We start from the raw sequence: 121,896 nt of genomic DNA, 5'->3' as shown, positions 1-121,896 counted from the left end.
CTACTTGAAGGTCACAAAGATTTATCTCTTATACTTTATTAATAGAGTTTTCTAATAGGTCTTGAAGTCAGGTAGTATAAGTCTTCTAACTTTTTTTCCCCAAAATTATTTTAGGTATTCTAGATCCTCTGCTTTCCCGCATACATTGTAGAATCACCTCTTCAATTTCTACAAGAAAGTCTGCTGCGCTTATGACTAGAATTGCATTGAATCTGAGATAACTGACATCTTAACAATACTGTATTTTATAACCCATGAATATGAAATACTTGTATATTTAGATCTACTTTAATATCTCTCAGAAACATTTTGTATTTTTGTACATTTTAAGGGTTGAGGTATTAAAATCTTTTTCTAAATTTATTACTGAATATTTTATTCTTGATGCTATTATAAATGGTATTTATTTCATTTTCAATTGTTTATTGCTAGTATATAAAAATCCAATTTATTTTTTTTACTGACTTTGTATTATGTGACCTTGTTAAATTCTTTCACTATTTACTTTTTTAAAACTGTCCTTGGAATTTTCTATGTAGACAATCAAAATGTTTGTATAATGTTTACTTTCTTTCTCCTCAATATCCATGCATTTTTTCTTGTCTTACTGCACGGGCAAGGACTTCCAGTTCATTACTGAATGGAGGTAGGAAGAGCAGGTATCCTTGCCTTGTTCCCAATCTTAAGTGGAAAGCAGTCAGTATTTCTCCATTACGTATGCTGTTACCTGTAGGTTTTTCCTAGCTGTCTTTAATGAAATTGAGGAGGTTCCCCTCTATTCCTCAGTTGATAAGAGTTCTTATCATGAATGGGGGTTGGATTTTGTCAAATACTTTTTCTTCCATTATCAAGATAATCATGTGATTCTTCTCCTTTATTCTGTTAATGTGGTGAATTACATAAGCAAATTTTCAAGTGTTAAACCAATCTTGCATTTCTGAGATAAATTCTACTCGGTCATGATATATTTTCCATATTATATATTTTCTGGATTTGTTTTGCTAATATTTTGTTGAGGAAGTTTTCTCTATGTTCATGAAGAACATTGGTCTGTTAGGATTTTGGTTTCTGGTTTATGCTACTCTCATAAAATGAATTGAGAAGAATTTTCTCCTCTATTTTCTGAAAGAGATTGTGTAAGTGTGGTATTACTTCTTTCTTAAATATTTGGTATCTGTTTGGTAGAGTTCACCAGTGAACCCATGTGGGCCTATACTTTTCTTTGTGGAAAGGAATTTAAAATTACAAAATAGATTTTTAAAAAATGTATAGGGCCATTTAAACTATTTTTCTTGGGTCAATTTTGGTAAGAAGTGTTTTTCAAGAATTTTTCTAGTTTATCTCAGTTATTGAATTTATAAACATAAATTTGTTCAGAATATTTACTTACCCTGTTGATAGCTGTAGGATATGAAATGACATGCCCTCTTTCATTTCTTATATTGGTAATTAGGATTTCTCTCTCTCTCTTTTTAGTTAGTCTTACTAGAACTTCATCAATTTCATTAATCTTTCCAAAGTATCTTCTTTTGGCTTTTTAAACTTTCTGTAAAGTTTATCTTGCAATTTCATTGATTTCTGTTCTTTATTATTTCTGTCTTCTTACATTGCTGTGATTTTTCTAGCTTCTTAACATTTAAACCTTTCTATTTTTCTAATATAGTTATATATTTTCCTCTAATAACTGCTTTGGCTGCATTCCACAAATTTTGATCTGTTGTTTTCATTACGATTCACTTGGAAATATGCTCTAATTTCCTTTATGGTTTCTTCTTTGACTCATGGATTATTTAGTGTGCCTTATTTAATTTCCATATATTTGGGGATTTTCTAGATATCTCATCGCTATTGACTTGTATTTTTCTTTCATTGTAATCAGATAACATAGTCTATAAAGCTTTAACCTTTTTAAATATAATGAAACCAGGATAGACTAGGATATGATCTATCTTGGTGAAAATTTCATGTAAACTTGAAAAGAACATTTATTCTGCAATCGCTGGGAAAATATAACTTTAGTCATGTTGGTTGATAGTGTTGTTCAGATAATCTATATGCCAACTGCTTTGTCTATTTCTTCTATCAATTAATAAGAGAGTATGTTAAAAAATGTCCAACTATGATTATGTACTTATTTATTTTTCTCTTTAGTCAAGTTTTTGTTAATGTATTTTAATGCCTTGTTATTGGGCATATAAACATTTAGCATTATTGTCTTCCTAATAAATGTGCCTTTTATCATCATGAAATGTCCAGTTGCTGAGATTATCTACAGCAATCATCTTTGTCTTGCCATCTACTTTGTCTGATATTAATATAATCATGCTCGTCTTATGCTTACTGTTTGCATGGTAAATCTTTTTTCATCCTTTTACTGCCAATTTATCTGTATCTTTATATTTGATGTATATCTCTTACAGGCAGTAAATAACACTATTGAGCCATCATTTAAAAAACAAGAAATATCACATAGAAATGTGAATCTCTGGCCTCTCTTGAGATCTGGCAATAATAGGTAGCATTCCCATAGGCAACGTCTGGTTGGGCAGCTGCTGCCCCCTATAAATTCAGAATGTTCTCTCCAGTCCCCACCCTTCTCCAGTGTTTCCCAGACACTGGGGCTGAGTTGCCATGTTTTAATGGGCTGCTGCTGTCTTTCTCATAGAAAAGAAATATTTTTTCAGGCAAATATCTCCACTAGAATATGAAGACAAAATGTAGATAGGAAGGTTGTATGTTTAAAGACAAAAAGGAGATAACACGTACCTGGCCCACTTTATTCATGATGCGGCCTGTCTGGCTCCCGTAGGTGCCTGAGTTTTCAATTCCTGTTGTAGTAAATACTCAAGTTCTGTTTGAGATGATATAACTTTGAGCGTTAGAAATTCAAAAAAGAGAGGATGGTTTCAGCCTAGACATAGGCATTTTCTTTTACAAATGGCTATTTTCTCCTAGTAATGCATTTTAAAAACAATGTCAAGTCTATACTAGTATGTATATAATAAATATATGCTCACAAATAAGCAGATAACTTTATTCTGATCAATAATACCCAACCAGAACAATGCTCTGATTATTAAAACACATCTCCATAAGTAAAATAAAGTAGTTGAGCCAATAGTTAGATCCCAGCTCTTCTGCCTTGGCCTTGAGGGAAATTGGCCAACGAGAGATAAACTTCTGCTTCTGATGCAAAAGTTTTGTGGAGAAAGACCAGTGTGAAAAGCTTCTGATGCTAAGATGGGCAAAAGCTGGAGACACATTCAAACAGTTCCATGCTTTGGTCCCCAGCTGGGGCTGCCAACAGCTCCTATTATATCCCCACTATAAGGAGGATGTCTTAAGACCCAACCCTACTCCTTCTGTTTTCTCCAAGAAGGGCAAGATGGATCCTGCACAGCTGGGCCTGGGCCCAGAAGAACAGTCAGGAGGTTGACTGCTTTATAAGATTGCTCCAAAATCCCGTGAAATGCAAGTCAAGGTATACTATTAGGGCCCTAACGCAGGACCATCTAATCTTCCAGGTGCTGCTGCCCCTCTGGATTTATCTCTGGGTGGCCTTGGTGGGTGATGGTGGTTTGGAGGCTGTGATGGGAGTTGCTACCCACTCCATCTGAGACCGTCACTTAAGAAGGGCCAGAACCCTACTGGATTCATTTCCTAAGTGAGACACATGGCTGCTTCTCTATTTTCCTCCCTGGGCTTCAAATCTGAGGCTTTTTGAATTCTGTCAGCATTTAGACTTCCTAATTCCTTTTCTAAAGTAGAGGCTGAGACAGAGGACCTCTTCTGTACAGTTTCTTCCAGCATCAATTATCTTTAATCCTAGGAGTAAAGAACGTTATATCACTTCTGGCCCCTAGATTCTATTCTCTACATGTTGCAGGTTTGTGCATTTTGTAGAAGCTCCCTGGGGGTTTTCTGTCCATCTTCTTTTGTTAGTTTGGTTGTTCTGAAGGTGTGGAGAAAAGGAACAGCGCCAGGCTGGCCATCTGAGTGCGGAGAGTTTTTCTTCCTCCCGGTGAGGTTTCAGGGTGTGTGTCTGAAGAGGCCAGCAGGGCAAAGGTGAAGAGATGGTCTGTGAAGCCTCAGAACTGGTGAGGTGGAAGGTCCTCAATCTGAAGGCTCAGTGAACTGGGCTCAGGTTCTTCCTCTGCACCTAACAGGTGTGACACTGGACAAGTCAATTAAGCACCGTGGGTCTCAGTTTTATTATTTGTAAAATATGGGAGTGACATTGGGGAGGATCTATGGTCCTTCATATATAGGCCTCTTCAAATGGATTAGAAGCCACCTGAACTAAGGCTATGAGTTCTACATCTTCACAGTCATGATGCCCAGTGCAGAATCTGGCACATAATTGTATCAGTTAGGCATGAATTTGGCTGCTAGTAACGGAAACCCACTAATAGTGGAACACATTGAGGTTATATTCTCCTGTTACAAGAGAACTACAACTGTACTGGTGTTGGTTGAGGTGCTCAGTGAGACACTTTCTTTCCCTTTAGATTTAATTTTTTAATTTATTTTTTCAGTAGAGTTTTGGAGGACCAAGGTTCTTTCCTTCTTTTCCCCTTCATCCTGTGCATGTTGGCTTTTGTTCTCATTCTCACCGACTACAGTCCCAAGGGAGCTGCCACATTGCTAGGCATCAAAACCATGTTCAAGACAAGAGGAAGTGGAAACAACCTAAGTGTCCATCAACAGATGAATGGATAAAGAAGATGTGGCACATATATACGATGGAATATTACTCAGCCATAAAAAGGGACGAAATTGGGTCATTTGTAGAGATGTGGCTGAACCTAGAGTCTGTCATACAGAGTGAAGTAAGTCAGAAAGAGAAAAACAAATACCGTATGCTAACGCATATATATGGAATCTAAAAAAAAAAAAAAAAGGTCATGAAGAACCTAGGTGTAAGACGGGAATAAAGACACAGACCTACAAGAGAATGGACTTGAGGATATGGGGAGGGGGAAAGGTAAGCTGTGACAAAGTGAGAGAGTGGCATGGACATATATACACTACCAACTGTAAAACAGATAGCTAGTGGGAAGCAGCTGCATAGCACAGGGAGGTCAGCTCGGTGCTTTGTGACCACCTAGAGGGGTGGGATAGGGAGGGTGGGAGGGAGGGAGACACAAGAGGGAAGAGATATGGGAACATATGTATACGTATAACTGATTCACTTTGTTATAAAGCAGAAACTGACACACCATTGTAAAGCAATTATACTCCAATAAAGATGTTAAAAAAAAAAAAAAAAGACAAGAGGAAGGAGAAAGAGGCAGCACCAACCATTTCTGTCTCTTTTATAATGAAAGTAAGAGCCTCCCCCAGAGCCACATCAGGTTATGTCTCATTGGCTATAACTGGGTGACATGACCACCGCTAGCTGAAAGGGATGCTGGGAAAGCACGTGCCTGGCTGTCCAGCTTCTATAGTGGGAGGCAGCAAGAAGAGGGGTCAATAGGGCCATTGGGTCAACAAATATTTTAAGATAAATACGACTAGAAAGTAAGTTGAAAAATGCTTCTCTTTTCCCAAGTGGAATGTACCATGCAATTATTTTGAGGAAAGAAGCGCTTCATTGGATATGCTTTTAAATTATTCATACTGCTATTTTGTTTTTATGTGGCAAAACAGGAATGACCTACGTGCTCTCTCACAGGTATGGGCAGGAAGTGGAACTAGAGGCAGGGTCAGAGTTCGTGAAGAACTTAGCTTGGAGGGATTTCACTCTGATGTTTTCCTGAGAGAATACTTCGCACACACTCACCTTATGATCAGAAAGGCATTGCTTTCGTGTGCTACAATTGGTCTTCTCCTCACATGGCCAGCCAAGTGCAACTAGTTGAGAAGTTCCTGGTTCTGACTGGTTTCCATTACCTTGTGATTCACGCACATTTGAACAGAAGGGTGACACATTCACGGTGAAAAGGAAATTTCCCAGAATGTGGCATGGACACAGAATGCAGTCTCTCTTCTTCACTGAAGCGCAGTGCTATTAACACAACGAAAAGGTGCATGAAGATCACTTAACAAGTGCCCGGCATGCAAGAGGCACTGAATACATGTGAGATGGTATGATTTTATGACTGTTAATAAGAATGATGTTTCTTTTCTCCCTGCCCACCTTGCCAATAGCATCTCCTTTTTTCCATATTACCCTGACGTGTTTGGACAAAATGATAGGATCCAAGATTGAACTACACAGGTCCCTGGTCCCACTCCTATTCTCTGGGGGGCTTCTGAGAGAGCCTCAGGCAGGCAAGACACGCTTGAAGTTTTCTCAGGTATGTCTGAAGTACTCTGGCTGGATAAACTGTCATCACACAGAACCTGGCCTTCTAGGGATGCAATCTGCAACCCTAATTGTTGCTTTCAAAACTTTCTCCTCATGGTAACCGCTTTATTTCCTGGTAGAATTTAATCCTATCAGTTTTTTGAACACAATGAAAAGGAAGTTATTTACAATGGATATCCCTGCATAAAAGAACTACCAAGTTCTCTAGCAGAGATCTCTTCTATACAGATAGAAGTGCTTTTGAATGCATCTCCTAATAATGGCTGATTTACAATGTTTGCTTGATTTTCTGTTGTCTTATACATGAACACTGGGGAAAGAACAGAGGTCAGTGTAGGTGTCTTGTTTACAAGGCGGTCACTGATGTTACAGAGATAACTGTGAGGTGTAGACTCATTTGTTGTTTCTAACTTTTCTTTCATCTCCCCTTTAGACTGGAAGGTAATAAAGTGTAATGATTAAGGGGCCAGGATTAGGAATCAGAGAATCTTGAGTTTAAATTTTGACTTTGCCATTTTATAGCTCTGAAACTTTGGGCCTATTACTTCTTTTTTTTTTTTTTAATTGAAGTATAACTGACCTATTATTCAGAAAGAATAATTATTCTCTCTGAACCTCCTTTCCTTATCTACAAAGTGGGCAAATTAACACCCATCCCACAAAATTATTGCAAGCATTAAATAAAGTGTTCACTTCCAAGTGCAGAAAATGCAACCCAAACAACTTAAGCAAAAAGAGAATGTATTTGACTCACATAATGAAAAGAGTTTCAGGTACAGCTGGATCCAGGGGCTCAAACACTGCAATTAAGTCCAAATTTCACTCTACTTTTATTCCACTTCCCTCCATTGGCCCTATCCTCAGACAGATTCTCCCTTAGGGGATGAAATAACTCCACTCTTTCTCCTCCAGTTTCAAGTCCACTGGGAAAGAGAAGATACCTCTCTTACAACAGTCCCAGCAAAAATGTCATTGAATCTCACTGGCTCTGAATGGATTATCCCAGAACCAATGCAATGTTATGACTGGTCAGGAGCCCACCTCTGGAGCAAGGGGTTAATCAACACCACTTGCATGGACTGAAAATGCAGTGGTTTCGAAGCAGGAAATTGAGGTGCAGTTGCCAGAGGAAAGGGCCATGAATGTTGGTGGGGTCGGGTGGGAGAAAAAGCAAATTTCCCCTAGAATGTCATAAAAAGGAAAGTGAATATGGACTTTAATATCAATCCTAGAATACCATAATGGAGGAAATCTTTCTTGGCCCTTAAAAGAAATAAAATTAGGTTAAGTGAAGAAAGTGCCACTGGATACAGTAGTTACAAACAGATATAATTATTACTTCAAGAACTGAATGAAATACAGATTTTTTTTAGTTGGATGAAAGATTCACAAAGAGAAACCAGATGTTTCAGGGTGGGGCAGAGTGGCCGGCAGCATCTGGAACTCGGAAAAGTCATTAGTCAAAGGCACCTACGCCCATCAACAGAATGCAGAGAGGCATGGATTGAGCTGACGATGCCTGAGTTCCCAGTGAGCCAGAAGGCCTGATGTCGGAACACAGGGCTGGAGGCTCTGAGTTCTCAGAAGTCTCCACCTTATCTTGCGAAATGTCTGCCCCAGGACAAAGATCTTTAGTTTTTCTTCCTGCCAAGTAGAGGTTCCCAAACCTGGTTGTACCCCAGAATAATCAGCTTTCAAAAAGATGATTCCAGAAAGCCCTTGCTGGCAATGGATTCACTCAGCCTGCGATGGTGCCTGGAAGTCTAGATTTTGAACAAGCTGTCCTGCGGCCAGGACTAATGTTTGGGTCTTTAGGGACCCTGTCCATCTCTCCCCAGCTGCAGTCCCCACTCTGTACTGGATGGATCTGTTGACACCGCTGTTCCCCCCCCAGAGTATGAACCCCAAAGGGCAGGGACTCTCCCAGGTTTGGGTACCAGCACACAGTGGAGTGAGCACCCACTAAGCATTTATTGAAGGAAGGCTGGCAGGCAGACAAGCAGGCAGGCAAGCTGCCTTTTCCCATGTGGACTTTTCTGGGGAAAAAAGCTCCTTCTGGAAAGAGCTGCTGTGATTGAGAAAAGATCATGGCCGCAAAGGAAGAAAGGGCCTTGGGGGAGGGAAAGATTCATGGTTCTCTCAGACCACACTCTTTTAAAAAAGACTCTTCCATAACTTTAATAAGGAAGCGAGAACAGGATGCGCGTGATAACGTCTGGGGCATGGGGTTAGCCTCGCCTCCCCATTTTACAGATGATGAAACAGAGGCACAGGGAGTTGGTCCAGGAGCACATCCTTAGGAAGTGACACAGCTGGGACTCTGCAGCCTGAGTCCCCACCTGCGTCTCACCTCTCACAGGTGTGGCCTCACAGTTCTGGAGGAAACATCACGCATATTTGCGGGCGTCCATTTCCATCTTAGATGCATCCAGCAAAAATAAATCAATAGCTGAGGAAATCAGGGGAGAGCAAAGGGCCTCTCAAGAAAGAGACCATTGTACATGTCTCCAAACAGGCTATTTTCGGTCTACTTTTTATTCCCCTGCTACACCCTGAAGGTCACTTGCTACGTCTGCACAAACCAGTGAAGTCACGAAAAGGAATACTTGGCTAGGGAACGCGGGGCTGTGGGGGGAGGTGACAGAGCTGGAGGAGGTGAGGCAATTCCACAACAAGGACGGCCTGGCCGGCTTCCCTCCCTAAACCGGCCCAATGACCGTCTTTCCTCGCGCTGACCACTCCCCCGAGGCTGTCCTGCACGGCCACAAACAGCCCGGGAGCCGCTCCGTGTTCCTGCGACCGGCTGGCGGCTGGCGGGGTGCTGCTCCCCAGGTCCCAGGAGGGAAAGCTCTCTTGGAAGAGCTGGAAAGGTGAGTGCGAAGTCGAGGTTCATTTCGTTCTTCTCCGAGCGTGCTTATCGAGTTTGAAACTGGGGCGGGGCATCCTGTCTCTCCTAGGAGAAGGATATGATCATTTTCGTGGGAGAGAAACACGCTTCTTGACAGAGCCCAGCTGCTGTAAAGCAGGGGAGTGGGGAGGCGGGGAGAGGGGTGAGGAAGGCAACCGGGGAGGAGAAACTGACTGGTCTCGGATCTGCTGATGCCAGGCCAAGAGGCCCTCAGCGTCCTCCGGGTTAGAGAAAAAAAAAATCTGGAGTGAGGAAGGCGGATGTTTCTGGATGTTGCCTGGCATGGGTGGTGAGGAAATCCACCTGCTTAGGGGAGGCACAAAGGGAGGGCCTGGCTGGCTCAGGCGCACAGCCGGGACCCCTTCTCGGAGGGCACCCAGGCATCAGAACACACCGGAGCCTTCGTGGGGGCCTCAGCCTTCCCAGACCCGGACCCAGGAAGGAGGCACCGGCTCGGAGGCTTGCTTTGTCCCCTGTCTCTGATAACTATGTTCTCCCCTCTGGACCAAGCGGGCCCTCCAAACACCACTTGGTCATCCACAGCTCACACTGAGTGAGAGACTGAGCCAGAAGGGTGAGCCTTGTGCGGGCGGGCCTTGAGGGCTCGAGGTGAAAAGCTTAAGACCGAAGGAGTCAGGGTTTACCCGGGATTTAAGAAGAATTCTCTTTTTAAGAGAAAAACATCTCCTTCAAGTGTTCATTATGACCCAAGCATTCTTGGAAAAGAAAACTTTGTGGACACATCCAAAACAATCTGTCTTTGCTGTTTGTTTTTAAGGAAATAACTTCCAATTGGCAGAGCCCTCCTGAGGGCCAGGACCGGTTCAGAAGGAGAGGGGTGGTCGGTGATGATGGAGACCTTGAAGCCAAGGTCTGGCCTCAGGGATGCTCCTCCATTCCCACCCCCACTCCCTGGGGCTTCAGCGTAGTAACCAGGCCACATCAGAGGGGGTTCCCTTGATGTCACTTTCTGGACTTCTCCTCCTACCTGTCACTTCTTCTCGGAGCCTTTCCTGGCTACCTCCTCCTCCCACGGCTGCAATAGCATCTTTCAGCTGATGGTCCTGAAATCCCTATCAGCAGTTTCTCTCTGATAGCTAAGAGCTGCCATTTACTAGGAATTTTCTATGTAGCAGGCTCTGGGCTAAGTGCCTTGATGAGAGCTGTTCAGTGTGGTGCCTAAACCTTGGGCTTGGAGCAGACCACACCTTTTTCAAATCCTGCCTCAGCTATTATTGAATGTGTAACCACAGGCAAGACACTTGCCTTTCTGTGCCTCAGTTTCCTGCACCTTAGAATGGGCATAACAATGCACCCACCCCAGAGGGTTTTTGTGAGGCTTAAATGAATTAACACATGATTTTAACAGTGCCTTCACGTGTGTTCAGTAAATGCTGGCAATTCTAATTGTGTCTTTTAAGCTCACAGTAAGACTCCAAGGTAAGTATTATTATCTCTATCTGCGGATAAGAAAACTGAGGTTCAGAGAGGAGGGGGAGCCCAACTAGAGTTTGCAGTCCAGCATTTTCTCTGCTACTCTGCAACCAAAATAACAATTATGCTAACTCTTAAAGAGTAAGTAAAGTGGCAGAGTCAGGCTTCAGGTCCAGTGAGTTCCGGAATCCATTCTTTTAATCACCACACTAGACTGCCTTTCTGTAATGGTTATGGAAAGAATAAACACTCAACCCCAGGATTTAATTTTAAAATGGCACCTGCTTGGGGGTCAGAGAAGGCCTTTGAAAGTGCAGTTGACCCTCAAACCAGCTCTTTGGAGGTAGCATTGATCCCTGTGGGCAGACTGAAAAATGTGAAAATAGCCTGGCATCTCATATCTCGTTTACTCCTCCTGGTGGCCCTTGGTGGTCTTACCAGCCTTGTTTTACAGCTAAGAGAGAGTCAATAACTTCCCCCATGATATTGCGGTTATGCAATATGGTATATGTGTCTCACCATAAAATTCCTGGTTGGGTCCCAGAATCTTTGATGGAGCTTAATCAAAACAAAGCAACTCATGCCCACTGAATCAGAATCTCTTAGGGTGGTGCCTGGGCGTCTGAATTTTAAGAACCAGAATCTGATGTGCAGCCAACACTGAGAACCCCTCCCAGTTACACTGCCTCTTCCAAAGGCCAGAAGCCCCATTTACAACCATCTGCTGAACATCCCACCTGGGATCTCGCATCTCAGCAGGCTCGGGTTGAGCTTGCCCTCTCTCCCTTCTTCTCGGGGCCTGGTACCACCATCCATCACCCAGTCTCCCCTGCTGGGAACTCAGTCATCCTCAACTCCTCTTCCCCACTGCCAGTGGTACCCAAAATGTCTCCTGTATCCATGCTGCCTCCACCTTGGTAAAAGCCTTCACCATTTCTGGTCTGGATCGCTGCTACTGCCTCCTAACTCATCACCCTCTGACTACCTCTATTTCTCCGCTGTGTCTCCATTTCTTCTTGTCCTTCTCCCCTGTCCTCTCCATCCCCCAAATCCAGCCCACATCCTTTCTCCTGCCAGACTTAATGAACTAAAAACGATCTCAACACTCACTTTTCTGCTTAAAAACTTCCACCAGCACTAGTCTCCTGGCTAATAACCACACACCTTAGCACAGAAAAGCCAGCCCTTCCATCCCTGGCTCAGCGTTCTCTCTTCAGCCTTGACTCCTCTCTGGTGGCACAGGCCATGTTCCAGCCACACTGAATTACCCCATCCCCAAAATGAACTGTGTCCCTTCACAGCCTGTGAACACATCATGTTGTGCCTCCTGCCTGAAATGGACTTCTGACCTGGCTTGGCTGAAAAACTCCTACTTGTCTTGTGGGACCCTTAAAAGTCACCTCCTCTGGGAAGCCCTCCTGGAGTCTCCCAGGGAGATGGGCACTCCTTACTCTGTCCTTCCCCAGAACAAGGCTCCATCTTCAGTTACAGGATGACATTGGAATGATCTGATGACACATCTGTCTGTCAGTGAACTCCTCATTCAACATTCACATATTAAACATCTACTGCCAAGTGCAGGCCCAGATGCTGCAGATACTGATGAATAAGACTGAGTTTCTAGCTTTAGTCTACTGAGCATGGCAGAGAAGAGGGGATAGGGCACTTCAGAGAGAAGGCACAGCAAGTGCAAGAAGCGCGGCAGCAAGCCTTATGCTGCCTGTGTAAGAGAGGATGCAGAAAGAGAGCAGCAGGAGATGAGGGGCAGAGATGAGGAGAGGGAGGAGATCTGGAAGGGCCATGAGAGCCTCCCTCATGTATCCTGAGACAACCCCCCACCCCTGGGCCAATTGTCCTGGACTCCCCATGCTATGGAGATGGGACTTGGGAGGACCATCATCAGATTTGTGGCTCAGAAAGATCCTCCTGAGTTTCTTGAGATTATGTGCCATCCATCTTTACAACCACAGCACCTAACGCAGTTCCTGGAACGCAGCAGGCCCTGAAGAGACAGGGGCCGAAAGAACAAAAAGCACGCTAGGCAAGGAAGCCCCTTGGCGGGAAGGGTTTGGATTCAAGGGCACCGGGGTCCCTGGGATTCCACGTTTCCAGTGACTAAGTCTCGCTCTGCCCCCACCCCCTGGGGGTGCCCGCAGGTGCCCGACTCCGGCCATGCTGGCGCTGCTCTGTGCCTACCTGCTCCTGACGTCCGGCGCCTCGGACGTCTCCACCTACCCGGACCCGGAGCAGCCCGGCTCCCGCATGGGGGAGCAGATCCGTGACATACACGCCAAAGTGACGGAGATCTGGCAGGAGCTGATGCAGCGGTGGGCGGTGGGCGGCGGCCAGGACGCCGCGCTCTACGCCGTCTGCCCGGTGCTGCCGTCGGCCACGCTGGACGCGGCGCAGCCCCGGGTGAGCGGGGTCGTGCTCTTCCGGCAGCTCCGGCCCGGCGCCTTGCTCGAGGCCTTCTTCCATCTGGAGGGGTTCCCGGCCGAGCCCAACGGCACCAGCCGCGCCATCCACGTGCACCAGTTCGGGGACCTGAGCCAGGGCTGCGACTCCACCGGCGCGCACTACAACCCGCTGGCCGTGCCGCATCCGCAGCACCCGGGCGACTTCGGCAACTTCGTGGTGCGCGACGGCCAAGTCTGGAAGTACCGCTCCGGCCTGGCCGCCTCCCTCTCCGGCCCGCACTCGATCGCGGGCCGCGCCGTGGTGATCCACGAGGGCGAGGACGACCTGGGCCGCGGTGGCAACCAGGCCAGCCTGGAGAATGGCAACGCGGGCCGCCGGCTCGCCTGCTGCGTGGTGGGCCTGTGCGGGCCGGGGCCCTGGGCGCGCCAGGCGCAGGAGCACGCGGAGCGCAAGAAGCGGCGGCGAGAGAGCGAGTGCAAGGCCAGCTGAGCCCCCCACCCGGGCGGCCCGAGAGCTCCCTCCACGCCCCAGACCCATTCCATGTGCCCTGGGAGCCCCTCCACGCCCTGACACCCCTACAAGTGCCTGAGATCCCCTCCGAGTACCCCAAGACCCCTCTACGCCTGACACCTCTCCAAACTCCCGAGATTCCCTCCATGTGGCCCAGGCCCCCCTCTACGTGGATCTATCTGTGCTGTGACACCTCTTCCAAGCACCCTGAGACCCCTTCTACACCCCGACACCCCTCCAAGTGCCCCAGGATCCCCTCTACACCCTGACTCTCCTCCAAGCGCCCAAGATGCCCTCCATGTGACCCAGGACCTCTTCTACACATCCCAGGGTCCCTCCATGCCTTGACACCACTCCAAGAACCCTGGGACACCTCTACACCCTGACACCTCTCCAAGTGCCCAAGATCCGCTCCGTGTGACCCGCGTCCCCACCCTCTTATCTTGATTTTTCTCCTTCTGCTCCCAGAGACACTCCCTACTCCGAGGTACCACTTCTGCCATGGCCGGGATCTCGCCGAAAATCCCCTCCACCCTGAGGTCTCCAACCATGTATACTGAGACACCCCCTTTCATCCTGAGGGCACCCGGAGCTCTGAGGACCCCCAGAGATACTGAAATATCCCCATTTACCCTGAGGGTCTTCCAGACTCCCCCCTTTCCGCCCTGGCACCCTGTGAGCCCTGAGATCCCTCAATGCCCTAAGAACCTACCTACCCCCACCCCCTTTAGGTTCCTCCTAGGCACTCTGAGACCCCTCTTGAGGTTTCCTCTCCCCCTCCCCCTCCCCAGCATGTGCAGTGCAGCCTGCACTTAGGCGCCCCTGCCCCGTGTCTCCAGCTCTTCCCCCAACCCCACACACCCCAGAGAGCTGCTCCTCTGTGGGCTGTTTGGCAGTCTTCGTGTTGCACATTAAAAACTTAGCAATTCAGTACTGCATGGGGGCCTTGGTTACTTTTTTGGTTTATTTGAGGCTTCTCTCCCCACTCAGCTATTCTTTGGGGAATGGCAAAGATGCGTCCCAAACCTCTTAGGACTTCTCCTTCTCCCCTGCCCAGCTCTGCTGGCTGAAAGGCTCAGTCACTGATCATCATGCCTTTGGGGGTGTGGCTCGCAAGAGGGAGGAAACCAGGATCACTTAGGGAAATGGGGAAAAAAATACAGCTTCCTGGGCCACATGCCAGAGCTGTAGAATCCAAAGAGAGAGGAGAAAATCTATTTGCAACAAGCTTCCCGGTGATTCTGATGCTGGAGCCGCTGGCCTGGCATAGGCGGTACACCAACTCACTGGGCCCAGTGGCCTCTCACATCTGCCTCTGTGGGAAGCCTGAGGTCCATTTCCCACAGGGCGGAGACAGGGCCAGTGAGGCAGTGTGCCTGGGCAAGTTATAGGGAGGTTGGTGTTGGTATCTAAAGTTGTCAGCCTTCTCCACAAACAGGACAATGCTCTTCTTGACTTCTTGATACAAAAGCAGTTGGAAGCAGTGGGGTCCAAAGGCAGGTTGGTCTTGATTAAGGCTTGATGGAGGTTCTGCCTCTCTTTGTGAAAATTATAATCTATACACAGACTAGATCAATCTTGTGTATTCACTTTCATTTATTGAATAGAAGTATCCATCCTGGGGTAGACCCACTTCCTAGCTGTGGCTTTCCCACCCTGGTTCCTCAGAGGCAGCTTCTGTTTCTCCCAGACTCTTAAGGCAGTGAGTCAAACTGAACCTTAGCCAGAAAGCCATCCCCAGTGGTTATTTTTACCTCTTACTAGGACTACTTTGTTATTTAAAACCCTTTCCTTGAGCCCAAGCGACAAGTGGGAAGAAAGGCTATTGCCTGGTGAATTTGCTCCACCAACTGGTTCTCACTGGTTTTGAAACTGAGCAGGACTCTGCGAGGCCTTCCCAGGGACAGACCCCTTGTGTCCCCCCCCACCCCACCCCACCAGTTTGTATAAAAGCTCTAGCCTCCTACGCCTTCCCCAGGTTCCAGAGAGCAAATTTAATCACAGAAGTGAGAAAATGCAGAAACAAAGGAAAACAGTCAAGCAAGACAATAATAGTCTAGTTATGAAACAAAGTCAAGGACCTCTAGTTCCTCCTCAAGTGCTATAGAGAATATCCTGAGCCATATCCTTGAGCTGTTTTGCAGATACTAAAACCCTCACCAGGTAGAAGAGGTTAACAGCATGCTGACCACCAGCACGTAGACCCCAGACTGGTTGGAACCAGAAGGTTGATGACTGAGATTCCTGAAATATCACCCTGTCCTCATCACCAACCAACCAGAAGGATGTCCACGAGCTGATCGTGCACCCTGTGACCCTCTCCCTCACCTTGCCTTTAACCCTTCCCCGAAAGCTATCAGGGCCTTTGGGTCTTTTGAGCATGAGCTGCTCATTCTCCTTGCTTGGCCCCATGTTGGGTGCCTTGCAATAAACACTATACTTTCCTTCACCACGAGGCAGTGTCAGTAGATTGGCTTTACCGCATGTCAGGCGAGCGGTACCAACTTTGGTTCGGTGATGGTTTGAAATATTAGCTTGAAATGCACGGGTCAGCACTGAAAAGGGAATTAGCAAACTGAGTCTTTAAATATCCTGATTTCAAATAGAGGCATTTGCCTACCCCTGCAGTTAAAAGTTGTGAAAACAAGGCAGCAATTACGTAGGAACACACGATGGACAGGAATAAGAAGCCAACACCCCATCTTTGACTCTGCTGCCCAGATTATAGGTTAATTCAGGATCATCAAGGGAAGTTTGCACTTATTTTTCAGAAGGAGGCTGGTGCTTCTCATTGTCTTCTGTCTTGGTCTGTTCGGGCTGCTATCACAAAACACTGCAGACTGGGTAGCTTATAAACAATAGAAATTTATCTCACAGTTCTGGAGACTGGGAGTCCAAGATCAGGGCGCCAGCATCGTCAGTGAGAGCCCTCTTTGGGACTCATAGCCCATACCTTTTTGCAGTGTTCTCATGTGGTAGAAGGGGTGAGGGATCTCTTTCAAGCCTAATTTTTTAAGGCAGCAATCTCATCCATGAGGGCTCCCCCTTCATGACTTTGGGACCCCCTACCAAAGGTCTCACCTTCTAATACCATCATATTTGCGGGTTAGGATTTCAACATATGAATTTGGGGGGGAACACAAACATTCAGACCACAGCACCTTCTGTTTTTAGTTTCTCTCTTCACTACCCTTGACCCCCCCAGACTGAAGAAATACCCTCGCAGATCCGCTTCATTTCTGTCGTGTCCATTCACGGGAGTGGGATTGATAAACTATTCTATGGGGCTCCAGAGCCAAGAAACAAAGAGAGGAAATAATAGAGGGGCACATTACAGTTCACTATAAGGGCCAGGAATGTATATAGCACAGGGGCTGACAGTTCAGGCTGAGGTAGAAAGGCCTGTTTGGAACCTCAGCTCAGCCACACTTACAAGCTGTGTGACCTGAGCAAGTCACTTCACCTCTCTGGGCCTGAGCTCTCTCATCCGTAAAATAAGACTATCACATTGGACTGTTGTGAAGATTAAATCAAGAGTTACTCATGAGAGGTGTATAGCATAGTGTGAAGGCCTAAGGATCTAATGAATGTCTAACTAATAACAATGGCTAAGGTCAAAAATAGCTACCTAGTCATGGATTGGATGACCTTGAAAGGTAGTGAGTGTTGTGTCACTAGAAGGATTCAAGTAAAGGCAAGGTTGCTACCTCTTCGGTTTGGAAGAAGGATTTCCGCATCCATTAAGAGGCCAGCTGAGATGAATTCTGTGATCCCAACTCTTGGGGGGAGGGGCCAAGATGAAGGAAAGACTGGCGCCCATAAGGGCAGGCATCTGGCTCCTGCACAGAACCGGATGTGTGCCACCAGACCCGCCCACAGGACCCCATTTGGCCCCTGGAGGCTATTTTTACTCCTCTCCTCTTACAGATCTATTTTGTTAATCTTCTTATATTTGCTGTTTTGACTTCCCAGCCAGCTTGCTAATCAGTTTTCCTATTTGACTCACAGGGTTTGCGTTTGTCACTGAGACTTAAACACACACTTGTTTTGATTTCTTTTTGTAAAATTAGAAGCGTTTGATGTAATGACTCTACCTAGACGCAGCTGGTAAAGTGAGAATAATGCTCCAGTTTGCACAGTTTAAACACAATGTCGACAATAATTAGAAATGCTATCTTTAGATGTTTAGGATAAGCTTTTTCTCCGAATTGCAGTGAATTTTTCTTCCAAGTGGGGCTTTTCAGTGCATGTATATACAGAAATACTAAAAACGTAAGAAAATAGAGCAAATCAGTGAGTGCTTTGGTCAACTTGAAAGATGGCAGGAAATTAACTAACTGATTTTAGATCTGGCGTTTTTGACTGAATGCATAAAATCTTTACATTCTCCATATTTTTCACGACTAGCATATCATCTAATAATTTTAGGGACGGATTGCAAGTGATAAGTTGCTACAATATGCTAGAAGCTATGCTCAGCCTAGCCTTGGCCTTCGGCGAGGGTGGGAGAAGGATAATGTAAATAATACCGATGATTGACCACCTACATCAGGAAAATTACATTTTAATTTCAGGTAACAAAAAAGATATAGTTATGATACATGATGATCATAGACCCACTAAATCAAGGTCTACAACTGAATAGAAGTTACTTTGTTTAAATCAAATTACAAAACAGCAGCTGATCTGCTTTTTTTTTTTTAAGTCCGTTGTTTTAAATTTAATAGGCTATCACTGGCCTTCGCCGAGATCCCAAAATACATTCCTGGGCTCATATAGATTCCAGAAAATCATACTTGTCAGTATTATGCAAACTCTCCCTAAGAATCCGAAAAAAATCCTCATTTGGTAAAGAGGTGCTATGAAATGTAAGGCGGAACATCTATATCTAACATTTTAAATTACCTTCAGGCTGTATCAACTTGTTTTGTTTTGTTTTTGTGAACAACTGTAATATCGAGAGATGGGTCCTTCTTATTTTTCTGCTTATTTCTAATTAGATTCACTGCCTAGCTCGCTACTGCATCTCTCGAATGTTCAAATTTTTCTCTGTTCAGAAAGACATCTGGAAAACAAGGAATATATTAATGTAGTGAGTTGAGGGGAATCGTCTGGCTTTTTGACATCCTAACTGAGTCATATGAAGGTACCCTCAGTATTATTAAGGAGGAAGATTGTTCCAAAGGGAGGCTTCCAAAATGAAAGCAGAGGGCAGAGAGGGAAGGGACTCAAATAGAGAACTTCTTCAAAGAGAAATAAGGTATCAAGTCACAGGGCTACAGGAAACAATCCAGCCAGGAGAGAGCCACAGGTTTTAGAGGAAACCAAGAGCGGCAAAGGCATGCTGTGATTTGAAAGAGACAGAAAAGGTAACCCCAATGAGCAAGTAGCTGGTCTTCGAAATTCTTTAGAGAGAAGATTGGACGTCCATTTGGAACAATTCAGATGGTGAACTGGGGTGCAAATGCTCCCAGAAGGAATAATAACACATCCCCAAATTCACTCCAACACATGAATGACTGATACTAGAACTCTTTTTGTAGAGCTTCAAGTCATGACGGTGGTGTGTGTCTGGGAGTGAGGGCACAGAAAGAGGAAAAATGATGGGAAAATGAATTTCGCTTCCTTAAGACTGCCAACTAGGAGCAGGTTCCAGCAGGGATTGAGCTGAATACCATTGGGGGCCTCCTAACCACAGAGGCTGTTCCAGGAGAAGGAGAAAGGGGGAGGGGGAGAGGAAGGTGCAGAGGAGGCATGGAAAGAGGAGTTAGGGATGAGAAATGTCTGGTTTACAAAAACCAATCCATTTCCACAGGCCTTAATTAAAAGAATGACAAACACTCATATGTAAAAATCCACACCTAAAGGCTCTCAGGTACAGAGCAATCACAAGAAATGCAGAGTGTGCAAACAAGCTTTCATTAAGAGACCTGTCAGCTCGGTTTCATTTATCCAGACTGTTCAGCATTCTGCTGGCAACTGAGCTGGAAAAATAATGGAAGGACAGATACACTTGAAGAGGTAAACAAAGGTGGGAACGTTTCAGCTGCAAAATAGGACAGATAATAAAGAAGTCAGGGAATGGGAGAGATGAGATGGCGTTTTTCTTAACAAACAAACAAATAACAACCACCCCTCCCTCAACTCCACACTCATCAGTAATTTAATATTCTGGCTTTTAAAAGAAAAAATAAAACAAGAACAGACATGTGGGGTTCAGAGACAATGCTATTGGTGGCCTACTCAAATCTACTCAAATCTATTCCCCGCTCTGCTACACTTCCCAAGACCTGATTTTGTTTTAGTGTTCACCCTTTTAGAGTCTACATGTCCAGGGACAAGGCTCCTTCCCCAATTCAGAGGATGATCTTGATGAACCTAAGCCCATCAGAGTAACTTCATCTTCCTTGCTACGGACTGTTTTAGACATAGACATGTGACATGGTCACATAGGCATGTGACAATTCTGACCAATGAAATGTGACAAGAACTGGGTTACTTGCTCTTAAAACACACACACACACAGAGAAACTTCCTTCTGCCTTTGGACACAGATGTGAGAACAGGTGATGGCTGGAGCTGTTGCAGCCATCTTGTTAGCATGAAGGAGTAGATGACACCGAGGCAGGCAGAGCAGGAAGACAGAAACTCAGATCCTTGATAACTTTCTTGAATGAACTAGCCCTGCCTGGCATTCCCTACTTCTTAACTTCTTGTTATGCAATATAATTCATTTCCTTATTGTTTAAGTTTCTTAAAGTGTGAACTGTAGCTGAGAGTACCCCAACTGATGCAGGGTTATCTGGTGGAATAGGGGACAGAATGCAATACATTTTCACAATGACTCTTTAAAAAGACAAAAGACAACCATAAGTAATTGCTGAAACTCTTTTTAATGTCTGTGGAACAGAAGAACCATGTTGAGTTGGGATAGCAGAGGTGGGACAGTGTCACATGTATGTACAGGGCAATGTCAAGATTACAAATATGACAGGATCACCTCATTGGCTCCAATTCCATCTAACACAAGACCCCCCCAGGCTGATTGGATACACAGAGCTTAGGTTATCGCTCCCTATGACCCTCTGCCCTGAACCCCATACTCTGGAACTCATGGCAGTTTTCTTGCCCATGATGGAATGTGTAGGAGTTTATTATAAGCCCTGCTTTCCAGAAGGTGATGAATGGGCCCTAAAGACATGCGCCTGGCCAATTGTGTGTCAAAACCAAGGCTTCCGTGGGGAGAGATTTTTCTTTTTATTATCATTGTATTAAATCTGGCTGTGTTTTCCTTTGGTGGCTTTGGCGTCCCATGCAGTAGTGTTAAACATTTGCAGAGAGTTTAGGCCTGGTGCAGCAGGAAGATGATTTCTGTGGCTGCTGGCCTGGGCAAGCTTTGCAGCTGCAGAAGCGACCTCCCTGGAGGGGAAGGTGAGGGGATGAGTCTGGGAAGGGGGAGAGGCTGGAGCACAGAGGGCTGAATGGGGTATTGGGGCCTGGCGGGCAGGGGTAGATGTCGTGTCCTGCTCACCAGAAGCCACGGTGCTCTGACTCAGGCGCGCCTGCATCCCACTAGGTGATGAGGGTGAACTCAGGTGAGTGGGAAGGAAGCAGCTGGAGGTCCACCCAGGGTGCATTTGGCAGAGGATGGGACCCTCTGGTCTGCATCTTGCCCTCCTTCAGAGCAAGACAGTGCAAAGTCTGATGGATCCCACCCAGCTGGCAGAGTGATGTCAGGAGATAAATGTGGCAGGGAAGTTTTGGGGGCGGAGTGGGGGGGGAGGCGGCTGGCCACCCACGTGCCTGCAGGATTCACACCTGGGATCCCAAGCCTGGTTTAAACCTCTGATTTCTAGGATGAATTGATGAATTTTCTACCCCTCCCACCTTGGGAACTTCTCTTTTCCCTGCAGGAGAGTCTCTCAAAGGAGTCCTTCTGGTTCTCAGGGACGTTTTGAGCTTTGGGATCTAGTTTTAGGTCTTCCTGGAGAAATGAACTGCGTTCAGCACAAAGAAAGGTCTGTCATTTGATGAGGCTTCAACGTGCTGCAGCGCCAGATGCCGCCTAGAAAAGTTAATTTTATCCCTAAGGAAAGAAGCAGGTGGGGGTGACCACTCTCTGCTTTCCCACTCTTGGAGCTTGAACTTGGTTCCCTAGTCCCCTCCCCTCCCCATCATTACAAAGGCTGTAATGACGTTACTTTGTTTTTCCCTTTCTTTCCACTCTAGGGCCACGAGCTCTGTCTTTAAAACCCCAGTAGCCGGCAGCACAGGGGGAAGCAGCTGCAGCATTCTGTTGGAGGAGTGATACTACAGGTTTCAGGTGGTGGGGATTCTGCGTTGGCCCCTAAACAGCTATATCTTGCCCCAACCCTACAGGACCATAAAACCACAAAACCCTATATGTAGCCCGGGATGAAGGGAGAGAACCAGCATTCCCAGGTTCTGGCTCTCATCTCATCTCAGAAACAAAACACCAAAACACCACTGGAGTCCCCATCCTCCCTGCGTATCCACAGCCCCCCACCCCCACCCCACCAGTCACTCCAGGTCGATTAATCCTCTAGAATTACAGGCTGGAAAATTCAGCTCTAGTAGTCAGCAGACAGGTCTCAACAGGGGCTGTGGATTTCAGACCGGAAGCCTAACCTTCTGAGCCCACTGAAGCCCTTTTCCGCCTGCCAGTCAATGCCACTACAGACAGCGCTGCGGGCAGGGTGCCAAGAACACCCACGCTGGGAGGTCCTACCGGGCCCTGAAGTGATGGAGAGGAGCCGGGGGCGGGGGGGGGGGGGGGGGGGTTGCCCTCCGGACTCATTGTGCTTAATTACACCTTACTCTACAGCCTCCTAATCATTACAAAGACGGGGATCTGATTAAAAACCACATCCGTTTCAAGCCCTTCCCATAATTTTGATCAACAACTTTAAACGCTAATAGAAAAACATCTTATCTCTAATAAAACAAGTGCTGACAGAAAGATGGATGTCGAAAACCAGCCATATGGCCGACACGATTCCGTGCCTGGCCATGTGCACAGCGTGCAGCTCCCGCAGAAAGAGACGACACTGAGAAGCTTGAGGACGCGCATTTAATAAATCGAACTGTGCTGGCATCATCAGAATATTCACAGTTTGCAACAGGAGCTGTGTGTCCTTTTTCGCTTGCAGACTCGGAGGTGTTTTAGGAGAAAGTGACTTCGGTGAGCTGTCCTGATGCTTAATTCTTTACTATCCCGGGTGCCTTCAATGTGTCATCATGCCTGACCTCGTTCCCCTTCAAGTTTTCATGGTGTTCCTCCTACCTCCACTCTCTGGGGCCTCTCCTTGCCATCTTCCAGGGTGGGAGCTTCTGCTGCAGGCTGGCTGGACTCAGCAGAGTCCGGGCAAGGTTTGGGGCACGACCCACTGGCGGCCAGGCCCGGCGGGGATGGCCCCATCTCGTCCCTCCGACTCTCCACGGGACTCTCTCTTGTGACCCCTTCTGGTTTGGCAGCTGCCTGCTCCTCTGTCGGTTTCACGATTTCCCTTCCAAGCCTGTTTACTTCTTCTTCCTCAGAAGGTAGCTGGGGTAATGAGGGATGAAAGTGCTTGCGTTGGCTCCTGTGGCTCTGATTTGCTGGGGAGCTAACGGCGGGCCTCCCAGCGTCCTCCCGCACTGTCAACGCCTCGGCAGCGGCACGACTTTCATCTCGTTCTTGCTTCTGAGCCGCCCCTGAAACAGACCAGGGACAGCATCAGGGACAGTCAGCCCTTACTTCCCTCTCCTCCCAACCTCGGGCCCCCTGCTGCGAGGCCTCCGACATAGAAGATGCTGCTGAAGGGAACACAGGACCCACAAAAAAGAAAGCAGCCACTCTGGTGATTCCTGTGTCATTAATGGAGGGAAAGGGATCACGTGGGCCACGTCTGTAACCCCTCCTTTCCAGGCGCCTGGTTATCGCCTGCTTCGCTCTCTGACAGTGGTTCCTTGTGCCCATGACATATTTAACCTGAGGACAAAGGTTTTGTAGGTTCTGTAGCTCAGGGAAGATCTGGGGCTCTTTAGTAATGAAACGAGGTTCTGGCTGCGCTCTGTGTGGGAAACAGAAGGAGAGTTAGGGAGGGATAGAGCACCTCCACCCCCATCTCCATCAGCACCTCATTCTTTGATGCAGACCGCTTGTGCTTTCTCACTTTCAATAAACTGCTTTATGCAAAAGCAACTTCAAGCTCCCTACCCCGCCTCACTAAACTGTTCTTTCTAAACCTGTACAACAGAAATTCTCTAGCTGCAACTGGAGGGGGATGGGAGAGAACATGGGGCCCTGAGAGCTAGCATCCAGCCCCCATTTTCCTATTTGCTTGCTTTGTGATCAGGATGACCTGTTTGGCCTTCTTTTTTTTTTTTTTTAACATCTTTATTGCAGTATACTTGCTTTACATTGTTGTGCTAGTTTCTGCTGTATAACAAAGCGAATCAGCTATATGCATATGTATATCCCCATATCCCCTCCCTCATGCGTCTCCCTCCCACCCACCCTATCCCACCACTCTAGGTGGTTGCAAAGCACCCAGCTGATCTCCCTGTGATATGCAGCTGCTTCCCACTAGCTATCTATTTTACGTTTGGTAGTGTAGATATGTCCATGCCACTCTCTCACTTCGTCCCAGCTTACCCTTCCCCCTCCCCGTGTCCTCAAGTCCATTCTCTACGTCTGTGTCTTTATTCCTGTTCTGCCCTTAGGTTCATCAGAACCCTTTTATTTTTAGATTCCATATATATGTGTTAGCATACAGTATTTGTTTTTCTCTTTCTGACTTACTTCACTCTGTATGACAGTCTCTAGGTCCATCCACCTCACTACAAATAACTCAATTTTGTTTCTTTTTATGGCTGAGTAATATTCTATTGTATGTATGTGCCACGTCTTCTTTATCCATTCATCTGTCGATGGACATTTAGGTTGCTTCCATGTCCTGGCTATTGTAAATAGAGCTGCAATGAACATTGTGGTACAGGACTCTTTTTGAATTATAGTTTTCTCAGGGTATATGCCCAGTAGTGGGATTGCTGGTTCGTATGGTAGTTCTATTTTTAGCTTTTTAAGGAACCTCCATACTGTTCTCCAGAGTGGCTGTATCAATCTACATTCCCACCAACAGTGCAAGAGGGTTCCCTTTTCTCCACACCCTCTCCAGCATTTATTGTTTGTAGATTTTTTGATGATGGCCATTCTGACCGGTGTGAGGTGATACCTCATTGTAGTTTTGATTTGCATTCTCTAATGATTAGTGATGTTGAGCATCTTTTCATGTGTTTTTTGGCAATCTGTATGTCTTCTTTGGAGAAATGTCTATTTAGGTCTTCTGACCATTTTTGGATTGGGTTGTTTGTTTTTTTGATATTGAGCTGCATGAGCTGCTTGTGAATTGGAGATTAATCCTTTGACAGTTGCTTCATTTGCAAATATTTTCTCCCATTCTGAGGGTTGTCTTTTTGTCTTGTTTATGGTTTCCTTTGTTGTGCAAAAGCTTTTAAGTTTCATTAGGTCCCATTTGTTTATTTTTGTTTTTATTTCCTTTCTCTAGGAGGTGGGTCAAAAAGGATCTTGCTGTGATTTATGTCATAGAGTGTTCTGCCTATGTTTTCCTCTAACAGGTTTATAGTGTCTGGCCTTACATTTAAGTCTTTAATCCATTTTGAGTTTATTTTTGTGTATGGTGTTAGGGAGTGTTCTAATTTCATTCTTTTATATGTAGCTGTCCAGTTTTCCCAGCATCACTTATTGAAGAGGCTGCCATTTCTCCATTGTATTCTCTTGCCTCCTTTGTCAAAGATAAGGTAACCATATGTGTGTGGGTTTATCTCTGGGCTTTCTATCCTGTTCCATTGATCTGTATTTCTGTTTTTGTGCCAGTACCATACTGTCTTGATTACTGTAGGTTTGTAGTATAGTCCAAAGTCTGGGAGCCTGATTCCTCCCACTCCATTTTTCTTTCTCAAGATTGCTTTGGCTATTTGGGGTCTTTTGTGTTTCCATACAAATTTTGAAACTTTTTGTTCTAGTTCTGTGAAAAATGCCATTGGTAGTTTGATAGAGATTGCACTGAATCTGTAGATTGCTTTGGGTAGTATAGTCATTTTCACAATGTTGATTCTTCCAATCCAAGAACATAGTATATCTCTCCATCTGTTTGTGTCATCTTTAATTTCTTTCATCAGTGTCTTATAAGTTTCTGCATACAGGTCTTTTGTCTCTGTAGGTAGGTTTATTCCTAGGTATTTTATTCTTTTTGTTGCAGTGGCAAATGGGAGTGTTGCCTTAATTTCTCTTTTAGATTTTTCATCATTAGTGTATAGGAATGCAAGAGATTTCTGTGCATTAATTTTGTATCCTGGTACTCTACCAAATTCACTGATTAGCTCTAGTAGTTTTCTGGTAGCAGGGCCTTCTTTTTTTCAGATACAAAATGAGGGGCAGGACTCTCTGATGTCCCTTCCGGACCTAACAAGCAAAAGAGGCTCTGCATGCCTGGGAAGCACTTGGGGAGTGAACTCTTGGCACCCAGACATGTGTGTTCAACACTAGACTCTGTGGTTCCCAGAAGTCAAGGCAGACCTTGACTGCTGTCCCCACACCCCAGGCCTCTAGTTCTGATACAGATTTGCTTCTCACATTCAAAAGAAGCCATTTTCCTTCTCTTAAGTCCTTTTAATGACCATAGAAATTTCCCGGGGACAGATATTCGATCAAACCTTGTATATACTCTAAAGCCTGTATTTAGTCATGGACCACTATGTATTACTCTCCTAAGAGCTCATTGACTTCAGTAAGTATTGTACCTGAAAATGAGACCATTACTTGTGCTTAAATGAAATTCATGAATATATAAATGAGTGAGTAAAGCAAGCCTTGATTTTTAAAAAAGTAACTACTCAGATCTGTTCAGCCAGGATAACGTATGTTAGTTCCTAATAGGTTCCCGTGCTCCTCCTGCTCTAATCCAACCTATCAGGAGAGGAACCTTCCCTAAGGCTTTGCTACTAAAAGTGGGGTCCGTGGACCAGCAGCAGTGGCATCACCTGGCAGTTTGTTGGACATGCAGTGTCCTACCCCAGACCTACTGGTTCAGAATCTGCATTTTAGTAAGATCGCAGGCGATGTGGCTGCACATTACAGTGTGAGAAACACTAGAGCGGAAACACAAATATGACTATGCCTTTCCCCAGCTCTCAAACCTCCAAAGGCTGCCAGCACCCTGAGAACAAAGCCCAAGCTTCTCCTGACATTCAAGACCTTCAGTGACCCAACATCCATTTACCTGCCATGCCAACTCTTCTCCTCGTGTCCTTATACTCCAGCCACACCGAACCCTTCATGGCACCCAGCCCTGCCCTCTGCGTCTTTGCTTACATGGTTGATGCCTCCGTGACCATCATTCCTTGATGCGTCAAGATGACCAGCTTCAAGAGTGAGCCCCACCCCCACCTCCTCCGTGAAGCCTGTTTGATTAAATCCTTCCACTGTCCTAATCCCCACAAGGTTGTGTCTGAACCTCCAAGGAAACTTCATACTTTTTACTTTTTAACCCTTAAATTGTTACTTATGTATAATTAGCTTATAAAACGCACCTGATTTTATACCTGAAGTATAAAATCTTACCTGATTAATTTTTTACCTTTGCCAGTGTTCTATAGCAGGGGCTCAGTAAATAGCTTATTAAATGTTTGAATCTATAGACATATACATGAATGCATGAATAATTGAATATATTAGTACATATATTTCAATACCATCCATAAATAAATGAAAGCAGTCCTTGAATTTATTTGTTCCAGGTTCAGGTTGCTAAAAGTTCTTAAAATGGCACTTTGAGAAAAAAAGATTTCTAACTCATACAATCATTTAGCTACATCTGTGGTAGCTCAGGGAAGCAATCACATAATTTTCATACTAACAAATGAAAAAATGTTATAGTGGTTATACAGGAGACATGGGGAAACACGGAGTCAAAATGAGCCAGTTTCCAGCATAGTGCAAGAAGCTTTATTCAAAAGGAATAAATTATGGTCCTTTCTGCGGCTAAATTTTTCACCAACGTGAGATGAATAAACTCCTTCTGGAAATTACTCTTATGAAATTACTTCTTCCAGGACACTTAATAGTATATTCTGGTGCCCCTGAAAAATTAATTAACCTTATCCATAACAACCTAACCCCTAAACCATTTGCGCTGTTTTTACTGTAGGTCAGGTTAATCTTCTCTACCTTAATTTACATTTAAGGGAGGGTGGTCTAAATTACACTGGGGCCTTTTGGTTCGCCGGTCCTTTGCCTTGTGCCATTTTTTTAGATGACATTCCGCTCACATCCAAATGTATGAATCTTTTTTAAAATGGCAAACCTCTGAGATTACCAGGGAGAACTTCTCAACTTTTGGGGGGTGAGGGGAACGGGGGCCACACTGCTGTCATCATTATAGGTCAAGGCACAGTCGCAATAAGGGGATGGACATGGCTGTAATTCTCTTGTCTGGTCCTATTGCGGATTTTTTTGTTTTGTTTTTTCCGAGAAAGCCTAGATTTTCAGAGTCTCAGGACCGTAAACATATAGGGACCAGGCTCTGAGACTGGTTTATGGTTCAACAGCAGGATTTGCCAATCCTCTTCTCGCTTTTGTTCATCCAAAAGGTATCTAAACAGTATACTCAAGTAGTGATCAGAAGAGAAAGAAAAGTTACTGAAATACCACAACTCTTGAGCTAATTAGGAGGACCTCTGGTTATTTGCTGTGGGAGCAGAATCTTCCTTTAACTCTGTGATTCTGGAATGTTGACTCTTAAGCTGTGGGAGTTTTATTTCTCCTTTGAGAACAGACACATAGCATTGCCATTTCCATAAAAGAAAGATTTCTGAATTGGCTCAGAATTGGAAAATATTATTACCTCCCAAACAGTAATTATTCCGTGCTGCTTTAGCACACAGAATTAGTATCATTAATACTTATTAATAACAATATACATATCAATAATGATGAGGCAATCAACTGACACAAATGCATTAGGACACAAATAGTGCAGAAAGAAAAAATATTTTCTCTAAAAGAAAAAAACAGTAGTTCTTTGTAGAAAGGATTGCTGGTCTTCTAAAAATGGGTTCCCTCCCCCCTAACATTGGCCCGAAGGGCACATTCATCTTCTTTTGTTAACTGGTCTCTGATGGGCTTTGTCCTCCTGAGTGTGAGCTGCTTTCAGTTGGAATTAATCAGAGATGCAGCGGTGATGAGGGCATCCCAGACACTGACAGCAGTTACATAAATGCTTCCTTGTTGCCACCCGTGCTGGCGAAGGACAGGGTTGGAACAATGAGAGCTAATGATGGAACTCTGAAAGCTATCATTTTGAATCAGGCCATTACTTATGCCACCCTTCTGAAAATCAAGCCAGGCTCAGACTCCATGTCAGGTTAGCAGGCTTGGGCCTGCCCGGGGGCCCAGCAGGCCACAGCAGACAGAGGGCTTTGGATCTCCATGGGGACACTGGATGCTGGCGTGGGATGGCCACCAGCCAAGACATGTTCCAGACTGCACAGTGGGCTATGGTGTGTTACAGGCCAGCCTTGCAAACAGCCACATGCTGCTGGCTAGAAAGTCCCAGCCTTGTCTTCTGGCCAGTGTGGGAACCACACAAGTCAGGGGCTCTCTCCAGGAATTCTTCCCGCATGTGCTTGGGGAACTTCTCTGTTGAAATCCTAGACCTGTCCAGGCTTCTCTTCTTACCATTCCATGCACTAATATGAGTGATCTGGATAGGCTTCAAAAGACAGCTGTACAGAAGCAGGAGTGAGCCTTGCTGAACCCAGCTCAGATTAGCAGAACCACCCATCTGATCCAAAGACTCAGGATAAATAATACATAGTTGTTGCTTTAAGTTCTAAGTTTTGGGGTGTTTTATTGTACAACAGCTAACGATAGACAGTTGGGAGCCACTTGAGATTTTTGAGCAGAGTACAACCATGATGGAAAGCAGTGCTCCAGAAGCTTCATCACACAGCAGCAGGATGAAGATGGGAAGGGAGTAAGGAGATTCTGGGAGGCAGGAAAACCAGGATGGAAGCCTTGCCAAGAAGGTCAATAGGGCCTAAACCAAGCCAGAGGTCGTAGGAATGGAGATACAAGAAACTCTGAAGAAATAGTAGCAGCAGACTAGATATGGATGGAGAAGGAAAGTGGACGGTGGTTGATGATGACTCTGCTGGATAGCTAAGTGACAAAAAGGAGAGGAAGCAGGAAGAGTTGTGATGTCATACTTGAGAAGTCCATAGAATATGCAGGTGGGAAAATTTGTGCTTTGGGAAATATGGGACTGTAATTCTGCAGACGGGACCCACTGGGAAAAATTTTCAAAAATATTTTCATAGAGGTGTGGTTGAAGGCATGACTCTGAGCAAGAGAAGATGGAGAGGAAATGTAGCAATCCAGGAAAGAAGCGTGACACCTGTGTGCTGGGTATATTAGTTATCTAATGCTGTACAACAAATTACCTCAAAACTTAGCAGCTTAAGACTCAGGAGCCTGGGAGCAGTTTATCTGGGTGGTTCTTGCTAATGGTCTCTAATGTGGTTGTCATCAAAATGTTAAACAGGGCTGTTGTCATCTGAAGGCTTGACTGGGGCTGGAGAATCTGCTTCCAAGATGGCGCACTCACATGGCTGATGGCTGGAAGGCTCATTTCCAGGCCACGTGAAGATCATGTAGGGCTGCTCAAGAATCCTCAGGACATGGCAGCCAGCTTCCTCCAGAGTGAATGATCCCAGGTGGAGAGAGCAAGGCAGACTCCACATGTCTTTCATAACTTGGCCTCAGAAGTCACATACCATCACTTCTGCTGTAATCCATCAGTCACACAGACCGACGCTGATACAGTGTGGGAGAGGACTACACAAGGGCACAAATGCCAGGAAGTGGAGCTCAATTGGGGCCATCTTGGAAGCTGGTAACCACACTGGGGGTGGAGGGAGAAGATGAGCAAAACTCAGGAAGATGTGAAAGATAGTTTAGTCAGGGAAATGAGACTGCCACCTGGGAAGAGGTCTGGTTCTCGACCCTGCTGCTTCATCTGGCACCTTAAATGGGCCCTTGATCCCCTTCAAAACACACTGCCTCCAGAAAGTGTGCCTAGTAAAGAAGTTTTTTCTCCATCCAACTGATTCCTAGACCACTTACCACATTGCCAGGCAAATGTGCCAAGATTTCCCTGACGTTGGTACCACATCTCACCATCTTACAGGTAGGGAAACTGAGGCTGAAGTTACCAGTCCAAGTTCTCACAGCCAGTGTGATGTGGGGCTGGAGTACGAACCCAGGTTGCTCAAATCCTGAGCCCTCACTCTTAACCTCTATGCCACCATGCTGAGAGTGCAGGGATGCTTGTTCTTCTGCAGGAAGCTCCAAACAAGACAAACCCACACAGGCAACAAGAAGAAACATGAGGGATGACCCAACAGTGCCACAGAAGCTGCAGGAAGGCGAAGGACTGATGTCCACCAAGCCCCTGTGCCAGGCACAGGCCAGGCAAAGAGCAAGAAATCAAGGGCTGCTTACCATCCTTGGGACTCGCTTTGTTCTCAGCGAGCTGCTCGACGAACTTGAGCAGTGGGGATCTCGACCTCTGCGTGGTGGGAAGAGCGGGGTCACCAAACAGTATGGTGTCTTTGCCTCCTGTCATGGAAAAGAGGAAAATGGACATATTATGTCACCACTGGAGTCATGGTCACACTCATCCCACACAAGGGACTGGCTGTTTGGGTGAACAAGGCACCTTCTTCAATCGTAGGGAGCGCTGTGGGAGGGAAAGGGCCAGCATTGCCCTCTCTGCAGTGTGAGGACCCGGCAGAAAGGGCCAGGGCCAGCTGTCTATGAGTCCTAGAGTCTGCTCAGGACCTGGCTGCCCACAAATGCCACCGTTAAGGGGTAGCCTGCTATGTCTGCCAAAAACTGAGTGGCTTTGATCTGGGTGAGACAATAACAATAATAACGACAGCAGTAGAGTGCTTTGAGCGCAGGCTCTGGAGCCATGCTGCAGTGCTTGTGTCCTGGACCCCATCGCTTGCTAGCTGGGTGGCCTTGGGCAAGTCACTGAACCTCTCTGAGCCTGTAAAGTGAGGAAGAATAACAGCATCCACCTCATGGGGTGGTGGTGATAAAATGAACTGATTCATGTCAAGCACTTAGGCATTTCATCAGCGCTCAATAAATTTCACACGTTGAAATGATTACTTTATGGTGGAGGCAGAACTGCCATACACATATCTCTGATTTAATTAGCTTTGGTCATTTAGATTGAATCATAAGTATGTCATAAGGCAGGTAGCATCAGGTTCCCTAAATGATCACAGCTAAACTCTACTTAGGACATAGAGACCTGCACCAGCCAAACCCTTTTATGGATTCACATGAACTCCCTAAGTGGATAGAGAAAGCCTGAGGCAAAGAGAAGGAGGAAAGGAAAACCATTACAACTCTACTTTTGAGGCCATGGCAAGGTATGGGGGTGAGGATCAGGGAAGCGTGGCTTTGAAACACGAGCTTGATGAGCACAGACACAAGACACGTACACAGAAAGTGATGCTGCCCAGTGATGAGGAGAGCCCTGCAGGGAGGACTGGATCCCAAACTCCTGCCCATGAGCCCTGAAGAGTCTCTCGGTGGGAACCACCATGCCAACAGCAAAAACCCTGGAGGGCCATGGCCCAGCCCATGCTCCAGCCTCAACTGTCTGACTTTGGATGAGACCTTATCTGAAGCCAAGTCACTTGAACGTCTCTGGGGCTCAGATCAGAGGCTCTAAAGTTCTCTACTCAGTTTCAGGTTCGGCAGAGCACAGAATGGTATTTGGGTCAAGATGTCCACTCCCTTGGATAGCCAGGCGAAACTTGGCCTGTACCTCGGAGCCCTCAACTTGTTTATAATACTACCCTCCCTGTAGGCCATGCACGTCTTATTAACTTGATTTCCAAGACTGTAGCAGAGAGTTTGGCGTATGACAGGTGCTTCATAAACAGCTGATAACTGCATAAATGGCTGATGCGTTCTTGGAAATCCTGATGTCTTGGTGGGCATGGGTGCCTGCAGCTGCCCAGGCAGATGGAATATGTTACTAGCAGCCATTGCTCTCTGGTTTCCGCTATATGAGGGTCATCCCAGAAGAGAAATCTGATAAGACCTGACCCTGAGGTTCTCCACCAGCACAGCTATCGTCTCAAGTGGAAAAAGTCCCGAACTCTTCAGGACCACAGTCTGGAGAGGTTTCCCAAGGAGAACCATTTGAGCTATACCTTGGGATATTTTAAGAGGCTCTCAGGATGAAGTCAACCCAGTCAGGTCTCCTCTTGTGCTGCAAAGATAAAATCTAGAAACACCATGAGGAACTAATGGTTGTTATGAAGCCATAGCAGATGCCTCAGGTGGGCTTCTTTTGTTTCTCTCCACCAAGGCAACAGTTACTGGCCTCAAGTCAGGGACGGGACTGCAATTCCTGACCCATCTTTCTCTAGCAGGTAGGCTGGAAGCTCTCTAACCTTAAGGGGACTCAGGAAGAGGCACACTCTGCACTCTGTGTCCCAACAAGCCTTCCAAGTCCCCTCTGCCCTGTGGCCAAGGAATCAGAATTATGGGCAGATTTGGGAGCTGGCTGCAGCCGAGTGACTAAGGCGCCAGGTGGATGGTGCGGGGAGCCTTGGCCCTTCCTATTGTGAGGAATTCTCTAGGGCAGGATGTCTCCGTGGCTGTTTCCAACCACAGGGATTATCCACTCCGCAATGGCTCCTCAAAAACACTGGTACCAGCACATAAAACTTCTCCAAGAATCTGAGCAACAGGCATGCAGACAAGGGAAATAGAAGCCGCCATTCATCCATATGCAGTCAAAGTAGGGGCTGGGGAGAAGTTAAATACCTCCCTAAATCCCTGCCTGCAGAGATCATTTCCTTATCTGATGGTAAAATGCCAAGATTTGGTTTTCGCAAAATATTTGAAGAATTCAAAGACCTTCCTTAGAAGGCTCTCAGTTCTGCTGTTTCTAACTAAGCCCGGATTCTATCTGTGTTGACTAAATTGAGCTCTAAACTGATGGCCTGCTGTCTCCCAGTTGCACTTTGGTTCTTGGGACCGGGGAGTGGGGTGAGGGTGGTCCACGAACTAGATTTGAGCCACAACCAATGTAGGTCACACAGGCCCTTCCATTCAACTGGTGTTTGAGTTTCTGGAAGCCCTCCTGATTCCGTGTAACACAACGTCCCTCGTCCCCTTCTCCAAAATGTGCCAGTTACTTTCAAAATGCACATTTTCCTCCTCAGGCTGATGTTGAGAGTGGAGAACAGAGAATTCAAATAAAAAGCTCAAAGAGCCAGGCTCTGCTCTTGCCAGATTTTTTTCTGGCTTTCAGTATTTCTTTTCAGAGCATGAGCACATCCAGGAAATCTCCCCTCAGTACCCCCCTTCCTCCCAGGCATCATTCTCACCTGCAGACTCCAGCAAAAGGCTGGGAGAATGAGGCGGACAGCTAGGGGCTGAGGAAGGTGGAGGGTCATTCCTTTCTGAAGGACATGGCCAACCAGCCCACCCCCTGGCTTCCTCAAAATAGCCCCGTGCCTTTCCCACTTCTCAGGGACCCGTTAAACAGTCTGGAGTACACTCTACTTTCCAGATGATTTTCCCATGTGGGCTGTGACATCTGTTACACTTGTCTACTTCCCAGCAAGATCACACATTTGCCCCAACTTTATCAGACACCATCTAGAGCTATATATTGTTGGCTGAGAGAGTGAGGAGGGAGGGAGAAGAGAGTCAAAGGAAAATCATAGCATGCTCCAAGTCCAAGAGTAATTCTGCCTTATAGTAATGAGTGATGGGCTCCTTCACAATGGTCCTTTAAAGTCTCAGGATAGATGGTTCCAGCTTCTGAATTTTTCTTCTCCAATTCAACTTGCTTTGAGAACCAATCCCCAGCTGATCTAATCTACACTCTACACCCCCCACCCCCTGTGTGTGCCCCTCTTCTCTGAATTGTACTTCCCCAGTGCAGGTAGAGCACTGAAATGAAGATCTGAACACCTGAGTTCAGCCTCTGTGGTCTTAGGTATCACCTAACTTCCTGAGCTTCTGTTTCCTTACCTAAAATGAGGGGATCAGACTAGATCAGGAAAGGGAAAAGTGTTTTCTCTCACATATCTACTCTGACCAAGAGGTGGCTTCTTGGAAAGCAAAAATGGAAGACTGTTTTTAGGGCCACATGTGAGATCAGCAAGGAGTGATGTGAATGATTAGCAATGCCTGCCACTGGCATGAGAATGGTGTTGGTTATATACACCAAGCATTTGCCATCCTTGAACTTTTTGCTCTCATCTGTCCTTCTAAGTCCAGCATACGATGACTGGTCACATTATTCCCTCACACACTAACATCTTTATCATTTAATTGATACTTAATTATGTAATACTTTGTGCTTTCCTTTCACTGTTTGGTGCATATTCATCTTACTTCCCTAGTGGGACTGTCGATTCTTGGAGGGGGCGAGGGGCATGTCTAGAACGCCTGGTACAGGACTGAATTCACAAAGCTGATGCTCAAAAAGGTATCAGTATATTATGGGTTGATTTATTAGAGGAGACACTGATCCTTTCAAGATGCTGGTAAATACGAGAGACCTAGCAATTCTCTGAAACCACTGGGACTCAATCCCAACTCCAGTTGGCTGATATCCTATGATTTGGCTCTTACTTGGGGAAGGAGGAAGAGGAAGAAGAGAAGAGAAAAGTGGAATAAGAAGAGGAAAAGGAGGTGGAAGAGGAAGAGGAGGAGGAAGAGGAAGAAGAGAAGGAAAAAAGAACATACTTCCTCTTGCTCCGCTATTCAGAAGGTTAAATGGAGACCACAGAACAATGAGCAGACAGGAGAGACTGGTCTGATTTGCACTGAAAGAGGCCACTCCCCACCCCCCAATCTCACCATGGTTTGAAAATGATCACAAGGTGACACCTCATTGCAACCCCCTTCATCACTGCACCAGGGCAATGCTATCGCCATTACATAAACTGTGTCAGATCAGGGGGAATTGCCACTCTTTATGTCTGTCCTCCCACTTTGCATCTACGTGGAGGCCAGAGATTAGAACAAACATGGCTGGGGCGTAAAATCCATTCAGTTACTGCCGTCCAAACTAATTTTACCGTTTAATATTTGCTTCGTGCTAATTGAATTCTCTATTTCAATTGGCTGTTCTAATCAGAAAAATGCAAGGATACATAGAGAGTGCATTTCTATTTATTTACATGCAGGGATGATATTAATGCACTGCTATTAGCCACAAACAAAGATATTTCAAACCGAACATACTCCCAAATCCTACGGAAACATTGTAGCTCAGGCCTTCAGGCAGCAAAAAAAAAAAAAAAAAAAAGGAAAGAAACAATTGTTATTGCATAATAGCCATTCTAACCTAGACCAAACAACAGCAGAGATAGGAAATTCTCAGCATTCTTTCATTTATTCCACTTCCATCTTTTTACATAAGTTGTAGAAATAAAACATTGTGAAATCTCACTAAGTCATTTGGAGAGAAAAAAAAAATCCAAACTCCAGTACATGCACACAAATAGCAATCTGACTGCACAAATAAACGATAAATTTGCCTGACTGTGTTGAAATTCAATGCAATAAAAGAAAGGCCTTCAAAGGAGATAAGGTTTTAACTGCATCAAAATGTTCTTGTGCAAAATGGATCATTCAAATCCCCAGGATGGCACTTGCCACTAATTAGGTCTGTTAGGTCTTTTGACATCAAGTTCAAGGAATCTCTACTAAAAATTCCAATTTATGAAACACACTTCCAGGCAACCTAAGGTGGCTATTCAGATTTATGTTAAGAAAACATGTGGTTTTGTCCATGTCCCCGTGGCAATGTTCATTTCTCATCCATTACAAGGAAGCAACCAATATGATTCAAGGGTAGAGAAGGGTTTGTGCAGAAAGGTTAAGTAACTAAAAATATTCGTACAAAGTTGTTTCCAGGGAAAGAGGAGGTAGTGGAAATGATAAATATAAGTTTCTGGAGAGTGTAAAGAGAAAGAAGAATAGCTGACGGGGGTCTCATGAAGGGGGTATTTTACCAGGACAAATGGGTAAATATAGCTAATTAAAGTGAAACATCAGTTTCTTCACACCCTGTACCACTGCAAAAAATAATCTCCAGAGGAAGTTTTGATTTTCGATCTCTGTAACAAATGGGATGGGGGGTGGCGCGGAGAGAGAAGGAGGTTATAAAGTGCATTTGGGATAGACAATTGTTGGTTCTTATATTCATTTTTAGGACTGATGATTAAATTGAACAAGTCTTTGTAAGTTTGTACATTCATTTTTAGAACTGATGATTAACTAGAATAAATTTTTGTCAGTTCCTATATTCATTTTTAGGGGTGATGATTAAATTGAATACATCTCTGTAAGACACCTACAGGGAAAAAAATGAAGCAATTTACCATACTCATAAAAGTTAAAAATAAAATATATACAGACATATACAATGACAATTTCAGAATTTAGATTAGCAAAACTTCATAGTTCACCTTGCATATTTATTATTTTTTTCTGATTTCCTCCAAAATGATGGCTTCTAAGTTTAAAACACTTGTAGATTTCTCAGCAACGATCATCAAATAAAAGAACATTAAAAAGGTAAAGTCTGCTCTGCAAATTTTCAAAAAAAGAAATTTTTTTTCAAAAAAAGAAAATTTTCATGAAGTTCTACTTACCTGGAAGACTCCACAAACCAGAAACTTCCAGAGTTCTTAATTTTTTCTCCAGTTCAGCCACCCGATTCCCTAGGATTCTGGAAAAGGGGAGAGAATGACAAAAAACACCAATGAACATCGATCTCATCAGCTCTCAGGGCTGTGAGCAGGATACTTGGGAAGCCCCCTAGTGCCCTAATAGAGAGAACATGTTTTGAGACTTAAGATATATGCTAAAAACTGTGTGTGTGTGTTTGCTCCACACATACATACTCTATTGAAAGTACATATGAAAATATAAAGTGAATAATTAAAAATTATTTTAAAATTACTGAAATGTTGTCATTCAAGTGAATCTTCTCCCACAAAGGTAGCTGCACAGCCAAACAATGATTCTACCATTGCCCAGACATCTTACATCATTTCTATTTGCTCAGTGCTAAAGATGACACTTAATTTTGAATACTCTTACAAGTATCACACCCTGATTCTTTGAGGGGGGATCTGAGTTTCAGAAACAACCAAGTCTAACAAATAATATGGAAGAACATGCTTGGTAATGTTACTTAGAGGTAATAAAATAATAAGATCTGCCTTCTTAGACCTAAACTATGGCTTACAGATGTCTATATCCTTGATATCTAGCATAATGTCTGATAGATGGTAGGTGCTCAATAAATATATTTGATTAAATAAATGCTTTCCTTTTTTTCATGGCTTGTAATGATATCCGGAGAGAATTAAAAAATAGGCATTTCAAAAACTTTTCAGAAATTACAGAATCACTAGAATAATTACATTGCCTTCCAAGGTGCCCATTCTGACTCACTGTGATGTATAAGATCTAGAATGTGTATTTGAACAGATTACTCTGCTTACTTGGAAGCCGAACTTTGTCTATATGCATGGAAAGATATAAATGTGGGCATATATTTTCCCTCCTTCACTCTACACAAAATTAAATATAGTTGGGAAATGATTTGATAGTCATCTAAAACTTCAATCATTTTCCATTGGCCCGGAAATTGAAAAACCAGTCTTTATCTTTGGGGGATATTCTTGGCATTGCTGTGCTAAAATGATGTGGAAATCACCTTAATAGCCAAGTTTCAAATCCTTTCAGCAGGAGAAACCAGAACGCCAGAATTGTTCTTCTACCTCTCTTTATATTCCAGACATAGCTGCACACACCCACATACATACCGAGACATGAATATGTATATATCTGCACATATATATGTGGCTTTGAATTCATCCTTATTTTACCTGAATTCACTTGCGGCGTCTTTTACTTAATTAATATTCCCTTTGAGTTCACAGAAAACTCTTTGACGTGACTCTATGTGGTTTCGTTCATCTAGGTACTTAGAGTTTTCTTTTCTTCTTTTCCTTAAGTCTTAAATTCTGCATAGTCGTTATCAATTACTTTCAATTTTCACTCTATGTGTTGGGTCTATTCTGCTTTCATGTCTCTGACCCCTCAACAAACACCTCTTTTCGTAATCTCACTTTCAATATTTTGCTCAGACCCTCTGATCCGAGCTCCCTTTTCACCAGCTGATGGGTCTGAGATGCAATCGCAGCAGTGTTCAAGTTGAAGCCTGCATCTTAGCGAGATCAGATCATCTGTACGTGGCTGCTTCTTGGAAACAAAAGATAAGGCTTAACTCTTCTGTGGACAATGAAGGATGCCGTCAGGGCAACGTTCAAAGGCGTGGTGCAGAGACATTTGGCTGCATTTTTTCTGATGGTCCTGGATAACGCAGCCATGTCTCCCAGAAATGCGCTGAGGTGAATTTGTTGGGGTCCCTAACAGCCTAACAGTCTCAGGGACTCTGCCTAAGTTTGTCAGGGCTGACTGCTTTCTTCTTTAGCCTGACATAAGCATCTGATGCAGGGCTGGAGGTGATAAAATGGACCCAGCAGAAGTTGTGGTAGTAGTAATAGTAACAATAATGACATCAATAACAATAACAACTACACTACAGTTAACACAAATAGCAACTAATCTTTCCTGAGTCCCAGGTCTGAGTCAGAGCCTATGCCAAACACCTACTAAATATGCATTTTTTAATCCGACCTGACAAAAACTCTGCAGCGTAGACTGTATTTTTATCCTCCTTTTACACATGTGAACTCTAACAAACAGAGAGGTTAAGCAACTTGTCCAAGGACACACAGTTCATCTCAAAGCTGTGTCTTTTCCCAACCCTCAGTGTTCTCACCCACCACACTCGACTCCTCCCACTAGAAAACAGAGGCAGGGAAGTTAGTTAACTTAACCAAAACCACAGGTAGGACTCAGCTGGTGATGAGTCTGGATTTTTAACCTATACCTCAGTTTGCCTCCCAAGTGCATGCTCTTAACCAATAACCCCCTAATGGCACTAGAAAACCAGCATTCTCACACCTAAAGCAAGTTCTCTTTAAAACCGTTCATAACTGATGTATGGATGCAGCCATAGCTGGACTTGCAAAATATAACCCAAGATATTTCAAATGACAGAGAGTTTCCTAACTGGCCTCACACTGAACAGATATGGCAGGTGGTCCACTGAACGTGGTGTGATGCAGCCCACAGAGAGAAGGGGGTTATCTGAGTCTCAATAGCGGGCAGTATTCATAGATGGAGACAGTAGAAGTACAAACAGGGTCTGTTCAATGAAGTTCAACCAATCCAACAATTATTGAGGCTGTAGGGGACACTGAAGAGAAGCAGACCCTGTCCCTACATTTAGGGACTAAAATTCTGGCGGGAGACAGACAGATGCACACAAACAGACACACACAAGTACAGTGCCAGTGGAAGGCTTTAACAGCAGTTGATATTTATTAATCACTTGTTCTGTACCAGGTATTACTCTAAGCCTTGCACAAATATTATCTCCCTTAGCCCCTTGTGACAATAGATGAGGTAGCTCTTATTACGTTTATTAGAGGCCAACTAACTTGCCCTGGGTGACACAGCTGGTAAGTGGAGGGTCCAGAATCAAAACCCGAGCCTGGAAATACACAAGTCCTTCAGTAGAACTGTGGAGAAGACGTGAAGATTAAATGAAAGATGAATCCAGAGCGGCTTGTAGGGACCGAGATCATGAATGATCTTGCTGCCAGATTGAGAATGGTGAGACTTTTATTCATTGGCCACAAGGAGACAATGAAGGGTTGTAAGCAGAGAAGCAGCATAAGGAAGTTTAGGAAAACTGTTTTGGACGTGGGGTTGAGAATGAACTGGAAGGAGGATGAGTGGAAACAGAAAGACCAGTTAGGAGAGTGTTGCACTGGGCAGTGATGACGATGGCTCAAAGGAGCCACAGGGGATGCAGGGAAGCCAAAGGAATGGAGTAATAATACGGAGGAAGCCGAGCAGTTGGAGGTGCCTACGGGATATCGGGTAGACAGCTGCACAACCGGGAGACAGGAGGAGCTGGGAGAGCAAAGATGAGGGTACACGCTGCGGGTGGGTCTGCTCCCCAACACAGCGTGAGGAGTCAGAAGAACAGAGGGCCAGAGCACCACCTGCGGAAGGTGAGAAAGGGCCAGAGAAGCGCAGGTGGAGAGGGAAGAGGCGCGCCAGGGCCACGTGGGGAAGGGGAGAGAAGGTTCCCGGTAGGGCAGCATGGTCAGTATCGTCTTATTCTAGAAGGAGGTCACACAGGATGAAAAAGGCCACTGAAGGGGCTTCCGTGGTGGCGCAGTGGTTGAGAATCTGCCTGCTAATGCAGGGGACGCGGGTTCGAGCCCTGGTCTGGGGAGATCCCACATGCCGCGGAGCAACTGGGCCCATGAGCCACAACTACTGAGCTACTTGCGCTCCGCAACAAGAGAGGCCGCGATAGTGAGAGGCCCGCGCACCACGATGAAGAGTGGCCCCCGCTTGCCGCAACTAGAGAAAGCCCTCGCACAGAAACGAAGACCCAACACAGCCAAAAAAAAAATTAAAAATAAAAAAATAAAATATAAAAAAAAAAAAAAGAAAAAGAAAAAGTCCACTAAGAAGACATGTCCCACCCTTGAGAGAGCTGTTACAAGACAGAGGAAGGGGTGAAATCCAGAATCCAAGTGACAGGGGTGGGAAAAGCAGCCTATGAGAAGGTTGAAGCAGTGAATATAGATGACTTCAAGTAGTTTGGCAGGGAATCCAAGGAGACAGCCAGGGCAGTAGCCTGAGGCATAAACAGGCTTGAGAGAGATTTTTTTTTTTTGTAGGACAGGGGAGATTTTAAAATAAAGTTTTTATTTAGCGGTGGCTTGTTTTAGGATAGGGGAGATTTCAGCATATGTCTACCCAGTAGTCTAGAAAAATCCTCCAGATGCCAGGCTTCTGGAGAGATTTTCAGTAGTAGTTTCCGATGATAGCAACATCACAGGAAATCTGCAAAGACAGAACGAACCCAGGAGCTGGCCACCACTGTGCCTCTGTCCTTGCTCTCTGGACAACACAGCAAGCAAGAATCTCTGAGTGAGGGTCCTGGGGGGGAGCTCGATCCCAAAGAGGAAGAGGTGGCCATGGCCTCACACAGACTGGAGAGAACCGTGCCCCCCTATCTCCACCCCAGGGGACCTTCTTTTGAATCTCTGCTCTGATCCCCGACAGCTCCTGCTGCTTCCAAGACCTTGAACTTCCAAGCTACCTACCACCGGCCAGGGAGTGGGGAGAGCAGTGAAGAGTTTTAGGCAAAGCACAGAGGGTAGTGAAAGGCCAGCGTATCCTCACGTACTGACCACCACAGCTACCACCCCAGCACTGGCAGAGTGATGGCTTGTTGGGCAGGGCTGGAGGACCAGAGGTGCTGTGCTGTGAGGCATACTCTTTTTTTTTTTTTTAAATTGAGTTATTTGTTTTTTGTGTGTGTGTGTGTTTTTAAAAAAATTTTTTATTTATTTATTTATTTTTGGCTGTGTTGGGTCTTCGTTTCGTGAGGGGGCTTTCTCTAGTTGTGGCAAGCGGGGGCCACTCTTCATCGCGGTGCGCAAGCCTCTCACTATCGCGGCCTCTCTTGTTGCGGAGCACAGGCTCCAGACGCGCAGGCTCAGTAATTGTGGCTCACGGGCCTAGTTGCTCCGCGGCATGTGGGATCTTCCCAGACCAGAGCTCGAACCCGTGTACCCCTGCATTAGCAGGCAGATTCTCAACCACTGCACCACCAGGGAAGCCCGAGACACACTCTTAACGTCTGTCTCTTCATTAATGCTTTGCCACCTGTTTCTAAGACACGTGAAGCCCATCCCTTCTTTAACCATAGCTAGACAACTGCAAACTCACAAGAAGTCCCTCAAGCAAAATGCTTATCAATTGAACTTCCTCTCAAAATATAAAGTCCTAGGTTTATTCATCAGTTCTTCAAGATGGCTCCCATTGGGCCTTATCAGCGTGGGGGAGGGGTGGGGGGGTGTGCGTGTGGGGAGGGGGTAGGAGGGTAAGCGCCGGTAGGGGGAGCACACGCTTACAGAACAGAGCACCTGCATTCCTACTTCTAACGCTCCACCCAAACAAAGCTACTTTTAAATCTTAGGTACAAAAGGCTAAATCATGGGGGACAAGAGCAAGCAGACCAAATGCACATTTTATTCTGAGCTCCCACTCCTTCTGTTGTATCATTCGTTTCTTTCCATACCCCCGAATAAAACATTTATTGAAAGTGTGAAACTTAAAACCCTCAAAGTATTAAAAATGGCACATTAGGTACTTTATGTACTGATATGAGGCAATCTTCAAGATCTATTGTTATGAGAGAAAAAAGCAAGGTGGAAGACAGTGAAAAAAACTTTTTCTGATGAATACTAGCTACCATTTGTAAAAAAAAAAAAAACTAAAAAAAAAAAGAAAATCTATGTCTATATAAATATATATGAGTATTTATGTGTGTCTATATAAATGTACTATGCGTTTGCTTATATATGCATCCTTGGAGAGGATACATAAAAAAGGAGGAATGGTGGTTTCTTCCAGGCAGGGGAATTGGCTGGCTGAGAGATAACAGTAGTTTGGAGATATATTGTTGCTCAACCTTTTAAAATGTAAATCAACGGATGGTTCAAAATTATTAAAGAGTAGTTAAAGATGGAAAGGTACATTAAAAAAATAAAGGCAGCAAAATGAAAATGCCTATCTCTCAACAGAGGGTGAGAGCCCATGGCACCTGGGGATGTGTGTGGTTGCAGTTGAGTATGGGAGGAATGTATAAGGAAATCAATCTGTCACAAGAGGCGGGAGTGTCAGGCCAGCAGCTTGGGGATACTGAGTTTGGCAGGCGGTGGGACTCAGCTGGGCTTTTCGGTGGAGGCTTGTGTTGTGATAGGCACTGTAGCTGGCAGGTGGGTGTGAGTGTGGCCGGGCAAGTAGTGGAGGAGGTGAGCTGGGGTCTGAGGATGGAGGGTTGATGGGAGGATCTTCCCAAGGACAAGGTAATGGTCTGGTGGGAAGGAAGAAGAAGGGGCAGGTAGGAGATGTACACTGAAGGACCTTGGCAAGCACTCAGGAAATATATATTGAATAAGTGAATGAATGCATGAAAACCATAAAACTTAATGCCTGTTTGCATGTCAGTATTAAGGGAACAGGAACAAAGGGTTAGAGGACATTCAATCATCCATTCATCAAATAATCACGAGCACCCACTGTGGGCCCAGCAGTATCCGACACACTGGGAGAGAACAGTGACCAAAATGGACAAACATACTGGCCCTGGGACAGCTTCAACCTGAGTGATGTGGAAGTTGGTCAAACCTAGGTATTAGGATGGTGAGCAGGGCACGTTAAATATTCTTCAAATCACGCTTTAAATGGCTGCATGATGTTGTGCCTTATGGATTTACTGTAATCTTAACCATTCTCCAATTTAAAAATATTTGGGTTGTTTCCATTTTTTTCACTCTTATAAATGAATCCACAGTGAACCACCTTATGTATAAATCTAGGGCATCATTCTGATTTTTTTCTTTAGGATAAATTCCTAGAAGCGGACCCTCTGGGTCAAAGGGCACAAGCATTTTAAAGTATTTAAAATGTACTAAGGGATGGATGCTCCAGACTGTAGACTCATTGAATTTGAGGAGCTGAAAAAATATCAGGGGAAACTGTCAACCTAGCAGATGGAAATGTGGGTCTTGCTCTCGATGGCGAGGTGGGGACAAGAGTGCTAGGAAGAGTCTGCAGAGAACAAGAAGCAAAGACAGAGGGCGTGAGGTCCCCCAAGTGGGGGAAGAAGATGGGAGACCAAAGAAAAGAGGAGGAGGAGGAGAAGGTGGCCTGGGGTGGAGGGAGGGGGAAGAGGAGGAGGGGGAAGGGAACGAGGCGGTACAGAGAGTAGGAGGAATCCAAGAAGATGGGTTTCAAGATGGGAATTGGGATGAAGAGAAATTATAGATGAAAGAGACTCAGAAAGTGGGGTTTGGGGGTACTGGTGACCTTCAAAGGAAGATTGCTATGGAAAATTCAGAAGAGGTCTTGGGAGGTATTGAAGCGAGGTGATCTTTTGTTCCTGCCCATGGCATCACTGGGGGCTTGCTAAAATCCAGAATCCTGATATTCCCTGCAGGAAGCCCCCTAAATCTGCATTTCTAAACAAGCACCCCATCCAAGTAATTCTAACACAGGTGCCCCCCAGAACACACGTTGAGGGGGTGGCTATTGAAGAAGTAGAGGTGGCCTCTTGTTCACAAAGATTGGAGGTGAGTGGAATTCACGGGAACCCTTTGCGGGGTTCAGGAAGACCTGGGAGGTTTCTGGGTGAAGATGCAGAAGCAGGACGAGGGGCAGAAGTTGAAGAGGTTGAAAGAGGAGGTCACAGGAGAGCTGGGCCCCAAAGGAGGGAGGATGGTGTGGACCAACAGGACAGTGTGTTGGTGTGTTTCCCAGAGACGAGGGATAGGATGGAAGACATTGGTTTGGCGGGAGCAGTAAGCCTTGTGGCTCAGGATAGGCAGGCTTTGTTTTCTCAGTAAAAGAGGAGCTGAGGTCACCTGCTGGGAACAGACTAGGGTTTAGAAGGCCTGAGGAGGTTTGAAAGAGCCCCAGTGGGTGCCTTACAGGGAGCTGGTGAGGACAGAGAAGGCCCCTGGGGACACTGCCGGGTGCAGGGGATTCTACCTGAATAAAACAGACCTCGTACCTATTCTGGGGAGACTCCCGTTTCGTCGTCCTCCCCCCGAGGCATATCTCCATTTTAGCAACTGGCTGTTTCAGTTCTTGATTAAGATTTCTTTTAAAGGAATTTTTAAAACTTCTTCTGTCAATAAATTACCCCTGTCATCCCTCTGAGATTGCCCAGACTCCCTCCACTGCTCTCTGCCTTCTTTTATATATATCTTAATCTCTTGCTCAATCTTCCCTTCACTCCCGGCCTCTCTTTTTGTTATTTTGTTTTTACAATACTCTCCATCATTTTCCAGTTGCCTCTCTCCTTGCACCCCGCCTCTCCAGGCCCCCGATTCCCTGACCCCTCCCTGTTCTTGCTGGAAGCCCAGCCTTGGGCACTTGCTCCTGTATTCCACGCTTAAATTTTGCTTCCACATGTAGGTCTTATAAGCAGGACCAGCTACGTAATTTGCAGAGCTCAGCGCAAAATGAAAATTCAGGGCCCCCTTATTCAAAAAAGATTAAGATTTTCAAGATGGTGACGCAAAGCATTGATTAGACCAAGTGCAGGGACCTTCTGAGCACTGGGCCATGTGTGACTGCATGAGTCGCTGGTCCTCAAAGCTGGCCCTGTTTGCGATGTTTTTTGCTTTAATTTATTGTTTATTCTCTGAACACTTCCAATTTTGCTTCTGTCGTCTTGACCTGCTACTTTAACTTGCTTGATTTTGCCCAACATAGTCACCATATTTATAGTAACCAAATAAGACATTCTGTTTTAATTATTGTTTCTTTTCACCATCTTTTTTGCTGATCTGGAAAACTGGCACGAGACTCCATTCTAGGCCCAGCTGCCTGTAAGTTGATGCTTGGGTGTTCCTGCTATTCAGAGCCCGAGAAAGCTGTGCTGTGAGGTTAAAATGGCACGAGGAGGTGCCTCCCCTAGAGAAGATGTGGAGGAGAGTAGATTAAGTTCCCCGGGCAAGCATACCATCAAAATCAGCCAGGTAATATGAATTACTCTGTGAGTGGCTCAGAGTAAGCATTCAATAAGCAAGAACCAGTATTATTTCCATGTTGGTTCCAGCCGAGAGCCAAGATGCTGTCATAATGCAGAAGCACAGTTCTAGCTCAGTAAGTTTCCCTCCAGATTTAAGGGCTCTTCTCTTCTTCCCTTAAGGCCGGCAGACCCACCCCCTGGTTACCACCCACTGCTGATAGTCGTCTCACACATCTCCCGCCCGCCCTGCACCCCAGGGTCCAGCCACCTACTTGTTGGTCTGCCTCTGGTGCTGGATCACCATGTTTTTCTCATGGATTGTCTCCAACAGGGCTGTTGCCAGAGATTTCAGATCAGAAATGGACTGTGGAGTGGCTGGGAGACTGCACCCGTGGTCCTCAGATAACAGATCCTGAACTGGGTGGGATATAAAATTTACAACTCAGTCTTAAATCCTTCTGGAACGTTGGAATGCAAACCAGTGTCAGTTCTTCCTGGATAATGAAGCTGGGATCAGTTCCCGGCTTCCACCCGCTACTGTGTTGTAATTGAAGGGTCCACTTCAAGCGTCAAAAGTGAAAAAAAAAATAAAATTTAGTGTGAGGGTTAAACAGAAAGGAGGAAGTACTCATGGACTTTTAGCAACACCTTTTCTTTAAAGGATAATAATTTTTTGCATTTGTCCAGTATTTTATGCTTTCGAAACACTCACGCTGACTAACTCATTTGAGGCTTCAAATTTTAAAAAGAACCTGGAAAATGTTATTTATTCCCATTTCATGGACAGAAAAGCAAGGTGCTGATGGATTAACAACATTAGCTGAAGGTCACACAGCAATGCAAATGAAAATGACTCTAGTCCTGAGCTCCTGGCTTTATATCACAGCTTCCCACAGTACCCTTGGTGGGTGGTAAGATAATGTAGGAGATTATTTAGAATACAAAATATATTTTGTATATGCATGTTTTTTAGAAACTAAGAGATAACCCCAAAAGACCACAACCACTTGTATTCCTATGAGACAGAAAAAAGAAGAAATAATATAAATCTCTCATTATATATCTTTGAACACCATTTCCTATATGCCTATATGTAGACACACAAATTCACACATTTCTCTCCAAAAATGGGAAAAAGCTCTGCTTTTTTCACTTAACCTTATGTCTCATCATGAATATCTACTCAAATATAAAATGCAACGGCTGCTTAGTAGTCCATGCATAGATCTACAGTAATTTATTTAATTACTCCTGGACAATTATGTTGTTTCCAATGTTTTTGATTATAACTAATGTAGGAAGAACTTTCTTGAAGCAAAATGCTTGCATATGTCTGTAATCATTTCTTGTTGGCTCAAAGGGGATCAGTTTAAGGCTTTTTATAACAGAGAACCAAATGGTTCTCTAGAAAGGTTGTGCCTGGTTGACTGCTCTGCCAGCGTGTTTGAGCGTGGCTAGCGTGCCCCAGGTCGGTGACAGGACGGGGTCTCAACATTCAAACATTCAACGTTCAAAGGCTATCAAGGGTATCCAGAGCTATACTTAGATGGGCTACTTCACGTTTCTATAGAGTACTGTAGTTTTCTTTTTAAAAATAATCCTAGGGTGTCCTTTTCTAGTTGAGTGAAAAAAAAAAAAAAAAGAAGTTGCTTGGAAAAGTGCCTTGATTATTAGGTAGGCTGGAGACTCAGCAATTTTTTTCAATCCCCCGTAGCTCTGATGAGGACTGACACGTGACCCTTGCTGGTCTGCACTGCCAACAAGCCCAAAGCAGGCCAGCCCAGCACGGTCTACTTGAGGATGATGTTTAGGACTGAATTCCCAAACATTAAGTGTCAGAAGCAAGCTCTCTGCTATTTATTCCCCCTGACTGTTCCTGGAAGATCATTATTTTTCATCGGAATTGACAAGAAGGAGGAACAAAATTGCAATCAATAGGGCTTCCCTGGTGGCGCAGTGGTTGAGAGTCTGCCTGCTAGTGCGGGGGACACGGGTTCAAGCCCTGGCCTGGGAAGATCCCGCATGCCACGTAGCGGCTGGGCTCGTGAGCCACAACTGCTGAGCCTGCGCGTCTGGAGCCTGTGCTCCGCAACAGGAGAGGCCGCAATAGTGAGAGGCCCGCGCACCGCGATGAAGAGTGGCCCCCACTTGCCGCAACTAGGGAAAGCCCTCGCGTAGAGACGGAGGCACAACACAGCCAAAAATAAATACATAAATAAATAAATTAAAAAAAAAATTACTTTATAAAAAAAAAAAATTGCAATCAATAAAAGCTTCTTTGAAAAAGGCACATGTGCCATGGTAAAATGATTTCAGCAGCTGTGAGACTTTTCTAGTCTGATCATAGAGGCCAGGAAAAGGAGAAACTCAATGAGGATGGAACGGACACTTGGAGATGCTAACCTGGTGATTACAGAAGGGAAAACATTCTGGAAAGAGGAGCATAGTTAGGGGAATAGATGCAAATGGGGTCCAGTCATTAGAGAGACCTCTAATGCAGCGGCTCTCAAAGCAGGGTCCCCGAACCAGCATCAGCATTATCTGGGAACTTTTTAGAAATGCATATTCTCCGGGCTCACCCTAGACCTACTAACTCAGAAACTCTGAGGTGGGACCCAGTAATCTGTGTGTTAATAAGCCCTCCAGGCAATCCTGATGCAGGTGGAAGTTTGGGGGTGACTGCTCTAAGAATCACTTCCATTCCCAATTCAGAAAACGAGATGTGGACCCACAGTGCTAGCATTCTGTGATCGTAGGTGGTCCCTCCCAGAAAATGACCCCTACCTTGCTTTGCAGACAGGACTCCAGTCAGAGCACTGCTGCTGGATTTACCCTGGCCTTTTGAGTTTTTCCGTCTCTCAAGAGCATTCTAAAGCAGCATTGGGAGAAAACAAAAACCTCTGTCAGAAAAGCCAATAATGGAAAAATACCTAATTCCGGTAGATGCATCCTCCCATCCAGCACACAAGAACTCTTTACAAACTCCAAATGCTAGCCCAACTTTTAAAATTCAGAGTCCCTGCCAGGGAGTTATGATTTTTATGGACCTGGTAAAGAGGTTTTTTTTTTTTTTTTTTTTTAAGTTGGTGCCCAGCAGAATTACAGCAATTATATCCTCCTATATATAGAAGGTACTCAATGCATATTCGTTAAATTAAATCAAATCTGAAGCAAGAACTCAGTCTAATGTGTGAAGTCACTAGTTATGGAAACCCCTTCCAAACAGACATGAGATGGAGACTAGGTTTACTTTCATGGAGCAATGCCAAAAGATCATTAGTGGTGTCTGGAAGGTTTCTGTGGCTGGGCTGGAAGAAAAGCCATGATTGATTAATGAAATCTGCCATAGACTCAAGATTAAGGAAGTGCATATGTGTCATTCCTAGAACAGAACGTTACATTAAAATTGATATGTGCTATACAGCCAGTGCTTGGCACATAGAAGAACTGAATAAATGTTGTTAAGTGAATGCATATACACATTTTTTAAATTATGTATTAATTATACAACTTTAAGAGCTGTATTCTTCTTTGGCTGTGTGTGTATATATAGATGGGTGTAAACTCAAGTGGAGCCCCCCCCCCCGCCCCAGAATGGAAAAGGAAGAACAGCATGGAGACTTCTGAGAAAAAAGTGAACGTCAAAAGCCAGGAATATGAGATGGCTGCCCCAATAGAGACGGCTATAAAACTTCACCCTCAGGAAGAGAAATCAATCTATTTTCAAAGCAGAGAAACCCAGGAGATTTTGCTAATTATAACACTTACAACTAACATCTGCAGAAACAGATATTATCTAACTAATGGCACTGGAATTAGACTAAATAACAGCGGGGAGAATTTAAACATTCTGTCCTTTTAGTGTGACGTGAACATTATCGTTTAGATTGTGATTTCCCAATCTTTGTTCCTTCATTGCTCGGAAATCATTTTCTTATGGATGATTAGGAGACAAAGAACATCTGATGACAGAACACTTTATAGAAAAGCTGGGTAGGAAACCTAATTTAATATAGACTGAGGCTGTATAGTGGTCACATCCAGATTCTGGTGGTGTCAGTGTGCCCTGTCCAGACAATGGAAGGAGCTCTTGCAAAACCTGTTTTTGTTGTGTTTGCTGTTTGGGGTTTAATTCTTACTGGTTCCTCAGTTAAAGCTCTTATTGAACTATCTGGGAGGGCAGGCAAGCACTAGAGTATCTTTGGCACATAAAAGGGAATTAAAATAGAATGACATTTAGATGTACAATAGTGAATCATCACCATCACCGTCATGATTTTCTACCTTGTATTTGGCAATGTTAGATTTCAAGAGGTTGACCTCTTCATGAAGTTGCTTTAATCTCTCTTGAAGGTACCTGAAAAAGAATATATACAACTAGGAAGAGTTTGGAGGCAAAATAAAAAACATACACTCAAGTAGGAGAGGAAAAAAAGAAAACCACACACCCAAAGAGCCACCTTTTACATACAATGCCTTCCCACCACCGAAAGCAGAAAAAGTGCATCTTGGTGACCTCTTCTTAAATGGATGTGATCAAGGTCAAATACGCCCAAATCACTGAAACCTCACTTTAGGACAGCCCTCTGCAGAGATCCCCTAAGGGATATCAACACAGTTTTCACATAATTCTCATTAAGATGATTCCACTGGGAAGCAAGGCAGCAAGAGGCAATACCAGACACAGCATTAAGTTAGTCACATACACACACTGAAATTTGCCTCTGGGAAAAGAAACAGCTAAGGGAATTTCTCAATTTATTTTCTTATTCTTTTCTGTCCTCTTGATAGCAATAATAAGCAGCTTTCACTGGTTCCCTACCCTTCTCACCCAACCGGGGAGGGCAGGGGGAAAGAGGGCATGGATATAGGCATGTAAGCATGTGGTTCTTCTTTTCTTACTTCTACAACTAACGTGTGACATGAATATCACTGTTTTAGGGTTGAGACTTTCCTTTCACTGTAAGGCTATTTTCTTAAATGTAAATAGGGCTGCAAATAACTCCCAGCCTGCAGGCAAGTGGAGAGCCAGCATCCTACCCGAGTGCGGGCCTGGGACTGGGCACTTGCCTGTTCTCCATACACAGGGCGTCCACGTCAATGATTCGGTTCTCGTGGCCGCTCAGGATGTGGTTTAGCTCCTGGTTGAGCCTCTCGACTTTGTCCTGGTAGGAAGACCGCTCTTCTTTAACATCCTGAAGCTCGTCCATAGAGGCCTGCAGGTCATGCTCCAGAGACTCAATCTGAAACCAAAGAAGTGCCCTTACTCAAGGTGTTCTGCAGACATCAGCTTTATGGTTAGAGACGAGCCTTCCGCTTGGCTGACTGACTTTTAGAGAGCTTATCAATACCAGCGCCTGCTATAAAACCATAAGCGCCACACATCGGAATATGAGAAAAGCTAAAAGCAAGGAACAACCTCCGGCCAGACACTTACTATATCCAAGATGAGATGGATTGCAGCAGCTTGGAAACACAGAACCGATCACTTACCAACTGCAGCCTGCCCTAAAGCCAGGGGCTCGGAGAGGGCAAATCCAGATATTGGGAACAACAGCCAGTGTCTTACAAATACATACTTTTTCAAACCACTCTAGACCCAGAAATCATGTTCTGCTCTTCAAAACCAATTAGTGAGAGAAGAAAAATGAAGTCTAGGCTCTCTAAGCTGTTCCCTAACTAGGGCTCGGTACCCGTTGAGATTTTGCCTAAAAAGCATCCACTCAGCATTTCAGCGGAAACTTGCAAATTAAGGCCAGTGTGTCATGTTTGTTCTCTCCCTGTCTATCCTGGTTATGGGGGAGGTTTCTCGTTGTGTTCAGAACAATGGCACCCAAAGTAAGAGAGCAGACCTGCTGGAAGACAGAAATGCAAAAGGCTGCTTGGGAACTTAGCAGAGAACAGAGGGAGTAAATGCATTCAAACTGCATCTTCCTTCCTCCTCTGACCGCGTTCCAAGCACCCCACAGTCTCTGAGAAATTGGGGCACAGTCTACTCTTCTCTGTGTCATGCTCAGCTGTGCAAACATATCCCCCACTCATAACAGATGTTGGCGGTAACCTGTTCCTTTGCTCTCTCCAGCTGCTGAACCAAATCTTCACGCTCATGGGCTGCAAAGTGCCGCACGCCGATTTCTTCGTCTCCCAGCCTCTGTTTGGCAATTGTCATTCTCAAGAGCTGCATTTTCCATTGGTAGAAAAAGAAGAGAGAGAGGGAGAGAGAGTTAAAATGAATAGATCCAAACAAAACCCCAAGCATACTAGGCAGAAAGTGTTGGAAGTTAAGATTTTCCAAGAAATACTGGAGAAAGGCACAAGATAAAGAAATTTCTTGCCAATATCATTAATTAAAAAAAAATTAAAAATCCATATTGCATGTACAGACACACGTGTGCACACATACACCTATAAGGCTAACGGGAACACAGGCCTGGGCATCTGAAGGGGGATAGCCTGTTTAGCCCTGCCATAGTGAGGGAAAAATCTCTGTGTCTCTTTTAAACTTAGCAAAGATTAAAAAATGATAACACAGTGTTGTAAAGTATCTGTTAAGATGGGCATGCTCCCACATTCTTAACAATTAGGCTATGTTATCAAGAGCCTTAAAAATGTCCCTATCTGACTCTTGCATCCGATTGCTAATTCAGATTTAAGCCTAAGTAACCTCATCGCCTCTCACCCCATGAATGTTGACAATGGATGAAATATTTTGCTGTAGTTCTGGACTAAAACGCTGGGGAAGAAAGTTAATTTTCTTTTTTGCACAACTCAGGAAAACAGCTACTGTGCAGAGTTTCCTTTCTGACCTCAGCAGATGAACTGGACTGATAGTGTTAATTCAGATTTAAGAAATTATCTGAATCTTGGTTTGAGTAGATTCGGGATCTACATGCAATATTAACTAGATCAGATACCTTTTATATTTTCACATGTATACATAGGCTGTCCTCACCCTCATCAACATCCATTAGTTACTGAACTCTGTGAGCTGGCACTGAAACATTACAATGTTTTGTTGCTCCGGTTTTGTAAAGTTTTACAGTGCAACACCTGTTAATTTTCAGAGACAAACCAGAGGTTAATTTCTCTAGGTTCTTGCTGTTTGCTTTAGCAGCATTTGATGGAGGATCTTTATATATATATATATATATATACACATTTGTAATAGATGAAAAATAAACCAGATTTCAAATCCCTTTTTTTTTTTGGAGCAAACAATGTACCAGGTTTTTGGTCCAAATTGTGTAGGATAAGTTAAATTGCATTCTATTAACCCATATGAACGTATTTCTGTACCCATAGTTATGCTGAAATAAAGTTTTAAAAAGCAAAAAAAAAAAATGTCCCCATCCAAGGATCCAGTAACTCTACTTCTGACAGTCTGGGCTAAAAATAATCCCAGACATGGACTAGCTTTAGGAAAAAAGAAAAAAGTAGATTGTGCTGTTATTTTAGAAACAGTAAGAAAAAAAATAGAAACAATGTCCAACAACAGTGGAATGGCTAGCAAATGATAATGCAGTCAATCAACTGATTGATTGTTTGATCAATCAATCAAACAGCAAGTTTCCAGCTGTTTAAAATGAGGTTGATGTGAACTACGTAGTACCATGGACATGCGGATGCTGCCACACTAAGTGGGAAAAAAAGCAGAAAACTAACTTGAATACGCAGTTTGGGGACTTCTCTGCCAGTCCAGTGGTTAGGACTCCATGCTTCCACAGCTGGGGGCCTGGGTTCAATCCCTGGTCAGGGAACTAAGATCCCACAAGCCACACAGTGTGACCAGAAAATAAATAAATAAATAATTTTAAAAAATGTTTAAATAAAGGCACTTTCCTGGCAGTCCAGTGGTTAAGACTCCGAGTTTCCAATACAGGGGGTGCAGGGGGCACGGGTTTGATCACTGGTCGGGGAACTAAGATCCCACATGATGTGCGGCACAGCCGAAAAAAAAATATGCAGTATGATTGAAATTATACTAAGAACCCACACACAAAAGAAAAAAATTACCAAATACACTAAAACCCTTAAATGTTTAAGTTTAGGTGATGCAAGACTGTATGCTCTCTGTTCTTTGTTTTCTAACTTTTAAAATAAGTATACATGACTTTCATAACGTACTTTTAAAATATTTTTAAGTCCCTAGGAACTAAATTCTAGTCCTAAAAAGGTAATTTTCCAAAGGATCCCTGCAGAACCCTTGGCTTTCCCAGTCTCTGGGGCCGAGCTCCATGTGCAGCTCCAAACCTTCCAGTAGGGCCATGATGGAAACTATGTTAGAGACTCCAGGAAGGTCCAGTGGTCCCAGAGCATCCCCTAGATGCCCATCAGTGCCAAGCAGGTGGCCATTAGAGTGCTTTTTTAGTTTTACAGCACTGCTTCCTGATGCTTCTTCAAAAGAGGTTGTAAGACTGATTCCTCCACCTCCCTGTAGGGTGTGTGCAGATGGGCTTCATATATGGATGAAATCCTGGGGACAGTTTTTTGCTGCCACACAGATCCAACCCATCCAGGAATACCTGCTGGGGTATGCTCTTCCTCGTTCCTGTGTGGATCCTAAGGGATTTGTTGCCAATAGAGAGAATAGCTTTATTTTTCAAGTCCCTAAGGATTTAGGGGCAGGTGAGAAAGTTAAAAGCCAAGGTAGAATATTAACTATATAGGAATAATAAATAACAGCAATGAACTGTGCAGGAAATGATGACTACTGAAAAGTAAAGAGCATTTTCAAATGACATATATTTGGGGTCCTTATTTGAAAACTAGTCAGATGAACTGGACATATATTTACTGTGCACCTACTATGAGCAAATGCATCATTAGGATCAGCACACAGTGTTCCAGGCAGGTGGAACAGCTTGTACAAAGGCCTAGCGGAGGACACACGGCACTTAGGTACACAGATGGCTGTGCTTAATGGAATCCCCATTCCAAAGCTCAAGGATTCTGTATTTGTATACTTGCATAATGCAAATTTATTTGTAACCTCGAAATCAGCATTCATAGTGCTTTTGCATCATGAGGGGACATGTGCAGATAAACACAGAGTTGCAAAAAATGGGAAGCACCCCACAGGAACGTTCCCAGCTAAAGTCGAACAAGGCAATGTTCTGCTTTCTTGATTTAGCTCATACTGTAAACAAGTGTCCTTTTCATGGTTTCTTTCGTGCCACTTTTTTTTCACATTTTTGTGCTTTCTGTTGGTGTTTTGCCATTTAGAATGGCCCTCCTGTGCAGTGCTGGAGTGTTGTCTCATGTTCCTGAGCACGAGAGGCCATGATGTGCCTTACGGAGAATAGACGTGTGTTAGATGAGCTTCCTTCAGGCACGAGTTACAGTGCTATTGGCTGTGAGTTCAATGTTAAAGAATCAACAGTATAAATTAAATAAGGTGACTTTAAACAGAAACACACAGAAAACAGTTATATATTGATCAGGTGACAAAAATACTGTGACCAGAGGCTCAGAGGAACCTAATCTCCTATTTCCCCTAGGAACAATGGTTCAATATTCCCTAATTCAGTGTTTGCAGTGATGTTAGAGAATGTAACTATAGCAAATGTCAAGAATCGGCTGTACTGGGGGGGAACGGAGTTTATGTCAGAACTGGTTAATTTACCTGAAAGCCGATATGTGAAAACATTTTTCACATCACAGTCTTGGCTCAGGACTTTCAGAACGCCAGGTGAATACACAGAAAGACAAACAGCTAACCAAGTAAGAAACATTTCTCAGATGAAAGGGTCTAGGAACAAGAAGGCCTGTGCCGTTTTTGTCATGAGGCAACAGGAGGTCTGCGACAGGGCTTTGAAAGCAGGGCACTTTTCTTCGTATGTGAAAAGCCAGACTGACAGCCTGAACTTTAAGTAATAAAACACCACTGAGGTTTTCCATTCACAGTACGCTTCGCCGAACACTTAATTTAGAATCACACAATTATGTTTGCTTAATGCCAATTAATTATTAAACATGTTTATTGAGGTCTGACAGCCATATAAGAGAGTCATCTTTTATATACTGGATGCCTGTTAAGCTTCAATAAACATGTTAACAATCATTTGGTGTTTAATGTGCATACAATATCGGCTATTAAATCTCAGGGCTGGACTGGATGAAACACTTATTTTTAAAAATGAGGCCCAAGTTGGTAAAAGCTGGATCACTGGTTGAGTCTGACACTCAAGTTCAATCAGCTGAAGGGGCCCAAGGAGGCCATCGTAACAGGGATGGCAGCCCCAGGGAGAGTTCTCTTGCCTTCCCAGCTGACAGCTGACGCGCTCTGGAGTCCACCTGCCGGGGGGTGGGGGGGTGTCCTGGGGCCAAGTTCGAGAGCTGTGCAATCTCAGGTATATGCCTAAACTTCTCTGAGTCTTAGTGTCCTTCACTGTAAGAATACGACAGTAACAGTACAGCTTTTTACTGTCCAAGGTTGCTGTAACTGTTGGGGCCCAGAGTAGGCTGCCCCCAAATGTGCCTCAATGGCATATTTATTATTTTGAATTAAAGTTACTTAAGAAATGGCCAACACACAAGGGACACTCTGACCCTCCTTTCTGTCACCCTGAAAGCAGGAAAAAAAAATCTCTCGTGTGAAGGGTGCCCTCCTGCATCTGGAGGTAGAAGGATGCCCTTATCGCCAGAGGTGGGGATTCGGGCGAGAAACTAGTATAAACAAACCCTGTTACTGCTTTAATTTACTACCCCAAGCCCAAACTCGGTTTAGATTCTTCAGTAATTGGGCACCCCGAACCTAAGTTTCTTTGTCCTGTCAACTCCTCCCAAATTTATTATTTCTTTGTCTAAAAAGTATAAAAGTTATCTGCTTTGGGCATTTCTTAGGTCCCATGTCTATGGGACCAGCATGAATTAAAAAGTGTATCTTTTTCTCCTGTTCATCTGTCTCATGTCCAACCACAAGAAATCAAGAAGTGGGGAATTCCCTATTGGTCCAGTGGTTAGGACTCCACTCTTCCACTTCAGGGTTCAATCCCTGGTTGGGGAACTAAGATCCTGCATGTCGTGTGGGACTGCCAAAAAAAAAAAAAAAAAACACAGAGAGAAATCAAGAGGAGTAGAGGGGGCAATTTCCCCTACCCAACATTAAACACGAAGTAAGAGAGTGAAGTTGTATTAAATGAGCATTTAACTTAGGGGAATTCAAATGTATGTGTTTGGCAAAAAGATGAGGGGGAGAACCAAGAGGAGGAAGAGAGAGATGGAGAAGAGGGGATGGGAGAGAAATAAAAATTTTAAAAATTGGTGGCTCTACCCACCCCTGCTTTCAATGTCTCAGACTGAGAGCAAGGTGGGAGAGGGACTGATAATACATTTAGACAAAATCATACTGTTCATATTTATACGTAAGACTCCTGTTCAGGAGACACACGGCCACTTGCCCAGAACTTTATGGACAATTTAAGAGACCATCAAGGTGAATTTCTGCTAGACACAAGTTTTTGCCTCTTACCCGCTGACTTTAGAACCTAGTCCCAAGCAAGAGAAGATGAGATTTCTCTACCATACTTAGCACAGCCCCTGGAACATAAAAAGTGCTTGATCAATGTCAGCTGCTATTACGATTACTGCTGTGACCACTGGTGTCCTCCTCCACGTGAGTTTCCCCACACATACGCCCACTGGGGAAGTCCGATCTTTCTTCTAAGCTGGAGGCGGCCGAGCTGCTGAGCCAAACTTATCTGTAGACTGCGGGCAATGAGGCTGATTTCCCACCTTGGAAGCTCTATGAAGCAACTGCTCAGAGCGCTTGATTTCCTCCAATGGGGCCATCAAAACTGCACGGCTAGCCTCCCTGTGCCAACGCTTGAAGTGGATCAGTGCCCTGAGAGGCACGCGCACGGCCACCAGGAGATGCATCCATTTGCTGATTTAGATGGAAATAAACGTTTATGAATGAATTATGGGTGTGAGTCGTCCACTTATGGATGAGGTGCAGCTGCAGCTGGGATGTGGCTGAGGGACAGGGCTGCAAAACGATGCGACAAAAGGCTCTTGGGCACTCTTCCCCCACCTTGCCGATGGAGTCCAACTCCTCTGCCAAAGCCCTACTCAAACTCTGGTCCCGCCAAGGCCCCCCAGTCGGAATGCCTCGCTTCTTCCTTGATCTCTTCTTGGGCTTCGTCCCTCATAGCCCTCAACAGTCTCTCCCTCATCTTGTTTTCATTTGCCTGAATCCATTTTCCCCAACAGACAGTGGGAGGAAGGCAGCTGGCAGCAGGAGCAGCTATTATTCTCCAGGTGTTATCTGTGTTCAGATCCTGTATCTGCTGGTCCTAGTCACATGTCTTTGGCTGTCGTCTAGCTTCACTGAGCCCCAGGTGACTTTAGTGTTTTTGAAAGTGGAGATTGCCTTAGTCCATTCAGGCTGCTATAACAGACTACCATCGACTGCATGGCTTATAAACAACCAACATTTATTTCTCATAGTTCTAGATGCTGGGAAGTCTAAGATCAAGGTGCTAGCAGATTGGGTGTCTGGTGAGAGCCTGCTTCCTAGTTCATAGACGGCTGTCTTTTTTCTGTGTCCTCACATGGAGGAAGGGGTGAGAGAGCTCTCTAGGGTCCCTTTTATAAGGACACTGATCCCATTCATGAGAGCTCCACCTTCATGATCTAATCACCTCCCAAAGGCTCCCACCTCCAAATACCATCACACTGGGGATGAGGTTTCAACATATGAATTTTTGGGAGGGGACACAGTCTATAGCATTCCACCCTTGATTATCCCCAAATTCATGTTCTTCTTACACGTGAAATACATTTACTCTATCCCAATAACCCCCAAAGAATTAACTGGTTCCAGCATCAACTCTTAAGTCTAAAGTCCAAAACCTCATCTAAATATCATCTAAATCAGGTATGGGTGAGACTCGAGGTGAGCTGCATCCTGAGGCAGACTCCTCTCCACCTGTGAAATTGTGAAACCTAGCAAGTTATGTGCTTCCAAAATACAAAGGTGGGACACACGCAGGAGCGACATTCCCATTCCAAAAGGCAGAAATAGGAAAGAAGGAAGGGGTGACAGGTCTCAAGTAAGTCCAAAACCTAACACATCAAACAACGTTAAATGTTAAGGCTCAGGACTAATCCTTTGGCTCGATGCTCTGCCTTCCAGGTCCACTGGCAACATCACCGCCAAGGCTTGGCAGGACAGCCCTGCAGTGGCTCTGCTCTAGTGCCCTGCAGCTCTACCGGGCTGGGGTCTCAGCCCTGGGGCTCTGGGAGGCCCCCTCCATTCTAACCCAGGCGAAGGCAATCTGTCCCCCAGAGCCATGCACTCTAGGCCTGAGGCGGGAGTGGCAGCCTTGCTGGGCTCTGAATTACCTTCCGTGTCATTCTTCTCTTGCCCTGAAAGATAGCGCCCGGCCTCTAATCCATACTAATCTCCTTACCAAATGGTTGTTTGGCCAACATCCTTAGCGTTCTCATTTTTTGCAATATGGACAGGCTGAGAATTTTCCAAATCTTTCAATTCTGGTTCCTTTTTGCTGAACAATTCCATCTTCAAATCATCTCTCTCTTCTCACATTTTATAAGCAGTCAGGAGAAACCAGCCTGCTCCTTCAATACATTTTTTAGAAATTTCCTCAGCTAAATATCCAGTTTCATTGCTCACAAGTTCTACCTTCCACAAAACAATAGGACTCAATCACAGTTCAGCCAGATTGTTGCCACTTTATAACAAGGATGGCCTTTTCCCCAGCATCCAATAACGTGTTCCTCATTTCCATCTGAGGCCTCATCAGAATGGCCTTTACTGTCCATATTTCTACCAACATTCTGTTCAGGATGACTTAAGTATTCTCCAAGAAGATGGACGCTTTCTCCACAGCTCTCTTTTTTTTTTTTCTGAGTCCTCACCAGAATTGCCCTTAATGGTCCATTCACAGAAGTGCTGTGAAGGACAATAGTCTTTTTCAAGCAGGAACCTCAAAACTCTTCCAGCCTCTACCCACTACCCAGTTCCAAAGCTGCTTCCACATTTTAGGTATTTGTTATAGCAGCACCCCACGTCTTAGTACCAACTCCTGTCTTAGTCTGTTTAGGTTGCTATAACAGAATACCATAGACTGAGTAGCTTATAAACAACAAACATTTACTTCTCACAGTTGGAGTCTAGGATGTCCAAGATCAAGACACTGGTAGGTTTGTGGTCTAGTGAGGGCCCACTTCCCGGTTCATAGTCAGCTGTCGTCTCACTGTGTCCTCACTTGGTAGAGGTGGCAAAATTGCTCACTGGGGTCTCTTTTATGAGGGCACTAATCCCATTCATGAGAGCTCTGCTGTCATGACCTAATCACTTCCCAAAGCCCCCACCTCCTAATACCATCACATTTCAGATCAGGTTTCAACATATGAATTTGGGGTGGGGGCACATTCAGTCTACAGTAAGAATAAAAGCTATCTTGTAGACAGAACAGCTATGTATGGCTGCCCGGCCTGTGCACTGCACAACTCCAGCTCTGGGGGTTTCCATCCTTGGAATGTGAAGATACAGTGCAATAATCACTCTCTGAAGAGCTTTAAAAGTACAATCCCCAGTTATAGCTGGTATGTTATAATTCTTATACAGTGACTCTCTATTTGTCAGAGTTACTAGGAAGATCAGATGCAAGAATTAATAGGAGTGGATGTTAGCCCTTCCTCACCCCCCCCCCCCGCCCCGGTCCTTGTGTACTGCTGCAAATAGCACGCCTAGGGAGAGGTCAACACCAAAAGCCATTTATCAAACATTCATTTGCCAGTGTTGTGCTGGGCGACTTAATAAACAAGGTCCCGCCTATCTTTTCTGTACTTTTCCTGTTGGTTTTCTCCACATCCTCTCCAACTGCCCCCTGACCTTTTGAAATACCCTTGATAAAATTAGACAGGAGAGCTTTAAAAGGCTCCAAGTAGGCAACTCTATTGTGTATACCAAAGTTCAAATTCCTAAACCTACATGACAAATCCAGTTCTAGCTTTAAACAAAAGAATTTGTCCCTTAAAAAAGAAACCCAGCAGTTTTCATATTCTTCCTCCCAGGCTCTGGAGATGATCATGCACACACTCATTAATGTGTGTCAGTGTTTCCCAGTTAACGAGCACCCAACTTGGGCCAAACAACATGCTAGAATAAGCTCAAATATGGTGTCCGAGACCAAATTCATTTGTCTAATTCATCTGACAATAAAACATTAGGAAATGCTGAACTAGTCTGGCTGCTTGCTGAACTGAGCGTTGCCTGTGTTTCACCATCAAGATCCCAGTTAGAATACGATATGATGGGGCTGGAGCAGGTGAAGAGCCCTTATCACTCATTTTAATTCTTTGTAATTAATTTCTATAATGCCCCAAGGTGAGAGCTTTTCATTAGAGTGCCCTCTTCATGTGGGTTTCCCACAAGCTAGGACATCTCGGCGCTCCTTTGAAGCATAAAGAGGAAATGTTTACAAAGAGCTCTCTGATCCCTCACCCTGGACTGTTACAAACGTCCAAGCTGAACACTTCTTTTTTTTTAACAGAATATACTTTAATTAGTCACCTGCATGCTCATTGGTCTGCCTGTAATGGCTGGTGGCTTTGACTTAATTGGTTTGCTTGCTGAATCCTTCCAAAAGTCCCACATCAATAGAGGTATGTTCACAGAAGGGGTCCATCATTTTATGGGGCCAACACCAGATAGAACAGAGGTACTTAAAGACCTTCAGCTGGTGTAACATAAAGCTCATTATTAAGGGCAAAAGCACGTGTTTATGCACGACTGCAAACAGTTACATTTAAATTGGGCAGCAGGGGCCCAGGAAATGTGGGGGCCCAGCCTGACACTGTCCACCTGAAGTTCCTTGCTTTTGAGTACTTCACATTGCATTATTGTTCTTCTGCACTTAAAGTGCCATAATCTGTAAAATGAAGGAAAAATAAAAGCAGGCAGACAAGGAAACCGAGCAGGAACATGAGATGCTGCTCCTGGCCTGTTCTATTAGGTGCTTATTCCACAAGGGTACACAAAATGCAAGGAAGCTTCTGGGAGCGCGACACCAAAGCAATAATGTTTGGGGGGGTGATAAATAATAAAGTCGGGTGGTGATAAGGAGGGCTGAGTTTTGGGGATCCATTTGCCAGATGCCAGGCTTCTTATCCCCAATCTCCGTCTCTGTGGGGAGGCACGTACCCCTGGGGTTCACTGGAAACAGTCGATCAACAGAAAGGAAGACCTTGAGATTCCTGGTGGAACTCTTATACAAGAGGACACTAAGCCGATCTGGGCCCAGGTTGTGCTAAAGATACCAGCAATGTTTACCCTTTATGGCGTGCTTACTGGATGCCAGGTACCATGCTACACCCTTTATAAACATAATATTGCATGCACACACACACTCCCAACCATTAAATCTCCTGCTTTCTTTTCTTCCCGGCACTAACCACTGTCTGATGATCTTACATAAGTATTTTATTTTCTTATTCTCTGTCTCCCCAACTAGACTATAGGCTCTGTGAGAACAGGCACCTTGTCTTTCTTATACCTTGACGTAGTCACAGCTCCTAGAGCATTAATCAGCGCACAGTGAGTCCCCAATTATGCATTGATGAATAATGATGAAACCTGACAGCAATTCTATGTGAGGTATCATTACTCCCATTTCACAGATGAGGAAACTGGGGTCTAGACAGACAACTGACTTGCTCAAGGCCACACAGATAATAACTGGCAGAGTTAGAATATAAACCTGGGTCTAGCAGTTTCCAAAGATGGACCTCTTGGACTATTCTAGATTATACCACTTGGCAGTGGGAGGCTGCAGCTAGCTCTTTATGGAGTGCCAAGCTTTCTAGCTCCCAGTTCAGTGACTTCACTTTGCTAGCCTGATATTTAAATGCCATGGCATCAGTATTTACACCACGGAAATTGGTAAAGTGCTACCAGCCAGGCTTCCTCTTCAGAAGAGCTGGTTCACCAGCTCACCTCTGGATATCTGTGAATCAAGTGTGCTCTGCGAGTTTTGTGGAATGCCTCTTACTGATCCTTAACTTCTCAGAGGCCTCCTTTTCCCCCACCTGGTCCCCTTTCCCTGAATCCACTCTTTTCTTAATGCCCAGAAGAGGAAGCAGGCATACCTCTGGGGCAAGAAGGGGAGCTGTAATTCTCTCGGTGGGCTGCTCTCCACACTTGAGGCCCTAGCATTGCCTGGGTTTTCCACGTAATTGGTCCTTATTCTTCACAGACGGCCACACAAAGAACCCTGGGCAGTCCACCCTCATGAAAAGCTTTCCCCAGGGTGATTTGTAGAGGTGTGAGTCCTCCCTTCCCTCGTGAACCTTTCAGAGCTATAATTAGCAAGGAAGGGAACGGTGTCTACTAGGCTTCCCTTTTCCCACCTCTCGTCTGGTTTGAACTGGGGCTTTGTGTCTGTCCAGGAGCCTCGAGAAATTCTTGGGCGCTGCTCAGAGAGATAATAGGTTTGTTGATCATGGAATCCCACCCTCCACCTCCAACCCTGTGTGAGTGCTAAGCTGCTTGTAAGATGGGGTGGCAACAAATCTTTCAAGAGGCTGTTTGAAAATGCTTTATGGCACGTCGTAGGGTTACAAGGCTCTAGCTGAACAAATGGAAAAATTAGTCTACCTTAAAATAGCCAAGGCAAGTAATTTCCTATCACCTTGTTTCTTAAATGTACTTAACATCTAGAATCTGGGCTTCCCAAAATATGGCTAAGGGTCATCAGTTAAAATGGCAACTTGGAGATAAAAAGCTTCCACTTTAATAGTTGCTCATAAAGTGATGCCACAAGCCCTTCTGTTTGGAATGGGGGGAGTTAGGAATCCCACAACATCCATTATTAAGTATTATTGAACTTAACAGGCTTGAGCCAGCCTAGGAGCAGGACCCTTACCCCACATCCACTAAGGCTCAGCATCAGACCCCCTGACCTTTCCAGGGGCTTCCTAAGGTCTCACACCTTAGGTTTGGCTTTCTTCTGCTTTTTCTTGGATGGAATGGTTTGCTTTTCTAACTCCTTTCTCCAGGTTTCTAAACTACTCCTTACCCCACAAGGAGAGTTAGTGATGACAACCGGAGGGGCAGTCAGTCTGCTATTTTCTTATGTTCTTCCTTTTTCTTTTCCTCTTCCTTTTTATTGAACGTTTTTGCTCCTTTTTGCATTCCCTTTATTCATTCACTCATTCATTCATTTATCCTATTCCATTCCTTCAATAAAGATCTATTAAATAATGTCTGTGTATCACGAACAAAGATGCTAATTCCTACGGATACAGGAATTCTGCCTGCAAAGAGTTTACCTTTGGGGGAGGGGTGCCAAACAAGTACAAGCGGCGGGAAAACAGCAGGGCACTGTGGGTGTGTGTAGGGCCTGCCCCTGGGAGTTGGAGAAGGCTACATTTGACCTACGACCTGAAAGATGAGCAGGAGTTTATGGAAGTAAAGGGGAAGAGTGTTCCAGAGAGCAGACAGCAGGTGCAAAGGCCCTGAGGCACAATGCAGTATGGCTCAGCTAAGGGGCTGAAATTAGCCCTGCGGGGCTGAAGTGTGAGGCGACTAATGGCAACAGATGTGGCTGGAAAAATCAGGAGGGGCCAGATAATGGAGGGCCAAGCACACCATGGTAAGGAGGTGGGACTAGATTCCGAAGGCGATGGAAAGGTTGGAGCTGTGAGTGACACGATGAATAAAAGAGCAAAGGAAGGGTTAACCCGTTCTCCACCACACAGTCACAGCCACCCTTCAAGAGAGGCCTCTGAGTTTCTCAAGATGGCTGGTGTCATTACTGAATGAGTCATCCGGCCTTAATGTTGATGACTGGGGGTGGGGTGGGGGGGGAGGATGACCGTGACTCACAGGGGGATGAAAATAAACCAGCCTTATAACTTTAGATGCAAATGAGAATAAACAGAATCTCTGGGGCTCACTGCAGTTGGTCTTTTTTGAGGAGGAGAGGACTGGATACTGAGATACAGGGTCTACTGAACATTTTAACATCTTGCCTGCATCTGTTGGCAGGCAAATTACTTCACAGGCCATGAATATGAGTCACTAAATTCTAAACCTTGAGTGAGAAAACCAAGTTTGATAAATGTGTCCAGCTACTGGAATAAAGACCCAGAATGCAAGCAAATCATGAAGCTCAGATGGTGCCAATGCAAAAGCAGCCCCAGACCTGCGCTTACTGTTACACTCACACACACACTCATGCACACATACCCTCCCTTTCTTTCCTCGAAATATCAGTTGCAAATGTCAATTCCTAAAATATCTCAGGCCTACAAGGCGATACAATTAAAAGTGACCAAAAGATGAGGCAGAGGTGTGTTTAGGACAGTTGGAGGTGGGGTGGGGGGGTACCTCAGAAAATAAAAAGAAAAGAAAAGAAGAAGAAAAAAAAAAATCAGTCAAGAAGAATCATGACTCCAAAAATCACATTTCAATATGTTTCAGTATTTTCTGGATTTATAACTTCTCCAAAATTCCTGCAGTATTCTTATGGGTTTAAAAGGAAATGATTGCACATACTTGATTTTACTCTCTAGAAAAACTTGCCCTGATGCTATCATTTGATAACACCTAAGAAGGCCTGGCCTTTAATTATTGACCAAACACCTAGGTTACAGAGCTTAAGTCCTTTTGAGAGGCCCGATTAGCTTGTCCAGGGTTAATTAGCACCCTTCTTAGCATTCTTGCCCACTCCCTATTTCATGATGGAGAATAGTCATGAAATATTTTTCAAATATAGTATGTTAAATCCAAGAGGTTTAAAAAAATTTTTTTAAAGGCAGACTAAGTGGACAAGAGGCTAGGTAAAGAAGACTTCCCAGTATGTCCTTATTTTTATTTTTATTTTTTTTTTACTTTTTGACCACACCTCGTGACATGCGGGATCCTAGTTTCCTGACCAGGGATCGAACCTGTGCCCCCTGCAGTGGAAGCATGGTTTCAACTGCTGGACCACCAGGGAAGTCCCACCAGTACGCCCTTAGATTGAGCCTCTTAAGCCAGCAGTAAGCACACAATCCTCTCTGCTCTTTGTCGTGGAAGAGTTCTCGAGATAATCCAGACACTTCCATGCATTTTTTTTTTTTTTAAAGAATAAGCATCTTTCAAAATGGCGCCTTCCAATAACCAGTGACTCCCAGGAACAACAAACATCCCCATCATTTGTCAGGGAATTTGGTACAATTCAAAAGACATTGCCCAAGAAAGCACCTCCTCCCCGCCATGTAGTTTGCTTGAGTGAAACTCCAAAGGCCATCCCTGTTGGGAAAGCTGGCTCTGGCAAGAAGATGAAATTGAATCTATTGGCAAAATGGGAAATTATTTGGGGGCGACGGAATTAAACTTCTGTAGTTTTTCTTCCTTTTCTCAATTGTACTTTTGTTCACAGCTTCAGCTGGGAGAGACAGTGTTCACATTTAGTTTGGAGTTTATGAGTTCATATTTTATAATTAACGTTGCCAACAGGGGAGTTTGATTAATACCAAGCAGTGGATTTTGAGCAATGTTCCATACAAATTGCCAAATTTAGCAATAAAATAAATTGGTGATGTGAACATAATTAGTAGGATGACTACTTAAAATTCAAAACTGAATGTGAATAATTCCAAATCATCTGAGCCACAAATCCATTATTTGTATAGAAGGGAGAAAGTATAGCATTTGGGTTTTATTTTGCCCTCAACCACAATGTTATTCAGCACCAAGCTGAACATAATGAAACTTCTACAATGGGTTGTGACAATATTTTAGAGCAACCCAGAAACATACACAGATGCGTGTGCATGCACACACACGAAGGGAAGGTAATAAGGATAAGAAATGCTAAACTGTGAATTTTCATTGCAAATGTAAAAATCTATAACAAATTTTTCTGCAAATGTGGCATTACATTCTTCTGATGCACCATACATAAACCTCTGGCACAAAATTACTCAGGAGAGGTTTTTGCCTTTAAATATTCACGGTACCTTATTGTCGCCCTGGACTTCTCCAAGCCTTTGCTGAAGTTCTTTAATTTCTTCTCCCAGATGTTTATTTCGGTCCTGAGAATCTCTCAATAGTTGTGCAAGATTAGCCTGCAAACTGACAAAGGATTAATCTCCAAAATTTACAAGCAGCTCATGCAGCTCAATATCAAAAAACAAAATACCCAATCTAAAAATGGGCAGAAGACCTAAATTGACATTTCTCCAAAGAAGATATACAGATTGCCAACAAACACATGAAAGAATGCTCAACATCACTAATCATTAGAGAAATGCAAATCAAAACTACATCAGTCAGAATGGCCATCATCAAAAAATCTACAAACAATAAATGCCGGAGAGGGTGTGGAGAAAAGGGAACCCTCTTGCACTGTTGGTGGGAATGTAAATTGATACAGCTACTATGGAGAACAGTATGGATGTTCCTTAAAAAACTAAAAATAGAACTACCATACGACCCAGCAATCCCACTACTGGGCATATACCCTGAGAAAACCATAATTCATAAAGAGTCATGTACCACAATGTTCATTGCAGCTCTATTTACAATAGCCAGGACACGGAAGCAACCTAAGTGTCCATCAACAGATGAATGTATAAAGAAGATGTGGCACATATATACAATGGAATATTACTCAGCCATAAAAAGAAATGAAACTGAGTTATTTGTAGTGAGGTGGATGGACCTAGAGTCTGTCATACAGAGTGAAGTAAGTCAGAAAGAGAAAAACAAATACCATATGCTAACACATATATATGGAATCTAAAAAAAAAAAAAAAAAAATGGTCATGGAGAACCTAGGGGCAAGACGGGAATAAAGATGCAGACCTACTAGAGAATGGACTTGAGGACACGGGGAGGGGGAAAGGTAAGCTGGGACAAAGTGGGAGAGTGGCATTGACATATATGCACTACCAAATGCAAAATAGAGACCTAGTGGGAAGCAGCCGCATAGCACAGGGAGATCAGCTCGGTGCTCTGTGACCACCTAGAGGGGTGGGATAGGGAGGGTGGGAGGGAGACGCAAGAGGGAGGAGATACGGGGATATATGTATACGTATGCTGATTCACTTTGTTATACAGCAGAAACTAACACAACATTGTAAAGCAAGTATACTCCAATAAAGATGTTAAAAAAATAAATAAAAATAAAAGGTAGATTTCAAAAAAAAAGATTAGCCTGCAAATATTAACACATTATGAAATATAATCAGAAACGGAGGAGTGGAGAAATGCGGGGCTTTCTTAGACTTATTGCAGCCAGCATCCAAGCCCAGCTGAACCATTAGAATAAACACATGTACGAATGCAGCAAGTGTGCAAATCACACCACTACAACTGCATGGAGAGAAATAAAGTTGGCCATGAACCTCAATTCAGGGATGTTCTTTGTTTCCAGAATGGCTCACAGACAAGTGATGGAGGAACTGGTCTTTTTTTTTTCTTTTTTTTTTTTTAATTTAAGAGCGCCTCACAAAAACTCTTGCAAGTGGTCTTAGTTCAATTCTAACTTTGGGTCAACAATATAGGAAAAATTTCATTTCCTTGTTTGGATAATTTCATTTCCTTGTTTGGAGAGTTTTTTTTTTTTCTTCAAATAGATCGTGTTTAATGAACTTTTCTTTGCCACCTTAATGCCCAGAATTTTGATCAAAAGTGTCAGCCACAGAAGAGACCAGTGAGGTGTCATGATTTCAGACATCAGGATCCAGAGGTAATTCAACAGTCTCCTGGGCTGCTTTTCTCACCTCCTTATCCCCCTGTTCTAGTTCCTAGAGTACCAAACAGCCAGGGTGAGCGCTTTCCAGTCCATCTTCATGATGTCATCCCTTCCTTCAGATTTCCTCCTGCTCAGAGCAGATCCCTCTGGCCCCGTGCACAGTTCTCCCCCAGGCCCCCTCCCCCTCTCAGTCCAGCTTCATCGACACATCTCGGCCCCTTTCCCGGGAGCACGCAAGCACCCTTTACCATGCTCCCACCCTTCTCAGGTTCCCTGAACCTGAACTTGCATATGCTCCCAAACTATCTACATGCTTTTATCCACTCAAGCCTCTAACTTACTATTCCACTTTACCTCCCATGGCTGCTTCTTCTATACTACTTGAATTTTGCTCTAATTCTCACCTTGCTTATTGCACTCTTATCTAACCTCAGCAAGAAGAAATGAGCTATCGAAAGGCAGAGATTCTTTTTTTCTCCCTCCTCAGCCTCCACGTACATTGCTCCAGGAAGTGCTCTTGTTCCAGCGAATGTTTTAAAGACCCACGATGAATAAATGGAGGAAGGAAGGAGGGAGGGAAGCAAGCCAGCAATCGGAATATGACTCCTAAAAAGGAATCTTTCAGAAACAGTCACACAAGGGATTTGAAAGTTATCTTTTAGATTCCCTCCATGTGATAGCTGAAGAAACCCAAATCCAGAGACACTGCAGACGAGTGCAACTATAGTGGCTAAATCTCCAAAGACTTTGATGTTAATACTTTCGGGAATACTGAGTTATGTTAGGTAATCACAAGGGAATGAAGTGAAAGAATGTCAAGATTAAACCTTGGCTTATCCTTGACTCCTCACTTTGTCTCATCTCCCATATCCCATCCATCGGGATATCCAGTGTCTCCACCGTCAAGGTAGCCCCCCATTCAGCTCCCCCAAAGCTCACCTCCTGGCTGTTCCCCACATGTACCAGGCAGGAGCCCATCTCAGCGCTGCTCTCTCTGCCTTTTCTCTGGACTGCACTGCTCCCCCTCCAGGATACCGCTTGGCTCACTCCCTTGCCTTTTTCAGGTCTTAGTTCAAACTGCACCGTTTCAGCGGGGCCCACCTGGACCACTTGATCTAAACTGCAATCTGGCCACCTCCTCCCTGAACGCCCAAGCCCTTTCCCCTACGCTACTTTTTATTTCCATAGCACTTACCATCTCTTAATATACCACGTAATTTACTTTATAGTTTATTGCCATATGTTTACATAGGTTTATTACTTACTGTTTATTTCCTATCTCTCTCTCCCTACTAAGACAGAAGTTCCATGAAGGGCAAGGAACTTTGTTCTCTCTACTGGTCTACCCCAAGCACCTAGTGGATGCCCCATAAATATATCTTAAGTGAAAGATAATATGCTGAGTCTGGAGGTTGTGGTCTCAGCCTAGGGAAATATCTGGAATAATAAAATACTGAAACCAGTGCCTGGCACGCAGCATTGCATAGAAACCCCACTCAGCCCCACTGGCTGGATTTAATCTAGCTCTGATTTCCACTCACTTATTTGTGAACATTACTCAGTAATGTGATCTAATTCTCAGCCCCATATTTGCAAAGCTCATCTCTTGTAATAGTTGTGTTTCAATTGTCCCAGATTTCCATTCTCATCAGATAAAAATTCGGTGAAGGATGAGGAAAATTCATCCCCATTTTACAGGCAGGAAAGCAAAAAGACAAGAGGAGCTGTGATCCACCGACTTTTTTTGTAAATTTCCCAATTTCTTTTTGGAATCAGATAGACTAAGTTGGATCCCAGGTCTGCCACTTACTGGGCTGGGTGACCTCGGGTAAGTTTATTAACCTCTTGAGTTTCCCCACCTGTAAAATGGAGCTAACCATACATACTTCATGTAGTAATTTGATCCTTACATTGAATAATGAACCTAGGACGCCTACCACAGTGCTTGGTATACAGTAGGCACTGGTTAAATGCTGGTCACCTCCCCTTGACTCTGCCCTTCCAGTGGCTCCAATTCGATCACTCAGTGGACAGTTGGATGGATCTGGCCGAATGGCTCCTTGGACACAGCTGGCTCCCTTGTCATCCTGCCCCTTCACTTATTCATCCATTCATTTATACAAGAAATATTTATGGAGTGCCTACTATGTGTCAGGCACTGTTTTCAATTCTGGAGATACAGCAGTGAGCTATACAGACAAAGCCTCTTGCCCTTGTAAACTTACATTTTAATAGATGATATTATATTTATTATATTATATTACAGCAAAATGAATAATGACCGAGGAGCTGGATGGTAAGTACTATGGAAACAAATACAGCAGGTAAAGGAAACAGTGTGTGCTGGGGAAAGGCCACAGAAGGTGTCACAGCGAAGGCCACACTTCAAGTCTTAAACCAAGACTTGAAAAAGGAGAGAGAGTGAGCGTGAGCCTTGTGGATATCCCGGAGAAAGTTCCAGGTAGGTGCAAAGGCAACCGGCTTCCCTCTCTCCTTCTCCCCCTCACATCACAAGATGTCCACGGTGGAAAGCAGTTCAAGGCCACTAGAGCAGGCGGACCCCTGGGACTGCAGTGAAGTGGAGAGATGATTCAATTCTCAATTTTCTTTTCCTCGTTCCTCCCCTCTGTCCTGCAGCTCTCCTGCCTTAGCACAAGGTATCACAAGTGCGCAGCCTCTCCTTTTCCTTCTGGGAACTCCAGAACACTTCCCAGACATTAGCTCAGCAAGCATAATCCCTCCCCCAGGTGGAGGGACAGAACCCCCAGGCTGGAGGGATTGGCCCAGAGGTGGGGCAGGAGGAGACACCCGGGGCAGGTGCTGGCATGCGGCTAAAAGTGGCCTCAGCGAGCCTGCTGCCACCTGAACACGGCATCTCAGCACCCCATCTGCAGGAGACACAGCAAAATTCACCTTCACAGGAGCCTGCTTTTCTTAAACAGTGGAAGAGATGTTCAGAAAGAAATGTTTGTAAGAGCAACAGTGAAAAATTTAACGAAAGACCAAAAAAAAAAAAAAAAAAAAAAATCTGAAACTTCCCTACCTTCCCTTTTTGAATCAACAATGGCTTGAGCCCCTCAGGTGGGTGGGAAGACCCTGACATTTGCTCACCAATGTAACCACAATAGCTAAACCCGTACAACTCAAACTATCAGTGGTGAAAGACCTCGACCTCCGATCTGTCACAGATCAGTACTTGTGCAAAATACAATAAAAATCAATCCCTAGGAAAACAAATTTAAGAAGACATCAAGGCCCCAAGTGTTTGTTAGATTCACCTGACGTAAAATCATACATACTGTCAGATTGCTATAAAAGTTTCCGAGCCCTTCCTCTCAATTTCTGCACTCATCTTGTCGCAGGGACCGGAAAGGGCAGCTTGCAGCCTGGCACTGGTCCTCAGGCCCCACTTTGAATAGCACTGAGCCCAGCAATACTCCCCGGTACTTGGATGTTACAGCAAAGCAGGCACCCACCTGTTATATATCAAAGGTCCCAGTGACACGTGAAGCAAAGGACAGCGCTGCTTTAGGAGACAGCGAGTCAGAGACCCAGTGATGTGACTGTCAAACATTATTTACTCTGCAGCCTGGCTGAAAAGAAATCTACCCAAATAAAGTCAAGCATTTCTACGGTAGCTGCAAAGCAATGGTTAATTAGAATCACATCGCCTCCAAGGGGATTCACTGTACATCTACCCCAGATTTCAAACTGACCCCCTGGGGTAGGGTAGGGTGAGGGAGACCCCCCTTTTAAAGCAGGTGACTGTAATTTTCTTTCACATTTCACAGGCTGGCTTACTTGTCAACACACAATTCTTTTCTATTCAGTCCTTCCACCTCCTCAACTCCCAAACAATAACTTTGAAAACTAGAAAATGACTATTCTGATACGGTGCCTAGTTCCTTGACATATACCTTAAAGAACAAAAAAAAAAAAAGAAAGAAAGAAAAGAAAAGAAAGAAAAGTAGTACATTTCAAAGCACTCAAAATAGAGGAGAAAAGTTCACATAATTCTTTTGACCAAAAATAACACCCATGACTCACACACGTTCACTATAACCATCCATCAAGCTAACACACGGCGCCTGCTTCTAATTTATCAGCTATGCAGACCGTTTTGTCTCTGTGTTATTGAGAAGGACTCTGTGACCATCAGTTTAGAATAGCAGCACTATGTAAAGGAAATGTCAGGGAAAAAGTGGCAGACCGTCTAACACTCGAAAGGATTTCACAGGGAAGGAAAACAAAACCTAGAGATTATTTCCTCTAAATCTCTGGGGCAGGGTGGGTAGCATAAATAGCAAAACATGAAAAGCTTTCCAAAGAAGCCTCTTTTAAATATTCAGATATAGCCAGGGCTGACGTTAAAAGGTTGACATTTTCTCTCAGATAATAGTGGGATGTTGAATATCCTGGAGTATATTGTAGAATCTATATACTTAAGTCACTCTTTCTAGCTCGGAGTTTATCTATTAAAATTGTGATGGGGAAGGGAGAGAAGACAGATTTGATGAAAACATAGCTGGGAGGCCCAAGGCCAAAAGGACATTACAGCTGTCCATTCCAACACACGTTCCTTTGTCAAGGATCAAGTCAACCCCCAATTACAACGGATGTCTGCAGAAGTATGCCGCCAAGGCCAGCCCCTGGTGTGGGGACCATGAGGCTCGGGGAAATTCTCTCTGCACAGAGATGAAGACTACACGTCCTGACAGCTGTTGCAAAGGCAGAGGTCTGGGAGTTGAGAGAACTGTGTGCATCTCGCCCCAACCTCTCTGCCTTTTTGTGGAAATTCTCACTGAGGCAGATTAGTAACGGGGACAAGGGGATCTGTTCTTCTCCCTTTCCTCAGGTTCTGCTGCATCCTAAACTCTAGATCTTGCCTCTACCACTGTATTTGAATTCCTTTATGAATGAATGTCACAAAATACATCCAAGTTTATACTATAGATGCAATACATTTTTGAAACTTGTAAGAAGTGGTAGGCGATTTTTTTTAATGGTACATCACATTTGGCAATGACAGTCTCTGTGAAGGAACTCTGTTTTCAATGATCAAGTAACCAAGACTGGTTTACAAGGAAGGGGGAGTTCAGGATACCAGTTGTAAGAAACAGCCCTAAATCTTTTAGATGGGGAGAAAAGGATCCACTATATACCATTTTCCTCCCTGATGTAAGAAATGCAAAGCTGGATATGATAAGATCAGAATATGCCACCCCAAAAGATGCTCCTTTGCCATGAGGGTTATTTTGATCGGAAGGCAATTGAGAATCAGAAGATACAGAGAATATTCTTCCCTCCCCTTTTCAGCCTAAAAATAAGGGCATACATTTCCCTTTGTGAGTTGTCCCATCCCCTCCGTACCAGGAAGAGAATAGCAACTTTAATCACCGGACACAGAGCGTTGGTACCATGATGAGTCTGCATAAACAAACCTAACTAAAATAAAACCCTATCTTCCATTAGTTTCCCATATACCTCCTAGTCACTTTCCCACAATTTATCACCCCTTGAGGCCCAAACCCCCTCTCTTTTATTAAAATGCTATATAAGGGCTTCCCAGGTGGTGCAGTGGTTAAGAATCCGCCTGCCAATGCGGGGGACACGGGTTCAAGCACTGATCCGGGAAGATCCTACGTGCCGGGGAGCAACTAAGCCCGTGTGCTACAACTACTGAGCCTGTGCTCTAGAGCCCGAGAGCCACAACTACTAAAGTCCTCGAGCCTAGAGCCCGTGCTCCACAACAAGAGAAGCCACTGCAATAAGAAGCTCACACAACCCAACGAAGACCCAATGCAGCCAAAAGTAAATAAATAAATAAATTTTTAAAAAAATGCTATATAAGCCCCCGAGTCTAAACACTTCTTTGAGTTTCACTTCTTCTCTGTGAACTCCTGTGCATGTAAAATATTCATGAAATTGTTTGCTTTTTTCTCCTGTTAATCTGTCTTTTGTCAGTTAAATTTGCAGGCCTCCATGCACTGAACCTAAGAGGGTAGAGGGAAAGCTTTTCCTCTCCAACAGACAAAAATAAAATGAAAGAAAGTGATGAAAAGTTTAAGATTAACCTTCCAACCTTGCACTAACCAGACACTGGGAAGGGCAGTAAAACGGGCAGGCCATGTGTTTTCTCCTAAGTCCTTAAATAATTCAGCCCAGACACCAGGAGGGGAAAGGGGCAACATTCCGGTTACTATGCCTCAAGTCACCCTGAAACCTTTGTAATTTATTAGATATACACCACTTCAGTAACCTAGCCATGGAAAAGTCATTCTCCATCATAATGTAAAAATGATGTATACCAGAAAATCCTGTAACTTCCTTCTCAACTTGCTGACATATTAAAACTCAATTCAAAAATGGGAGGAGAAAAAAATAAGAGAGACAGGTAAAACCTTGGCCTAGGCACTTCCTCAAGGAGAGTTTTTTGTTTGTTTGTTTTATTTTAAAAAAAAAGAGTGTGAGAGAGAAAAAGAGACCAGATTTAGAAAATGCTCCTCAACTACATGGTGTTGACCCCTGAATCCTTTAAACTCACACCTTCAGTAGGGTAAAGTACTCGATTAAGCAAGAATATGTGAAAAAAAAATGTTTGATAAAACGTGGAGTGTACTTGAGCGGTGTGATTGATAGCAAATTTAATTGCAATTTCTACTCCGCTGCTTTGGTCTACGGCGACTTCTGTGTTAATAGTAATAGAGTGAAACTTGCTTTGCTGAGCAAGCGCCCCCTATTCATAGCAACTGCCCAAGCGATGACCTCTGCTACAGCGACAGCTTTCTTATTTACAAGAAACAACCACCCAAGAGCTCATTCCACACACAGTTTTTGGCTGTGCAAGGAGCCCTCAGGAGCCTACTCTCACCCCACTATCTCCAAGCACACACTTGCCAATGCAGGCATTTCCAGGCCCACAGGCAAATGCTCTTCAGTAGGTTTAGGAGGTTGCTATTTAAATAAATGTTTGCTTAATCTTGGCCATTATGGCTCCGCATCTGCCACTTAGTGGCTCCCTTAATAGTTCCCAAGTTCTTTAGACTCACTGAGCCTAAATTCCCCCATGTTTAAGTTGGGGGATGCTCTCACCTTGCTGACAAAAAATCACTGCAAGGATTCGAAAGGCTTCTGAGCAGGAGGTGTGAATGCTCAGAATGAAATTACTGTTATTATGATTTGGGAGGACTCCCGCAGGCTGAACCCTGGATCTCTTCCCAGCTTCCCTGGTGTAACAGTGAAGTTGTACTGTTCGAAGTGTTATAAAAAGAAACATCCCAAAGCACTTGAGATCTTTGAAGGAAGTTTTAGGTTCTGAGCATCAAACCGAGATGCATATACAAAGTTGCTCTGATTTGTGGTCACGGGGGACTAAACTAAGATTGACCAAGAAGACTTTTCTATTGAAGTAAAAGGCTCCCTCCCATCCCACAAAGGGCCACTCTGTGCTCTGATTTCTCCAGGGTTGTCATCCTGGTGCATGTCACCGTCTAAATAAGCCATCACTTTTTAAGGGAAGAAAGCAAAGACTCCCTCCTGGACCAGGAGGAATACCTCCCATGGTACCTCGGCTTGAAATCAAAACAGGGAAAGACGGAGATGTGTTTGATTGTTTATTCAAGGAGGAGTTTGCATGGGGAAAAATGTGTTGCTGTGACCCCAAAGAATCCCAACTTATAAGAAGATTAACCCAGGATAATTTAAATTCCCCTTTATCTCCTTTGGAGGAACTGCTTGTTTCGCAAAAAAAAAATATTTAAAGGGTTGTTTGAGATCTTTTGGTGATCTCTCACTGCAGTGCAGAGGGGTGTTCTGTGTACGGTTCTGCCTGGAGTATCAGGAAGAAATTTTCATTTCAATATCCCACGAGAAGCTATTAGTGAAATCACTGTTGTCACGATTTCTTCACAGCTTCTTTAACGGATGATTTGCCATTGGAAATTGAGTTGTTTTAAAAAGGATTCTAAATTCTAAAAGAGAGCCTCGATCGACAACCATATTTCCAGAACTACAACCATGAAAGTTCTGGCTGTCCTGTAAGGAGGAGACAAAAAAGCAGGAAGACATTACGGCCAGATACTGGCTGCCACAGGAAAGAACACTGGCCTAATGGGTAAAGACTCCTAGCTCAGCGTCTGCTTCTCAACCCCTCCTACGCAGAGGGCTTCGGATAAAGCACTTCATCTTTGAACTTCCAAAATGGGTGGATTAAATGTTGACTATGCTTCTTCCCCATTCAAACAGACTAAGAGTTAAATATGGAACAAAACCCTGAACTAAAACACTGAACTACAAGTGAGCAGATTTGGATTTTTAGGCCTGCTCTATTAACCTGCTGTGTGACCTTGGACAAGTCACAGGAAAAATAAAAAATAGCCAGCACCCATTGAGCACTCACTAAGTAGAAGGCAATGGGCATTATAAGCATTATCACACCGATTCTTTACAAAAACTTTATGAATATATCTCATGCTTTTGTTCATTTTGGAAAGGAGGAAATTGAGACTCAGAAAGGTAACACAGCTTGCCCCGGATCACCCAGCCAGCAAGTGGAAGTCTTATATTTGAATCCACAAAATTGGATGCCAGAACCCAAGCTTTTATCTACTGCCATCCATGACGCTGCCTTGAGACTTTACGAAAGACCTAACTTGCAGTGTGGCCGCAGAAGACAGCTGGGAGATGACACACATACATAGATATATACGTGCATACACACATGCATACATGGTCTCTGAAAAGCACAAAGTGCTGCCAAGACTGAGGATGGGGTATTGTTTCTACTTATATTTGAGAAGAACCCTCAATACACTTATAGTCAGCTTGAGCTGCTACAACAAAACACCATAGACTGGGTGGCTTATAAACAACAGAAGTTTATTTCTCATAGTTCTGGAGGCTGCAAATCTGAGATCAGGGTGTCGGCACAGTTAGGTTCTGGGAAGGGCCCTCTTTCAGGTTGCAGATTTCTTGTTTTGTCCTCACACAGCGGAGAGCAGAGCAGAGAAAGCAAGTTCTCTCGTGACTCTTATAAGGGCACTGAACCCCCTCGTGAGGACTCCACCCTCATGACCTCATCTAATCCTAACTCCCTCCCAGAGGCCCCACCTCCTAATACCATCACATTGAGGACCAGAGTTTCAACATATGAATTTGGGGGGATGTAAACATTCAGTCCATAACAGAGTGATGATAGTCATCTCTCCTGAGCTGAGAAATGAACAGGGGAGGAGTCCACAGAAATTCCTCCTTCAAGTCAAGAATAGGAAGCCACGGTTTCAAGGCTGATGGGCAACAAGATGCTCAATGCGGCATCTTTTCCTTTTCCAATATGTGGATCTTTTGACCCCCAGGTCCCATCTGTTACCCCAGCAGCTGGTTCTCGTTCCAGTGCCTTCTGCTTACACAAGGTACATTTGCTTTGCAGCTGGAAGGGTAAATACTTCACCTACTGTTTTGCCTTCGGGATAAACATGTGATATAAGACAGGAGACACCAGGTCAGGGTGCACGCTTCTACCCCTGTTCCTGCTGATGAAAGAGTTAAGAAGGTAGTTGTGCCTCTCCTTTCCAGTACCGGATACACGGATGCCAAAGCTGCCTGCTTCAGGCTAAATGGAAAGTTTCATTGTAACCAGCGCCTGCAAATTTAATGGTGCATTTTCTTCCCCACACTGAGCTAATGAAGAGGACATCTTAACACTCCCCCTCACTCATCCAAAAACGAACCCCATGCTTTCATAAATAAACTAACTATATGTAAATAAAATTTGAAAACATATATTTTAAACAGGTAAGATTATTTTTCCAAATACTGGAACTATTTTCCTCCACTGTTAATCAAGACATTTCTTCCATTACTAAGCCAGAATTCCCTCCCTGGCTTTGGGCTATATTTTTCTCTCCACTGCACTGGTTACCATTTAACATCCTATATATTTTAATCATTTTGTTTATTGTCTGCTCATAGCATCCCTACTAGAATTAAGGTGACTATTATTTATCATTCAAACCAAGACACTTTGGAGACGACAAGGAGCACTAATACAAATTATGCCAGGACGAGAGGTGAAAATGGCAATGATCCTGAGTAAACAGAAGGCCTGGTCACCCTAACCACAAGGCGAGTTCTGAGCATGAGCTCTGAGTGGACTGCACGACTTTGAACTCTGGCTCCACCGATTACTTACGTTATTTCCCTTGGGTAATTTACTTGACCATCATAGGCCTAAATTTCCTCATTTGTCTGATGGCAACAATAATAATAACCCCCAACTCCCATGGTTGTGTGGGAATTAAACGGGATCGTCCACAGTGCAGTGCTGGGCACAGGGTCTGACAGACTGCAAGAGTGAGCACACAGAAACACTGGCTGCCATCGTCATTATTTGTCATTCCAAGACTCTCTCAAGAAGGCATGTACAGCAGATGGTTAACACACGGTCTACCCAGCACCCCGTCAACGTGACAACAGCAGAAGCTGCCTTGTATCTACAGGATGCCTGGCCATGCCCAGCTGCCCTGGCCTGAGCCTGGCCTCGGGGCGCTCTCCCCTGGGATTCAGGGAGCAGCTTTTTCCTACAGGTCAAAGACGTGGGGTCTGTAGCCCTCATGAGGTCAGCAGCCGCGTTTCCTGTTCTACAGAGAAAGCAGGTCCAGAAAAAGAAATGGTAGCTGACACAGAGAATGCTGAGGGCAGAGGAGAGAGCTGGGGGCACCTGAGTCCAGGTGGTAGCTGGTCCTGAGGCCTGGCTGCATTTCCGACTCCCAAGGTTGCTGCTTACCCAACCCTTCTGCGGTCCTAGGAGCCAGGAACTTCTTCTTTGGCCCAAGCTATTTCAAGCTGCCAAGGGTAACCAAAAGGGTCCTGACAACAGCACACTAATATATAATTGATTTAAAAAGAAAGGGATGATAAGGAAGAGGAGAAGATGATAAATAATTATTGACGCTCACCCGGTGCCAGGCGCCGTGCTAAGGACTCTACTTGCGTACGTCATCTCCTTTGTTGCTCACAGCCACACTATGTGGTGGGTACCATATTTATTCCCACTTTGTAGATGTGAAAGCTGAGTCTCAGACACCCAAAGGAATCTTCCCAAGGCCACACAATTAGTTTGGCGGGTGTCATTGTTGGCTCCCTGAGCCCTTCTATCCCAGGTGATTAATCTAAGCCAATTGTACCCTCCCAGTGAATGTTAGTAGACCAGGAATGGGAGTACGTCCTACACTGGCCCAGTGAAACTGGAGGGAAGGACTCATATTCCATGGCTGGGTTTTCTGCCTTTCCTGCTTCGAGGAAAGCTGATGCTAAGTTCAAGAGGAAGCTGATGTTAAAATCGGCACAACGGTAGAGTGGTCAGGTAAAATACAGGATGCCCAGCTCAATGTGAATTCCAGATAAATATTCAATAATGTTTTAGCATAAGTATGTCGCGAATATTTCATGGTACATACTCTTATACTAAAAAAGTATTCACTGTCTATCTGAAATTCAGATTCACCTGGGTATCCTGTATTTTTCTTTGCTAAGTGTGGTAGAGAGGAGAGAATGAGCACATGACGACAGTACAGCATCTGAGACCTGCACTACCTCTCAACTTGTGGCTATGCAAGGGCATCGATTCCTTTATTGATTAAGCAGTTTAGAATTTCTGTCACTTGCACCCCAGTCCGTCCTATGTCATCCATCCCAGGCAGGAAGAATGCAGAGCAAGTTCACACCACCACACTAAATCCTAAAGGGACAGAAACTAAATGCCATATTAAAAGCTACAAAGCCAGCGCTTAGGACATTGAACTTGTTTTGTTTGTTTGTTTGTTTTTTAGAGCTGTAAGAATGCAGCTTGACAGACTTACTGGAATTCATCAGATTCTCTTCAGTCAATGTAAATTTTTTATTATAAAGTCACAGAACGTGAATCCACTTACACTGTAAAACTCCTTCATGAATACTAACAAACTCTAAAATCGCAGCAAAGATGATGGCTCATAGCCACCAAAAACACAGAAACAAAAACATTAGCAATTCCACATTAAGGATCCCAATTTTTAAACATTTACGCTAAATTTCTGTGTCATTTTGTTTAGGAAAAAAAAAAACATCAATTAGCTCCATAGAAAATTTTGACTTTAAATCAAACATGGAGCATTACAAAATAATCAAATAAAGTAGGAAAGGAGTGTGGGAGTGAGCAGAACTGAATGACTGAAAGCATAGCCATATGACTGAGTTGTTATTTAAGGGTGAACGTCGTATATGTGTGTGTGTGTGTGTGTGTGTGTGTGTGCATATGTGCACGTGCACGTCTACTGTTTACTCAGCATCGAAAATCACAAGGTAATGAATCTAAGGAGTTTATATGCTGTGCCAGGTATATGATCAATGAACAAAAACAGGATGTTGTCTTAGCCTTTACAGCTATGAAGACAGCAAACAATTCCTGTGTCCTTATTTTCATCCACCAGTTTTGAAGTCCAGTTCTGGTGCAGAGCATTTCCCATAACATGGTACACACAGCATTAATATCACCATCATCCAGGCTCCCCTCAAGCCCGTAAAAGGCTGTAAGTCAGGGTATGTCAGTACAGAACAATTGTAAAGTTGAGGAAAGTGTTGAAAAGCAATATATCTATATATATGCATGCAACTGGATTAAAAAATTTGATGTACGATATTCCTGGACATAATGCTATAAAAGTATTAACTGTCCCTATATTGATCTATACATTTAACAAAACCCCAATCAAAATACCAATAGGTATGGGTTTGGGGCGGGGGGTGGGAATCAGAGGAGGACTTGATAAAATATTTGTCAGTTATATCTAAAAAAAGAAACAAGAAACATCTGAAAAGAAAGAGCAAAGGGAAGGAGAATAGCCCAAACAGGTATTGAAAGTATTATAAACAAAAACAGAATAATGTGGTACAAACAGGACAATACAGGAAGCTCAGTGGAACAGAACAGAAAGTCCAGAAAGACACACACACACACACACGGATTTGTCCATTGCTAAAAGTGGGCATCTAAAATCCGTGGGGAAAATGGATACTCAATAAACGATGTTGGTTACCATTTAGGAGAAAAGAACATAAATGGCTTATGAGTTTTGTTAGTGAGATGGCTTTTAAAAGTCTGAAGCGGCAGAAGCTAAATAGCAGGACGGCATCCATCCACAGAAGAGTAAGCTAAAGTCCTCTAGCAGTGTGCTCTCAGCTCGTGGTTTTCTAAAAGGATTCCCAACAAGAAAGGGAGCACAGTCAACTGGAGTGCCTTCTTCCATCCTGTTAGACTTCACTGCGTTTCCTTCACCCAATCCTTAGGCCCTCTCTGTAGGCAGCATTTCTGTACCACCCACTCTCCCCAGTAATACAAAGTGATTCTGGGAAGTTAGAAGATTTCTCTATACATTTTTTGGGATTCCCTAATCCCCCAGTTGTTGTAAGGCATCAATACGAACATTCTGAGAGTTGTCAAAGATCAGGAATAAGTCTTACCTGTTTCCTCTTTTCAGGGGGAAGTGAGGGATCTCCATCCTACAAAGAAACCAATGTTACATTTTATTTTTTAAAACTTAGATGTGTGTAGATTCAAGAAATTGAACCGAACTATGAACTAAGTTCAGACCCTCCCCTCTCCCGCCCCCTGCAACCAACAATGTGCTGAACCAAACTCAAATATACTTAAAAATTTTTAAACTATAAACTGAACCAGAGTTATTTTGGGAAAACCTCTAAGGAATCACTTCCAATTAGGACCAATCTATATATTTTCTAAACCTATGTGAGCCAAATAAATAAACTGGATTTATCAAAATTACTTTTGAGCAGAGCCTAAACAGAAATAATATTTCATTTGGTTTGAGTTGAGCTCCTTTTAAATAGATCCAAAGGAATAGTAATGGACACATACAATGCACACACATACTTGAGTTTTCTCTATGGGCAGAACAATTTGGGGGGTGGGGATAGGATATGCTCAAAATAAAAGAAAACTAACTGAGAACTTCTAGTCCTATCAGACTTTTTATCTTAAAAGGATTCAATTCCTCTCCCTCGTGTGCCATCTGGGAATACATAAATATGTCAGGTGAATGATAAATGCTCAGGAAATAGTACTTCTCTATCTGATGCTGTCCACATATAAGTCAACATGATTTTAACCTCAGGAATCTTTCTACTGTACTTCTGTTCCAGGACAGTTCAATGACCCCAGCACAGACGGTTAAATGCAAGCAATAGTGTCAGCACTTAAAAAAGAGATGGCATCAGTGAGAAAAAAATAAGTGAGAATGCAAAATAGCACTATGCAGTTGGTATCCTCCATTTCAGTAAAATTTGCATCCTTAAAAATCTTGCCATATGAAAACTAGAGAAAATCTAATTGCCCAGGAAAGGGAAAGGTTTAAAAATTATGGAAATATTACTATGCACTGTTTTAAAAAAATGAGTTAAATCTGTATATATGGCCTAGAGAGATGTCCAAAATAAAGTGCTGAGCGGAAAGAGCGAGTTTTAGAACAACATTTATATAAAGCTGTCCAATAGAACTCTCCGCAATGAGGGACATGTCCTCCAGCTAACTGTCCAATATAACAGCCACCATGGAGATGTTCTATATCAACACAGTCCCATACGGTAGCCGCCAGCACCCCGTGGCGATTGAGGGCATGAGATGTGATAAGTGAGACAGTTTTCAATTTTATTTAATTCTAATTAATTCAAAATGAAATTTAAATAACCACACGCAGCTAGTGGCTTCTGTATTAGTGCAGATGTATAACACAAATCCTCTTTTAAAAAAAAAACACCTCCATACAGTTTTAATAGGCACACCCAGACACATTCAGATATGTGTGTTAAGTTCACGGGCGCCAGAGCAAGCATCTGGAAGCGTGGACTTATCAACTAGCAAGTGGGACTGGATCGTGGAGGAAGTAGGGTGATGACTTTCACGTCTTAATTTTTCCACTGTGGAACTCTTTGTGACGTAATACGTACAATCAGCTCACGGTACTTCTTCTTTAGGGACTGGTGGCGCTCTCGAAGCTGATTGGCCATGAGTTTGTACTGGTCCCTTTCCTGCTGGCATGTGTCCAGCTCCTTGGAAAGGATCAGCAGGGCTTCCTTCTTACTCTCCAGCTTTCTTTTACACACCAGGTACTGCAGAACAAACACATGCAGGCGACGGCTCAGAACCGTCAACAGGCCTCCCTCCTCTCACCCACGCTGGGGTTCACACACCCCGCAGAGTTGGTTTTGTTGCCTTTTTTGTTTTCAGAGATTGTATACCCAGAATCCTTTGTCAGTCAATGACATGTGAGCCTAAAGGCTGCTACTGTACCTGACATAGTCCCCTCGTGACAGAACCAAAACCTTGGACATTCATGAACTTTGGCCAACTGAGACAGGAAAAATAATTGATAAATAAGTTAAAAAGCAGAATCCTTTTTAACAATTACACAGATAGCTAAATAAATAGATAGTTGGACCCCAAATTTTATTTAAAAAAGGATTTAGCTATCCAGGTAAGATGATGTAAAGTTCTATTAAAATCTTACCAAATGCTATAACACGGAAAGATTTAATAAAAATTGTATATATTACTAACAATTATCTCTTGGGAGCAAAATTATTTGCATTTTTTTTTTATTCTTTATACTTTTCTGTGTTTTCTAAATGTTATAGACTACACCTATATGGCTTCTATAATAAAGAAAAGTACAAAAAATGTAATGAAAGATAATTTAATTGAACCATAAATTACTGCAATAGATTGTACCCACCCATGCAACCCAGCAGACATTTTCTCACTCGAGAATTTTTGTTCAATAAACTCGGTCAGAGGTGTGCACCTTCTCCTATGATTCCAATGCAGACACCCACCACCCAGAGACCAATTTTACGAGCTAAGTATTTTAGTCACACTCTGAATTATCCCCCCAAAGTCGGGTGTGTCTTGCTGGAACTCGTCCTCAGAGTTGCGGGATATCTTCGTCCCTCCATCTCCCCGCTCCCCACACTGTGACCGACCCTCACCTAACAATCACCCACCACCTGGACCAGTGTGAGCCCGACTGGGCTTCTGTCCTTTTATTGGATCTATAGCACCGTCTGGTGTTATTCACATATGTGAAATGTGGAACTAAATACCTTTTGAATTTGCCCCGTAAAAGACCAAATTCAGAGCATTCACGAAAACAATTTATAGTTTCATTATACACTCTGACATGAGCACTTTGTCATTACGGATGCTCACACAGAGCAGAGAGGACCAGCACTCCCATACCGTTTGAGTCAATGCTCTTTTATGGACAAAAAGCATTACTCATATATAGTGCTTGCTTGGAACTGACTTTGTTAAGTTCACTTTCAAATAAATGAAAGGGGAAAAAGAGAGTTTTGTGCATTAGCACATTTTTTTTCCTTAAAAAAAAAAAAAAAGTAATTGCTTAGCTTCAAAAACAAAGGGGAAAGAAAAGCCATTCTGAGACGGAGTTGAGTTCCAAGAGAGGACACTTCCACCTTGGATGAATCTTATTCCTGGCAGTAATGAGGTTGGAATCCTGCCTTAAAACATCCTGGATTTTAAGACTTTGACTTCGTCTTCGTGGAGGCAAACGGTTCCGTTGCCACAGTGATTTCTCAAGAGTAAAATCCCCAACGAGTAAATATCAGAGGAGAGTAGCCCAAAAACCTGAACTGCAATGTCCTAAGGGAGGTATTGAGATTTCACAGGAAAAAATACCATTTACACACAGTTTAACAGAGCTGCCCTTGTGCCTTCAGTTCTTTGCCTGTGATCAGCAGCCTCGGCTGGCAGTGCTATTAGCATTGGTGGCACAAAAACAGTCACCTTTGTCCCTTCAATGTATCAGATCCAAATCTAAGGCCTCAAAAATATTCCGTGTCTTCCAACTTTGGGGAAGAAAATCGCAATAGTGTGGAGATGTTGTACAGTACAGCAGGCAAGATTAGAGTCACATCCAGTCTACTGAAGGGGACCAGGTAAAGGTCACCACTTATTGGCAAAGTAGAACTCAAGTTCCCTGACCTTGAACTGCAATCTCTTACGGTCCAAGAGAGAAGCCGTTTCTCTCCCAAGGCATGGTCCAAACAGGGCCTTGGAAGCTGTTTAAAGGGCAGCAATAGGCCTCCATTCCCTCTGGGTCTAAGACACCTGGTAGATGAACAGGCATAGAGTCCTGTGCTAAGACCCAGTGACCTGGGATTTGAGGAGCAGCTTCACTGCTCTTCGGGTCTCCTTAGGGCACGGAAAACAGGACAATTATCAGCTCCATCAAAGGGTAAGAAACTGATTCCGTATAGAAGATGAAGCCACACCAAGAAAAGGGTGGTCTTTAGAAAGCCACTGCTGGACTGCTCTCTCTTTTGCTTAGTATGGTCTAGAACAGTGAATTTCAAAAATGTTATTCGACGTCATTTATTTTTATCAGCACAACAAACCTTAGACTGAAGCCTCATTTATAAACAGCTCAAAGTGGCAGGGCTCTGGCTGAAGATGGGACACCTCTCCTGTAGTCCTGCCGCCCTCGCGTGGCAGCATCAACAGGGAGCCCTGCTCTACATCACCCTGGGATGCTTGTGAAAATGCAGATTCCTGCATGTCCTGCATGCAGGTCCCAGCTCAGACTACTCACCCTCAGCTCACCCCCATACTGCCTGAATCATGAATCTCTGGTGGCTGGCTCAGAAATCTGCAGTTAGCACATGGCACAGGTGATTCTTACTCCATCTATACTTTGAAAACCCAAGCACTGGAGGCCTCCAGCTTCATGGTGTCTCAAAAGTTAGAAACAATTAAAATAGTCTGGAGGGACTGATAGGCCAGAGGCAGCTCAGAAGCTCAGGGCAAGGCTCCGTCTCTGAGCCATTCCAGGGTTGTCGGAGCCACCTTTTATAGCACAGAGGGGTTCTGAACAAGTACAAGCACAGACTACATTTTACCATCTGGCCAAAGAGCCTAAACATGCAGAGTCTCATTAAAATATGAATAGAAACTCTGGGATGTGTATGTGGGGGGGGTGGGTGGGCAGTGGGAGTGGTACCAGAGAATAGGATGGAATTTCTTGTTATTATTCTAAAATGGTGACAGTTTAGTCCCTGTGGTGGCAACTGCTAAATTGTCCTATTTTCTATCCCTCCAACTGGAAACAAACAAGCAAAAAACTGGAAAGAGAGAAAAAGGTGTTGAAGATCCTTCTCCGTTGGCAGCTCTGGACAACCAGCAAATGCATGGACCCAGCCTCAGCCTTAGAAGGGACCAGAAATAGAACAGAAAGCAAGACAAGCCAAGTCACTGTGCTTGGGACGTTTCCGCTTCTAAAGGAGGATGAATAAGTGTAGACGATGGAGGGGGTGGACAGCAGAAAATCACCAGGCAGAGTCGGGAGGCCTCCGTCCAGATGTAAGTCTAGCAATGGGCTAATCATGAACCGTTGGGACCCTGGGAAAGCCACAGAACGCAAGGAACAAAACAAAGTCACGCTGCCTGGGCCTCAGTTTCCACACTTGGACGATGAGTGGGGTTCCCAGAGTGCCCTCCAACTTGAGGAACCCATGATTTTAACATCCCATCCAATATCACCGGGGTGCTGGGGAGAAGACTCGGGGGAGGGGCTCCAGGCCAGGAGGTATGACTCACTTCAAGCACCTAGAAGTGGCTTCCTCTGCCTAGTCTAGGGCAGAGCCAGCTCAATGATTTCCAAAGATCACCTGCAGCCGTGGCAGTTCCGGAATCTCCAGACAAGCTGCAGCTTCAGGACAGCCACCTGGCTGGAAAGGGTGCTGGGGCCGAAGCTGTGTTTGCAGTAACAATTTACAACAGAGCGAGAAAAGGCTAAACGTCTGAGTGGTCAACGTCAGTGCCTCTCTCCAGTATTTCTAGTTCTCCTTTCCTTGCAGGCGCTCGGAAGGACTATTCTTCCCCATTGCTTTGGAGTAAGGCAGAGCCATGTATCTTGCTGTATCCAATAGAGAGGGACTGCAAGGAACGTGAGTCACTTCCAGGGTAGAAGCTCCCAAGAGCCAAGGGATGAACCACCAGCCGAACCTGGATCATGGAACCAGCACAGCAGACAACTGCCCTGAAGAGTCATCTGGGTCCACAGAGAAATTTGTGTGATCCAGAAATAAACTTTTGTACTGTTAAGGTACAAAGATTTCGGGGGTGTTTGTTATCAGAGCATAACTTAGCCCAAGCTGACTAATACAGTCCATAGCAAAGTGTAAGGGTAGGGAGGCTGATAGAGATCATATCTGCTCCTGCTCTGTGCTTCTACTGAGTTACCACAATGATGAAGAGGATTAACATTATCACTATTATTATTACCATTAATAACAAAAATGAAAGTTGTATGGCAAATGCTTTCCATGTATAATCTCCTTTAATCCTCACAAAACCATAATGGGGTTACTGTGTTATTAGCATGTACCTTTTCTAAATGAGAAAGTGAGACTGAAAGAGTTTATGTAATCTGCCAAGGGTTTGGCAGAGCTAGAATTCGAACCCAGGTTTTTGTACAGCCCAGCCTGTGGAACCCCAATTCCTGACAAACCAAGCACTCAGTGAAAAAACAATCAGAATATTCATGGAATTGGTTACTACATCTAGTTGGTATTTTCAGCATAGGGAAGCTAAGAAAAGGGAATTTTAAATTTGGCTACTTTTTATACCTAGAATCTCTTGACCCACCCCCTTCTAAAACTAGATGCAAGGCCTGAAGGAAGAAGGAAAAAATAAACAAAGAATCCAGGAGCATCTCTCCCCTCTGCTCCTCCTGAGGGAGCCAAGTAGAGGCAACAAGGTTTCCATCCACTTAAATGACATGGGATAAAACTAGAGGCTGTTTTCTCAAAAGCGGCTTGGTCCTAACAATTTTCTATAAGCTGTAGCTGCTCTCAATCATTCATTCAACAAATATTTTCTGGGTGCCTTCTATGTGTTAGGCACTGAGCCAAGCATTTGGTCTCCTAAAGGGATAAATGGTCCTGGGGATTTTGAAAAGGAAAAACATGATACTTGGATAACAAAATATAATTTCCACAATTCCTTATGGGTTTTTCTGAAACCCCCAAAGTTTTGAAAACTGAAAATGTGTTCTCATCCCGTTAGCGACCTCAGCCTATGTGAGGGCTTTTATTGTCTTTATGCCACTGATTGTGAATATTCATACATTTGCTGAAGACAAATCAATGTGTTTGATTTCCAGCTGCTGCCCAGAACTCTACTGGGGTTGATACACAATATACAGTACACTTATTACATTTCCTTTCAGACGCCAAAACTCCTGTCTCTAAAACATATCTGGGGCCCAAGGATTTCAGATATGGAACCTGCCTATTATTTGAAAGTCACCCTTGCAAATCTCTGTACAGTATCAAAGACATATTGGTGACTAAAATCAAATCTTTCTCAAACAGCAATTGTCCAAAACCTAAGAATTTATTAGATTTTGACTTCCTCATGTAGGCCAGGAAAAACTAAAAGTGTGTTACATGCAGTAAATGTTCAAGCTGCCACAGTGCTTACGTGCCTATTCCCATCACCTCACAATGTCTTTATTCTTGAGAATTAGCATGAATGCTCGAGTGGAAAAAAAGCTCCCAGATAACCCAAGTGACTTGCCCAATTGCAAAGAATAAGGTTCCCAGCTGCCAGCATCTTCCATAATAGTGTCTTCCAAATTGTGGGTCACGATACATTAGTCTGGGTAGTGAAATCAATTCAATTGCAACCCTCATTTTCTTTAAAAAAAAAAAGAACACAAAATAGCGTGAATCCCATGCAGTATAGGTAAGCATTGCTTCATGAAACTTTTCTTTTTGCATATGTGTATACGAATAAACATACATGTATGCATGTTTTCACACATTTATGGTGGACTGCCATTTTAAAAGTTTGGAAATGACTCTTCTATAATAAGCCACTTTGCACATTTATTCATTCATTCAACAAATAGTTAGTAAAAGGCACCAAGAGAGGCAAGAGTGGGGCTGGGGGTTAGGTATTGGGCAGGAAAGAAAAGCTACACAGAGGAGATGGTCCTTGAAATGAGTTTTGAGAGATGAGCAGGTATAAAAGGCACCCGAATAAAAGCCATTATGTAATAGAAATAATTAACCAGTTCTTTGGGATTGAAGCACAATTCTGATTAATTAATACCTGCTCTGCCTACCTCACTGAGATTACCGTGAGCTTGAAATTCAACGTACTATGCTAAAATTTGTCTTTGGAAATGTTCTCAAAATTAAAGGCATTATTTTTACAGCAGTTAAAACTTACAAAACATTTTCCCGAAGACTCTCTCGTTCGATAGCCAACACTATATGACAAGTGTGACAAAAACTGCTTTTCCCATTTTACAGACAAGATAGCTGAGATTGTCTTTCCCAGAGTCACAAAGCTAACAACTGTCAGCTCAAACTAGGGCTCTTAACTACAAATTCCAGGCTGTTTTTAGTATTCTATACTGGTACCAATTAAATTATTAGCAATTCCACAAATTACCTCTCTTGGGTCAAACTATATTTTTAACAAGACACTCTAGGAGATAATCGTGTAACTGAAAGCAATGCATTTTAATTCATAGTATTTTGAGACCCTGTTTGGAAGACAGGCAGCCCTCCTGGGGCCTTTTCTATCATATTCCATGGGGAGTGGCTGAGGAGATACAGGCTACCTACAGCCCTGCTCAGCGGTCAGCCAACTCCATGTCCCAAGTGCTCTGGCTAGCCGAGTGTAGGCTGATGGGCAGTTCACCACGCTGGGGTCTTCATCAGCTGAATCACGGGCATGAGACACTTTATTTTACAAAGAGCACTTGAACTCATAATTGTCTAAGTTGTGACTCAGGCCCTAGCCCGCTTGGCTAACTTTAATTCTACCCCTGCCCAGCCCTGCAACAAGGTGATCTCATACGGTCCAATGACTTTCACTCTCATCTCTGTGCTGATTTCACCCAAACTGATATCACAGCTCAGACCTCTCATCTGTAATTCTTGCTCTGCTATCCAATGTGTAACTCTATCTGAACATCTCAGAGGCATCTTAGACTGAACCCTTGATATTCCCTCGGACCTGCCCCGCCCCGAAACTTCCCTCTTGGTAAATAAATGGTACAAATCATATTTGGTTTTCCTTGAAAACCTTGGGATCATCCTTGCCACTTCTCTTTCTTTGCCAGCCCTCATTTAATTCATCAGCAAATCCTATGGGCACTACCTTCATAAGACATATTGAATTCAAATACTTCTCACCCACTTCTACCACTGTCACCCTCCTTCAAGCCACCATTATCTCTTGATTGGACTGTGGCCTTAGCCTCCTATTTCTACCTCCTGCTTCTACCCACCTACAGTCTATTTTCCAAGTAGTGACGAGAAAGATGCTTTTCAAATGATGGCAACATGTGGTAGCTCAAAATCCCCCATGGCCTCCTATCACCTTTAAAGCAAAATCCAAAGTCCTTCCACTCTCCCTTACTCACTGCTCTCCACCCTCACTAGCCTCCTTGCTAGCTTTGACCACATCAAGCCAATTCCAACCTCAGGACCTTTGCACTGCCCTCTGCTTAGACTGTGTGGCTTCCTCCCTGGATTCATTCAAATCTCTGTTGTAATGTCTCCTTCTCAGGAAGCTCTGCCACCACGCAGACTCTCAATCCCCTTATACTGTGTTACCTTCCTTCATAGCACTTATTACTTGACCTTGAGTTACATAACTAATTATTGATTTACTTTCAACATCTCCCGCTCCATGGCAGCAAGAATTGTGCTGTTTCATCCCAGATCCCCAGTGCTGAGAACAGCGCATAGTGCATAGCTGGTGAATGAGAAGATTCAATCTTACTACACCTTCAACATACCTGTGACACACGTGGTATGGTACCCATTCTACAGATTTTCAAACACACAGCTAGTGAAGACCTCAGGAATGATCTAAGTCAGGCCCCTCATTCTACAGATGAGGAAACTGGGACTCAGAATAGTGAACTGACTTATCCAAGGCTGGCCAGTAGGCCCCAGAGTTAAAACCTAAACTGAGGATTCTTCTCATTCCAAGTTCAGCACAATTTTCACATTACCAAGTTGAGGTACACATTCCTGGCTGGGGAGACATAAATGTCTATAAACTTACAATGGTACCTGGTGCTTTTTTATAGTCATAATAATTATTACAATAAAATAGATAATAATAGATGATAGTAAGTAGCCAAATCATCATTCATGAATACTTACTAACTATAGTATGTTAAATTCTATAAAGAGGTGAAAACAAAGCTCCCAGAACACGGAGAAAAGCAGTTTAGAGTAATGGTTGGGAGCATGGCAGAAAGAGCTGGAACTCCTGAGTTCAAATCTTGGCTTTGCCACTCACTAGCTATCAATTACTTAGCCTCTCCATGCCTCAGTTTCCCCATTTATTAAATGGGTATAATTGCAGTATCTTCACAGGGCAGATGTGAGAATTAAAATAATTTGCATATGTAAAACATTTAAAATAGTAAGTGCTGTATCCGCATTCATTGTTATTACTACTATTTTTATCACGAGGCAACTGATCATAGCTTGGCAAAGAAGGTACTCAAAGAGTTGGAGCAAGATGTGAACATTTGAAATGGATTCCAAAGAATAGGTGGAAGGATGTGTTTTGTTTGGGGATAGACGGAGTTGTGACAGGTAGTGGTGATGAGAAAACAATACTCCTGGCAGGGAAAGAGCCACAGCAAAGCACAAAGGTGAGAAGTAGGAAGACATATTGTCAGAACAGCAAGCAACGAGCAACGCGCTGGGCTGGCTTCGGTGGAGGGGTGGGAATAAAAGCTGTGTGAGATAAAGCTAGAAGGAGAGATAGATGTTGGCCGGGTCAGAAAGGGCCTGGAAGTGTTGCTGAGGAGTACAAATTTTATTCTGTCAGCAAGCAGGAGCCCCGAGGGTTTCTGAATAGGGGAGTGACATTAAGAATCCTTTTAGGAAGACAGTTTCGTCCTGACACCATGCGGTGTAAATTATCTTGGACTATACAGCTTGGGTAGAATTGGTTGCCAAGCTCACAGGGGAAGGGAAAGGATTTGAGGTTCAGGGTCCCCTGTGTAGACACAACTCTGGATCCTGCGCTTTGCTCCAAACTCTCAGGCCTACAAAGAACACACTGGCTTTGCTGTTTCTTAATGTGGGGTCTGCTATCGCCTTGTCTAATGCAATACTGATAGGCAGGCTGCTACCCAGGCAACCAGATGCACTCATGGGTTTGGCCTCAGCCTCAGCCTCAGCAGCTGGTATCAGAATCACATCAGTGGGCGAGTGGGTGCCCAACCACACGCCAAAGGGCTGAGCTGAACAGGCAAATGCAGCACTTTTTGGTCACTCGGGTGGGACCAAGGGATACACACTGGGTTCTCCTTAGGCCTCCATTTTTGCTCTACAGTTAAGGTATAATTCAGCTTGTCAAGTTCATGTGTAGTGTACAGACCAGGGATATTTGCTCTCTTCTCTACCCTGGAAAAGGAGGGTTTGTTTTCAGGAGAGGGGAGGGAGAAAACAAATTAGTATTTTTTTGAATGTCTTCTACGTGCTAGACACTGTTAGGAGTAATAATAATGAGAAGAAGACCTTTATTTGATTATAAAAGTGGAGCAGCCACTACTTAGTGAACATTACTATTTTCCAAATTGTGCCAAATGCTCTATTTGAAACATCCTATTTAACCCTGTGAAATAGGTTGTTTGATTAGCCCCATTTTGAGCTGAGGACACTGAAGCTCTCAAAGAGGTCAATTTATCCTTCATCATGAAGGTAATAAGTAGCAGAGCAGACTGTCCTCTGCAAATATCTGTTAGGATCCTTCGGTTGTAGGCAACAGTAACTCACACTCTCTCATAGGAACATGAAGGATACTGGAACTCACAGAATTGGCAGGAAGACAGAGAAGTAGACCTAGAAACAGGTAGGCACTGAGGTGACTCTGGAGGCAGGACCAGGAACCACCAGGTCTCAGTGCAAGAAAGCTTGGGTTAGAGGCTACTGAATGGGGTAGAGATGAACTCCGCTATGTTTCAGATTCCTTGTCTCTCTCCTCAAGCGTTTCTCCAACTGGCCTAATGCTGATCACGTGCCATCCTTTGCCTGGGGGACAGGACACCCAGACTGTATCCCTCCAACCTGTCCCTCCAGATTATATCCAGTGCTAAAACCATCCAAACTGGGGTGCTGTTGAGAAAGACAAATGAATGCTGGGAAGTGAGAAAACAGCCAATGTTCACCACAGTAACCTAGTGTTGGTCTGCTCCCCGCAGGCCCATAAGACCAAAGAAAGAACCCGGAGTCAGCAACAGAGACCTCAGTGGTTTAATGGATGCAGGCGCATACACATCTGAAGCAAGGTCCTGGAGCGACACCCCGTGTGCAGCAGCTGCCAGGCAGGACTTGGCGGCAGGCTTCGTTCCGAGGGGGAAGGGGGAGATTGCCAGTTACAGGGGGAAGTGATGTCAGGTTGGCTCATCGGTTACCAGGGAAACCAGGAGAGGGGCACATCCCTCACCACTCCTTTGATAAGAACAATCACTGGCTGGGACCTGGGGCAAGTATGTAGGAAGGTCAGTCCTGTGAGGAGGGTGTAGGTGAAGCAGGCACTGGTTGGGCAGGGGATGCACAGAGAGCAAGAGAACAGCCATCTTGAGTGGCCTGACCATACACCTAGGTAGATCCATCCTATTGAGCTTATTTCTCAACCTTGCTAAGGTTCCCCTTCCAGTACTTCATGAAGAAAGGTTGGAAAAGAAATGGTGGGCATTTAGGGAAGTCCCTGGTGGCCCAGTGGTTAGGACTTGGCACTCTGACTGCTGAGGGCCCGGGTTCAATTCCTGGTCAGGGAACTAAGATCCTACAAGCCTCGTAGCGACCAAAAAAAAAAAAAAAAAGGTGAGCATTTAATAGCAACTTTTATTTCAACTAACCTCTGAGCCTCTACTCATCATATACAGAAACACATATACAGTGGTGAAGTTTATATGGCTCCAGTGGGGTATATAAACCTACCAATGGGAGAAAGGAAAAAAAAACACAACACACCACCAAGTACAATGCGTAATCAGCGAAACATGAATGGAATAAACTTGGTAAAATATGCCCAGTTTTTGGCATGTATACTAGATATCATGAAATGTTTTTATTATCCTCTCAAAAACAGATTTCTTTTGAATTGCATTTCAATTATATTTTTGAAGCAGAGCTTATAGCTCATTTGTCAATGTTAATTCATGCCCACACGCAAACACTTGAAGGTAGCCTTGTGCTTCTCAAGAACCCAAACCCACCGTTTTCACCACTGAGTGGCTTTTATCTACCCATTTACTGTTATCTGCAGTAAAGCAAGTCATAATTGCTACAACGAAGATCATAATAATTAAATGACTATCTGACATACTACATTACTATTTGGATGGCTTTACAACCAGATAATGGCTGAGAGAGATGAAGGTAGCCTGGGCGTCAGGGAAGGGACCTCTCCGCCAAGTGACCCTCTCTGTCAAACAATGACTCATGGTCCTTGGCGGCTTTTACTGATGGGATCAGGCTAGCTCTCATTAACTGCTGCAAGAACATGGCTTGCTAATCCAGAAAGGCTTCTCAGCGTGATGATAAACATGTGTGGCTGAAGGGTTCATGTTCAGGAATAATTTAGAAACTTCTCAACAGCACACTCACTCTTAGTCTGAGAGGTATTTCCTCCCCTGGTCCTCCTCCGCTTTCTACTGTTACTTTCCTCTCTCCCCGATTCAGGGATACCTCCACCCCCATCCACTAAGTAGCGCCAGGTAAACAGTATTCAACAATCAACAGACCTTCTCCAACCTCAAAAAGCTACTCCCTCCATTCCTGGCACCCCTACTCTGTGCTGCTCAGTGATCGCTAGCTGGGACCATCATTTGTCTGCCTACCTGTCTAGTCTAGGTACCAGTCCCTTTGAAAACCATAACTGGGACCTGCCACTCTTCTTTAAAAATATCTCCATTAAGGAGAGTGGCAACCAAGAGCCCTTCACCGTCTGGCTGAAATCCAGTTCCCTGACTTTTCCCGCCCACTATGTTTCTATCAAGGCCCACTTACTGCTACCCCAAACTCGCTCTCCCTAACCTCTCTCTTTTCTTGTCAGCTCCTTGACCCAGCTCACAAGTCCCTGACTGGGAAGCCCTCTGCCATCCCCAGGCAGAGTAAGAGCTGGCTCCTGGTGGCCACACGGCATTCTGGGTACACCTTGATTAGAGTATCACACGCTGCATCACTGTCACCTGCCCACCCACCTGCCTCCCCACAGACCGAGGTCTCTTTGCAGCCAGAGTCCAACTCATTCACCTTTGCAGCTCCAGAGCCAAGCACAGCTCCTGACCCAGAGTGAATACCCACAAAATATTTGAGAAATAAATGAATTTCAGTCCCCATGAAGCTGAAAAATATTTATATACATATTATCTATAAATTTATTTATAGATATTTATAATATATATTTTTAGCAAGATAGCCATCAATTTTTATTAAGCTTAAATCTCTAAATCCCATTTTAGCACCACGTTTGGGGGAAAAAAGTCCAGTTTTATATAAACTCGATGTGTATGGAGAGGGCACAGGATAGCTCCTATAGAATTATCAGAATGGTGTTTGTATGTAACCTCATTCTTATCACTTCAAATGAGCACTTCCCTACATCATCTGGGCATATACTCCATTCACCACCTTTATTCTTTGAAGTCTTGCAGAATCACTGCTCTAGATAGAATACAAGACTGTGACCTGCAGATACACGTGTGTACACGTATTACTCCACCAGACCAAGTTTGGGCATCTACAGGGTACATGCCATTTGGGGCCCACCATACGCTGGTGTCCACTTGGCTGAAGTCCTCCAGCTGCGGCGACCCCAGCCACGCACCGCTAACCTGCTGGTGCCTTCGTGTGAGTCTTTCCCGTCCATGCCTATCTCCTGTCTCCAATTGTACAGCTCCCTGAGCATTCTACAGCCTTCTTCTAAATCTGCATTCGCTTCTGTGATTTTTAGATAACATTTCAGCAATTTCAAGTTTGTAACCTAATGATTCTAATGCCCTTCTCTAAGATGACTTTTTTTTTTTTTATGATCTACCTTTCTCGGAGTCACCATGGCAGTTTCCCCTCTCTGGTATTACTTTCTCGACAGGCAAGCTTTGATTATTTGAATGCCCCAAGGGATGTGCTGAAATTTAAGTTAAGTGAGATTTCAGGTAATTGGAAGAGTTTATAATGTGAACCATTGTAGCTGGGGGGTATGTGAAATTCACTGACAGTCTTGGTTAACTGCAGTTTTGAATAACAAAGGTTTGCCTGAATATCTATTTCAATCCTTTCACTCCTGTTATTTCTCCTTTCCCTCCCTCTGCCCATCTTCTCACTCTCCAAAGAGTGTATTCTTATTCTTTTCAGGCCGAAAAAGATGAGAAAAAAGCAAGGGAAGAAGATTGGGTTTCCTTATAGTTGGCCATACGTGGGCTAGGAAACCCCTTCCCATTTGCTGAAGAGAGCATATGTTTTTAAAAATCATCGCTTGCCTGGAGTGAATTTGCTCTCTCCCCTGTGCTAGGCGGATCCGACCTTGCCTCGGGCCGAGATGCTGAGGGTGGAGCATGCAACTCTGGTTGTTTCAGAGACTGGGTGTTCAGGATGGAGCACAAAAATTACCTGTGCATCTGAGGCTCTCCCTTTTCCATCCAGGTTGCCAAGAGCCTGGGATATGCTGGATGAAGGTGACAGCGCATGTCACCAACCCTCACATATGCAATGACCCATTATAACATATAACAGTCACATATGGAATGTAATGATAGATTCGCTGGTTACGTCATTATATGATAATAATTCGATTCAGTTGCAGAGGCTCCCCCTGTGGGCTGGGTGGCAGCAAAAAGCCAGCAAAGCATGGACAACATTTTGGTCAAACTGCCTTTCAAAGCTGTAAAAATGCTGTGGCTCTACTTCCCCTTGTCTCAAAAAAGAAATCATAAAAAACCCTAACATTTCCCAATACGGCGCCCCCTTGTATATCTGTCAGCTCTTAACCTCTCAGCTCTGCCCCCAGACACCAGGAGCAGAGGGACCTGTGGCCATGTCTTCACTTTACAGATGAGGTGCTGAGAGGACTAAGTGGTGGCATTTGCAGAACTAGAATTGATTCCTGGACCATCCTTTAACAAGAGGGAATTCGGGAGATACAGAGACAAAGGAGCCATGAATAGAAGCAACGTGGCACGTGGGATTTAGACTGAAATGTGGGTTTCACTGCCATCACCTACCACTGGGCCATGGGAAGCCCCGCACCCACTCTGAGCTTCAGTTTCCTCTTTTATAAATGATGATATGAATAACCACCATCATTTGTGGAAGCTACTCAGTGCCCAAAGATGATTCATCATTTCACATATATAAATCATTAATCCTTATCACAACTCCAAAAGGTAGATGTCATTACCCCCTTTTACACATACAGAATCTGAGGCTCTAAGAGGTTAAAAAAAAAGGCGTGCAGCCTGTAAGTGACAAAGGTGGGATGTGAACACAGGTCTGCCCCACGTCCTTTCTGTTGCAGTGCACTGCCTCTCTCACAGAAGAGTCTAAGGGTTTTATAAGGCAATGCATGTTAAAAAAAAAAAAAAGCACTCAATAAAGTCTAAAGGCATCAATCTTATTATCACAGTATCAAAAGAATCAAGAGAACTGTGTCTGCCCTATTCAAAGAAAGAAAACAATCTCCATTCCTAAGTTTGTCAGCAGACCTTGCCTTTCTGAAAAATATTATCTCCCTGCTGGGATGAATAGTTCCATAAGAGGGCCAGAGTACTCAAGATGAAGAGTCAACTCAAGATGGCGCGTTTTGTGGGACTATTCCCTGGCTCCCTTCTCTCTGATACTTGAGTCAGGTGCAGATGCTCTAAAGCAAGGAGGTGTTCCATCCCCGTCTGCCCCAGAAGGCAGTCATCTGCAAACTAGAGATCTTGAAATCAGCCATGCAAATCCATCACCATTTTAATTATCCAAGTAAATAGAGCTCTTACCACCATCTGCCAAGATTTCAACCAGTTGTGATCATTAAGCTCCCCCAGCAGTTCTTTCTGGATGAGAACCATGGAGTCATTGCTAAAGGGCCACTTGGGCCCAAATTTCCGCCTACAGGATGAAGGTGTCCCCAGCTGAAGCGTGTGTCTCGGAGCTGTTTTTTCCCCTCTCTACACCTTGCTCATATTTTTCTGAAAGCCGTTAATTTGCTCCTTCAAAGTAACTTCATCTTTGTTGTTCTTACTTCCTTTCCACCAACTCCAGGCAGTACTGATTAGTGAGAAATTTTCCTCCACAAGAACTGTCAGCTCAGAATTCAGCCCCACAGCCAAAAGTGAGGTGGAGATTCATTCTGGAACACGGGTGGGTGTGTAATCCTGGTGATTCGAATCACCAGAGATTTCAGAGACCAGACTAAATTGTAGATGCTTCTTAGGGCGGGGACTCTGTCCAGGTCTGTTTCTCTGGCTGATGACTGTGCAAATGAGTTGATCATGTTAGTGAAAGGCTCCCTGGGCGACCTGAGTTAATTATGGCTTTCAGGGAAGATGGCAAAATCCTCACTAGCTACAAATCACCAATGGACCACAAGGCAGTGTTGGGTATAATTGTACTTGCTCTCCTTGACAGTCAGTTGGTCCACCAACACCACTACCTCTGTCATCACCGTTCCTCAAGATAGCATTTAAATGACAATAAAGTGATTACTCTTCTCCTAGTACAGAATTAAGACCTGACACTCAAAATATTCCTTGGAGAAGGACACACAGACATCACTGATGCAGGTAATGTCAAAGTTTGGGCATTTCTCTTTCATTAAAGAAAATTCAGTGATAATCAGGATCACCACAGACAGCAGCAACAAATTGCTAATTGCTAAATATATGATCGGGCTGACCGCTCCAAAAGGCGATGACATTTCAGAGGCAGAGAGACCTAGAAGTATATGGAGGGCAGTGGATATGCTGAGGAAGACCCTGGGCTTGAGACCCAGATATGACCATGGAAGCGTCAGTCAAACACAGAGGGCAGACCCTCCTCTACCAGTGATGGTGTACCAGGCACTTTACACACATTAGCTCATTTGTCCTCACCATGAGACCCTACAAGGTAGGTACTATTATGATCCCCTATATACATATAAAGTGCTGGTCAGTAAGATGGAAGCAGAAGTGTCCTTTGGGACTTCTGGGAAGTTTCCTTAAGGGGGGGGGGTCCCCAACCCCTGTACCAGTCCACACCTGTTAGGAACCGGGACTGCAGAGCAGGAGGTGAGTGGGGGGCGAGCAAGCGAAGCTTCATCTGCTGCTACCCAACCTCCCCCAACCCTGTCCGTGGAAAAACTGTCTTCCACAAAACCAGTCCCTGGTGCCAAAAAGGTTGGGGACTGCTGCCTTAAGGGGAGAGGTAAACTCTTGCATGTCTTCCTCATCCTGAAATATATGGTCCACAAAATAGAAAACCCTACTCTTGGAATGGAGCAGTAGAGCAGAGAAATGGAAGGTGCCTGGATCCCTGAAAAACAGTGAGCTGCCATATCAGCCCAAACTGTCTACATCCAAATTTATTGTACACGTGTGTGTATGGCTGTTAGCATAACTGAGGCAATCTTGGGCACTTAAAGTTTCTCCTGTCCTTTTGCTGACCCTACCCAGGACTGTACTGTGCAGTAAGTCACTTCTCTGTCATCAAGGGCTTTGTATTGATAGTTAATAGATATTGTTTAATAATCATTAGGACCAGGTGGCCTCTATGCTCTGTTAGTCCCCAAACAATGATGAAAACCTTCACTGACGTATTCCTTGTGCCCATGAGACTAGTTACTCATTCATGAATCTTGACTTAGAAATGCACGTCCTGTTTCCCAGCACCTACCCCAATACCCCTTTAACTATAAAATTGTCCCCATGGCCCCTAGGCAGTGCAGGTGCAGCTGTGAATGCTTCCAGATCATTGTCCCTTACCCCATCCCACCCTGTGAGTAAATTACCCTATAATAAACTGACCCATTGCCTGTATGGAGCTGTTTGCCTCATTTTTTTTTTTTTTTGGTCCCCAGATGCCTTCTCAATTCGGTGGGCACTTTTTGTTCCCTCTGACCTTCAACAATGTGAGTGAGAAATACAGATAATTCTATCTTATTTAAACCACCGTTATTTCTATTACATTAAAATTAATCCTAAATAATATACTGATATGCCAAACAACTGATATTGAGGAAATTTCAGAAGGAAACTACTAAAACAATCCCATTTACAATCTCATCAAAACTAATAAAATAGCTAATCTAAATAAGGAGGTAAAAAACCTGTACTTGGAAACCTGTAAGACACTGATGAAAGAAATTGGAGACAACACAAATGGATGGAAAGATAGACCGTGTTCATGGATTGGAAGAATTAACACTTAAAATGACTATACTACCCAAAGCAATCTACAGATTCAATGCAAGCCCTACCAAAATACTAATGGCATTTTTCACAGAACTAGGACAATTCTAAAATTTGTATGGAAACACAAAAGACCCTGAATAGCCAAAACAATTTTGAGAAAGAACAAAGGTGATTTCAAACTATACTACAAAGCTACATCATCAAAACTATATGGTACTGGCACAAAAACAGACACATAGGTCAATGGAACAGAATAGACAGCCCAGAAATGAACCCACACTTATATGGGCAGTTAATCTATAGTAAAGGAGGCAAGAATTTACAATGGAGAAAAGACAGCCTGCTCAATAAATGGTGTTGGGGAAACTGGACAACTACATGCAAAAGAATCAAACTGGACTACTTCCTCTCACCATATGCAAAATAAATTCAAAATGGACTAAAGACTTAAGTATAAGACCTGAAACCACAACATTTCGAGAAGAAAACATAGGCAGTACTCACTCTTGGAATGGAGTGATAGAGTAGAGAGACAGAAGGTGCCTGGATCCCTGACAAATGGTGAGCCTCATATCACGTATCTATATTTTCCAAATCTGGCGTGGAGGGGTGCAGTGAACTCAGATTACTTGGATATTTAAAGTTACATCCACCACGACTCAAGGTTTTATCATCTCTAGGCATCAATAATACCTTCAGCCACTCAGTTTTCTTCCCCAACCTTTCCTCGTTCACAGATTCAGGTCATCAAGGGCAGGGACTCGCTGCTGCGATGAGGACACTCTGTGATGGGGGTGAACAGGCAGGGGTGGAAGGTTGGAGTCCCTCACTTCCAGGGAGCCGGTGCTTGGACAGGGCTCGGTCACCTGGCACACCTGCCTTCCACCCACAGCACAGAGGTGGTGTCCTGCCCGTCCTTCAGGATGTGGTTACGACTGCAGGTCTCCTGACACCACTTTTGCTCAACTTCCAACTGAAATTGAAGTCATGGCAGGAGTCTGGAACCAGACCCAAAAAGGCTCTTTTTCAGCTCAGGGTTTTAGGCTTAGAGCAAGGTCAGCTGACGTGAGTGTACAGAGGGTCTGAACCCAAGGCTCCCAGAGGGAAAACCTTCTAACCTTCAAGTTTAAAAGCATAGCTCCACACACTTGCTTCTTTTTGAGTGACCATAAAAAAGGACTCTGAATTTCTGAATATTTCATAAACAGTCTGAATTTCCATCTCTTCATCTATAAAATAAAGACACTAACCCCTGTTCATTCTAACTGGTAAAGCAGTTATAAGAAATTGATTAAGGAATACAGAGGAAGGTGACAACATCGTGTAGCATTTTGTACCCCAACTTTTAGCAAAGTGCCTGGGACATAGTTCATCATCTTAAATATCAGTGGAGGGAAGACAAATTAAGGAATTACTTTTATTTGTTACTGCTCATGATGAGAAAATGGCCATAGGGACCAAAAAAAAAAAAATAATCGCACAATTTCTTTGCATGAGAGTCAACCATGGGTGGCAAATAACCTTGGAACAAACTTAGATTCTAGTCCAGAGCAGAGTTAAAGGCTGGCATCTGTTCAGACACACTATAGTACAGGTCAGAGTCCATTACAGAAAGTAGCTTTTTATAACCAAATGATTTCCCACCCGCAGCTTCTGCCTGACTCTTTTCAAGAAACATATCTGATAGAGTAAAATTCCAGTTTGGAAGAAAGGAAGGAAAGAAGGGAAGGTGGGAGGGAGAGTGGGAGGGACTTGACTTCTAGTAAATTCATAAATCCCTTAGAGCTTATTAAAAGGAAATTTGACTTACTACCTTTAAAAGATCACAATCTATATTTTGAGAGTCAGAAGGCCTGTAAGATCAAATGGAGATAAGAGGACTTGGGGGGGGAAAAAAAGAGATAAGAATATTGTTCTGACAAAAAAAAAAAAAGATATCCTTGTTTTAATTCAGCAGTTTTTCCATTCAAGTATTAGCTGAGAATCCAGTGGGGTTGTCATCTCTTTTACGTTTGTTCATTACATGCAGCACATTGTTCTGGGCACAGTGGGAAATTAAAAAATGAATTTACCCATCCTGCGTTGAGTAACTCCAGGCTGGAGGCAAGACGTACATAAATAATTCCAAAGTGAGGCAACCCGGGAGATGCTGGTCACAGAGGTGTGTCTAGACGCTTGGGATTGCACAAGGCAAGAGACCTTTCAGGTGGGGGTCAAGGTGGTCATGACAAAGCCTTGAAAGAAGAGTGAGGAGAAGTGAGAGAACAAGAGTTCCTGGCAGAGGGCACAGCTTGAGCAAAGGCCAGGTGCATGGAAACACAGGCTTCCAGCAAAGACCCCAAAGTGGTTCTGTTTGCCAGGAATACAGGACATGTGAAAAGGAGAAATGCAAAAAAAGGCTGGAATGTTTGGTTTGGATGAAAGTAAGAAAGGCCTTAAATGACAGTGGAGTCCGAGCCAAAGGCAGAGCCAATAGGGCCGTGGAGGGCTTTGAGCGAGGAAGGTCAGAACCTTCCAGACGCTTGACCAGGCAGGGATAGCCTGGAAGGAAAGGCAGAAAGAGATGCAGGAGACAGGGAGGCTGATGAGGAGGCACGTGCAAGAAGCCAGGGCGGGGAGCTGACTGCTGGTTCTTTGTGAGCAAGTGCTGGGTCTTGGGCACTGAAATCAGCTGAATACGAGGCTTACTCAAAACCCCAACAAATGAGGAAGGTAGAGTGGTCAGCAGGAGACTGGACTGAGGGAGAGTGAGAAGGGTGCAAAGTCAGAAGCTGAATAAGGTGAGCGCAGAAGAGGCCATGGGATGGAAGTTGCCCAGGAATTGATCGAGCAGTGTGCAAACACATTAGAAGGTCTGGCAAAGCTGGAGACCGTTGGGAGAGCAGAAAAGGTTACAGATTGACCCTGACAGCATTCACCAGTCTGGAGCAAATTAAAAAGCAAATTGGAACTGGCTTAAATAAAAGGGAGTCCCATCGCTGCCACCTCCAATATCTCCTTGGTTGTGGGGTCTACAGATGGCCGAGCAAGCAGGTACGTCAATCTGCACCTCATCAATATGAATTTTCAATGGCATCATGTTGACAGCAGCAGCTGACACATCACCTCCCTCGGCGGAACCATCCCTGAAGCCCTGAGAAGCCTCTTCCTAAAGCCCAGGCAAGGACAGGACCACCCCCTCAGCTGTAGAGGGTCGGGGACTTTAAAACACACTTTCACGTACATCATCTCACTTTATCCTCATCTTAGATGAGAGACACAAGGCAGGTACTGTTATCTTCATTGTACAAAGTCCAGAGAAACTGAGGTCTGGACAAGTAAGGTGATTTGCCCAAGACCGTGTAGCTACGTAGTGGTGGAGCTTGATGACTTACATAACCCACTGCTGCCTGAGAAAGGAAGCTGCCCAGGACACCAGGCATCTGCCAGGCCATGTGGACACTCACAGCCCAGCTCCTGGTCAGCCCGGGGAGACGCTGCAAGTGGGGCACACTGGCAGGTGAGTAGGGCTGGCTTCAGAGAGAATGTTGAAAATGGCGAGGTGAACTGTTTCTCCTTCCTTGTTTCCTTCTCTTCATTCCTTCCCTCCTTCCCTTCCTTTCTTCCACAAGTGCCTGCCAAGGATCATGTGCCAGGCACTGTGCTAGACATTGGAGACCACCCACCCCTCTGAAGGTCCCTCATCCTCAGGAACCCCAGCTGCCACACCTGCTCGCAAAGCCCCACACTGTCTTCCCAACTGAAATATACCATCCACTTCCCAATCTCTTGAGACCCACAAGAGGTAGGAAACCCACATGGAGGCTATGACATTTGAGCCGGGCTGTAAAGTGTGAGTAGGAGATCATCTTTGGACATAAGCAAAGGCTTAGAGATGTCTCAGGGTACGGAATGATCTGGTAACAGGAATTCTATAGAGCGTGAGGGAGGTGGTAGCATAAGCGGTACAGAGGAGTTACTGAAGATGAGGACAGAGCAGGCCCTTGGAGGCCACCTGAGGAATGGCTTTCACTCTGCGGGCCCTGGAAAGCCAGCGGGGGCTTTAGTGGTAAATCATTTCAGCGCTTGGAATGACAACTCAAGTAACTGCAGGGAATAAAGAAGATCTTAGAGGGTCTTTATGCAGATATTCTGGGAAGAGTGGATGAGAACCTGGGCCATGGTGGGATAGTAGGAAAGGTGACACAGAGCCCTTATTAAGGACTTGTACCAAAGCAGAAAATATGGGTCTTTGTAGATAATTAGATGGGTGTGGGGTAAGTTGGGAAGAAGAATCAAGGAAGATTCCATAGTGATATCATTCATTGATATGGGATAGAAGAAGGGAAGAGAGGTGGGAAGGGCTGAAGGCATAGGGAGGATAAATTCAGTTCAGGGCACGCTGAGTGCCAGGTGCCTGGGGGACACATCCAGGAGCCCTGCGGAGGGATGCAAAGCCCAGTGTGTAGGGCGAGAACAGTGGAGTGTCAGAGGCTGCACAGCCAGGTGTCAAGTAGGTAGAGGACTGAAGAAAGACCGCCGTATGTGGCAAGTAGGAGTCTGGTCTTGGGTGGTCTTGGCAAGAGCATTTTCAGGAGTAAAAATGGGGTGGAAGGCAGGCTCAGGTGGGTTGAGAGTGGATGAGGACAAGGGCACAGAGGGACAGGTGCAGGTACAGGGGGCCTCCTGGGTCCTGCTCAGCTCTCATCCCCAGGCAACTTCTCCCTGTTCAAAGCGTACAGTCATGCCCTTTGAGTTGCCTCTAGAATGAAGGCCACTCAGGACCCCAGCACTCTCTAGACAGCTAACTGGGCATTCAAGGTCAGCCTAACAATCATCACCTGATGCCCCACTGTGTGTCTCCAATCAGAGAAACACTTCTGGGATTTCCCAAACAAGCCCTGTATTTTGCCATCTCTGCACTTTTGCTATCTCCATTCCCTCTGCCTAGAACACCTTTCCTTTACATTTTCACTTGCAGAAATCCTGCCTAACCTTCCTGGCCCAAGTGCTACCCTCATCAAGAACCTTCCTCAATCCCCCAATCCAAATGAACTTCCCTGCAAAGCACAAGGCTATGCACACAACATAGTTGTGTGCAACACAACACAACATAGTTGACCTTCTTCTTTGCTATCCACCTGTCCCACTGAAATACCTCCGGGCTGTGTTTCATTCTTCTTTCATGCCAACCGACCAACCTATCACAGTGATGGATCCATCCTGCCATCACTGACCCCCCACCTGTGTGTCTGTCACTAATAAACTATAGGTGGGCAGGCACGTCCAAGATTCTCTTCCCATAAATGAGAATGTGAAATCAAAGTCGACACCCTGCAAATGGGCCAGAACTAGGTCATTTGGGGGATGTTCTCTCAGTATCCTCACTCAGGTCCTGCACCTCTTGAGTCATAGCATGAAGCCTCATCATTCTAGAACTCCTGTCTCCTACCCCAACACAGGCGGTCACGGTCCCTCCTCTTAGGAGCTCACTAATTTGTGTAGGAGTTAAGATCCACACACAGAGAAGGTCCTTTCCTTTCTCAGGGAGCACGTAAGTTCTACATGAGTGGTTTGTAACCTACACTACATAAGGCAACAGGATGAAGAGCTCGCTTCAAGCTTGGGTGGTCATGGATGATTTTATGAAGGATGTTGGTGTCTACTCCATCTTGAAGGACTGGTAAAGGCTGTGGTCAGGGAAGAAGTGGAAGGCCCACCCAGATGAGGTCAGGATAATAAAGTAGAAGCCAGAATGCGGAACAGATCAGTTTGGCTGGAACAACCAATTTATGAGGGAAAATGAGGCATAAGGCTAGAAAGATAGGCCAGCTTGGGGCAGGCCTTGAATAGCCAGTAATGGGGAGCCACTGAAGGCTTCTGAGTAAGAGGTCCTGGTGAAGTGTCTTTTTTAAGGTCGTTTAATAGGCTAGTCGTATAGAAGGTATATTGGCTTGAAGAAGATCTGATATTTTGAACAAACTTAAGATGTTCACTACAATAAAAATACCATAAGATAATGGAAACAGAGTAGCCTAGAAGAAGTGAAATGAAAATGAGAAGACTTCAAAATAAAAAATCTGCCAAAGGTTTGTGTTTCTTGGGGACCAGGTGTCCCCTACCACTGGTGCCATTTTACCTGAAGGACCAGAAAGAGATGCAGACTCTCAACTAAGCGAAGTCCTCTGCCAGGAGGTACCCAAAGCCCCGCTATGGTTTTATTGGTGGAAAACCAGGCAATGGGTAAGAAACGTTGCTCACTCTGGTCATTTTCATTCAGGGACTAGCCAAAGTCCTCTTCCTATCTTCAGCCAATGTATTTTATTCAATGTGAAAGTCACTAAATTAATTTTTTTAACATGATAAGAGTAGCAATTGTCAATTTTAGAAGCACATATGCGAATTTCCCTGCACAGGAGATAACATGAATCCCATTAGTTAAAAATAGCAGTTGTGCTCACTTTCCCCCACATGCTAATTTTAATAAACTTACTCTAAAATTAGCCTGCCACTATGAGGATAGCTGCTCATCAAAAATGTTCCCAGGAAGCACTAAGTTTGCCTCGCAAGAGTTCAAGCACTCCTAGGAAACTCTGAACAATGCAGAGCTCTAAGCAGAACTTGTCCTCTTCTCACCAGCCTCAGTCACCCCCAACCCTCTGTCAGACCGATCACCACCACTCTCTAGCCACACTTCGAGGGTCATCTCGGACTCATGCTATTGCATCTTCCCAATCCAATTGGCTATGAAATCCTGTATGGGTCTTCCTTTAAAATCTGTCTCATAGCCATCCCTTTTTCTCTCTCTCCACTGATGCCATAACTCCTTATCACTTCATTTATTCAAATATTCAAGCATTCACATATTCTACACTCACTGAGTACCTACAAAGGGCAAGGTACAGTGTGAAGTGTTAAGGTCACAAATTAATAACATATGGTCCCTACCCTCAAGGAGTTCAAGATCTCCTGGGCCCAGTGGAGAGAGAGACAAGTCAAGGGTTAGTCAAAGAACCATATGATAAGTGGTATGACCTAGGTGCAATAGGGGTAATTGGGAATATTGATGGTGACAGAAAAGACTAGATTACTGGTAGCTCATCTTCACTTGTCTTTCCCTGATTCCTGGGAGAGCTACCGAATTTGTCTTTATATTCCCGCTGCCTGGCACAGTGCCTTGTGAATGACAAAGGCTCAGTGATTACTGAGTTCCGTGGAAATGAATCTTTCCCAAGTATTTTCATCAACTTACACTCTAGCTAAAAAAGCTTTCAGAGGCTATTACCAGCTACATTAGAGTACACCCTTCTGTCTTGCTTTTGAAGTTGTTCACCATCTGGTCTACCCTGGCTATCCAACCTCCATCTCTGCTATACCTCATCTCACTAGTTTCAGGTTTTATCTGGAGCATTTCCTCAAAGGCCAACCACCAGTTCAGTGCTCAGGCCTGCTTCCTGTCACCACCACCATGCCCTCTTCAGCCAAAGCGGAGGGACCCAGCTCAAGTTCTACCTCTTCTAAGAAGCTTTTCTCCACTTCTTCAGCTTCGCCAACTGCCTACATATGTATCTAAGATATATTGTTCATTATTGTGCACTGTTTTTTCATTTAATATTATGAATGTGAATAATGCTTTGAAATATTAAATGGTACTCTATTTACCTTGCCTCAAATTCTTATAACTCCTACCCTGTTTCTCTCCACATATCCCTCTCCCTTTTATTTTTTATTTATTTATTTATTTAAATAAATTTATTTATTTTACTTTTGGCTGCATTGGGTCTTCGTTGCTGCGCGCAGGCTTTCTCTAGTTGTGGTGAGCGGGGGCTACCCTTCACTGCAGTGTGCAGGCTTCTCATTGCAGTGGCTTCTCTTGTTGCAGAGCACAGGCTCTAGGCACACAGGTTTCAGTAGTTGTGGCATGCAGGCTCAGCAGTTGTGGCTCACGGGCTCTAGAGCACAGGCTCAGTAGTTGTGGCGCACGGGCTTAGTTGCTCCATGGCATGTGGGATCTTCCCGGACCAGGGCTCGAACCCGTGTCCCCTGCATTGGCGGGTGGATTCTTAACCACTGCGCCACCAGGGAAGTCCCCCTCTCCCTTTTAAAAGCCAGACATTTTGCCTTCTCCAAGGAAGAGAGTGCTCAGTAGAACACTGGTAGCAAAGTGACTGGCTTTTCAGTTTTGAAGGCCTTGTCCTTCACCAGAAGATACCACAGCAAAGAAGAGTCTCCCCATAACTCCCTCCCCCACGACCCTCCAAAAGACTAGAAAAGATCTCCAAATTTGAGGAAAAGGCAGACAGAGTGCAAGGAAAGAGAGCCTGGTTACCAGTGAGTGTCTAAGAATGAACACTAATCAGCCTGGTGTCAGGAGAGTGGAGTAAGGACTGTGGGACTGAGATGTAGGGGGCGTGGCTAATTGTGACGGAAACCTGATGAGTTGGGGAATCAGAGAGGTAAAGAGTAAAGCTCTCTATAGTGATGACTGTCTTCAATATCCATTCCCCCCCTTTTTAAAGACTTAAGTTTATTGAGGTATAATTTACATAGAGAAAAAAAATCACCCTTTTGAGGTGTACAGATCTATGGATTTTAACAAACTTATACGATCATGTAGCCATCAACTCAATCGAGGCATAGACTATGTCCCTCACTCTAAAAAGCTCCCTCGTATTCCCCTGCAGTCAATCTGTTCACTCACTCCAGGCTCTGGCAACCACTGATTGGTTTTTCTGTCCTTTTCGTTGTGCCTTTTCAAGAATTTCATATAAGTGGAATCTTACAGTCGGTGCATTTGAGTCTCTGCCTTCGTTCACTTGACATGTTTTTGCATGCATCAGTAGTCTGTTCCATCTTAACGCTAAGCAGGATTCTACGATGTGGATGTAGCAATTTATCCACTTGCCAGTTAGTGGACACTGTTGTGTTTCCAGTTTTCAGCAATTATAAATAAAACTGCTGTAAACATTCACATACAGGATTTTGTGTGGACACGTGTCTTCATTTCTCTTGGGTCAACACCTATGAGCAGGATTGCTGCGTTGTTGGGTTTAGTGTAGGTTTGACTTTATGAGAACTTGTAAAACTGTTTTCAGAAGTGGTTGCACCATTTTATATTCCTCTAGCGATGTAGGAGACTTGCAGTCACTCTGCATCCTTATCAGCACTTGGTTTTCCCATTTTTTATTTCTGTGTCTGTTTTTCCATTCTAACAGATGTGTCGTGGCATCTTATTGTGGCTTTAACTTACATTTTCCTGATGGCTGATGATGCTGAGTATCTGTTCATGTGCTTATTTACCATCTGAATCTCTTCTTTAGTGCAGTGTCTATTTAACTCTTTTGCCCATTTTTAAAATTAGATTGTTTTCTTACTATTGTGTTATGAGAGTTCTTTGTATATTCTGGATGTAAGATATGTGTTCTGCACAAAATTTCTCATCTGTGGCTTGTCTTTTCATTTTTTTTAACAGAGTCTTTCAAAGAGCAAACATTTTTTTATTTTGATAAAGTCCAATTTATCCTTTTTCTCCTTTTATAAGTTTGTGTTTTTCCTGTCCTGTATACCTTTCCAACTTTTTAATAGAACCCTCCCAAATTTAAGTTGGGCATACCCAGCTTAGGATGACATTTCCTAGCCCCCCTTGCAGCTACATGTGCCCATGTGACTACACTCAGACAAATGGGATGCGAGAAGTGATACGTATAGCTCTCTAGTCATCCCTAATTAAAGAAAAGCCCTTTGCCCTGGACTTCCCCTTTCTCTCTTTCCCCTTTCCACGTGCTGGGACAAAACATGGCACTAACCTAGCTTTAACTATACAGTTGAGGACCATCCCCTAAGAAACAGTAGAGAAACATGATGGGAGGAACCTGGGTTCTTAAACGACTCCTGGAGCAGGGCTGATCTCCCAGCCTGGACCACCACACACTATGACACGAAAGAGACCTAAATATCTACCTCACTGAAACCAATATATTTTGGGAGTAGGTATCTTTGTTAAGTGGCTTAGACTTTACCCTAACAAATATACCCTTCTTTCTTAGGAAGTAAAAAATAATCCCCAATTCCCTGGACCCAGCCTGGTGTGGTGTGGTGTGTCTATGCAGAAAATTGCACCATGGTTTCTCAAAGTTTCCCTCAGCTCAGGAGTGATTCAGAGACAGCAGAACATGACTGAATTCCCCCACCTTGGGCAAGGGAGCAAAGCCCCCCCATGCCCAGAGTAGTGAAGTAGCAGTATATCACCTTGTTCTTCATTCACCCAAAGTAGCATGGGTCTGGTACAGACACCAAAGGGTCAGAAGAGGGGAACAAGGGCAGACACAACAGTGACTGACAGTGACCAATGACCAGATGTTAGACTGAAATGAGGAGAGTGTGGTTAAACAAAAATAGCCCAGACCAGTTGTGTGCCCCCTACCCCATCACCCCTGCCAATGGCTGAGTACTACTTACCACCCCTAGAACTCAAATACAAGTTCAGGCAGAGGTGTGAGTCCAATCCAGATTACGTTCCCCCCCACCTTACAATGGGAGTTTGTAACCATAATTAAGGTGTTATAGCAAAATAAAGTTTTCAGTTTGTGAACACCTGAGTTTGTGCCCTGAGCTCCACCCTCACTGTACTAATGTTTGCTGAACATTTACTGTTTGCCAGGCAGACAGCAAAACACTAACGAGCATGATTTCACTGGACCCTCACAATTAGAGCACCTATGAGTAGGTGCTTTATGATCCTGTTTAAAGATGAGAAAAATGAGGCTTGGAGGAGTGGCACGGCACGGCGATTCTCTCAACACCCATTCCCCTTCTTCTGGCAATCGTTCCCACCCCCCTAACCCACTCCCAGTCCATGTGGCCTGGGCAGGGCCCCGTGCACAACTGCGGGCCTGAGACAGTCAGGTCACTATGCTCATGTAACTTCTTCCAGGGCAGGTGAGGGATCTAAGTGGGTGCAAAGGGAGTGATTCCTGGGGTTCTATGGGGTCTCCTGCAAAAGAGTTTCTGTCTTCCCCTCTGGACTTGAGCTTGAGAGGGTGGGAGGCTGAGACTGAAGTCAGGCCCCAAGCAGAGCCAAAGATGGAGAGAAAGCATCTGTCTGAGCGCTGAATCCAGCTGTGCCCCACACCACCCCTATCTTGGAATGATTAGTCACGGCAGCTGTGTTAGTTTGCTAGAGGCTGCTGTAACAAACTGCATAAACTGGGTGGCTTGAAACAATAGAAATTAATTTCTGATAGTCCTGGAGGTCAGAGGTTCAAAATCAAAGTGTCGATAGGGCCAGGATCCCTAATAGGACTCTAGGGGAAGACCCTTCCTTGCCTCCTCCTAGCTTCTGGTAGCTGCCAGCAATCTTTGGCTTTCCTTGGCTTGTGGTAGCATAACTCCAATCTCTGCCTCTGTCATCACCCGGCCTTCTTTCCTCTGTGTCTTCACATCGTCTTCCCTTTGTGCACCTCTGCATCCAAATTTCCCTCTTCTTATAAGGACACTGGTCATTGGATTAGGAACCCACTCAAATGACCTCATCTTGAGTACATCTGCAAGATCCTGTTTCCAAATAGGGTCATATTCACAGGTATTGGGGGGAGGAGGTTAGGACTTGAACATATCTTTTCGGAGACACAATTCAACCCACAGTATCAGCTGATACATTCCCTTTGAGCTGAACCTGCTTGGGTTGGGTTTTGCACCGAGAAAGAAGTAGAGCCGAGACTTACTCTCAGTTCTCAGTCAACAAACAAGACCCAAAGCTGCGCCCTTATCCACAGGCTCAGACTGCGAGCCTGTTCAGCTTCCCTCCCCAAATGTCAGCGGCTCTACTTTGGGCAGAGGCCCAGGTTTAACCATCTTCTATATCTGCCTCCTAGTCACTGCATACAGCATGCTCAAGGAATACAGGACTGATTGCTATCTAATTAATCAACCAAAATTCAAATAGTGAAACTGAATTAGTCATGGTTTATCACAGGGCAGTAGGCTGAGAGATGACCAGGATTTTTATCTTCGAAATAAAGTTATGGACTGTCTGCACGACTGCATTTCAAGATTTCCCCCTGATTTGAAAGATCACCTCAGGTGGTGATGAGAAGAATGCTTCCCCCTCCCCAGACATTTAATTTCCAGAACAGAACAGAAGCCACACTCCTTTCCCATGCATGGCCGTGTTTACTTCGGGGCCTGAGAGAAGGCTGTAATTTCAGCTTGTTATGCTAAAAATATGAAAATAAAACTGATCTCTATAGGATCATTTAAATGAAAACTGCTTCCTAGAGGCAAGCCGAGGAAGCAAACCGATTGAAAGAGAGCGCAGGGCTCCGGGCAGGAAGGGCAATGGAGTGCGGGCCCAGGGTGGGAGGTAGAACCGGGGACTTCTGTAGAAGCAGACTGGAGCCTATTTGACCCAGGTCACATGTGTGGTGATGCCTTCCCCAGTTCCTTCCACTGGCTTCCAAAGTCACTTTCAAACGCCACTAGCCACGGACCATTCTCTTCCTTGAATCCTACTTGCCTAGGGCCCACACGATTTCTCCACGCCCACGGAAGCCCAGGCAGCTGAACTTGACTGTGCAGGGGAATCCCCTGTGAGCTCCCTTTGCGACAAAAGCAGGTTTGGGGCTACACCCCTAGGCACTTTCATGAAGTAAGGTAATTCGTTTCTTGTGGTTGCCACAGCAAATCACTACAAACTGGGTGGCTTATAACACAGAAATTTATTCTCTCACAGTTGTGGAGGCCAGAAGTCCAAAATCAAGGTGTCAGCAGGATTGGTTCCTTCTGGAGGCTCTGAGGGAGAATCTATTCCAAGCCTCTCCCAGCTTCTGGTGACTGCTGGCAGCCCTTGGCATCCCTTGGCTGTCGCTGCCCATCTCCAGTTTCTGCCTCTTCATGTGGACTTCCTCTCTGCGTGTCTCTGCTTCCCCATAGCCTTCTCCCTTGTATCTCTGTGTCTCAAATCTATCTTTACTTTCTCATAAGAACACTAATCATTAGATTTAGGGCCCATCCTAAATCCAGGATGATCTCATTTTGAGATCCTTAGCTTGATTATATCTGCAAAGACCCTGTTTCCAAATAAGGTCGTCTTATAGCTACTGGGACGTCAGGACTTAGATGTATCCATGGGGGGAAGAACACAATTCAGTGCGCTACTGTAGATTTGGGGAGAGACCCAGGAACTTGCATTTTTTCCCCCAAATGCCAAGTGACTCTTTGTACTCTTTGCTCCCAAAATGACTCTGATGATCTGTAAATCATACTCTGAGCAACAGTGATCCAGTTGCTGAGGATTCAAAGATGAATAAGACATAGACCCCCCGCTTTGAGAATCTGCTGTCTAGGGAAGATACACACAGATGAACTGGTGATTAAGATACAAAGTGTGGTCTAATGATCCCAACCTCTGGAGTCAGGCACCAGGGTTCAAGTTCTGCCCCCTCCAGATGTGAGGCTCTGAGCCAGTTCCTTAGCATGTGTGGGCCACAGTTTCCTTATCTGTAAAATAAGAAATAATTCCTACCTTATACCATTGTGAGTATGAGGCTGTGTAAATGTTAAATATGAAGGATGGACTTGAGGAATGGACGTTAACTATTATGAAGGTGGGAAGCACCTTACATTCATTTTCACATCCCACAGCCCCGAGCTGTGCACCCTCTGCGTCCTAAGCTTTAATGAATGTCTGAAGGCAAGACAGCATTACTCTGGAGATACAGAGCTGGGATAGGCAGGACAACTCTGGAAAGACCCATATCCGGATCTTGACTTACTCTACAAGCATTTTTTGAGCACCTGCTGTGTATGGAGCTCAGCATGTAGGCACCTGGAACAAAGCCAAGTAAAATACACAGCCTAGTGGGGAGACCATTAGACTGCAATACTGTGTGGTCAGGGCAAGACAGAGGCACCCTCGGTCCAGGGACAGCCATGCCAATAAGAACTTCCTTCTTTGGTTTCCCATCCTTCCCAGTCCACCCTTTAGGATTCTCTTAGTGTTTATGGTGTGACTCTCCTTCCACACTATACCATATGCTTCAGGAGTTCTTTGAGGGCAGAAGGGGTCACCTGTCTTCTTGGCCATTGTATCCCAAATACCGAGCAATGTACCTGACTCCTAACAGGCATTCGACAAGTATTTGCTGGAGTAGTGAACATTCTGCTATTTCAGAGCCCAGCACTGGACTTCCATGAAGAACCACCTCCAGCTTCCTTGACCACTGGGTATGATTCTTGACGAGCCAAGAGGAAAGATCCCCAGAGGATCTGTCCCTTAACATAAAGCCTGACAGAGGCGATGGGGACAGGCTGCATGACAACATATCATAATACTGTCCAGTTATTACATACAGATCAAGAGGGAACAAACTAAACTTGGGGAGACGCTATGACAGTCCATTCCTCTTCAGAAATACAATGCTTTGCATACACTGGACATTAAGTACTGTTATCAGACTGACCTGGAGGCCCAGGAAATGGTTAAAGGAGAAAGACGGTACAAGGTTTCCCTTCCAGCACCCAACATGGGAAGGAAGCCAGCAAACCATTACACCCTGTATTGTGCGTATAGAAGTAAGAAAACGGAGGCTGAAGCTGGCCTTGGGGATGCGGATGGGGATGGGGAAGGGAAAGGGGATGGTTCTCAGGAGGGAGAGAATGGAGAATTTCCGGGGCGTGGTCAGCACAGCTGGGTAAGTGGCTAACCGCCATCACAAATGGTGGTAAGTCAGGACGAACAACTTACCTGTGACAGGGAGACACCAGCACTCTCTCTCACCTGGAGAAGTCAGGCAGCCCCTCCCAGGCCAAACCATTCTTAGGGTGGGCTGAAGAGGGAATAGCATAAGAGTCCAAAAGCCGACCCCAGGGGTGTTTCTGACAAAATCGTTGGGCCGGGGCGGGGGAGGGCACGGTATTCTCTGCTTCCACAAATCGAATGACTGCTGCACCAGTGTTTCACTCCTTTGATAAACGGCGCGCCACCTTACACACAGAAGGCCCACGGTAAACGTGTTGACTGAATTGAATAACTGAATGAACGAAGGCTACAGAGGACACTATGGAACTCCCCTCCCCCCCCAAACCTCCGCTGCAGGTGACTCCACCTGGCCCGGGCGTGGCCCCAGGACCCGGATTTCCCCCTGGCGCCACCTTTCCGCTTCAGCACTGGGCGTCCAATCGCTTGGCTCCAAAACAGCGGCAACTGAGAAGGCAGGTGGGGCTTGGCTCCCACTCCCGGATCCCCGCGCTCCTCTCGCCAATCCAGTGCCCAGCCCTGCCCGGAGGGAAGGCCCCTCCCCAGAGGCTGGCACCAGCTGGCGTGGAAGAAAGTGGCGCCCGGGCAGACCGCAAAGGGCGGGAGGAACGGCGCACCTGGCGGGGCGCGTGGGGGCAGCCAGCCGAGGCCGCGGGGTGCGCGTCCCCCGCGAGTCCCCGCCCGGCTCGGCCACCCGGGGGGCGCGGGCTCGGGGCTGGCGACCGCTCGGCCCGGCCCATCCCGCCCGGCCGGCGCCTCGGCCTCACCTCGCTCACCAGCCCCTGCCAGTCGCTCTCGGTCCGGTCGCCGTTCATGGCCTCCTCCTCCAGGCACGGGCCGGCCTCATGGACGCCGCCCTCCTCCTCTGCGGCCTCCTCCTCCCGCCGCGCCGCCGCCGTCGCCTCCTCCACCCGGGCCCCGCGCGGCCCCGAGAGGCCCCGGCGCCTCCGAGCCGCCGCGCCGCCGCCTCCTGCGGCCGCCCGCGCTGTTGACTCAACGTCAGCCTCCGCGGGAGGAAGGGGAGGAGGAGCCGCGGTCGGTGCCGGGCCGCAGCCGCCGCCGAGCCGGCCTAGGACCGCGCCACGAAGCCCCCGGGACCCGCGCAGCCCCCGGACCCCGCATAGCACCCCGGGCCCCGCGCAGCCCCCGGACCCCGCATAGCACCCCGGGCCCCGCGCAGCCCCCGGACCCCGCGCTCGTGGCGGCCGAGGTCCTGACCGCAGGATTACTGCTCTCCAGGCGGGAGGCGGCTCTGCGTCCCCCACCAGAAGTAAATCCCCAAATCCAGCCATTCCCTGACCACTATCGCGGCTCTCACCACTAGAATGTAAGCCCCACATGGGCAGGGGGTTGCTTCCCTCTGGGATGAATGTTGGGTACAGGGCCTGGCACACAGTAGGTGCCCTACAAATATTTGTTGAACCTATGGATGAATGAACCACATGTTATTACATATTTAACATGGTTTCTTAAGCTACTCATGTTTATTTCTATTTCTTAAATTATCAGCTGTCATAAATAAAAACATTGAAAATAAAACGGTAATGAATTCTAAATAGGACCGAAAGCTCTGAGTGTGATGCTTAACATGGGTCAAGAGAGGTGTTGAAGACATATTAGCATCAAACTGAGACTTTCTCCTAAGAGGAAGGACTAAAAGGGAATTACATTACAGAGGACAGGGGAATCTTCACACATGAGTCAATATTATTCAAGGTGGTTTTCCCCAGTCACCTAAAATCCTGTCCTGAACCACTACCAGTAGTGAGCTTTCCATACTTGCAGAAGCGCTCCCTGTAGAGATAAGCACGTAGGTTGAGAAGTTGTGAACCCATTTTAGTTGTGGACGCATCGCAGCCAACATTTATTTGTTTTAGTCCCTGTTGATCCTGAATCAATCCTGCAGGATGGATGTTACCTCCATTTATCAGAAAAGGTGAGAAACAGAGACTCAACTAAGGATTCCTAGCTCCTAGAGACACTTCCCAGCCTTTTGGAAACCTGAAAATGAAGTATTACCCCTGGGAGTTGGAAATATTGCATTCTATTGTTGGCCTTGTTTTATTGGCTGTTTGCAAAATGGTGTCAATAATTCCCATGTCGCAGCCACTGTCTTTGACTCTAGGCTCAGCCATGTGACTTGCTCTGGCTAACGTGGTGTTTGCAAGTGTGCTACACAAAGAGGCTTGTAAAATATCTGTGCAGTAGGGTTTATTCTTGCTTACGCTCTTAGGAACCTGTGATCACCACCATAGAAACAAGCCCAGAAGAGCTTGCTGGATGATGAAGGACTCATGGCCAACAACCAGCCAACTGCCACATGTGAGTGAGGCCACTGACCCCCAGCGGCCACAGATGCCTGCATTAGTCCAGCTGAGGTCAGCAGAAGAACGACCCAGCTGAGCCTTGCCCAATTTGCTGACCTACAGAGCACGTGCTAAAGAAGCTGTTGTCGTTTTAAGCCCCTAAGTTTTGGGGTGGTTTACTATATAACAACAGATAACTGATATAAGTGGCGACACCACTGATGAGGAGCCTGGATGGCCTGGACTCTCCCTGGCAGCCCTGGCACCGTGACCTGCTGGGTCCTCATCTAAAGAAGATTCTACAGCAGATCCTGGCAGACCAGGGGCTACAGGCAGGAGCCAGCCTAGTAGGTAGCACTTTTATTCAGTGCCTGTTGTGTACAAATCCTGTACTCATCCTGAACACATTTCAATAACATTGCAGACCACGGTCCCTGTCCTAGAGGATTTGCAAGCCTTACCATTAAAGTTTTGCAAACAAGTGCTCTCGGGAACAAGAGAAAAAGAAGAGGCTAGAATACAGCTAATGCTTCTGGTATTCTGACCAGCTGGGCCACCTAATCCATTCTTTGTCATCCAAGAGGGTGGAAAGAAGGTCATCCCTGAGTTGAATGTCTAGAGTTAACTCAGCACAAAACACTTGTTCCTAAACAGCCTGATCGACGTCTCATGCTAAGAAGAAAGGTACTGTCTGCCAATATATTGCCCTCTGGCAAACCATCTGGTTTCATTCCAACCTGTCAATGAGATAGACTTTAGGAAGAGTGGGCATAACTTGGTCCATCTGCCTTCCACTGCCTCGAGGTCTGCGCCTTGCTCTCGGCCGGCATTCAGGTGGGAAAGCAGCCCGCCCCTTCCAGTTACTATGTTTAGCTGAGGCTTTCAGTACTGCTGTGGCTTTGGAGGCTTCACTGGTATTTCAGGCAGCGGGACAATCAGCAAGCTGTTGGGAGCCGGGGAATCTTCACGTGAGGGATCATGTACCTTTACGACAACTCTCTGGGCGACTTTATTGCGCCTACTTGCTTTCCTTCTCTGAAGTAAGTCAGCCAGTTATTAAGGTGTTTAAAAATAAAACTGGGGAGGAAAATCAAAGAGCGGCAAGCCTCTACCCTCCCCAGTATGTGGAGGAACTTTCAACTTAGTTGAAACGGCATCTCCAGTTGCCTGGGTTTCCCTTAGAGGTTTCATGCCCCAAGTGCCAGCTCGAACCTGCTTAGCTTGTGAGATGTGATGAAATCACAAACCAAGGCAATGTAGCTGTGAGCGATTCTTTTTTATCTCTTTTCATTTATGTAGCCTGACATTGAGTAATAATAATAATTAAACGCAGTTTAAGCTTTTAGGCACCTATACCAGAAGGCCTCTAGACACCTCATCAACAGCAGCCCAGGCTGACAAAAACAAAGCTAATAATATTGTGGTTTACCTTTTTCAAAGGAAAAAATAAAACTGCTCATCAACTGTCCTCACCTCTGATAAAAGCAGTACATTAAATGTTCCATCCCACAGTCCATTTGCATGGGACCAGTTTAAAACCAGGGGCCCTGGTCTTAAATTTGCTACCCTGGCACTAACTGTTGAAACATTGTTTTCAGCCTCTATTTTCACATCCCCTTAACTCTCTGACAGATCTCTAGGGACCCAATATTTCTCTCTATATATTCAGAGCCCCAGGGCCAATTCTATCAATATTTATTTATTTATATGCACGTGTAGTTAGAAGAAAGTGCTTAGGTGCTTTTGAGCGATGCTTTAAACTTTCAAAAGTTTGGGAGGGTTTTAGATATGGAAACTCCAAAATTGCTTAATCTAAGAAATTGAACTAGCAGATACTGATGAAAACAAAACAAAACAAATCTCTGGAGAGATTGGGAAAGAAAGGATGGTTTGAAGTTATTGTTAGAAACATAGCCTCCCCTTATGGGTTCTCTATTGACTTGCAGGATAACTTTGGCCAAGTTTCAGCAGCCCCAGACACATAGGAAAGCCCTAAAGCTTTTGATACAACCTCTCCAGACAGCATTTTCAGTTCAAATTCTGGCCGCCCAAGCCATAATGTCAGCATTCTCATTAAAGGAAACTGAGCAAACCTCCAGTAGAGATTTTTGGCTCAGCTTTTCTCTGAACTGTACAATTGGGGCAATATTCGTGGCCACTCATTTCTCCAGTCACTTTTCTCCTGCCTGAATTAGGAAACCCAGTCTGATGAGCCTGGGAAGAAAATGATTCTTAATGACTGTGGTTTATAATGGTATATATATGTGTGTGTGTGTGTGTGTGTGTGTGTGTGTGTGTGTGTGTGTGTATGTAATGTATATATTAATTAGCTCTATATGAGCCAAGATCCCCAATTCTTTCTCTTGTCAAGGGAGGGCTGTTTTGACAGGTCCTGCCAGGAGTCCCCATGACCCGGTTGCTAAATGGCTTCCTTTGTTCGTGACCTTAACCCAGGGCAGGGAACTGCAGGTCCCAGTGTGCACTGCACTGAGGCCTCCTGCAGAGCCCTGAGATCCGAGGTCCCCTGGGCCACTGGCCTCAATTCTGTAAAAGATAAGCCTCTTCCCTTCCCTTCTTTTCCCCTACCTGGGGATACTCTGCAAAGGGCCTCATCCATCATTTCCCTACCAGGGCCCACAGCCAGACACCAGACAGACAGACAGGGGATTCTGGCTGGGTTCCTGACTCAGAGCATTCTCTGTCTCTTAGCCCCCTGAGCTCCTGGCCCGTCTCTGTGCCGCCACCAAGCCCTCCCTGCCCAGCAGCAAACAATCAGTTGCATGCTACTCCTCCCCACCCTGCTCCCCAGCCCAGCTGGCTGCCAATCAGCCGGGCAGCAGCGGGGGGAAGGAAGTTCCACTCCCTGCTGAATCTCCTCTGAGGTGCTCAAAATGACTGAGTGGGGCTGATGATGGCCTGTCAGGCCTGGGACCCACAATTGCCATTCCCGGAAGGGGCGAAGTGTGATTGACTGGCGCGTTGCGGGCAGGAGGCTGGGGACCGGCGGAGGCAGACGGGCAGCGTTTTTCTCTACCTGAGAAAGGGTCCCGATAAGGGGGAGGAAGATTTCAGGAGGAAAGGCCCTGAGCTGGAGAAGAAAAGGAAGAAAAGGAGAGACAGAGGGAGACGCAAGGCTTGCGCTCCGGATAAGAGGCCAAGAAATCAACTAGAGAAATCAATTAGAGATGATCATACTAAGTGAAGTCAGTCAGAAAGAGAA

The 121,896-nt window shown here is 44.7% G+C and overlaps 2 protein-coding genes across 2 annotated transcripts; one reads left to right on the top strand and one right to left on the bottom strand.

Moving 5' to 3' along the window:
* The first annotated feature begins 8,972 nt into the window (after positions 1–8,972).
* SOD3 (superoxide dismutase 3) lies at positions 8,973–14,518 on the top strand. The gene is made up of 2 exons (XM_082389231.1): positions 8,973–9,180; positions 12,809–14,518. Exons 1-2 carry the CDS (start codon positions 9,023–9,025, stop codon positions 13,557–13,559), a joined length of 909 nt encoding a protein of 302 aa, XP_082245357.1. The 5' UTR covers positions 8,973–9,022; the 3' UTR covers positions 13,560–14,518.
* Positions 14,519–20,454: 5,936 nt separating this feature from the next.
* Positions 20,455–117,903, bottom strand: CCDC149 (coiled-coil domain containing 149). The gene is given in 14 exon segments (XM_082389220.1): positions 20,455–22,903; positions 22,906–23,294; positions 31,165–31,281; positions 35,956–35,988; positions 37,371–37,447; positions 46,702–46,846; positions 49,214–49,298; positions 50,714–50,786; positions 51,500–51,672; positions 52,491–52,607; positions 67,403–67,510; positions 82,639–82,677; positions 84,142–84,303; positions 117,138–117,903. Coding segments are annotated over 14 exon segments (2,136 nt in total). The 5' UTR covers positions 117,711–117,903; the 3' UTR covers positions 20,455–22,858.
* Positions 117,904–121,896: the final 3,993 nt, after the last annotated feature.

This window comes from Balaenoptera borealis (genome assembly GCF_965194805.1).
Source record: "Balaenoptera borealis genome assembly, chromosome: 4".
Taxonomy (NCBI): Eukaryota; Metazoa; Chordata; class Mammalia; order Artiodactyla; family Balaenopteridae; genus Balaenoptera; species Balaenoptera borealis.
Note: the sequence above shows the minus strand (reverse complement) of the source record. Positions and strands in the feature narration are given on the sequence as shown.

Coding starts and splice junctions, on each gene's coding strand:
- SOD3 (XM_082389231.1), top strand. CDS start 9,023: ATGACCGTCTTTCCTCGCGCTGACCACTCCCCCGAGGCTGTCCTGCAC. Junction 9,181..12,808: donor CTCTTGGAAGAGCTGGAAAG/GTGAGTGCGAAG, acceptor GGGTGCCCGCAG/GTGCCCGACTCCGGCCATGC.